At 33.5% G+C, this 144,179-nt stretch overlaps 3 protein-coding genes across 5 annotated transcripts; 1 reads left to right on the forward strand and 2 right to left on the reverse strand.

Moving 5' to 3' along the window:
- Positions 1–6,339: 6,339 nt before the first annotated feature.
- On the reverse strand, positions 6,340–11,007 carry LOC143223529 (uncharacterized). The gene is made up of 3 exons (XM_076451609.1): positions 10,850–11,007; positions 8,980–9,147; positions 6,340–7,470 (listed from the first exon to the last, which is right to left on the reverse strand). Exons 1-3 carry the CDS (start codon positions 10,859–10,861, stop codon positions 7,015–7,017), a joined length of 636 nt encoding a protein of 211 aa, XP_076307724.1. The 5' UTR covers positions 10,862–11,007; the 3' UTR covers positions 6,340–7,014.
- Positions 11,008–50,800: 39,793 nt separating this feature from the next.
- On the reverse strand, positions 50,801–60,658 carry LOC143223528 (uncharacterized). The gene is made up of 7 exons (XM_076451608.1): positions 60,508–60,658; positions 59,318–59,479; positions 57,352–57,651; positions 56,521–56,853; positions 54,881–55,216; positions 52,417–52,758; positions 50,801–52,086 (listed from the first exon to the last, which is right to left on the reverse strand). Exons 1-7 carry the CDS (start codon positions 60,517–60,519, stop codon positions 51,688–51,690), a joined length of 1,884 nt encoding a protein of 627 aa, XP_076307723.1. The 5' UTR covers positions 60,520–60,658; the 3' UTR covers positions 50,801–51,687.
- An 8,379-nt stretch (positions 60,659–69,037) lies between these two features.
- LOC143224288 (adult-specific rigid cuticular protein 15.5-like) lies at positions 69,038–117,305 on the forward strand. Of its 3 annotated transcripts, none has more exons than XM_076452687.1 (3): positions 69,038–69,221; positions 104,574–104,672; positions 116,715–117,305. In XM_076452687.1, the coding sequence occupies exon 3, from the start codon at positions 116,733–116,735 to the stop codon at positions 117,042–117,044; it is 312 nt and encodes a 103-aa protein (XP_076308802.1). In that variant the 5' UTR covers positions 69,038–69,221; positions 104,574–104,672; positions 116,715–116,732; the 3' UTR covers positions 117,045–117,305. The 3 variants fall into 3 exon arrangements, with proteins under 3 accessions (XP_076308802.1, XP_076308801.1, XP_076308803.1); XM_076452688.1 differs by lacking the exon at positions 69,038–69,221 and adding an exon at positions 76,387–76,530; XM_076452686.1 differs by lacking the exon at positions 104,574–104,672 and having other exon boundaries at positions 116,715–117,301.
- Positions 117,306–144,179: the final 26,874 nt, after the last annotated feature.

Below are 144,179 nucleotides of genomic sequence, written 5' to 3' on the forward strand. Positions count from 1 at the left end.
ACAGTCAGACGTCGATTTGCTCGCACCAGGGTGTTGATTTTGTCGACGTGTGGGTCGTCAGTTGACGTGGAAGAACGTCCAGGACGCTCATCATCTTCAATGGACTGTCGACCATTTTTAAAACGTTCATGCCACTTGAAACATGCCGTACGCTTCATAGCAACATCACCGTAAGCCGTGTTAAGCATAGCAAAAGTTTCAGTCGCAGAGTTTCCAAGTTTAACACAAAAGTTCACAGAGTCGTTGCTCCTTCAGGTCATTCATTCTGAAATCCGCCAAACGAAAAAACTCGCACTTCACTTAAAACCGCGTAGCTAATACACAAATGAAGATATCTGCAATCGGGAAATGGTGTCGTAATCAGCTGATCTGTGCAAACCTAGCGACACCAAGCGGATTCACCTGGAACCAACTGGAGCCGCGCATTTCAAACAGTCCGCATATTTTTTGAACAGCCCTCGTATATATGTGTGTGTATCAGATTTACAATGTAACCTCCATTAAGCTGATACTTTTAAGTATGGTAAGTATGAACGGTTAGCAAGAAATTGTTTTGAAAGTTAGGATATAAATGAACATACAGCATGGTTTAATTGTGAAATCAGAAGCTACATAGCCCCAAACTGCAGAAGCACACAGCAGGTTGAACACAGAAAAAACCAAAAGGCTGGAATTTTCGGAGGAAAGTTCTTCTAGATGTAATAATAGTCCTACTCTCGTAGTAGAAGTGAAAAAACCTTAATCTCTATCAGGGACAACAGAGCAAAATCAGAGGTAGTTTCAACAGTACAGAAGAAAAGATTGAGTGTCTATAATATTAATGAATTTTTACAGTAGATTTAGTAAAAATGGGTTAAAACAGGTGCTCGATCTACATTGCTAAATGCACAGTTTGTACATAAAAATCTGATATTGTTGAATAATGTTTGTAAGGATATTTTATATTCCATAACAGGACATCCTGTCAAGACAATAAGTAAATATAGTGTTCAAATAGGAATAAGACATTTGGAGATAAAACACTCGTCGTACATCTGTAAGCACATAGATCTGGAAACAGATGCTAATATAGAGCAAGATATTTTAAGGGATTATGACACTGAAATATCCTTTATCTAGATTAAGCTACGCATAAAAATAAAGATTTTAAGTTTCTGAGGAATTGAACCTTTAAGGTTTTGTGCAGAAGTTGGCATAAATAACTCGTTACCGCTGAGTGAAGCTAATAGTCAGATGCCTAATGTTAATATTAGAAAGTCTAAAAATAACATGTCAAAATACAAGAACAGTCATCTCCCAAAGGGTATCGATACATGACAAGACTGGAGAGGTGAGGATAACACATGTTAAAATATAAATCTTGTTAATAAGAATGCATGAAGTTCTGAGCCTAACAGAAGTGATAGTTGTGATACTACTAAGAAAACGAAGAGTAAAATAAGTGTTAATAAAGTATACAAAGCAGAATAAGATAGAAAATAGAGCTTTAAAACAGAAAAATAATAATCCAAACCCCTCAGATGAGTCTACATTTATAAATACCATAAGAAACAGATCATCCCAACAGGACTGTTTGAAAAAATAAAAAGAGTACCTATGAGTAACTGAAGTACCTGCAAGAAGTCAATTCATTGTTGAATCTAAGGTAGGTTGACTTTAAGTATAATGAAGAAGTGTTATTGTAAAGAAATATTAGCTGTGGCAGGATAGCATAAGGTCAGGGACACTAATAGATAAATAGTAAGATAGATTTTCGAATTATTTAAGTTAAGAGACAAATTAGTGTTGAATGACAACAAGCTCATAGCAAAGACACCTTATTGAGTGCTAGAGAAACATATGGTTGAATTAAAGGAGTGTATAAGAGAACCAGAAGTAAAAGAGGATGGTAGCAATCCTTATGAATCTCCAGTTGTATTAATTCCTGAGAAGGATGGAAAATTAAGGTTCAGTGTGGATTTTAGGAAAGTGAATGGAGTAACAGTCAAATACATTTATCCGTTATCACATATCCAAGAGACATTAAATAGGCTAGATAATAGTAAGTACTTTTCATCTGTGAATTTACAAAGTGGGTATTAGCAGGTAGAAATAGAAGACGAAGATAAGGCAAAAACTATTTTCATATCACCTTCAGGTAAATATAAGATTATTTGAATGCCCTCTGGTTTATGTAATGCTCTTTTAATATTACAGAGATTAATATATGTTATTTTATTAGAGTTGCAATAATAGAAATGTTTTTGCTGTTCAGACGATGTTATAGTGTTTGTTGCAAGTTTTGAAGAACACTTTAAAAGGTTAAGGCATGTATTTGATAGACTATGAGAAGCAAACGTAATGTTTAAGCAGATGGTGTAAAACCTGACCCTACAAAGTTAGAGGTTTATTGAAATTATTTATTGCCAAAACAGTAAGAGATATTTGTGCATTTCCAGATTCGTGAGATGTTACAGAAGGTTTATACCACATTTCGCATTGTTCTCTGAGTTAACTAATAAAGAAATAAAATTTCAAAGGACAGATAAAAGAGAGAAAGCATTCGAGAAACTGAGGGATGCTTTATTAAAGCTTCCAAGTTTAAGCTACCCCGACTTCAGCAAATAATTTATCCAAAGCACAGATGTTTCAGGTTTCGGTATAGGTATCGTATTATTACAGTAAGATGAAAACAGAAAAAAAGAACATCCTATAGCATATCAGAGTAGACAGTTAGGAAAGGCTGAGCTAACAAGAAAATTCTCTTCATGACATAGTAAGTGCTTGTGATCAGGAGTTGCGATGAATTTTCTCTTTTTAAAGATTTAATAACTTTAAAACCGATGAATGAACTTATCCCGATTTTAAAACAAAGAATACTGTATTTTGTTCATTAAAATATTTTCTGAGAACACTATGAACTTCTTTCAACTAGCTTATGTTTCATGCAGTTATTTGCCTCATAACTAAAACTAATTTGTTCCTTGGCACCTTGACTTTGAATCGCGTAAGTTTGAAAATTGTTTTTATCTGTTTTATTTTCACAATGGGTAGATATATTTAGAATGAAACTGTAAAACAATATCAAGGTAATTTCTGTTCATTCTTATTGCCTTTGGAATAACATCGTTTTTGTTAAAAAAAAAGCTACGTTTCTTAAACTAGTAAAAACTTGTATCCTCTTTGTATCAAATGTGTATAATAATAAAAATTATAACGTTGTAGCTACGTTTAGTTTATTGAATCTAATATATAATGATGCAAGGGTTAGCTGTCCCTATCACAGAACTGATAGTTTAAAGAAAAATCAATTAGTCACCACCACCCAATTCTTCCTCTTCTTATCAACTAAAAGTGGGTTGATCGTCATTCTACAATATATGTAGTATCACGATTCTAATATACGACCCAAAATTGTGATTCGAGCTCTATAACTACCATGCCGTGCCAAGATCTATTAATATTCTTATTATACTATACTCTCCTATTATACTATATTTTGTTATCAATAGATAGCGCTGTTGCCTTTTTCCTACAAGGTTTTAGAAAGATATCAAAAGGAATTTTGCATTCACAGTTTAGTATCTGTACTTTGTATTTATACCTATGGGTGACTGGAGATAACCTTAATAATTTTGATTGTTTATTTGTAATTAAGCACAAATCTACACAATGGGCTATCTGTACTCTGCCTGTTCAACACGGATACCAAAACCAGATCTTTAATCTGTAACTCCGAAACATACCACTGTGCCTCTCGGGCAGGTGAGATTAATTTTGAGCAACTAATCATAGAGAAGACAGCCAGTCAACAACATCCTACCATCCACAGAAACAAACAATAAAGGAGTGATTGGTATTTTTATGACGTGTTCACAACTTAAACTGTGAAGAGTATTTCGTGATAACATAGAGATACCAACGAAACCCAAAACCAATTCAGTGGTGGACTGAGCCTTATATTTTAAAGAAGAAAAGTGAAGGTGCGGATATTACTGGCAGATTATTCTCGTCTGGTAAATCTGAAAGCCAAAACAAAGAAAATTCTCTCATTCAAAGTTCTGGCTTTTCTGGCTGTTTGTTTTGTATTTAACAACTCAGTTGATATAGTTTTTGAAATATCGTAAAAACTGAAGTATTTTTTGTGACAGATTAGAAATAGAAAGTTATCTACACGAATAGTTTGTATCTTCATTGCAACTAGTTAGATTATTCAATTTTTCACTAAAAATTATATTTAAACAACTAAAAACTTAAGGCTTTTATTAAGGCGTGTTGAAAATAGAAAAATATGGATTTTTTTTAGTGGAAGCTGACGCACGTTTATCAAAATATATATTTTGAAGGAGGATATACGAGCAGTGAGAATTTGTTTAGAACTGCATAAAATATAGATAGAGAACAGATGCAAATTTCAACTTTAACAATTCTTTATTTTGTATATAGGAAATTTAGGAATATGATACTTCGCAACATGCATTTCTATAAAAACAAACAAACAATATCATTTGTTCGTATGTGAAATATTTTCTTTGCTCTCACTGGATCAACTGTCCGAGAATTATATTTAGGAGGAGAATGAAACCTTACCGGTCGCACCCTATTTGACCAATTAAACAGCTAAAGCATAAATAATATTGCTTAATCTCACCCAATCAGCATTAACTTCCGGACATTTTTGTCCTCAGCAAATAGATATAAAGAATGCTCATGTTTCAGAATTCAGTAAGGATATGAATAATCGTACATAACTATACTGAGCTCGTAGAAAATTGGGATAAACTGATTTTAGAACAAGTTGATGCACAAACAGTGAACGTGGTGAGAAAAAGGAAATTGATTTAAGACAAAGTTGTCGTCTGGATATCAAATTACTTAATACCCAGATGACAGAAGGTTTTTAATTCTGATTCGTAGACTACTCTATTTCTCGAAGCTGGATAAATATATTTTTTCAAACATAAGTCTCACCGATTGTACTACAGCTGTTTAAACCCCCGTAACCTACAGTGATAGTTACTTCACGTTAGAACGACACATATAACTTGCGCCATCCTCTATGATACTAGTAAGTATCAAAACGTATATTTCGTTCAAGATGATAATTACATTTTCATCATCTAGCATTTAATATATAACCAACCCCTAAACTTCCAATACCTGCCAGAAATCTCATTACCAGCATAATAATTCTTACGCCCCCACATCCCATAATAAAGACTGTCAGACATATATCACTTACGCCACCCACAGGAAGTCCTCTAAAGATCGTAAATGTGTTGAAAACGATAGCGAAGAAAGGATGGCTGCAAATAATTTAAGGAGGAAAAATTTAAAAAAATACCTGAACCAGAGCTGTCAATCTGTTCCCAGAACGAAATACTAAATTAATGTCTATAAAATTTTCTTCAATTTAATTCGTTTGTTTGTTTTTCATGAAAAGTTGCTATCTACACTGTACCCATAGGAAATATCAGACCTCGAATTTTATTATTATAAGTTTTCAAACTTGGGACACTGAGGAACTAGAGGTTAGCATTTTTAAGGGAAACAAAACATTCAACCAGATGTCTAAAAAATACTAAAATTCTGGGCATATCTTTGATCAAGCTTATGAAGGTGTTACTTCTAATCCAAACCATTATTTGCTCAAAGTCTTTTTGTGTGTTCTTTTTATTGTGTAACTGCTGGAACGATTGTCACCAAACCTGAAAAGGATCTCTACGGAGTTCGGTTGGGCCCCAATGCCTTCCTTGTGCGTTAAATGAGTGCGTTATCTATTGTACGAATAATGTATTTTACAGTAATTTCAATTCTCTATCTTTAACATCAATTAGAACAGATTATAATTTGAAAATAATTCATATAAAGTATTATCCACTTCATTAATGGTGAAAAAGTATATTTGCTAAACATATACATAATGTCAAACATTTTTCATCAATATATATATATATTTAATTTTTAGGTGGAGAAAGAGTCTGATTTATCCTAGTGGTTAATGTGATAAACTACGAATTAAAGGACCCAAGATCCGAATCCGTGATATGCTGCTTGTTTCAACTGTAGTCCTGCTATAAAACTCAGTATCATTCCACTTTTTCTGTTAGGGATATCTGTGCAAGTGGAAGGATTCTATTGACTGACAACACACACACCCTCCTCTGAGTATCAGTTATATATGTAAAACTTGTTTCTCACTTGTTTTTTTTTTGTACAAAAAGTAGTCTCATTTATCCCAAGAGAAATAAAAAATATCTTTTGAAGGCAGTATTTCACTGTATAAATATCAGGATTACGATATATGTATGTATGTATGTATATGTACATTTTAATGGAAGACACAACTTCAGTTTTGGTTGGTAGACGATTTTATTACATTGATATACATTATGGCGTATAAACGTACGCATAAAAGCCTAAATATTGAACTATTGTTAACAAAGGAAAAATAAACAATATAAAAACACATCATAGTTGCATAATTAATATTTTTATCCCACACCCATGAAGCTTTATATTATAGTGTTCAATGCTATTTTCAGACTAATAGAATATTGAAGTGGCTTGAAGGAAGACGTGCTGTAACACACTGAAAGATTTGAATTACGCAAAACTTCAATGTTACATATAGATTTATAAGGTGTTATTTTGTGTTATACAAAATAAGTAAATCGAATTTTTTGGCAACGTGATATTGCTGTGGTTTTCCAGCTAGAACGTTGTAATACTTACGCCAAAGAGTTTTTGCTTTTTCTGACACTTTGGTTACCCTCACAACAATTTTTTACTTCCTACTGATAATTTTGTATAAACTTTAAGAAGCGTTTAATATTTTTCTATACGAGATATATCCATTTTCTCAAGGTAATTTCCTGAACACATTTTATCTGACTTGAAACTAAAAAAAAACAACAAACAGTAATCTACTATTTGCTACCAAATATTACTCGTTTCTATAAACTCAAAAAAGTTCCGACAGATAACCCTATTTAACATATAAATTGGCCATCCATAAATTTCTTTTTATCTCCACTAAACATATCCACCGTGTTTTACTCCAGATTTTAGGGATCCTCCTGAGTGCTGGACGTTAAATCGGCCACGGGATCCCGTAAACCCTGAGAAACCACGAGAACTTCCGCCTGTTTGATATTGTCCACCAAATGACTGTTGCTGCTGTGAACTTTGATATCCACCGCCATTTGTTCTCCGTGTATATTGATCTTGTATTCCAGCAGGGGGCTTCTCCACGTTTAGAACAACATCGGCAGGATTGTCAGGGTGTGTACCTGGTTCATTGGTGTGGATTTTAGCATTGAAGCCACCTGGACCAGAAGTATATTCTACGTAACGAAAGAGTCCATTAGCATCAGTATATCCATAACTTCCGTATACGTTCCCGTTTTCATCTCCTTGCTCCTGACGATAATGTGAATTGCCGAATTCATCTTTAGCTTCGTAGTTAAAATCGTAAGGTTGAGGAGGTCCCTATTGAGACACCCATGGAAGACATGTTGAATATTAAAAAGAACAACTAAGACAATGTTGAAACAAACTTATATAATAAAACTGATAACGTTACAGATACGTTTTGAATTTAGATAAATAATGGGTACTAGCCACCAGAAACGTTCATTTGTTATATGACAAACCTACATCAGAGCAAACAAAGAAACTCAAGAAATGAGTTTTCGTCGATAAAAAGTGTTATTCGCAATCTTAGATAAAAAGTTTTTACTGTTCCATCACTTCACAACGCTGTAGTTGCTTTAGAGTAAAGGTAGTGTTTTAGAACTTGGAATTTTAGTTTACAAATAATTTATGTTTACGAATTTTTATTTTACGTAAAACATTAAGCGACTGAAAAGTACATCTCTGAACAGTTTATGTATAACTTAGAGCGCTACCTTGTCCAATATTTTGAGTAAAGAACACTTTCTCACCTTTAAACATATAGCATACGAATTTTACTTTAGATATTTGAAGGCACAAAACAAAAACTTATTAAGTGTTTGTAAAATCAAAAGCTTTAATTTTATTTTCTCTTCATTTAGATTAAAACGAATCTGAACTTAAATCAATATATTATGTCTGTACAAAGACACCTTTCTTCAGTTCTATTTGCCAGCTTAAGGTTATAAATTTTCTGACACAATGTATTTCATTAAAGTTTTTTCAATAGTTAAGCACAAAGGTACACAATGGACTATCTGTTTCTTGCACATCACGTGTATTGAAACTCGGTTTATAGCGTTGTAAGTCAGCAGACATACCGCTGTCTTTGAAGTTTTTGCGTCAATAGTAACTATGATCATTCTTTGTAGAATGATATTATTATAAATACATTATCCACTTACATCGAGCTGGTACCAAGTGTAAAATACTTCTAATCTTACGTTTGTAAATCTGGTAAATAAGTTCACATACTTTTAACAACAAAAGCATGATTCAGTATTATTAGTTCTTAAAATAACATAGATAGTTTTTTTCCTTAGATAGGTAGAATACTCCGAACAGCCACAGTGCAATGTTGATTTTTGTTCTTATTTACCAAATATGAAAATATTCTATAATTTTGATTTTTTACTGCAAAACCAAACATGTTTCTCACTGGATAGTAAATGAGAAAAAGAAAATTTTGATTGAAAGTAAGCTTAAGAACTTATCTACTGTTTTGTCGCTACATTCTTCCAATTATTTTAATTAATTTTTTCTGCTTTCTCAATGTCAAATATAATTTTTGTAATGAAGAAAGTTTTACTTTTTTCATTTTACTGTTCCGTCTCTCTAGGCTAGTTGTATTAAGCCCATGACGCTGTTTGTTAAACTTCATTAACAATATGCTTCTTTTTCTTTAGCATGACATAAGTAATAAAATCAAAGAAAGAAAAACAGGTAATAAAGACAAAAGCAAATCTACGATGTTGTCTTTGTCAGATTGAAATCTATAGTATGATTGGTCAAAATTAGCGATACAAACTAACGGTACAAACTTACAAAATTATTTTGAGATCCAAAACTTCCTGACTGCTGATAACCACCCTGTTGGCCAAAAGGCTTCTGTTGCTGACTGAAGAAAGACTGTTGCTGTTGTCCATAACCCTGCTGTTGTCCATAACTCTCTGCCCAAGGTAAGACACAGAGTAGCAATGCTGCAAATGTAATCTAATAAAATAAAGACAATTGTAGAATTAATTACGTGTGACAAACAATTTTTGTACAATGTGCTTTTCACGAGCTTTCCATGGTCTCTTTCTCCAAACTATATTGGAGTAATAATATACTTTTAATAGTCAGAAATAATAACAAACTTCTGTTGAAAATCAATAATATTTTTCTTCATATAGAATTAGAATAGAAAGTATCAAAATAAAAAATTAAGAGTTTATTTAGCTTTAAAACTATTGTAATTATTAACTGTTAGGGTCTGAATGTAGAATGTTACAAACATTTATGTCGATAAAGTTACAGTTCTTATTGTGGAATATTGGTGATTAAACATCGGTAGTCAGAACGTGATTGTGAAGCGTTACCTAGTAGGTGTTACAAATTAAAATGCAGAGTTGTGCCTTCGATTAAATTAATTTTCATATTATAGAATAATAATTGCTCCAACTGCTATACAACACAGATAGATCGTAAAACATACATATATTTATATATTATCATTGAGAACGTTTCGGTTTACGCCTAAAATGGTTGTTTCTTACAGGTGTAGAAAGTTGTTGTTGTTTCGAATTAGGCACAAAGCTATACAATGAGCTATCTGTGCTCTGCCCACCACGAGTATCGAAACCCGGATTTTAGCGTTGGGGGCAGGTGGAGGAACATAAATATAGAATATGCTCAGAAAATCTAAACGCTTAAAAAAATCGTACAATAACCACATATTACTAAACTCTGGTAGGTTTTCTATTTTAAATCATTAAAATATTTAGAATGATCCACGTTTCCATAAACATGTGTTCCTTTTTGTTAGAAATTTCTAAATTTATAAACTTTTTACGCAAAAACGGCTCGTTTGGGCTGAGAAAACACTTTTACATAGAAGGTCGAAACGTTGTTCGCTCTTCTATGTAAAAGTGTTTTCTCAGCCCAAACGAGCCGTTTTTGCATATAAATTTTCTCAACAAGTGGGTTTCTCGTCATCACTGAAACTTTTTACGGTTTCACAAATGTAAACCTTATTACTAATTCTCATTTCAATAACATTCAAAGCGCCTGGTTAATCAAATTTATATTAATAATGATTATTTTGAAAATTATTATTATCATTGCTTTAATAGTTATATAACTATATATGGACAGACGAAATGTTCAAGCTTAACCGTAATAGACCAATTATAAATGTATTGCTTTTACACTTTAATTCAGAACATTTTACAATCAGTGATGTCGAGAAAACCCACTTGTAGAGAAATATATATGCAAAAATCAATGATCGAAGAAGGTCGAAACGTTGTTCGCTCTTCTATGTAAAATATTTTCTCAACCCAAACGAGCCGTTTTTGCATATATATTTTACAATCATTATTATTGTTCAGATATTATATAGATATTAATGTACAATAACGATGTTTTTTAAACTTACTTATCTGATTGTAAACAACAAATATCACTCTGATCTCAAATAACTAAGTATAATGAAGAGTTGGAAGTTCTGTCATTAGACACATTCCAGATGAGGCTTAACATTTCACAAATTTCACCTATAGGTTAACAGTAGCCACAGGTTTACATGTAATATAATAAAGGCACAACAAAATTAGATCTGAATATTCTTCCACAATATGAGCACTATAAGTAATTTCCATTATAAACAAGAATAAATATAATATAGTTCAAAGTTTGTATTCCACTTTCTTACCAATGGCTTCATGTTGGTCAAGAGTTCCTTATAAAAGTCTTACAAGCTCTAGCTATGGATGAACGATAATTTCGATGAGCGACTGAAGCTTTCTTTTGTGAGGAAGAGACTTTGAGCTTATATATATATGTACCCTTTCTCAGAAAGAGCGAGTAACTGGAACAAGGGTGTCATAAAAGAGCGTCCATAATGCACGGAGTTAGCTTTCCGTCACGTGGATGGTTAACTGTCTCTTCCTACAGCGATGGTAAGATCACGAGCCCTGCGGCGGGGGCGCTGTTAAGCCATCCTTTATATATAGATATAAATGTATATAATGGCAATATATCATTCATCTTAAGATTGGAAAACAGGGCAGGTAGATGATTATTATACGTTACAAAGGAATGCTACTCTCATTATGATTTATCTCGCACGAAATTGCCCCAAGGTTCGATGAACACCTTTATTAGGAACTTACGCGTGTTATACATACCTCGACGAAAGAAAGTGTTCTTTGTTTTCCCATTCACGCCTGACTGCACGGATGATACCATTCTAGGGCACGTGAAGATGATAGAAAGTGAACCTGGAAATAATACTTTAGCCTCTACTGTATAATACCATTAAGGTCACAGAATAATCCCCAGACACACTCAAACTAACACACCCCTGGAGTTTTTAATTAATTGTCCAAGGTTTTTTTTTTGTCTTTTGATAAGCACAAAGCTACATGACGAGCTAACCACGGGTATCGAAGTACGGTTTTTAGCGTTATAAGTTTTCAGACTTACTGTTAAGTCACTGAGAGTTCACGGAGTTATATTACAGACCTATTAGTATTCTTAAACTATTGGAAACATTAAAGATAATAAGTTATTTCTTTAAAGATTTGGGCTTAAGAATACAAGGGAAAATAAATACCAACAAATACTAGGAATAATTACAGTTCAACTCAAAAACAAACGTCCAATTGAAAAAACGTTTTCAGAAAATTGTAGTCATGACTTATTAAATAAGAGGGAGTCTTCAATAGGCGCGGCACTTTAAATTATTTTACGCAGGATTGGAGTATATTAATCCATGAGATTCTTTTTCCTTTTAATTATACTACATTTTTTACACAAGCAATACCCAGGAGGTGGCGTGCGTGTACCGATTCAGTTTTATTACTTATTACGACCTGTACCACCCTCACTCAAATTTAAATTATTTCAGCTGGGATTAGTGTAAATGAATCTTTCAGGCCTTGGACGTGATGAAATACATAAATCGAAACAGAAAAAAGTTTCTGTTTCTTTTTTTGAATTTCGCGCAAAGCTACTCGAGAGCTATCTGCGCTAGCCGTCCCTAATTTAGCAGTGTAAGACTAGATGGAAGGCAGCTAGTCACACCACCCACCGCCAACTCTTGGGCTACTCTCACACAACGAATAGTGTGATTGACCGTCATATTATAACGCCCCCACGGCTGAAAGGGCAAGCATGTTTGGTGCGACCGGGATTCGAACCCGCGACTCTTGGACTACGAGTCGAACGCCTTAACACGCTTAGCCATGTCGGGCCAAATCGAAGCAGCTAAATCTCCTAAGTCCAAAACTTTCTACGCTGTTTGTCACCAATGTTAAAGTGATAGACTTGATGGAAGACAACTTGTCAACTCCATTCAACGCCATTACTTAAGTTACTCTTTACCAACGAAGAGTGAGATTTATCGGAGCATTAGAATGCCTCCACGGCTGATATAATGCGTATTTGGCGATGGGATTGACACTCACAGGTTGCGAGTTATGTGCCTTAACAACTAGGCTGTGTTATATACATATATATATAATATTTATTTTAATTAATAACTAAGAAATCCAACAATGTTATAGCAGTTTATCTGAAATATTTAGCTGATAATTATCTAGTAGCACAATAGCCTTTCTGTGCTGTGCCAACCACAAGCCGACCCGACATAGCCAGGTGGTTAAGGCACTCGATTCGTAATCTGAGGGTTGGCGTTCGAATCTCCGTGACACAAACATGCTCGCCCTTTCCGTTGTGGGGGTGTTATAAAGTGTGGTAAATCTCATTATTCGTTGGTAAAAGAGTATCCCAAGAGTTGGCGGTAAGTGGTGTTGACTAGCTGCCTTCCCTCTAGTTTTACATTGCTAATTTAGGGACGGCTATCGTAGATATCCCTCGTGTAGCTTTGCGAGAAATTAAAAACAAACAAATAAACCCGCCAAGTATCAAACCCTCTTTTTAACGGTATGAGCCTTCAGACTTGTCGCTGAGACACTCACTGTGGGGGAGAGGGCTACAGGTAGATGGATAGAGCACCTCCTGAGGTAAATATCATTCTGAATTAATCGAACTGAACTTTTTACCCAGTATTTCAATCTGATTGTTGTCATTTGTTATGATATTTGACTATACACACACACGAGTAATATCATTCGTATACTTTCTTTTCTTAGCTAGTGTTATGGTTTTAGTTCGGCATTTCCTGATGGTTTAGGTACCTGACTCGTATTATACGGATTGTCAGTTCGAATCCCGTTAATGAACATGTCATATTCTAGTCGTTGAGACATTAAAACTTAACTGTAAATCCCACTGTTTATTGGTAAAAGAGTAACACAACAAACTGTTTGTTAGTGGTGGTTACTTGTCCTATCATTTTAAACCAAGAAGTACTAGCACAAATAATCGTCAAGAAACTTTGCGTGAAAATGAATAAACAAGGTTATGTTGGAGTATAAGTCTCGTAGATAATCGTATTCATATATATCTAACATTTCTCAAAGTTTAGAAGTCATATTTTGAAACATAAGCAGTCAATGTGCTATATTTTTCAGATTCACAAATAAACCATACTCCGAACGATTAAGGAATAGTATGAGAAGTCATTCTTACCTGAAAGACTGAGAAGTTTGATAAATAAGGTAGTTTTATTCTTATATCGTATATCCGTTGGGTACTTTATTAACACGTACATTTGACAAGATAAAAAAAAAAGATGTTTTCCCTAAATGAAACACTTTGTTTCTGGTTATTAACTAATTAATCGTTTTATATCTGGAAAAACAAAACGGTTGTTTTATTTGCGTAAACGGATATTAAAAAGGAAATTTTCACAATTAAAGTTTTCAAAGGAAAGGTTATTTTAAACTACGCTGTCATCAAAATAATTATCGTTTTCTGTCTTATACCAATACGTAAAAAAAAAAAAAAAAATATTCGATCTACGCATGTGCAATGCTGTTCAAAAAACAATGTGTCCGCTTTGGCGAATAATCCCATTGCTTTGGTTAGGAGTGGTATAAGGTACATAAACAAAGGTAAGATAATATTGTTTAGCCTAATCTAAACCATATCTAACAGTAAAATCGTGACAAACTAGGGAAGAAGAGCGTTGTTAACGTGGTAATTAAACAATACGAGGAAGGCGAAACTTGTCTTTATAGCAAGAATAATTTCCGTAAATTCTCATCACGCAAACTGTTCATAAAATATAGTTCCTCTATTAGGTACTTAGCTGAATTTACAATGACAATAAATCCCACAAGGGTACATTATAATGAACAGACATGAAGTTGTTTTTATTTCATAAATTTGTGGGAGATCTTGGGAAAATTTTTTACAAATATATATTGTATATTTACCTCATACAGAGGTCGCTGGTATTCTTTGCTGTGCGTGACGAGTGACCTATTTATAGAAAACTATTCTCCCTTAAAATTACAATTACAAAATTGAGTTGTCGTTTGTTTTCTTTTTCACCAGGCAGAATATGATTTATAGTTATAAAGTTATCATTCGCTATTATATTCATCATGATTAACTATCAAAATCAAATGTGAGTTGATTTTTCAAAAAATTATTTTATAATGTAAAAATCAATGAAACTTATTAATTAATTCGATTTTACAAAACTTCTTCTTACATTTCAAAAAATAGGATAGAAACTAGATAGAGCGCAATTAATAATCTGCTCTACATGAAAGAAACGAACTCACAGGTCAATTCTCTAAAGAAGTGTCTAACTCAATGTTTTGAATACATTATACGTTAGTGCTCAAGGCTCGAAAATGTTAGCGTTTGGACTCGAAAGTCTGTAGAAATGTTAGAGTAGCCCAAGAGTTGGCGGTGGGTGGTGATGACTAGTTGTCTTCCCTCTAGTCTTACACTGCTAAATTAGGGACGGCTAGCACAGATAGCCTAGTAGCTTTGTGTGAAATTCCAAAAAACAAAAAAACAAACTGTAGAAATGTTACAAAACAACGTACCTACAAGAAATTAGCGCACTGTCTGATAAATAACATAATTAGAAATAAATATCTTAAACAAATAGTTGACGCAGTGCTTTTTAGGTACGAAACACACACACTAATCAAAACATATATACAGGGTGGCTTGTAAGTCCCTACCCATTGATATATCTTATGTATCCAGTGTATCTGTGTGCTGTTCCTCATTCTCGCTGCATAATATTATGCACAATATGCTCTACAAGCGCAAATGGGTTTACATCGGCTATATTTCTCTGAAAAAAGGAACGAATTTATAATACATGAGTAATTGAATATAACATAATAACATATGGATGGGTAGGGACTTACGGACCACGCTCTACAATATATTCTGTATCGTAACAAGAACAACAAAAGTGGAGTTCACAAAACACTGTAAGTAAATCTCAAGAAACATTTTTGATCCAGTAAGTATTTTCTTTTCAAGAATACTTTCTAATTATGTCTGGACATAACCAAACTGTTCACGTACAGTTACTATGTTGACAAATAGCAGGGCCCGGCATGCCCAGGTGGTTAAGGCGCTTGTTTTGTAATCCAGGGGTCGCGGGTACGAATCCCCGTCACACCAAACATGCTCGCCTTTCCAGCCGTGGGGGCGTTATTATGTGACTGTCAATCTCACTAATCGTTGGCGGTGGGTGGTGATGACTAGCTCTCTTCCCTCTAATCTTACACTGCTAAATTAAGGACGGCATGTGCAGACAACCTCTCGTGTGGTTTTGAAATTTTTATAGCATTGATTTTCTAGATTCGTCTTTATATATAGCCTTATACATTAAATACGAAAATAACAAAGTATTATGTATCCATTTGACAGGGACACCAGTATAGGAATATGTTAATTAACAAATTTACTTTAAACATTTTTGTCGCCTACGTTGTAGTTACAGAGCTTAGTGCGTGCTGGTCTGTCACCTTTGTATAATGATATAACAGAAATAAAGTATATTAATAGACATTCTTCATTGCTTTCACTCATAAGTGCATAAATGTATTTCATGAGTAAGTGTTTTGCAGCACGTAAATACACATATTTTAAAACATGTTTTACATTTATGTAGCTGTATCCATTGTGTAAAGCAACTCAATTAGCTACCCATACCCTATCTACCGAGGGGAATCGACCCCAAAACTTTAGAGTTGTCAAAAAAAATTCTGCTGACTCACAAGTCAACGTTAATACAAGCACGTTAGTTTGCACAGTTATTTAGATTCCTTCAACGCAGTTTTCCGTATAATACTGACTAATTAAATAACTTCTTAATAATACATTATAAGGATTGTTTTACTGTAGTGTTATGGTGGACGATAATTGGCCCGGCATGGCCAATTGATTAGGGCACTTGATTCACCATCTGAGGGACGCGGGTTCGAATCCCCGTCCTACCCAACATGCTTTTCGTTTTTACCGTGAGGGCGTTATAATGTAACGACAGTCAATCACATTATTCGTTGGTAAAGGATTAGCCCAAGAATTGGCGGTTGGTGGTGATGCCCGGCTGCCTTCTCTCTCGTCTTTCACTGCTAAATCAGAGACGGCTAACGCACATAACCCTCATGCAGCTTTGCACAAAATTCAAAATAAACAAATGCACGATTATCATATAACCATAAATTAAGGTAACACTTTGTTGAAGTTTGTTTCTTCTTTATTTAAACTTTGAAATAAGAAAGAATGAGACCTTTTGATAAGTTATAACATGTTAACAGAACTAAGTAGATCCCAGGTCATTGTTTTATTCTTATACTACAGAGAAAAGTATATTTTACAATTGAGTTGATGTTGTTATTGTTTGTTTTTTTCCATAATTCCACTGAATCAATCAATGCTTTTCATTTTCATTCACTCTGACTTGAAGAAAGTGATGGCAGAGCTGTTGGACCGGAAGCAATATGCTAACGGTCAAAGCATCTTTCCATGCATGTCTAAATAACACTTTTCTCATTGTGTCGTGACATTTAGGCCTACCAACTAAATTATCTTCTGTAGACATGACATGCATCTTCTAATTACCATATTCTAGGTCTCACTAATTTACTATACACATGTTTTTGTTTGCTTGTCTTAGTCTAAAGTTGAAGCATTTCCTTTGTTTCATGTTCTTTATAGAGGACGCCTCTTACGACAAATATTGGTGTCATTAACTTCATTCGTAAGACTTGCCCTTACCATAAAACAAGACATTTTACAATTTAGGTACGAGGTCAAAATATTCGCTAAAATAATCTGTAAAAAACACTTTTCCCTGATATTTTTCTTCATCAACCACAACTGATGTGTTCGTTAAAAATAGATAGATGTTTTACTGTTAAATAATCTTTATAAGATACGTCTTTCGTTACTGGTTCTCATACGTTCCATGTTTATTCAGTACGCTAGTGTCTTACCTCCTAACTAGTTTAAGCCGAAAATATTTTTTCTCTCCTTTCTGAAGTCAGAATAGCGAATGATTTTAATACTTGCTGAAGTGAATGTTACGTACCTCATATCGCGTTAACGTACCTTCTTACCTTATTGAATAAATTAGGATATGTGGTTTAATTTAATACTTCAACTGCTTTTAATGTGTAACTTTAACATCCAAATCAGATTCCACTGACAGCTTGCTATTCTTTTTAAAGGTTAATATAAAAGGGGGTTGCTTGCCAAAATTAAAGCCCGTGTATTACTTTAGTGTAATTTAGCTTCATGCATCATATAAAGCACCCTGGACTCCGTTTAGCAGTGTAAGACTAGAGGGAAGGCAGCTAGTCATCACCACCCACCGCCAACTCTTGGGCTACTCTTTTACCAACGAATAATGGGATTGACCGTCACATTATACGCCCCCACGGCTGGGAGGGCGAGCATGTTTAGCGCAACGCGGGCGCGAACCCGCGACCCTCGGATTACGAGTCGCACGAATTACGCGCTTGGCCATGCCAGGCCCCTTGAAGTATAAAATGAAATACAAACAAACAATCAGAAAACATTAGCAAATTTATTCTTTTGGTTCTGATGTATCCATTCTTCAAGGGATTATCAGTAATTGTATGGACTTACAACGCTAAAATTCGGGGTTCGATTCTCCGCGGTGTAAACAATAAATATCCCAGTGCGGCTTTGTTCCACATAGAAATAAACTGGCATAACTAAAGTTAGATCCCCGCTAGTACAGCGGTTTATCTCCGGATGTACAACGCTAAAATTAGGGGTTCGTTTCCCCTCGTTGGACTGAGAAATTGTCCTCCAGGTTGGGGGTTGTGCAGTAGGCTAACAACCTCCTCCCTTAAAAAAAAAATCCTGCTTGTTACAGAAACCGCAGCGATTGCGACCCTATGTTCCTTAAGGAATCGAGAGGCATGATTTGATTTTTTCGATTGAACTAAAGTTAAGTAAACAAATCGGTAAGACTAAAGGATTTTTAATATTAACATGAGAATCACGGTGAACCCAGACTAGCTCTCATTCCTTAAATTTACAGCCAAATTTTTATTCACAAATTTCACTTTTTTTTTACACAAAATACTTGAAATATTTAATGGAATTTTGTCACATGTTGGCTGCAAAGTTGATCAAAATTATCAAGCCCGTATGGGGAAGATTTCATTCCAGAGAGTTCTGGTTGGCCCTGTGATAGATCTCTCGACTTTTGAACTAGCAAACCGGATAACATATGATGTCCCAGGATATTCCCTCCACTTTAAATTATGGGAGCTCCATAAGAGTAATAGCTATTTTCTTTGCGTGGAATGTGATTATAAGGGAGTAAATAGTTTTAGTATCTTTTCCATAAATACAAAATACAAATATTTAATTCAGATAAAACTCAACTAAAACTTGTGGGGATCCATATTAATATATAATGATTTGCCTTCATTTTATATTTTACTTAATTTTGATTAACCAGTATTATACTCCTACTCAAAATTCATTTCTATTTTCTGAAAAAAATGATTTAAATTATGTATGTTTAGAAATTGTTGCGCGTGTATATCACAGCCACATCGGGTGTTCAGCTCTATCCACCGAGAGGAACAGGACGCCTCGTTTAAGCTTTGTAAAGCTATAGACTTAACCGCTGTCCCAACTGGAGACAAAAACGGTTGCGTTCGTTTAAGTTAATTTGAATTATGATCGATTCCAAGCCTACCAACTTTCAAGTGACTAGAATCAGTAAGCTTAAAGAAGCATAAGCTAGATAAAGATTTGGTCAATGTTGTGAAAATGTCCAGTTGTTACCATGTTGAAGTATAATTTATGCAGCTTCAACGATTGTGCTATTTGTGTTGTGCTGAGAGATGCGGTGACATTAAAGTGGAATATACGAGAAGAAAGGTGCATATGTATCTATCTAGAATACAAAGGTTTGGTTTTGAATTTCGCGCAAATCTAAACGAGGACTATCTGCTCTAGCCATCCCGAATTTTGCAGTGTAAGACAAGAGGGAAGAGGACCAGTCATCATCACCAAGCACCAACTCTTGGGCTACTTTGTTAGCAACGAATATTGCGATTGACCGTCCCTCACGGCTTAAAGGACGAGCAAGTTTGGTGTGACGGGGATTCGAACCCACGACCCTCAGAGTACGAGTCGAGTACCTTAACCACCTGGCCATGCAAGAAGATGGAATGGCTATAGAATAAAATATTGGAGAAGTGTATCGACTGTTGTTACGGATGTCTTAAAAATAATCTAGGAAGAAATGAGTGTGTGTCCATGTTTTTCTTATGGTAAAGCCACATCGGGCTATCTGCTGAGCTCACCAAGGGGAATCGAATACCTGATTTTAGCGTTGTAAATCCGTAGACTTACCGCTGTACCAGCGGGGGGCAGGAAGAAATGAAGACAATAAATTAGGAAATTTTAATTGTAATTTAGAAATTAATTAAATGTCGATATATACTAATTTTACGGTATTTGCCAAGAAAATTGATACACACGATTTTCTTTCTTAACACAAGTATATATTTTTTAATATACAAAAAGCAATACAAATTATATTAATGGTTATTACAAACAGTCATCACAGAAAACGATTTATATAAAAATATACAAACTCACAAACAATGTTCAGTCTTCTATCTGGTCTATAAATTAATATTTTATCAATAGTCTTGGTTCACGACGAGCATATTAATTCTGAGCTGATATTGTTACGCTTCTCTTGACGGGAAAGCTAGCTAGCTCTCTCTTTGGTTGGTCTCACGCGGTTTATAAGCTCACTTTTTACCGAGGAAGATATTTAATGTCCTCGTAGAAATACTAATGTCCGAAAGTAATCACTTAAGCTTGTAATGTTAGAGATCTATAAACGTTGCTAGTAAAATATCTGTAGTTTTCCGATTAATAAGCGTAGATATTAAAATAAACATATAACAGTAAATCCGTTGTAAGAGTTATGGAGGTAGAAACTATGCTAAGAATATATTGAGAATCCGCTTAAATTTGATAAGATGGTGTTTGAGACATACAAAAGTGAATATTTTATTTCCAAGAAGAAAATTTTACAGCAAACTTTTATCGTCTATACTCTGACGAAAGGCACCAAGTATGTATGGCAAACATAGAAGGACTGGTGATACCAGAGAAGCCATACGTTTCATTTGATCCTCCAAAACCACTATGGTCAGAGCTATAAGAATCGTAAAAGGGAAATTGTGTTAATGAGTTTCATTGAATGTTACGAAACTGTCTAAGAGCGTTGAAGGTAATAGGAAAATTTATCAAGTGGTCTGATTAGTGGAAATAGTCTCGGTTATGTTGCGAAAAGATGAAGGTATTTATATTTTAACAGAGAAGAGTTTCTGTTACATAAAACATATCCATCTATTAAATAAATTGGGTGGCATAGAAACTAGTTTTTCATGTGTTAGCAAATCATTTCAGCAATTTCATTTTTTTATTTGACAGAATGATGTATTGATGCAAAAATTTTTTGTCTCTGGTCTTTTCGTATGTTGTTAACGTAGACAAACTATTTGTATTGCGATACAAACACCTAAGTAGGAAAAGAAGAGCTTATGTGTGGTCTTATTTAGATGTGATGAATAGTTACATATCCGTTCCAAGCAAATTTATATGTTTTACAAAAGAAGTTCTCTGTGTACTGTACAGGGCGGTGTTATTGATTAAATAAGGTGTTTACAAAGCAGTTCATTACGCGATTGTACATCACAGATGGAGATGTGTGTAATACATCCACCTATGTTCATAATGTTAATATCTTGTGAGTACTCGGGAACATTCAATGTCTGCCTGTTCAGGTTCACTTCGATCCCAGCACGACCAGGTGGTTATGGCGCTCGACTCTCAATCTGAAGATCGAGGGTTCGAATCCCCGTCACACCAAACATACCTGCTCTTTCAACTGTAAGAGCGTTAAATATGACGGTTAATTCCACTATTCGTTGGTAAAAGAGTAGCCCAAGAATTTGCTGTAGGTTTTCTTCCCTCTAGTCCTAGACTGATAAATTAGGGATGACTACCGCAGATAGCCTTTGGGTAGATTTGCGAGAAATTCAAAAACAAACAAACAGATGCACTCGTTGTGAACATAACACGTGGTGACTGAACCAGGATTTACAAAGCAAAGTGACCAACAGTATAAGGACACTCTTTAAAAACGAGGGCTTTCAGATGATACGAGTTCATTTTTAGGAGGCAAAGAGAAAGTTGGTTAGAGAGAGTTGATTTGATTGAGCAGTAGAATACAAGGTTGAGAGATAAATTTTCCATAGACAATTATCCAAATTAGTGTGAGATTTCAAATTCTAATCCGACTTCTACCGAGGAATATTTTGAGTAACATACAACTTTAATTCCATAAAAGAAATGGATTGAAGAGACATATAAGCAAAAGCTACTGAAATATGCTGAATATGGAAAATAGTGTATAGTTTGGAGATAATTTAACAGCATAATTTTGCTGAAGGAAAGGCAGGAATATGATTAACAGATCTCACAAAATGTAGAAAGAGATTTGGTAGTCATATTCCTGGCTTGGTAAAGTTGGGAAGGTTTTAGTTTGTTTGTTGTTATGCACAAAGCTTACAAGTGAATTATCTAAGCTCTGCTCACCTCGAGTATCAAAACCCGATTTTTATCATTAAAAGCCATCAGAGTTACTATTGAGCCACTAAAGAACTATTGAAAAAGGGTTAAATGGATGATAATTAGTGACTTCAAATATTGTGCTCCAGAGAATGTCTGCAACATGAAGGATTAAACGTAATGACCAGCATTTATTTTCTCTCTTACACAGATATTTAATAATAATTGCTTATGTGGCTTAGGCGTTACATAAAATAAAATTACTGCCAGAATTACATTTATATAGAATCGTCAACCAGTCTAAGTAAATATACAATAATTCTCATTCTGCTAAAAATGCCAATTGTTACGTGCCGCGTGGTTTTCCTCGTTTATTTAAAATCTTCACACCAGCTTCCAGTTTTTTTATCTTCCTAATTACTGGGTTTTGACTGTAATTCTTATAATCCATAGACATCTCCAAAGTGCAGAGCACTTTTTGAAGAAACAAACCGTGAGCTAGGATTCACAGTTGGGATTAGTTAACCACCAAATCACGTCTTATGTGTGCAAGACTTATATGGTATCACTTGACAAATAAGAAATAAGTTTTTCGAAAGTAATGAAGAGATATAGATAAGAGCTACGATCTCCTAGAAAAAAATGGTGATTCCAAATACTAATAGCATGAAATATTGCAAAAATAATTAAATTTGAACAAGCATCAATTTTTCTGATTCACAAGTGTTTAAACAGTCTGACAGGTAATCTTGGTTAAGTCAATAGAATAGTTACATCTGATCCAGTAAAATCAAACACTTGCTGTCAAAAAATAACACATGCACTGTTCATAAATATTTATCAATATTAGATCCCTTAGTGTGCCAAATATCTTAAATTATTTCTTTCCAATTCATTTACTCAGGAAACTTTGAATTATACTTTTATTAATAACCTTGCACATCTGTTTCACCATGTAACAAAATTTTTACTTTTTCTTGTTTCTGGGCAGAAAGTGTTATTTTCCAATTGCTTATGCTTATAGTAAATGGAAAAGACCTATTTTTCTCTTCACACTTTGCTTTTGTGACCTAAGTAATGAAATTTTCAATTTTACCCATTTTTCAGAACATTCCAAGTGGATTCTGTGCCGAGTACTTGATAGAGAATTTTCTCGAACTTACAAGAATTTTCTAGAATGTTGTAAAACTTACGAGAATTTTCAAGAACGATTTAGAATTTTCTAGAACTTTCCATAGTAATATTTATACAGGGGCTCACCACTCACCACTTCAGTTTAGTTCTAGCTGCCTAAGTGAACACCGAAAAACTGCAAGCATTCTTCAGACACATTCTGCTATGTATGTGGCCAAATTATCAAGACAAGAGCAAAAAGGTATTCTGTGAAGTTTGATGAGTATGGCTGGGCGGTTGTCGGAGACTTCAAGATGGCGGCATTCCTATTGGGTCTTCAAGGAGGCTTTACCAAGTTTCCCGGTTATCTTTGCCTTTAGGACAGCAGGGACACCGCAGCACATTACACTTTGAAGCACTAGCTACAACGGACAGAGTTCTCTGTGGGGAGGCACAAGGTCAAGTGTGAGCCATTAGTGGACCTTCAGAAGGTGTTGTTTTCACCATTTCAAATAAAATTGGGTCTTATGAAACAATTTGTCACAGCTCTTGAAAAGGAGTTTGCAGCCTTCAAGTACCTTCGAGACTTCTTCCCTAAGCTGTCTGAGGCAAAGGTCAAAGCTGCTGTCTTCGTTGGACTACAAATAAAGAAGATCCTGGAGTGCACAGAATTCTCCAAGAAGCCCAATAGAAAGATAAAAAAAGGCGTGGGGCAATTTGGCGAAGTGGGTTTGGGCTTCTTTGGCAATCACAAGGCCGAAAATTATGTGAAAGTGGTTGAGACTCTGGTGAGAACTACGGCAAAATGGGCTGTAGGATGTCCCTGGAAGTCCATGCCCCTGACGTACATCTTGATAAAGTCAAGGAGAACATGGGAGCATACTAAGAGGTGTAAGGCGAGCGCTTCCACCAAGATATACTGGACTTCAAACGTTGCTACAAGGATCGTATAACGAAAACATGATGGGAGACTATATTTGGGAGCTGATACGTGAAATTTATTTACATTACAGTCTTAAATCTCGAAAAACTACTCACTTCTAAACATTTTTGTTTATTTTTGTATAACTTGATTCATATATTGTTTTATTCAGACCTTATGTAAATGAAAGTGTTTTTACATAGAAATACTTTAAATAATGTGATTCAACAAGGCGATCTCAAGAGCCACAACAATTATCAGTCATAACTGACGTTTATGGGTAAGTCATTATTCCACTGTCTTGTACTTAGCCTCTACATTAACTATTAACAGTAGTTGCCTCTGGATAACTTTTAAAGATATTCCAGACTTTAAGTTTCCGTTGAACATGACTTAATTTTATTTATAATGAAATTTTTAATGAAATCAGTTTTCATTGGTTAAACTAGGATATATCAGAATGTCTTCTTGTTGCCCTATTTTTATAATATTCCAGATATCTTATATGCTTTCCTCGAAGCGTGGTTGTAAATCGAAATTTATCTTCTATTACTTTCTCTCATATTTGCGAACTAATGATTATACTTACATAAGTTTACTCTGCTTTTAGCTTTCTGTAGCCAATAATAATTGGAGATTCAATTTTATATCGATTTCACATTGCTAATGGAGATTAGGCTCCTGAATGCAGAAAATCATAAGGTCAGTTCTTGAAATAAAATAATATGAAACGTTTAATAAAACTTGTCAGTTTCGTGAATATATCAGCACTTCCCTGAAACAAGAACGAGTGAAAACCACCAATATTGAAGAAATTAAAATAACTGTAAGTAGAATAATGGCATAATTGTAGAAGTTATCATTTTTGAGAAATATTTCATGACAATACAAATTAAACAGTCCTGATTATACAGATTTAGGTTTTGTAATAATACAAGTCATTCAATACAATAACAACGATTGATGTTAAACATAGTATTTCAGAAGTCCTATCCTCTTCTCCCGTAGAAAATATAAACAGTATCATATGACATGACTGTAATCAATTTCATGATTGTATAAATTCTTAATTTAAAAGCAAAATCTTTTTCTTTCATAAGATTAATATAAAATAAACTAAAAACTAACAATAACTTGAACTTCAAGAACCAATCAGTTCATTGTGGTGTGTTTCTTATGATTTTCAGTACTTAACTTTATTTCGTTTATTTAACTGCAGTGTGAAAATTTGGGGGTAAAGTCGGGAAATATTAGTAATAAAAATATTAACAATAATAAACATACGTGGATGAATTATAACAAACTCTGTATGATATCTGGGCCTAACGAATCGTGATTACAGTAGAAAATAATGAAACTACAGTACGTGGGAGAAACGAAGATTGAATATAAGATAAGTTTTGTTGTTACTGTTAATTACAGAATCAGAAAGATATTTTAATAAATTAAAAATTTAACCTCAATATATTGTTTTTCTTTTCCTTTTGGCGATTATTCGCATCTTAATCTTTAATAATTGGACTATTTATTTTGCAAATGTATTTTGTGTTCGTCACTTAAAACGATTTTTTAAAAAAGTCGTATCTGTTTAAAGTTTTCATCTTTGTGTTACTTCTTTGAGACGTTTTTCTAAGAAAATGATTGTTCGTTGGTTTGTTTTGAATTTCGTACAAAGCTACTCGAGGACTATCTCTGCTGCTGCAAGTAATTAGAGATAAACTATAGATAAGACAGCTAGTCAATACTATCCACTACTAATTCTTAGGTTACTGTTTCACCATCAAATAGTAAGACTGACCATCACATTATAACGCTCCCATGGCTGAATAGGCGAGTGTTCGATAGCAGTGTTCCATCCTCATATTGCACGTCGAGTACCCTAAATACCTAAATTTAAATTGTAAATGACATATTTCATGATAATTTAATATTTATGGGACCGTGTCTAATACAATAATACTGTTTAAGTTTAAGTACACTTAACTTACTCTTAGCAGCGGGCCTAAAGCACATATTCTTGACTTCTTGTCGCTATATCATCAATGATTACTCCTGTTGCTGTCCCTGGTAGTCAGTGGACTGAGGTTTTCCACAGGGAATTGTGAGTGTATTAGCACTCATAACATGGAGCATCACGATGCCTCCGCATGTGCCCATATTGTGCAATATGCAGTGTTTAACAGCATATTTACGATGTATAGAGGCTAGTACTCAACTAGGATAACTGCCAGGTGTATTTCTCGTTGATCGACTTCTAATATTGTACACCTGTGATTCGAGATTTCAGCCAAAAATTTCTGTCAATTGCCACCAAAAATATCTTCATACCCATTTATATGGAAATGATAATCAAATCGGAAATAACTGCCAAATAACCGTTTGTAAAGTCGAATATTCAAAACAGAAAAACAAATTATTTCTCTTCAAAAGGTGTGATGATGTTGAAACCTTTGCATGTTCTCATAACAGAATCCATAAAATATGCACTTAAGTGATAGCATATTGACGTGTAGAATCGCGTTATAAAAATTGACCGACAGTAAAATTGGTTTTGAAAATCGATAGATTAAAACGTAACAAATATTATTTTTTTCTGAAGCGTTAAGCTGTTTTTCGTACTCTTTGACAAGTGTTTATGGTGGTGCTGTTTTATAAAAGTTCATAAATCAAATACACGTGTGTTCGTTTTTGATTTTGCGCAAAGCTATAGGAGGGCTATCTGCGCTAGTCGTCCCTAATTTAGCAATGTAAGACAAGAGAGAAGGCAGCTGGTCATCACCATCCACCACTAACTCTTAGGCTATACTTTTACCAACGAATAGTGGGATTGACCGTCACATTAAAATGCCCTCGCGGCTGAGAGAGCGGTCATGTTTGATTTAACGGAAATTCGAACCCGCGCCTCTAGGAGTACGACTCAAGTGCCTTAACCATTTGGCCACGTCGGGCCTGTATGTATGTGTTCAAACTAAAACTCCATTTAGTTTCTTAAATTCTGAGTATCGCAAACTGGATGTGGCCAAATGGTTAGCATATCGGACTGTAGACTTGGAGTTCTTGTTCGCATCCTGTTGCCTCGTAAAAACTTGCACACCAATCTCTGGAGCAATAGGTGTTTTATAGCAGCTACAGTAAGATTCCACTGTTTGATTAGAGTAGCCCCAGAATTAGCAAAAGGTACTGTAGTTGATTGTGATGTTTGTCCCTCATTTTGAGCTGATAAGCTATAGGTAAAACAGAAGGTCAATGTACTCTCCACCAACACTCTTCTTCAAATATTATAAACAATCCAAGCTGATTCATGACCAGGTGATTAATACGCTCGACTCGTAATCTGGGGGTCACGGGTTCGAAACCCTGTAACACCAAACAGACTCGCTTTTTCAGCCGTGGGGTTTTACCATGTAGTGGTCAACCCACTCATTATTGGTAAAACAGTAGCTCAAGAGTTGGCAGTGGATGGTGATGACTCGCTGCCTTCCCTCTAGTCTTACACAACCACATTAGGGACGGCTAGCGCAGATAATTCTTGTGCAGCTTTGCGCGAAATTGAAAAAAATAAACAAAATTATCTTTTCATAGCCGAAGTGATGAAATCGTTCCTTACAAGTTCAGTTACTATTACACCTATTTACGTCATAACATTAGCTATAACGACAATGATCAAATGTGATAGGCATGGTACATGAAGTTCGAGAAGTGACAGGTGTGCTTCGGCGTTTAGTAATTCGCTAAAAAGGTTCAACCTTGTCATGTTTTATTGAGATTAAAGCCGAAAACATAGCTAGCAACAAAGATACAAACCTTATGACTTAGTATAGAGACGTTATACAAACTTTTCATGATTTGCCTGTCATTCATAATTACGTTTATTATTACATGTCATTTTTTATCACAGATCTTTAGTAAAATAATCGGGGAGTCTCAGACCTGGCCATTTAGCTCGCATCGCATAAGTTGCTGTTCAAATTCAAATTCCTAAATCTCAAAATTATACTTTTTTAATGAACAAGTTTCCAACTTTTGCGGTAAAACATGACACTATATATACATATATACAGTCATTTCAAAAAACATATGTAAAAGGGACGTTCGCCAGGATAGTTTATTATGAATTCCTTGTATTGACGGCACATTACTGTTTGTTCGAAAATATTAATTTCAGAATCATGCGTGCTAAACAAGGTATTTTTGTACTGTGTCCCCTCGTTAGCTCCGCACCGGTGGATCATCGACTGCTTATAATACTGACAGTCGGGTTACAATAACTGTGGTGGGTAGAGCACAGATAACCCAGTATCGTTTCACATTTGCATTTAAAAACAAACACAATCTTATGCCACACTAGACTTGCTCAATAAATGTTAATATGTAACGACAATAAGTGTTAATTAAGATTCTGACATTCATTATTCATTTTGTAAATCCCACAGAAAAACATTCATAATATGGAGTAAGATATTAAATTTCTAAGCGATACTGGGTGGAAGGATGAACGAAAGGATGAGATCCGAAGCTTCATAAACAATATACAAATCAATGGATATTTATAAAAGTGAATATTTATTGTCTGCAAATGTTAACACGTATAGGATTTAAAAACTGATTCTTGGAGACTATTTACTTACCGTATGAAATTCTATGGCTGTGTTTTAATTTTGTTTTAAAAAATAAGGTTTAAAAGTGGGATTGTGACAACGAGATGTTTGTGTATGTGACAAACACATCAGTTAAATTCACCTTCTGAGAGAGACATTATACTACTACTTAAAATTCCTCATGCATACAAACCAGTGCAATCATAAAATTGCTCAGTTGATTAATGCGGACACCTGACATTTCTATTTGTTTATTTCTCCATACGACACTTCATACAACAGCATACACTTCCTATTGTACCCTAGTTCACATACGACTACTCGTTTGTTTGGTAATAAAATATAGAAAAAAAATTACAACAACCGGATTAAAACCGCTCCTAGAAAAGAACAAGTGTGACTATTATGAGAAATGGAAACCTTGTTTCTCACAAGATTAACTTTCTCGCTCTTGTCTTCCTTCGTGAAAGTACGTGACTTTGTAGACCTTGACCACGTGATGCACTGTTCTGTTAGGGATGTTACACTTCATGATGTTCCATATGATTACGAAAAGTAAAACTAAATAGTAACAATAATAAAAATGTTTGTTCCAGATCCATGCTCGAACCTCCAACAACGTCCTCATTTCATGGGTTTTTAATTATAAAATAGTGTTTTGTGTGTCAGCGATGTTTTAGTTTTAATCAAAACACAAACACATCTGAATCACAGAAATAACAGCTAACCTACAATTACGGAAAATTACACGGACGAAAAACTGGGCCTAAGGTGCTCAACTAAATAAATTACTGTACCTATGAGTTGTGCAATGTGTACGTGTTTTACTTACAAATTAAAATCCAGGCGGAAGGTATGAAAGAAACCTTGGTTTTTAACGATTTGCTGCTTTATAAATGATACGTGTGAAAATGATTGAGTATATGCTTTAAATGTCTTAGTGATAAGTCTGAGGTCTTATAACACTAAAAAGTCGAGCTTTAATACCTATGATGGACTGAACAAAGGTTGCTTAATCTGTAGATTCGTGCTAAACAATAAATAAATTGAAAGGAAAACAGAACAGAATAAACATTATAATGACACAACTTCATAGCAGGCTAACATTACAATTCACTCATTTTGTTATTCTTCGACAAATAGGTTTCAACTACAAAATTCTTTGAAATAATTCACACACATATATTGCTCGTTTAAAATTTAGACGTTGTTTCATCTCTAAGACCTGTTCTAGTCAGCTGTGATGCTAATAGTTATCAACCTTATGGTTTGTTTCTTGAATTTCGCAAAAAGCTACATGAGGGCTACCTGCACTAGCCATCCCTAATTTAGCAGTGTAAGACTAGAGGGAAAGCAGCTGGTGTCCCTTCCCCCTCAACTTTTCCAGTGCCTCTGTTCTAGATCAAGAAACTCTTTTAAATTTACACCACAGATAAGATCACAGAACTGGGACTAGATAACTTGTTCAGTGCTGTATTGGTTGAAAATTTACAGCACACGTGACAAAACAATTTAAGGTGCAACTAGCTAACTGTATACCCTAGAGTGATATACCACAAAATCATTAAATGTCCTGTTTAACCTAATTTTGTAATAAACTTTTCTTGAAGAAGTGGGAAAAGGATATATATTGCTAAAGGAAGTTAAGTACACAAACACACATCTACTTCGACAATTTTATGATAAAATGGTAAGATAAAAAGTTTATGCTAAAAACATGAGTTAGTTTCATATTTATTGGATTTCGCGCAAAGCACATCTAGAGCTATCTGCGCTAGCTGTTTTTATTTTTGATGGGATAGACGAATGCTACACATCGCCAGCGCTTTACCAACGATTAGTAGCATTGACCATCACATTATAAACTCCTCACGGAAGAAAGGGTTAACATGTTGGATGGAATTCGATCCTTCAGCCCACAAACTGCAAGTCGAGTACCCTCGTCAGGTTAAAGGAAAATAATAGAGTAATATTTTGTTTTTTTAAATTCAAAAAATTAATAACTGTACTTACTATAATAGGGTATCATTGCTATTCGGAAACCCGAGAATGTGAAATCATTTAATCTAAAGTAACGTGTAATAATTAATCGTGCTGCTCTCAATGTTTTCATTTTAAAACTCTAGCATATTTACTATGTGAAAACAAATTACTTTTTCAGTAAACATACAGTGATGTGTAATAATCAAACGTGTTCTTCTAAATGTTCTTAATATAAAAATAATCTATCGTATTTCATGTATGAAACCATAATTATTCTTTTAATTTAACCTAAAGTGAAGTGATAATTTTCGACGCACTTAAATTTTGTTTGATAATAAGAACCAAATTTAGTCTTAGCAGACAATCAATGATATATTCACAGAAGTAACAAAATCAAGTTTTGAATACTACATTTTATTTTTGGGTTTAATAAGTATGTAAACTGATATTAGCAATACATTATTTTTGCAAAATCTCATATTAATAATAATAATACTGTTAACAATGTAGTGGAATTTATCTGCAAATAAAATCAATAATTTATTAATAAGGATGTTAAAATTGCATCGTTAATAACATACGGGTAGTACGAAAATGATATACGTAAAGTATAATTTCTTAATAGTTTTACAAATCACTCTGAGAAAACAACAGGAACAAAAACAAAACAAAAAAACGAATTAATGTTCTATGATAACTCTTATGAAATCGTGTCAATATTCATCGCAATTTGCAGTGTCACCTATTGGATACCGAAGAAACAAATTCTTTAGCTACATGTTTATTACTTGAGGTCTACCATTCACACTGCGCAAATCTTACGACTTATGGGGTTAAACCAAGTTTAGAATAAGTGAAGTGTACAACACAGACAGCTCACAGTGTGGCTCTGCACTTAACAACAAATAAACAAAACTAGTTATTTCGTAATAATAACAATCTTGAGTTGCAACAAATAACAGTAAATATTTAATATTTTTATCACTATAATAATAATTTTTGTTAGAAAACTTTGGCAGTTAGATGTTTTATACAGATTCCATAGAGATACAAGAAAAAGCTATTTCTTTAACAAGCACTTTTAATTGATTATAAATGATATTATCGTAATGTATAATTAAAACAAAACTGTGATATGTTTGAGGTCGAAACATAAATAAAACGTGAATATTTGCTTGAAATTCTGCATTCAAATTTAATCTGTAAACAGTTATCACTCGTAATGTGTGCGTAGCTTATAATATAAAGGCATTTTATGCTCACTTGTCAATACGCTAGAACAACGCCTTTTCCGGTTGTTGCTCCTCGTTGAAGTATTTCGCGTGTATATCTCATAACTCCCTTTACTGGCTTCGTAATGTTACCACCTGGTGAGTTATGTCTGAAATAAATAGCCACCTTTCAAACATGAGTGTGTTGGTAGAAGATGAATTAACCTTAGGCTAGTAAAAATTATATTTTGTTTCTTGATGAGTACAAAGCTACACAGGAAGCTTATCTGTGTTCTGTCCACTGCGGATGTCTAAACCTGACTTTTACCGTTATTAGTTTTTAAAGTCATCGCTGAGCCACAAGCAAATATTACAAGGTTTAGAAGGATGATTGCCTTTATTTTTTTCTTTACAAATAAAACGTTGAAACTTTAATATACAGAAAAAGAATAGATATGTTTTCTAGAATGTAAATTATATATTGTTAGTTTCCTGATACTGAATTATATTACAAAATAATCGTCATGAATCTTTGAGAAGAACAAAAGAAGAAAGCCGATTCACGCGCATAAAGTTCTCCCTTGACCTCATTTTCGTATTGGAAGACTCTGTAGGTTATTTTAATAAAAATAAAATCGCAGGTTTAATACAATGTTCTAAAGACTAATATTTTAAGAATGACAAGTTTGATATTATAATTCCAGTAATAAACTCACAGGTTGGCTGATCCTTGTAATATGTCGTCCCTGTAAATTAAATATTGTCGCTGTCTGCGCTCTGTCCACCGCAGGGAATCGAATACCAGTCTATTAGCATTAGAGAAGTCAGCCAATATTTTACAATTACTGTAAATGCAAAAAGTAAGCCAGAAGCATAGACGGTATTCTCTAATATGCTTTATTCATGTAAAACTCAACTTAGGGACATTTTTATCATCGTCTGAACTCGGTTGAAAGGAGGTGATGTAACGAAAAACTGGAGTTATTATCTACGATCTTTTATGTTTCAAACATAGTACGTCCTTACTATTTTACCTCTTTATATAAAATTTAGTCCATTTCTTCTATATTAGGGACGACTACCGGAAATATATTTCGTGTAGTTTAGCGAAAGAGTCAGCAAATAAACAAGTAAAATGTGTTTTTCGTACCTGTGAATCTAAATTTCTATATTTCTGTTTGCAGATCCTTGTCGACGAACTTGTTTATGTCAAACAAAACGAGGGAAATTCGTAACTAAAAACTAATTTCTATCAGAAATTTCTCCCAACAAAATTAGCTTTGAAACCAACTAGATTCATATGTTACATTACTTCCGGTTCCTTATACACACACACACACCTAAATAGGTTAAAATATGGTATGAAATAACGAAACAGGTTTTTTTTTTCCCACATACCAAAGCTGATTACAAAGTTTTTGGCTCTGGTTCTGGTTATCATTAGTAAAATGAAGAAACCTGGATAGTGTTGGCATATGGTCGTGACAAGATTTCGTTGTGATCAGATAAGTCAAAGTTCAACGAAGGACACGGCTTAAATTGTAAACCACTTTTCATCACGCGCCTAATTATTAGAAAAAAAAACACAAAGACGCTACGTTGTGGATCTTCTTTTAACAAAAAGAACTTTATCACCATTGATTTTTGAACAACATGACGAGCCATTTATGGTCCTTTTAAAATCACCTGGCAGAGGGCGTTGTTTCGGATGGAATTTACATTGATACTTTCCTTCAGGCCTGGCATGGCCAAGCGTGTAAGGCGTGCGATTCGTAATCCGAGGGTCGCGTGTTCGCGCCCGCGTCGCGCTAAACATGCTCGCCCTCCCAGCCGTGGGGGCGTATAATGTGACGGTCAATCCCACTATTCGTTGGTAAAAGAGTAGCCCAAGAGTTGGCGGTGGGTGGTGATGACTAGCTGCCTTCCCTCTAGTCTTACACTGCTAAATTAGGGACGGCTAGCACAGATAGCCCTCGAGTAGCTTTGTGCGAAATTCCAAAAACAAACAAACAAACAAACAATACTTTCCTTCAAAATTAGTGCCTCAGATTCTGTTAAGAAACACCTAATCTTACAACACTTTATAAAAAAGATCCAACAAAAGACGAATATTTCGAATCAAGAAAATATATAATGCTTAAGATTTTAGTTTTATTAGTTTTAAGTAATTAATGTCGATTTTTCTTTTGTTTTTGGTCGTGAGATAATTTCAAAATATGACAAAGTTTGTGAATTATAATTAAAATGATAGATACAGTTAGATAAATGAGTTAAATTAAAATATATATAAAAAAAGGAACTGAAGTTGTTTTTTATTTATTGAAAAGAATAAATGTGAGCTGTGATGGAAATTGGATCGTCATTATATAACAACTACTTGAAGTTGTTTGTTTATTTTGGAGTTTTGCACAAAGCTACTCGAGGGCTATCTGTGCTAGCCGTCCCTAATTTAGCAGTGTAAGAATAGAGGGAAGGAAGCTAGTCATTACCACCCACCGACAACTTTTGGGTTACTCTTTTACAAACGAAAAGTGGGATTGACCGTCACATTATAACGCCCCCACGGCTGGGAGAGCGAGTATGTTTGGCGCGACGCGGGCACGAACCCGCGACTCTCGGATTCCGAGTCGCGCGCGCTTTACGCGCTTGGCCATGCCGAGCCCGCTTAAAATTGATTTTAACAAAATAAATGACGAATATGATCTGTCTAAACAGAAAGTCCAAACCAACAATTACAGAAAAAATACATTTCAATACCAATTAAAGAAAATAATGATTTTGATAACAATATAAACAACACTAATCAGTGGGGACCTTAAAATAAATTACTAAAGGTCCTAACTTTGTAATTACATAAGAATTAACAAATGGTCGTTATTTAAAGTGAAAGAAGATTGGAATACTTTAAATAAAAAGCAGGTAAGAGCAGGTAAGACAACCAAACTTACGTGAAAAACGTTCCTGAGGACTAAAAGCTAAATTACCAATCAAAAGTTTCACCTAGTAACTACTAACTGAATATAAATAATTCATAAAACAGTAACTGCACAGGAATTGTAAGTGCGAGAAGGAAATTACCAAAGAACCTCAAATAATCTTTTCAACACTAGATAGTAGATAAATGAGCACCAGTCCGGAAGTGGGACTGGTAAGAAAACTTTTTATCACTTCATTGAAACAGTTGCAATGTATAAATTTTAGTAATTAAATCTTTATCAAAAGTGAACAATGGTAAAAAACAATGTAATTTTATTCAGGATAATAATGTACAAAATATGTTAAGAAGAAATGAACTGTTAAAGTCACTATTAATGTTTTTAATTTTTTAACCGTTTCTCAGGAAACATCTTTCTGGAATTAAGAGAGGAAGCAACCTCATTTTTTCGATTCTGTCTACACTAAATGAAGATTTCTTAGAAACTTACAGTAAAAACGTTAATCCCAATGACGATCAGATAGAAAGTAAAAAATGTTGAAGAAGATCGAAACAACAACTTGTTTATTACTATTGCCCCCCGCTAGTACAGCGGTAAGTCTATGGATTTACAACGCTAAAATCAGGGGTTCGATTCCCCTAGGTGGGTTCAGCATATAAGAAAACACACAAACACACACGTTCATTATTAAACTAGACTAAAAGAAATTGTTTTACCGGATCAGGGGTGTCGCATACGAAAGACTTGGGGAAGCATTGTTTTCAACAACCTAATAATATCACATACAGATAGAGATAGGGGGCACATGGGATTTAATCAGGAGGGTCTGTTAATTTGATTCTTTGTAGTTGTGGAACCCTCTCACAACACATGTGACATAATAGTCTAACCAAACAAAAGACTCTCGCGCTACTTATGTGCTGAATAAATATATATACATTGAAGTTTTAATCACTACAGTTAGAGGGAACATTTAAGACAAAGTGTTAGCAGTCATGTAAAGAAAACTCAACCTTGAACCAAGATAATTTTAAGCGCTTGTGTAAGTTAAGCTGTATGATTTTACATTAGCATACACCATATGATGTTATATTTTATGTTTTTATTGGTAACGTCTTCTTAAGAACAATATAACAACATATAACAAAGAGTTTTTAAGTAAATGTCACGGACTGTTTCTCTACAAGTTTGAAACTACGCAGATGTTTTGCGAACTTAAAGCACGGTAGTTTAATTTTCACACAAATAATACGATCTACTTAGCTTTAATAATTATCTCTGACTTAATAGGACAGTAATGTATTTAAATTCCCAATTTGGCTAACAATTTACTTTCTTTTCAATGTAAATCTAGTGAAATTCAGCTGTAGGTCAAACCATACGAAGGCATTTCCATAATTGGTCAGTCGAGTTTATTCTGGTTACACGATTTTTCAGACCCACTAAAACCTGTTTAGAAACTGAGAACGAAAAGTACAACGAAATAAACAATAAATAACACGAGGAAAATAAATTTAATTGTATTTTATTTGTACTATTGACGATTATATGTGTGGGAGTCTTTGTATTTCTTTACCCTTACAAACTGTAGCGTTATTTATGACAAAACTATTTTATTAATTTTCTATTCTGATGGTGTTTTTCGCTTTTGAATTGCTTGTCGGATGTGTGGTGAGTCTAATATTTCTATCAGGTCATCTCTTAAGTAATGTCCAGAAAAAGAGAAATGATTTCAAACGATTTTAATGTTATTTAGTCGATAATGTATCTTTCATTATTATTAATTACTTCCTGCCAACCATTCATAAGCTTCTGAACCTCACTTTTATAAAATTATTGTTGTTTGGAGAAAAAGAATGAAGAGAGTGTAGTATCAAAATAGTTCTCCAAACTTTGGAATAGATGATAATCAGATGGGGCAAGGTCTAGAGGATAAGGAGGATGTGGAAGTTTTTCCCAGTCTAGCTCTTCAATTTTTGCAAATGTCATCCTTACTGTATGGGGCCGAGCATTATCCTGATGTAATACAACACCTTTACAATTGATCAAAGCAGGCCTCTTTTGTTTTAGTGCAACATTCAAGCACTCTAACTGTTGCCAATAGAAGTCTGATGTAATCTTTACATTCAGTGGCAGCAAATCTAAGTGGATCACACCAACAATGTCCCATCAAATGTTTAACAAGACTTTCCTTGAGTGGAGATCCGTTTTGGTTGTGCTTTAGCCAGTTTACCTACCTGCCCTGAGCTATTGCCTGCAGTGCTTAACTATTTTTTTTATAAAATATCCATTTTTTTATCTCCAGTCACTAACCTGTCCAGAAAAGGTGAGTGACATTCACGAGAGTTGCTCTAAGGTTGCCTTTTGTCAAAGCATGGATGACCCATTTTCCAAGCTTTGACACCTTTTAAAGCTGTTGCAGATGACGGTGAACTGTTGAATGGGTTGAATTAAGTTTCTATGCTAGTTATTCAACAGTTACAGCACAGTCTTTATCAAGTGCAGCCAGCAGCAAGTGATCAATAAACTCAACAGGACGACCTTAATGTGGCGCATCACTTAAGCTGTAGTCACCTGATCTGAACTTCTGAAACCACCTTCGACGTATTCTTTCATTACGAGATTCTGCATCAAAAACACCTTAAATGTTTCTTGTAGCTTCTGCTTCACTGTTGTCTTTTTTAAGCTCATGAAGCATTATATGCCTAATGTGCTCCTCAGACACATCCATCTTCACAAGGGTTTATTTGATTAATGATCTGAAAAAGTGGAGTTGGGTTAGTTTATTTCATTTGTCTATATATTTCTATACATATCTTACTACATATTTTAGTCATTAAAGCTTTCTACAAAGACAGAAATGATGATGCACTTTCTGTATTAAATTTTCGGACATTACTTATGGGATGACCTGATATATTACGTGTAAATCGACCAGTTCCGAAGAAAACAATTCCGAAAGAAGTTCCAACCCGAAACAACGGTCTAATAAAGGATATATCTTTTCTTACCATAAGGTATCATGTCTGATATTTCTTCTCAAGGGTATATCGTTTTGTGTCCACATGACAAAGTCACAGTTATATATAACTGACCTTGAACTTAGTAAAAATAACTGTGGGTTGATTATCTGTGGCTGAGGTAGTAAATACGGAACAAAACTGTTTCAATTGTTATCAGCTTCAAGTGTACTAGTCGTCCCTAACTTAGTAGTGTAAGACTAGAAGGAAGGCAGTTAGTCATCATCATCCACCGCCAAATTTTTGGCTACTCTTTTACAACAAATATTGGAATTGATTGTCTCATTATAAGACGAGAGGAAAGGCAGCTAGTCATCACCACCCACCGCTAATTCTTGGGCTGCTATTTTACAAAATAATAGCTGGATTGACTGTAAGAGAATAACGCCCCCACGGCTGGGAGGACGAGTATGTTTGGTGTGACGGAGTTTGAACCTGCGACCCACAAACTGACAGTCGAGTGCCGTATTTATCTGGCCATACTAGAGCCGGTTTCTCTTCAACCTATTTCTTATTTCTTTAGTTACTTGTAGTTTCATAAGATATTCTTGACTACACCTTTACGATTCTTCATCATTCAACTTTGGTTGTAAATGATGGCCACTATAACCTTCGTTTCCTTCAGACTTCAACCTTTCTTTAATTTTCTGTCAGGGTAGTCTTTTCAGCATGCAATAAGCTTTTATCGTCGTTGTTCGACATATTTCTTGACAGAGAAGAATGACTATTTAATGTTATAGATTTCTTCAAGAACTTGAGTCTTTCACTTGAATGATACGTAATGCATTCATGACCTGAACTGTCAGGACAAGGACCTCTCGGGTTCACGTAATTTTGAAATAATTCCTGTTAAAGGATTGTATCCAACCTTTTAATATTGAATAACGAGGCTGACTATCACTTTATACATTCTCGCAACTCAAAGTGCAAAAGTTGTATCAAGTCTAGAGCATTAATTTCCGCTCCGTATCCCAGCAGACAAACCAATAACAGAATGCTCTTAACTCGGATCAAAGTAGTATTGCATTTTCTACCTTAAGAACCTTTTTTTGTATTAAACTTTAATCCATAGTGTATTGCCTATTTGTCCTCTTTCACATGTGGAATTGCAAATCATCTATTACCAGATTAACTGCATGATTGAATATAACACCAAGAATAAGTTGTTACACCAGTAGATTTGTAGACCTATAACGCTGAATTACAAAGTTCAACTCTTCACAGTGAACAAAGTATTATATTCAAATAACAACAATATGTTTAGCTCTTGTATCATAATTCACTAATTATTTGTCTTTGTTTTTCTTATAATAAATCCTTCGTTGCCATTTTCAATTTGCAGTGTAATGAACTTTAAACTCTTGGTAATAAAGAACACTAGATGCCGCCACTGAGGCAATATGAGAAATAATCTAAACAGACTATATCTCACTATTTTCTCAGAGTAATGTTTAAGAGAAAACAATACGACAGATTTCGAACTGTCTTCGTATAACAAAAACCTCTATTCTAGGCACCATTATATTAACTCTTCTCTGCACCCTTACCAATAGCTCAATGGTTTTCCTAACGTAAGAAGCACAAGACTGAAAAAAATATTCCAAAGGTGGGCTAACTAATGACCTTTACAATGAAATTATAACCACAATCTAGAATCTGCGATGTATTTAATATGGTTTATTTGTTTGAATGTTGATGTTTCTTTCAGTTAAATGTATATTTAGAAATGTAAATAACTTATACTGTTAAATTTCTATTGCGAAATTCCGCCTATTCACTGATGTTGTAGAAGATTCTCAAGTGTAAGAATCAACAATACATACTTGTACGTAAACATCAGTGTACTTTCAGTACTGTAAAGCCTTCTAAAATTTCTAAACTCTCCTTATGGCTATAAATGTAAACAACATAACTTGCCAAGATACAGTACATATTGTTGGTTTGTTATAATTGGTGTACCACAAAAAGCGGAAGCTGTAATTGTGATTAAAGTTTATTAATCTGTAACTTCACATATTTCACCATGACATAACAAATAATTCAACTTCGAATGATTCACATCGCATATTAGTATTTTTACGACAACATTGTGCAATTTAAATGGTAGAAAACTCCACGCAGAACTAACTGAAAATTAATTCGCTCGTCGTGAACCCTCGAAAAGATTTCCAGTTCAAGACCAGATAGAAGACTCAAAAATGTTTGTAAATTTGTGAGACATTTGTATGTAAATCATTATTTGTAATAACCATTGTTGTAAATTATATTATTGTTTCTTTATTAAAATACCTTTTTACGAAAAAGAAAGAAACTGTGTGTGTAAATCTTATTGGCAAGTATCGGAAATTGGATATATGTCGACGTTTATGTAACTTCTAAATCTAAATTACAATTTCCAGTTTTAGGATATTCAAATTGTAATACATTATTTAATAAACTGGGAGTTCGTATCCGAGATCTGAATCAGAGACAAAATTCGAACTAAATTCAAATTAAATTTATATTTATCAGCGACAACAAGAGATGATCATATCTTATCATCAATATTTTCTTGAATCACCCTCTCTCATACAATTAGAAAGATATGAGAAAAATTAATTTCTCAAAATTGCTAAGGTTTTAGAACAAAAGGCTCAGAAATCAATGTGAAAAAGAACAAAAAATCGTATTATTCAAATACTAGACAATGATGGTTTGTTCTTTGAAGAAGCATTAAGGAAATACTCTAGTGTCCCCACTAGTAAATGGCAGTTGAGTGATAAAGATAAATGAGAGATCCAGATAATGCTCAAACAAATTGAGCTGAAAGAGAAAAATAAACGTCTCGAGACTGAACGAGCTCACATCGAAGCCGAGAAAGAGCAAGACCTTATCGAAGCAAAAAAAGGAGAAAGAACAAGCTTGTATCGAAGCTGAGAAATAAATAAAAATTAGACTGAACTCTGATCGTCCTAGATAAAATGATAACTTTGAACCTAATCGACATCGTAAAGTATCACCATTCAATGAAAATGAAGTTGATAAATGTTTTCAACATTTTGAAAAGGTTACTCAAACCATGGAACGACTTACACTAAAATTGTTATTATTATGATCAGAAATTGTATTAATTAATAAAGCACAAGAAGTGTATACTGTTCTCTCTCTGGAAGATTGTATGGATTATGATAAGGCTAAAGCAGCTATTCTCAAAGCATACGAGTTAGTACCGGAGGCTTATCTCCAAAAGTTTTGAGATTATCACAAACAAAATAATGAAACTAATATGGAATTTGACCACAAAAAGAGGTTTATTCATATTTACAACAGTTTCAACAAAGTAAGGTAATTAAGTCTAGTTGAGGAATTTGAATGCCGTGCATATAACAACCTCAAACTTACTTGGATGAAAGGAAAGTTGAAACACTATAGGAAACAGCTGCTCTTTCCAATTTTCACATTTTAGAACATAAAACAATTTTCTATAAAAGGACACTCCTGCAATCCTAGCAAAAAACTGGTATCTGCTCAATCTACTAAAGTTGAGAAATATTTTAAAAACATCCAGATCATCTAGTTCCAAATCTTCTGACAGTCAGGATAAGACTTCACCAAAACCGTCAAGACCTGTCTGCCACTATTGTAAAGAACATAATCATGTTATGATTTATTGTTGGTATTTAAAAAAATAAAAAAGAAAAGCAACACCTAATGTGTTCATGTCCATATATGGACGTAGTTTCACCAGATCACCTAATGTTCTTCGTTTTGCCACTGATATAAAGGCCGATATCGTTAGAAAGGACTGTGCCTGTTGAATTTGGTGTTTTTGACAAAGATCATTTTCAATTCCATATGCATCCATAATCTACATCATATTGCCTTTAGATTCACGTAATGCCACTAATGATTCTGTTGTTGCTCAAAGTATTGAGGGTGGTTTTGTTAATGGTTTTCTTCATAACATTCGTTTAATATCATATCTAGTTTCGGGACTAGTTGTGGGTGGAGTAAAATCTACTCTGCCAATTAAGGGTGTATGATTTGGCTGGGAGAAAGTTGTTGCTAAAACGAAAATGGCTATCAATCCGATCGCTGGTTCCTCTAAGGATGATATTGTCATTTAGAAGAATCTCGATGTCTATCCTTCGTTGCGCTGATTCGATCTCAAGCTATCAAATTAAGCCAAAAACAAATGATAAACACGTATTCAAGAATGGTATTATAGATATATTTCAGTGATATTTTGGATTCTTCTGATGATTCGTCAGTGAGTGGCAATGATGGACATGAGATATATAGTTCATCTGATGAAGCTCCGTATACTAAAAGTAAACTTATCTGAAAAGAAAAAGATCCATGCATCTCTTCAATATTTAAATTTTCACTCCTAGAAAGTTCTAAAATGGCGTGCTTATGAGGAAATAAAGACCACCTGATGTAAACATTTCACAGGACTGGGTTATATTTCATTCAATTGTTGTTCCCAAAGCGTATCGTTACGAAATATTGAAACTTGCCCATGAACTCTCCATGGAATGTTATTTAAGTGTCAACAAGAAATGAAACAAAAGAAATTTCTTTTGGCCAAACGTTAGGCAAGACGTTTGTCAGTTTCGTATAACTTTTCATGCCTGTCAGTTGGTCGGTAAATATAACCAAAAAAAATTCCTGTTGTTCCTTTACAACCTATCTCAACTTTCGAATAACCCTTCAGTCGTGTGAAAATTGATGGTATTGTGAATTATCTAACTCTCACCAACAAGAAAAGTTTGATACAATATTTTGAGAATGGCTAGTCATGAGATGAAGCTATGCAAAAAGTTTGCTGACATCACTGTATCATCAACAATCCTATTGAAGAAAGATCAACATTTCAAGTGGTCTGAAACATGTCAATCTGCTTTGTAAATGGTTAAATCTTTATTGTGCATTTATTGTTTTTTAATGGAACCTGATTTTCATAAGCCTCTGGTATTGACTGTTGCTGCCAACGATTATGGTGTTAATGCTATTCTATTACAATCAGACGACAAGGTCATTAAACGCCCTGTTTATTATTTTTCTAATTGTCTCCAAAAGAAATATTCTACCGTGTAAAAAGAAACATTCATTTTAGTGTTAGGTTTAGAACATTTCAATATGTATGTATCTGCAGGAAAAAAACTACTAAAATTGACACAGATCATAACCCACTAACGTTTTTGAATCAAGTGAAGGGCAAAAACAGAAGACTGTTAAATAGCAACAGTATGACTCGAAGATAATTTTGTCAAAGCGGTTGATAATATCTGTGCTGATGAACTTTCACGAGCTGTGTAAATTTATGATCAAAGGGTTATTTTTTATTTACTATTATGATTATTCAAGTTGTATAATTCTTTGACATTATACTTAATGTATTTTCCACAATGTATATTTAATATCTCAGTTTAACATTGTCTAAAGCCAATTTTTAATTCGCTAACGATGGAGTGTGACAGCTTTACCCTTGTACATCTATTTTAATTTGATTTTTGTTTAAGTTAAATTTATATTTAGAAAGTTACATAACTTATACTGTTAAATCTGTGCTACAAAATTCTAGCCTATTCACTAACGTTGCAGAAGATTCACGAGTGTATGAATCAACAAAGTAACATTAGCGTATCGTCAGTATTGTTTCAGTTTGAAATTTCTTGAAGCTCTTTTTAAACTTATAAATGTAACCAAAGCGACACGACAAGAGATAGTATAAATTATTGGTTTGCTATAGTTGGTAAACTATTAACATAGGCAGCTATAACTGTGATTATAGCTTATTAATCGGACACTTTTATGAATTTTATGAATGTTAAAAATCATTTAACTTCAAAAGATATACATCAGACACTAGTATTTTAAAGAAAATATTACATAATGTCGTAGAAACTTGATACAGAGCTAGCTAACTTTCCGTTAAATGAGTTATACCTATATAAACAAAAATTTAGTTCACTCATGGTGAATCTTAGATACAATATCCAGTTCCAGACTACATAGAAGACTCAATATTTTTAGTAAGTTTGTAAAACATTTGTATATAAATCATTAGTTCTAATTACCGTTATTATAAATTGTATTATTGTTTGTATATTAAAATATATTTCTAATAAGAACGAAAACTGTATGTATCAATCTTGTTGACAAATAACATAAATTTGATACGTATCGACATCAAATTAAATTCGAGATTTAAATTATAACTTAACTCAGTTTTAAGATATTCAACATTCCAGTGCATAAGAAATCCTACCTGCTCTATCATTAGCAACAACACACTACTTGGATGGTTTTATAGTCTGATCAACTATTATATCAAAATCTTTATATCATGACACTGTTAACGTTATTCCCATATATACTTATAATTCAAATTATGATAACCAACATACGTTATTTTACATTCTTTATGATTAAAATCCACCTGCCATTATCTTGCCAACTCATTAATTAATCTGAATTCCTTTGTAAAGTAGCAGCATCCTCTTCACAACTAGCAACACCCAAGACCTTAAAATGAGCAAGAATCTTACCACTGAGCCCTGAGGTACTCCATTTCTCACATTAATGCAGTTTAACTGAACTTCATTTATAATAAACCTGTGGTTTCTCCCACGCAGCCATCCTTATATCCAATTTACTAACGTATCTCTTACACTCAAATGAATTTTTTACAACCTTGTCAAATGCTTTTTCTCAAAATCTAAATGCACAAATTTACACTTTTGCTCTCAATTACATAAGCACTGACATTTTCAAAGTATGTCAAAAATTTGCCCTAAATGAAACCATGTTGTTATTCAATAAAATTTAGACTTTGTTACATCAATATACAAAGAGTTTTCTTTATCGCCTTTCCAAAACATTTCCCACAACATATGTAAGACTAATGGGTCTATAATTACTGGACTAACTTTTATCACCTCCCTTTAGAAATAGGGCTTAAATTAGTTAACTTTGAACCCCCTGGTACCTACCTATTATTCAACGACTGGTAATAAATAGTGACTCACACGTGGCTCACATATCCAGTTGTCAAAACCCTTGGGGAAATATTTTCTGGCCAGGAACCTTATCTTTCTTTAAACTTTCCCTTTTTTAACTGGCTAAGAATTAATGCAGTCATCTTGTTCGATATTGTTTCAATTTGTCAGCTGTTCAAGATGTGGAATACTGCTTAAATCTTCGTACCAAAACCGGAAAAAGCAAAATGTAACAAACCATCCGCTTCATAATCGTCAGATACGACTCTTACTTTATCATCCCTCGACATTCGTATCTCCAATCTTTCATTTTGTTTACCTTTAAGGTATTTAAAGAAATTATTTCTGTTAATTTTTACATCTTCAGTTGACCTTTTCTCATATATCACTTTTATGTCCTAATTTATGTTTCACAAACTTTTTTAATCTTCTAAATATCCTGTCATAATGGTCAATATATATTTCTTAAATGCATGATGGCTTTCTTTATCTTCTTTGAGACAAGCTGTTTTTGTTTTTTTAATTGCAACTGCTCTGCTCTTTATATACAAATAAGTTTATTTGGAATATTTGAAAATTTATCTTCAAAAATTTCCCACACTTGGTCAGTTTATCCAAATAATTCAGCTGGTCATTTCAGATAATTCTTGTCACATTCCCTCACAATTTACTTCTTGAAATTTATAACCAAAATATCATTATTCTTTATCTCGATATGCAGCAAAGCATTAAACCTGATGGAGCAATGATCATTTGCACCCAGATGTTCCTCAACATCTACCTTCTCGATCACTCCTATATTCAGGTTAACAATAAATCTAAAATAGCATTGTTTCTAGCAGGTTTCTTGATTAGGTGGTGAAAAAAGCCGCTTTATCTGTTTCCAAAAGCCTTACTCCCTCATGCTTTTCTTTCTAACATTTTCCAATCTATATAACTGAAATTAAAATTACCCATATTTATGATCTCAGTAGCTGTTGAAATCTTACTTGATTTGTAAAATGTTTTACTAATTTCATCATTTCCGTTTGGTAGTCTGTTACAAATTCCTACTTAAAGCCTTTTCCCCTTTTATCTACTGCTATCTATGCTATTATCTTTAATATACTTGACACCAAAGGATGTATTTCACATTAACATATAAAGCCAATTTTCATTCCCATCTTTAATACTCTTTCCTGTTAAATATCTTGTAACCCTATATTTCAAAGAAATATTTTCGTCAAAATCCTCTATGTTTAATCATGTTTCAGTTTTCCCATTACATCAAAATCTTCCATCACTACTAATACTCTAATGAAATTTATTTTATTTCTTATATTACTAAAATTCCAATAGTAAGAATTAAGCCTAACATTATAAATACTTCTATACTAATTCCCTTTGCTAAATTTTTTTGCCTCTTATTTCTTTTGCGTTTAGTTTTCACTTGCTCTCACCACTGTTTAGTTCTAGTTTAAAACTTTCCTTACTGATCGTTCATTGCTGGGACAGCGGCAAGGCTTTCGATTTACAACGCTAAATTCAGGGATTCGATTTTCCCCGATGGACACAACAGATAGCCCGATGTGAACATTTTTTATAAAAATACAGTTGTAATGGTGTACGTAATCCTCATAACATCCTCTTTTTCATTTATAGCTCATGTAAACAAATCGGAAATCTGTTTAAACTGCAGTAACTGATTGTTAATATACTACAGTAAATGTTGCATCTATCACGTGTAATGCAATGTTACTGCAATATTTCAAGATTTTGAAATGCTAACAACATTTATATCAAGGTTTCTCTTAAAATTTAAATTCTGTTCGAAAAGAACAAAAGTTATAAGTTTATTGATAGAAACTGAACTGATTTCTTTGACAGACTTTTCATTACATATCTTATTGTCATGGCTTCAATACCTGCCACTGATAACATTTTGGCGTTGTGAAAGAACACCTGATTTAAAATAGAAGGAAATATAATATTAAAGCATTGTAACACTACCACACTGTATTTATATGTCCCAAACCAAACAAACTCGAAGACAAAATAAACAAAGGAGTTTTGAATTTAAAATATTACATTAAACGAAGCTTCAAAATAAGTAGAGAATTTTAGAATAAAAATCGAAGAGAATTAAAGTATACATCAACTAAGGCTCGATGTTTAATGAAGTGAGAATAGAGTGGTGGAAATAGATGTGACATTACAAAAACAACTGAAGGAAACAGTTTATGGTTTCATAAATGAAGGTAAAACGAATAACATCGGAATGGTCAAAGAACAAAAGATTTATAAACAAAGAGTGTATTATTCAAACAACATTTAAAGACTGGTTAAGAAAAATTACAAATAGAATAAAATACACAATGAAAATTATAGACAACCAGGATTTTCTCTAGAAATATTTGTAATTTAGCGAAACGAATAGTTATGGAAAATTGTACAGGAAACCAAGATTCTTCAGAGCTAATACATCTTAACTAGAAAAAAATATGATATTGAAACTGCTATTCTTAGATAAAAATATATTTACTTTTTTATATGTGAAATTTAGAATATTAATATATGTATATACATATGTGTGGGTGTGTCTATATGTGTGTATTTTTCTGCCTCAACTTCTTAATTCCATCAAACTGAACATAAATATCTTTTTCACAATATAAATAATGATTAATATACAAAAGCTTTACAAACGTACAGACAATACTGATTCTTCTATCTGGTCTGGAATTGAATGTTTTATCGACAGTTTACTATGGGCGAAACAATTCTACGTTGATACACCGATACACTTCACTTGACGAGAATGTTAGCTAGCTCTTTTCTTGGCAGGTGTCACATGCTTTACAAACTAACTTTTCTCCGAGAAAAATATTTAATATCTTCGTAGGAATACCAAAGTCCGAATTTAATTGTCAGAATTTAATCGGTATGTAATGCTCAAAATCTATAAACTTAAATGGTCAAATATCTGTAATTTTCCTATTAAAAGCGTTTATCACAGCTATAGCTTCTGAGGCTCATAGAATACTGACTGCAACAAACCAAAAATATAAAACTCAACACGTCAGTTTATAAACTTTTTGGGTGAGGTTCTCAAAAGTTCAATTGGCAACAATATTTTACTTAAACAAATAGTAAATTATTGATTATTACACTCAAGAATCTTCTACAGATTTAGAGATTATGCGAAAATTTTGCAATACATATTTAACACTATAAGTTACACGTATTCCTAAATATATATTTGTACAGTACAAACATCGATTTTAAAATACATATATAATTGTAATTCCGTTACAGAGTGTAGATTTGGTGTATCTGGTCTTTCAGCAAGTATTTCACAAGTTGTCACATACCAAATTATCTCTACAGGTATGGGAAATAAGGTAGATAAGTGGTTAAAAGAGTGACTGGATGACAAAGCAAAGGGTTGTTGCAAATGGACTTCAGTCAAACTAGATTGATATTATAAGTGGCATCCCTCAGGGAATAGTCTTGGGACTTTTGCTCCTTTTGGTTTGCACAGATGAAGAAGTAGTCAATAAATTACTTAAGTTTACAGATGACATTAAGATACTGAGTGTTGATTTTAGAACAATAATATTATTCAGATTACTGATAATTGTACTAGTGCTAACCAGAAGCTCCTTAGTAAATTTAACAGTATAATATTAAATAAACCTACAAGTTTAGGAAGGACATTATGAAGTAAATATTATTTTGTGTCTAAACGTTCATACTCATATCACAAATTAAGATTTGGAGTTGTATTTTTTGTGTGTGTTTAAATCAAATATTATTTCTATAATGATCTTATTTAAGCGGAAAACAGTTAAAAAATAATAAACAAAAATATGTCAGTGATTCTTATGATGTTCAGGTTTTTATCAACCTTGGTTGTATATTTTTGCTTTGAAAGAAACAACTTATATGTTTAATCTCATCAAAGTACAACCTGAAGTACACGTCCTTCGTCCGACTCATGAACTTACAAAAAAAAGTGGCTGCGAATGCTATGATAAATGACATAAAAATTCTAACTTTCACGTAATATATTTATGACATAAAATTATTCATTACTACCTCACCAAAGTTTTACATAAGCTTTAATAACTCAATGTCTTTATAGATAATTTGAGCATAGTATGGTATACAGTGTGCGATTGTCTAGGGTACTTGTAGGAAGAGGTAGCTTCAAAATAATGGTGATAGATATGTTTTCTGTTATAACTTAAGAAATGGCTCTTCATATGAGTCTTACGTGTGCGTTAAAAAAAAAAAAAAAGTTATCTAAGTACGTGGCGCCATCTATGAACGTACTGTAGTTAACGTAAAACATAAATGCTTTATGACAGCAGTAATTGGGTGTGGTAAAGGGATTGTGAACCCCATTAAAATGAATATCTTTCTAAGCTCTCATCCCACAAAGTATGGTTGAGACTGGCTCAGCGTGTTAGAAATTGTTAGATAACTGTTCGGTTTGTAGAGAAATATAGATGCAAAAACGGCTCGTTTGGGTTGAGAAAATATTTTACATAGAAGAGTAAACAACGTTTCGACCTTTTTCGGTCATCGTCAGATTCACAAAGAAAGAGGTAACTGATCGGAAGCTGACCACATCTTTAAAAGGGGTTGTGTAACTGAGTGTCTGAATGTAGAGGGCGGTGTTAGATGTTTGAATATATAATTTTATTTATTTTATTATATTAATATAGGTATAAAGGCGTTCCTTTATATTGGTTTATTTTGGGTTTAAGTTGTTGTATAAGTAAGGCTTCTTTAATTTTGCGTTTGTTTATGTTTGTTTCCTTATTTAGTATTTGAGTGTTTTCTATGGTTATGTTGTGATTTTTTGACTTGCAGTGTTCGAAAACGTGAAGGTAACTTTTTATGTTCTTTGAATCTGGTTTCCATTTTTCTACTTGTTTCTCCAAACATTGCAAGTCAAAAAAACACAACATAACCATAGAAAACACTCAAATACTAAATAAGGAAACAAACATAAACAAACGCAAAATTAAATAAGCCTTACTTATACAACAACTTGAACCCAAAATAAACCAATATAAAGGAACGCCTTTATACCTATATTAATATAATAAAATAAATAAAATTATATATTCAAACATTTAACACCGCCCTCTAGATTCCGACACTCAGTTACACAACCCCTTTCAAACATGTGGTCAGCTTCTGGTCAGTTACCTCTTTCTTTGTGAACCTGACGATGACCGAAGAAGGTCGAAACGTTGTTCGCTCTTCTATGTAAAATATTTTCTCAACCCAAACGAGCCGTTTTTGAATGTATATACTGTTCGGTTTGAATTTCGCGCAAAGCTACATAAAGGCTATCTGCACTAGCCGTTCGTAATTTAGCAGTGTAAAACTACAGTGAAGACCAACCATCGCTTACTCTTTCGGCTACTCTTTTATCAACATATAGTGAGACTGACCGAAATATTACAACATCCCCATTGCTGAAAGGGGAAACATGTTTGGTGAGACAGAGTGAAAACCTAAAATTCTCCTATTGCGTCGTAACCATCTGGTTCTTCCGGACCTGTTACATGACGGACAAACGGATAGATACACATATTTTTGTACTTTATACACAAAGTTAGGACTTTTTTATTTTCTAATTTTGAAATTAAGTTTTAGCAAAATACAGTTACTTTACATTGCATTTATTTAAATGCTTTAAAATCATTGTTTTATAAATGTGCATCTTAATGTAATTCATGCCTTACAAAAAAAAAGAGAAAACAAAAACGATTTACTATGTTTAGATAATCAAAATCCGAAACTATTATAATAATGTAAGTACTTAAAACTAAATTTGGAAACCTGTAAACTTGTGAAAAGATAACAACCAAATATTTCTGGTTTTGCAAATGCTTCTGCTAAATCTTCTTTATTAGAACTTCATATTTATATATATATACACACACACAAATATAACCGGACTTTAACATAAAGAGGCGAAGCGAAATAGACACAAACATTGTTGATGGAAACCTAAACACCACAATATGTCTCAAACGGAGCAATATACACGCCGAGTTTAGAAATAAAAATTAGCATGAATAATGTTTAGTCAAATATCTTTTAAAATATACTTGCTAAAATGATTTTGAAATCGATATTTAATTGTTATTTGTCAAATTAAAAATCATTTTATGCCTTCAAGTTTAAAGATTATTATAATTATGTGCGTTGTGAGCGATTATTTGTCACACGTATTTCACTAGATAAGATCTTATTTGTATTTCCCATGAAACAAAATAGGTTTAAATGTAGACACCAAAGTACCCCAAATAGCCAAATAAAGTAGTTTGTATAGCTGCATAAATGGACACACAATGCACACGTTTCTTTTTATAATAAGCAGAAGCTTATTAATCTGCTAATCCGAGCGAAAGCTATCACATTTTGAAAAACAACAACAATAAAAGCTTACTAAATACGCTTTGACCATATATATATATACACACACATATAAGAGTATTATTAATATATGTTATGTAATATTTATTTTATACACGTGTCTTCCAAATAGAAACACCGAACAGCGATTAATTTTGAAACATTTACTCTTATGTTAATATACCTAAAGCGTTCAGTATCATTTCGATAACAACATGTTGTTTATTGAGAGGCAGCTGTGAATTTACTGATATGAGCTCAGAATTTCTATGTAGAAGACATAAAATAAATTGTCCGTTGTCGTTCCGGTAAAATATGCTTTAAAAGTATTAACTACTATTTATTGGTCTATGACAATAGATGTGGGATACCAGACGTAGTTGGCTAACTTTGCTGGCGATACAGGGGCGTGTTTTGCAGCTGCAAATAGTTCTTTGGCTGAGATAGGTCCTGGAGCAGGAGCAGGGACAGAGGCAGGAGCAGGAGCGGGTACAAAAACCTCAGATAGTGGCAAATACTTAACGTCAGCAGTATCTGCTCCAGGTTCCACACCTGGTTCATTGCTTTTTACAGATGCCAAAAAACCTGCACCATTGGCTGAATAGTCTACAATTCTCTGGTGTCCGCTTGGGTGTTTTAAGCTATAGGATCCTTTTACTTTAATACCAGCGTCTCCAGTTTCTGATCTGGAGCTGGATCCTTTTCCTGCATCGGCAGTATACATAAAGCTGAAAGGGCTCTGAAATTTAACAAGTATTGAAAAGAATGAAAAATAGTGAGAAGCATCCGAAAAATAACATTTCATTTGTAATTACTTATCTAAGAGAAATTAACATTACTTATACTAGTACAGAAACAAAATAAATACAAACTTTATTAAACATTTTTAATAGTATTAAAATTATAATATATCAAATTCATAAGAATTAAAGAATGAATACCAGATAGTTTGGCAACGATTCTTTTATTTGGACAGATATTTTTATAGAATTGAGACATACGATATTAACTTTAAATAAAGTTCAATGAAATGTCAAATTGAAAAACTGAAATATATGAAATAACTTACTATGTCACCTATCTGAGGAAGTGTAGCAGCAGGGGCAGGAGCAGCAGCAGGTGCAGCGGGGGCAGGAGCTGCAGGAGCAGCAGCAGGTATAGCTGCTACGCCAGGAATAGAAAGAATTTCCACATTATTTGGATTTGCTCCGGGCACTATACCAGGTTCGTTAGTCTGAATTTTTGCCATAAATCCCTCAGCTCCTGCAGTGTAGTCCACAATCCTCTTTCGTCCATCTTCGTCATCCAAGGAGTAAGTTCCTTTCACTTTTCCACTGGTGTCTCCACTTTCAGACCTGGAACTGGACCCAGCTCCAGCAGCAGCGGTATACATGAAGGAAAAGGGAGACGGCTGGAAAAAATTAATAATATTGTGTACACTCAATATGTAGGAATGGCCATAGTACTTAAAAGGCATAATACAAACATGCTAAAAATAAAGAATGACAAAAGAGTTTTACTTTAAAACTGTGATTATTACTCACTTTCATTTGTTTTCCCACCCAACAAGTCCCAAAACAAAGCCAGAAACCATCACAAAGATATCAAACCATAAATTAGCCAAACCACCAATCCGTCCATCAGTTTTCTTGTTTCAGTTGAGATAACTCTACAACTAATTTATTTACCGTAATTTAAACCTAAATACACTATATTTGTTTCTAGGCAGTGCAAGATGTCATCGCTTAGTTGTAACGGTATGCAGTAATAAAAAATATTAATAATTATATTGCAAATGATGTTATTATTAAGGCTTGAAGTTAGCTTTCTTATAGAAACATCCCCCGCTGAGACAGCGGTAAGTCTTCGGACTTACAACGTTAAAATTAAGGGTTCGATTGTCCTCGGTGGACAGCAGATAATTTGATGTGGCTTTCCTTCAATACGAATACTCTGAACAATACATATTCTTGAAGAATCAACTGGTGTTTCTTTAAAGAAATTAAGTATGTAATGAAACAGAAATTACCAGACAATAATAGATTAGCATTAGATGACTGTAGCATGCAAAATACTCATTGCTTTGTACATAATACAACTGATGTCTTTGGGAAGCCAACCCATATATTATGTTTGATATGAAGGAGTAAAAGAATCATTACACATAATATTTTTACTGACATAAATATTAAATACATTCATAAAACCCACTACCTTTGTATCAAAAGAGAAAAAAACTCACATAACAAGTAGTAAAATACATTTAATAAGTGTAAACTGATATAAAGTTTTAAATAGAATGCAAACAAAAATGTGGGGATGATACACCTATACATAGGTCACTCTAAGATAACTTTCAATATTAAAATTTAATGTTACACTGTAAAATGCATTGTTAACCTTAATATTACTGTAGTTAGAAGTTATATATATTTTGACTATTGGTACTCAGTTTGTATATCATAAAGTCATGGTCATGTGAGGTTTGCCATCTATGTAATATAAATAAGATCCTGGGACTAACAAACAAGGAAATCAAATAGTGTCAAAAATGTGTGTGGATTATTATTAGTTATTATAGCATCTAGCTACAAAATTGGTCGAAATGAACGATCTCGTTACCATTTTATACTCGAGCGTTTTACGGTGTAACTTTAAATTTTGTTATTGAAAGAGGTGTAAGGATGATCTATTTATAATTGTATCATCCATTAATTTTTGTTTTTCTTCTCTCACTACCATCCTTACATAATTTTACATTTACAAAATGTTTTTATTGCTTGTTAGTAATTCTAATCCATAGAAATAAAATGTTCTAATTCACTATTTTTATCATCTTTCTCTTTCTTCTCTTTTAATTCTTTAACTGTCAGAAATACATGCAAATATTTTCTAATAATAATTTAAATCGTGACGTTTACGATAGTATTACATCTACTAAACGCGAGAAATATGGATTTACTTTTGATTTACAAAGGTTCCTTAATTTATCCAGTTTCTGTGGTAGAAAAAGAATATGGGAAGTTACATTATGTTTATACACATAAACAGAAAATAACATGACAATATTCAGTTTTTGTACAATAATTTTAATGGCATTTTTAGATGATTGTTTGTTTGTTTGTTTTTAATTTTGCGCAAAGCTACACGAGAGCAAAATGTGCTAATCATCCCTAATTTAGCAGTGCAAGGCAAGAGGGAAGGTCATCATTACCCACCACCAACTTTGGGCTACTCCTTAACCAAGTACTAGTGGGATTGATCGTCACACTATAATTTCCCTACGGCAGAAAGGATGAGCATGTTTGGTGTGACTGTAATTCGAACCCGCGATTCTCAGATTACGTGTCGAACGCCCGAGCCATCTGACTATACCGGTACTTTCTTGTACAATGAAAACATATTTTAATAAATATTTCTAGAGTCAGTCTCTCATACCGTTATTTATTTGTCAAATTTCTGATAATCGTTATTTTAAAAAAAGCATGACTAAATTTATTCTCAAACTCTAAAATAAAGTAAACATTATTTACCGGACCAAAAACTTCAGCAGTAAGAGCAGGGGCAGGAGCAGCAGCAGGTGCAGAAGGGGCAGGAGCAGCAGCAGCAGCAGGTATAGCTGCTACGCCAGGAATAGAAAGAATTTCCACATTATTTGGATTTGCTCCAGGTACTATACCAGGTTCGTTAGTATGAATTTTTGCCATAAATCCCTCAGCTCCTGCAGTGTAGTCCACAATCCTCTTTCGTCCATCTTCGTCATCCAATGAATAGGTTCCTTTCACGTTTCCACTGGTGTCTCCACTTTCAGACCTGGAACTGGATCCAGTTCCTGCAGCAGCGGTGTACATAAAATCAAATGGAGACGGCTGAAAAATAGTAATAACATTGTATTAAACTTTCAGAGTAAATTAAATGATAAAAGGTATTTATTATCTTATATGAATATGAAACTCATGTTTGAATATTTTTTGTAAAAAGATGAGATAACTGTAAGAAAAGTAAATTAATTACATTATCGATTACTAAAGAAAATACAATGTTTTAATTGTTTTTTATAATCTGGCTCTACATTTTTCCAGTTATATTACATAAACTGTCTGAAATTCACACAGATATTTGAAATAAAATCTCTGATTTTGGATCTTACTGTTAATTCTACGCACTACTCCAGTGTGATAGCGGTAAGTTCATGGACTTAGAGCGCTAAAATTGAGGGTTTTGTTCTAGAACTAAAAAAATTTACAAATAAAGAATAATATGGATTTGCTCTACAATAGAAGTCTGTTAGTTTATCCAGTGTTTCTTACAAGCTTGCTTCAGTAAGGACGGGTTCGCGCCCGCGTCGCGCTAAACATGCTCGCCCTCCCAGCCGTGGGGGTGTATAATGTGACGGTCAATCCCACTATTCGTTGGTAAAAGAGTAGCCCAAGAGTTGGCGGTGGGTGGTGATAACTAGCTGCCTTCCCTCTAGTCTTACACTGCTAAATTAGGGACGGCTAGCACAGATAGCCCTCGAGTAGCTTTGTGCGAAATTCCAAAACAAACAAACAAACAAACAAACAAGCTTCAGTAAGGAACTTGTGAAGTTATCTTATGCACCGATCCGGCATGGCCACGTGATTAAGGCACTAGAATTGGTAATCTGAGGATTGAGGTAACGAATTCTTGTTGCACTAAACATGCTCGTCCTTTCAGCCATGGAAGCGTTATAATGTGATGGTCAATCCCACTTTTTGTTGGTAAAAGAGTAGCCCAAGTCTTACACTTCTAAATTAGGGACGGCTAGCGCAGATAGCCCTTGAATAGCTTTGCGCGAAAAACAAACAAACTAGATGAGCTTGGATGATAGCGAAACGATCAGAGAAACGGTTCTTAGCTCATAACAGTACATAAGGGTCATGCAAAAAGCACTAGTATGTGCATTGTATTGAAGAAATGCCACAAATTAAATTGCAGAATATAGATTGTCCACAATATTCCTGTTGGACATTTACCTAATTAATATATCTCAGTTAGTATTAAATTAAAGTGAGAATAGATTCTTATGATAAGCACAATATGTAATATAAGCACAACAAAATGTCGTGGTGTTTACTAAAAGAAAACATAATTAAATTTATTCTTAAACTCTATAAAGGTAACAAAATATTAAGAAGGAAATATTACATACCGGACCAAATACTTCAGCAGTAAGAGCAGGGACAGCAGCAGGGGCAGAAGGGGCAGGAGCAGCAGGAGCAGCAGCAGGTATAGCTGCTACGCCAGGAATAGAAAGAATTTCCACATTATTTGGATTTGCTCCGGGTACAATACCAGGTTCGTTAGTCTGAATTTTTGCCATAAATCCCTCAGATCCTGCAGTGTAGTCCACAATCCTCTTTCGTCCATCTTCGTCATCCAAGGAGTAAGTTCCCTTCACGTTTCCACCGGTGTCTCCACTTTCAGACCTAGAACTGGACCCAGCTCCAGCAGCTGCGGTATACATGAAGGAAAAGGGAGACGGCTGGAAAACAAAATAACAAAAATAATAAAACCTGTCCTTTAATACGTGAAACGATCAAAATAGCCACAAGAAACAACCAATACATACACTAACCAATAAGGTATTTGTACAAAATAATTCAAGTTTTTACAAATAGGATATTATTTACATTAATTTCCCCTTTAAAGGTGCAATATAAATCCAGATATAGAACTTGCTATTTTTAAACTGTAGATACCGTCTTGTTTAAAAAATATCGAACAAATATTATCAATTATCCTTTAAACTAATTTCAATTGAAAATTAATTAATGTAATTATTTTTTGTGATCGACATTTTTGTGCATAACATCAAACTGTCTTTGTCAGAAATATACGTTTCAGTGCAATAATACAATATTCGTGTATAATATTTCTTCACTTTAAAACAAGTTAGGTTACTGTTAAGTATTTAAGTTCGTGAAACATCATTCATTTAACAGACTAATAAATAGGTACTACTGTAAATGAAGCTTCTTACTGGGGCTTGAGCGGGTCCTGCAGCTCCTTCAACAGTAACTTGAGGTATTGCAGCAGCTCCCTCAAGAGACAAAATTTTGACATCGGCTGGATTTTCACCAGGTTTTATCCCTTGCTCGTTGGTGTGGATGAGAGCTGAGAATCCTGTTTTGGAGGCAGTGTAATCAACTTTTCTCCGTTTTCCATCTTTGTGTGTCAAGCTATAAGATCCTGTCACTTTTCCAGATGATTGTCCACTCTCTGATCTTTGATGAGTTCCCTTTCCGGAAACAGCACTGTACATGAAGGAAAATGGGCTGGGCTGAAATGATCAAGGCAGTTCAACATTTCATGTTTTTAAATGCATATATAAAAATATCATTACATTATTTTGCTTTTAATTTCCCTGACAGTAAGCTACCAAAGTTCATAAACAAGTACGTTAGAAAGGCTTGCATACTGTGTTGTAAAAGACTATTTATGTGTTCGTGTTAATTGTTAAGTAAATCCATGGCTCAAAGTTCTTTAATTTCATATGAGAGCTCCAATGCAACATTCGAATTTAAATATTTGTTATGGTCTGCTTTTCAAAAGTTAATGGTCAATTTTGAAATAAATAAGTAAGTCAAACGTGAGAACCTTCTAATTCCTTTTATTACCCATTTATGGAACCTTTTACTGTTGCTTTCGAGAAAAGTTTTTAATCTATTATATTCTCTGAAGTACAAAGGTCTACGTGCTGAATTTCTAGTTATTTTGACGAAAATTATGTGAAAAGTTTAAAAATTGAGTGAACAAAGAGATAGTTTCAAAAATTCGTACAACTTATAATAATTTGATAAATATTTTATACAATTGAAAAAAGTTTTAACATACTGCAGGTTTCACAGTACACTAAGTTTCTTCGGTGGTTTATTAAAACGCCTGTGGTTCAGAAGAGTTCATGCTTCTAATATTTAAGGTTGGATCCCTATGATGTGCACAGCGAAGATAGCCATTGTGCAGCCTTTTATTTAAATTAAATTAATTTTTGTTTAAAAGGTGTTATATTAATGGAAAACCTGTATTCCCTGATATTTCTGAGTTCTTGGTTTTATATATTAGCAAATCAAATATATTTAAAAGATTTAAGTGCAAAATGAATCATTACCATTGATATTAAGATTCTTTTTGTTAGGTAAATCATATTAAAAATAGTAGAAAGTGATTTTGTTATGATACACATCAATTTAACGTTCAACAAACGTTACTTTCTAATTTCTTACGCTGTTTAAGTTTTGTATGTTTTTTTCTTTACTTAGCAGATAGAAACAAATAAATGTTTGTTGTTTTTATTTTTGCTACACGAGGGCTACCGCCAACTCTTGGGCTACTCTTTTACCAACAAACAGTGGGATTGAGGGATTGCTCGTTCATTACAACGCCACCAACGTAGAAAGGGCGAGCATGTTTCGTGTGACGTGGATTCGAACCTGCGACCCTCGTATCACGAGTGGAGTGCCTTAATCGCCTGGCCATCCTGTGCCATTTTTGTAAAGTCAAACAACGAAGACATTGGTATGAATTAATTTACAATGATGTCATAATTGTGTGGATTAATATGAATATTTTTAGAAAAATATTGGTACCTATACTATAGACAATGTAAAAGAAGACGAACATTAAAGTATAACAATAAGCCAGTTGAAGATATAAAATGCTACTTTAAACTAAAGTATTTGTATAAGGCATATTGACAATTAGTTTTTACTTTGAGTTAACATTGTTTATCTTTTGCTTTTAGTATTAAAATATATGTATTGTAGTAAAATTATCCGAGAAATTTAAATATTAAGATTACTTAAGAGTCAAGAATTCCTTGAACTAAAAGAAATCTTGATAAATAGAGGCAATATGTATTTGTGTAATTAATCTCTCCATCTACAACTGAGGAAATGACTTAAGTGAGAAAACAATAGAGAAAAAATTAACATAGTTTTTGTATTCACCTCTCCAACAGGGGCAGCTGGAGCAGGAGCAACAGGTGGTGCAACTGGTGGGGCAGCTGCGGGTTTGTACGCATGTGGCACCAGATGAAGGAATATAGGTGCACCACCTGGCGGAAACCCAGTGCTGGCGCCTAGCGCCAACATGGAACAGAAGAGAATTATCTAGAAAAAAATATCAAATAACTGTAACATTTCTCTTCTTGATTCATATTGGTTAAAATGTGATTTGTCTACACGATTATCCTTTTATAACTTCGTTATTTTTACATTTGTCGAAAATTTCTTAACGAATCAAAGCTTTGGAAGGTTATAACTTATTTATCTGTTGTTACTCTTCTTACAATTAAAGGATGGTGGTTATCTTAACGTCAATGTTTAATATGTGTGCCGAGTTAAACAAGAATAGCATTTTGGTGTTAGAATGTCGTTTATTTCTGGTATTAAAATATCTTAACGTCAAGTAAGCTGTAACTTAATAATGTTAACAGTCAATCATTTAGATCTTTTTATACAATGCACTTATTCATTTTTCTTGTTAAGAGAAAATATTAAACAGTATAATGTCAGCTATTTGTAATTTAAATCTGGTGTCTTAATGCTAAAGCCAGATTTTAAAATGTCTCTAATTATTCAATTACACAATTTTCCAAAATAAAAATTCGAGTATATGTTTTCTAACTATTAATATTTTCAGATCTTTGTTATTCTAATTAATCAGAATTAGTGTTTAAAAGGTTTTGGGTCAAATGTGCTAATCTACAAAGTGTACAATACTTCCTATTATGCACTAAATCTTTTTTTTTTCGTCTAATCATTTGACTCCAGAAATGTTGTCAGTTCTTTATCATTAACGCTAATAGCGAATATTACACATATTTTAATGTACCTCTTAATACTATTATTGAAATTCCAATACCGCTCAAAACAGCTCATAATATTCTGGAAATAATAGCATTCTCTATCTTATCAAGTAGGCAAAGGCTCATAATTACTTAAGTATTTAAGTTTATTGACAAGTCCTTGTAAGTTATGTTTGCCCAACCTAAACCACAGAGTAATAATATCTTAGGGTGAAAAATGGCGCAAAAATAGTTTGAATTTATCGATACCCACAAACCTGACTATAACAAACGCTTAACAGATGATTTAATAAACCAAGTTATATATATGTGTACAAATACTATACATACCCTAAAGACCATCCTGAGGTGTTCTACCTTTCTTTCTCTCCGGATGGCTGATGTCTTGCACACTCATACGTTGACTCCCTTTTATATACCTGGACAGTGCAACATCTTTGGTATACATAGAAGGACGACAAGGTTTTTTTTATTATTCCTGATGATGAGGATGATTTAATTTCCATAAGACTGTCTTTCGGCCAACAAGATGACGAGACCTTGAATGTAGTACATGATAGCTCATCCTCCTAGCTACCCGCAAGGTGTTCACGTGAAAGGTGACGTCGTCTCTTTCACCTTGTGTATACCTGATTTTCTTTACAACACCATATTTTTCCTTAATCTACTTTAATTCACTCGACTGTATTCTAAGACATTCTTCTACCTTTAACACTCCTACGAAAAGACGTTTCTAGTCCTGATTTCTCCAAGTCCGTTACCCTGGCTGTGGTTTCGCTAGATATTAGATAGGGACAGTGGAAATTTCGTTAATCCATTCAATAATGGATTTAAATGGCAATTTCATTTAAATACAAAATTATTAGCCTAATATTAATAACCTTTCAAGTTGCTCTGGGGCCTATTAGGCCCCACTTTTCGTAGGAGTGTTAATGCAGTGCTCTGATTTTATGTAGGGTTTAATCAGCTCCCCTACAAAAAGGCAAAGCTTCCTTCAATAGTAAATGCCATTACAGACCACTTCCGTTTTGCGAAAATTAGAATCCAATAGTAAAACTCGCATCTTGAATTCAAAACCCATATTAAAGACAAGATATATCTATGAATATATTTCGAAATATTAATCTTATCCTCTAGTTTCATAAACAACTTCCAGATGTCGTCTTTAATGTAATTATACGTTGTTAGTATTAGTATTGCTGCGCGGTCAGAACGTTGTTGTAAGAGACTATGCTTAACGCGATTTCAAATATACGATTCACTACACTAAAATTAATGAACAATTTATAGTAGACTACATTATGACCACATTTCTCCAGTCTTATTTCAGTCCCACAGTGGGTTAGTCATAATTTTACGAACTTAAAATGCTAAAGTCTGGGTCTCTATTACCCGCAGTGGACAAGGCGCAGATATTTATTCCACTGTGGAACTTCGCAATAAAACAAGAACCTGTGTTTTAATAAAGCAAATAATATACATAGAGCTAAAAAGTGTCTTGAACGATATACATTTTATTAACAAAATTTTATATTTGTCACTATCAGCTGGCAGTTAAGAAGATTTAGCTTTAAAATCTTTCTAAAAAATGCTTTCGCGCAATAAATTACTTGTATACAAAATATCAAATGTGTTTTAGTTAAAAGGAAACATCCTGACTTTAAACATTCTGTTTTCTAATTATCCAGTTTTGCTTATTCGTGAGAAGTCCTAGCAAAAACAATTTTCGAGAAAAATACCTGCGGACACTCTTCTCATAAGTATTTCCAGAATTATATTACAGTCAATAGCTACAAACACATTATTTAAGAAGTGAAGTAGACGTTAATTAGAATACAACATAGCATTCGTTATACATAGCTTAAATTTTGCAATGACTCCAAACAAACTTTAAATTAAGGTTTTGCTCGAGGCTATTGATTGTAATTCCAGAGTGACTTAGCAAAACAAGATATCATTTTGTTTTAAATGCGTTGTACTCTGCACGCAAACAAATCTACTTCGCATTAACACACATTTGAATTTTCATTAATCTCTGCCGCTGAAAATTAAGCATAAGAAGCAAGCTTTGTATTTTTCTAATTAATCAAATAAAAATAAGCACGCGGTAATCGAACTCAGTAAATACTAGACAGGTGGGAAATGAGGGATTACATTTAAACCATTAGTTTCTTTGCTCGAGTTTTGAATTCAGATTTGATTAAGTGGTGAAAGCGTCGGGCTGCGAGTCAAAAGATTCAAGATTTAAACCTACAGCACGCTAAGCTGTGAATACGTTATAAGAGTTACAATCAATTTGCTTATTTGGCTAAAAGAACTAGACAAAGCTTTTGTAGCGGCAGATGTTTAGTGACTCAAAATTAGAAACATATATAACAGATTCCTAGCGGTCTTCGACATGTTCGCTAAACTCAGATGCTCATAAAGTGTCGTTTTCGTTTACAATTCCAATGACATTTACCTGACTTTGTGTAATATCTATGTTCCTGTGTATTTCTCTCTATATATATATGGGGGGATAAACAGATGAGTTGAACAATTAGAGTGATTATAGGCATACAGTATATTAACAAATTGAGTGAAACTACTATGATATACGTTGTGCACACGTTGCGTTCATTTGTGTTGGTAATACTTTGTCCGCGGATGTTAGCGTTGTAAGACAGTAAAGTTAGCACTGTTCTCCCGCGGATTTAATACATCAGTTAGATATAATAAAATTTATTGTTTATTTAAGAATATTTAAATAAATATATATATATACACAGAGAGAGAGGTGTTGAATGAAATACAATATGATTTTTGTAATTTATTCAGTAATATTAATTTCTTACTCCTTGAGTAAACAATAAAGATTTAACATGACATAACATTGATAAAAGAACGTTGTCTACAATGATATTTTTTACCATTCGTCATCCAAAAGTTTTGTGTTTTTCTTTACTTATTGAAGATATGTTGACTGCAAAAACCTGCTTCAAAATTTAGTTTCAAGGGTTCAACATAGATGCTCGATAGCACTTAAATCTCTTTTTTAATTCATTTTAATTATTTAGTTTCTTAGAACCAATATACACCAAAAAAAGGACGAAAACAACATAGAAGCAAAGATTCATCTAGAGAAGTTTGTTTGTTTGTTTGGAAATTTCGCACAAAGCTACTCGAGGGCTATCTGTGCTAGCCGTCCCTAATTTAGCAGTGTAAGACTAGAGGGAAGGCAGCCAGTCATCACCACCCACCGCCAACTCTTGGGCTACTCTTTACCAACGAATAGTGGGATTGACCGTCACATTATACACCCCCACGGCTGGGAGGGCGAGCATGTTTGGCGCGACGCGGGCGCGAACCCGCGAATTACGAGTCGCACGCCTTACGCGCTAGGCCATGCCGGGCCGTATATAGAGAAGTAGAGAAACTGAGGAACTTCTGGAAATGTAAAAACAAATCAATAATCTTATTATTAGTAATCAAAATAATGAATTGTAAAAGGAAAAGAAAGGGTTAAAATTAATCAAAAATTTGTTTTCAGTTTTTCCATCTCTGCATGAAATTCTATTTAGTTTCATTTCTTAGCGATTTTTTTTTTTTTTTTAAATTACGCACAAGGCTACTCGAGGGCTATCTGTGCTAGCCGTCCCTAATTTAGCAGGGTAAGACAAGAGGGAAGGCAGCTAGTCATCATCACCCACCGCCAACTCTTGGGCTACTCTTTTTACCAGGGCACGGCATGGCCAAGCGTGTTAAGGCGTGCGACTCGTAATCTGAGGGTCGCGGGTTCGCATCCCCGTCGCGCCAAACATGCTCGACCTCCCAGCCGTGAGGGCGTTATAATGTGACGGTCAATCCCACTATTCTTCGGTAAAAGATTAGTCCAAGAGTTGGCGGTGGGTGGTAATGACTAGCTGCTTTCCCTTTAGTCTTACACTGCTAAATTGGGGATGGCTAGCACAGATAGCCCTCGAGTAGCTTTGTGCGAAATTCAAACAAAAACAACACTCTTTTACCAACGAATAGTGGGATTGACTGTCACATTATAACGCCCTCACGGCTGAAAGAGCGAGCATGTGTGGTGCGACCCGGATTCGAACCCACGGATTATGAGTCGAATGCCTTAGCACGCTTGGCCATGCCGGGCATTTCTTACCTTAATATAATTTTAGCTCAATACATTTGTTGAAAGGTATTACCAGGCTGTTTCTTTCCTTAGACTACATATATATATATATATATATGATATATACGTGTGAATATATCTTAATTGACATTCAATACAATGCGATTTTAGAGAGTGTGACTTTGTGATGATACACATTGTTATCTAGATACAATAATTTGATAATTTAATGCTATAAATTGTTTCAATTTATCAAAAATATACTTTAATTATTTTGAAAAAGGATTTGATCTTTACAACCAAATAATGCGTTCTAAATCTTCCCATATTACTTTACATTGCTGAATGTATATTTTATTTAGAAACTTTTTTTACTTAATATTCTGTATAAAAATTCGTATTTGTAATCACCTATGTTTTATTGATTTCGTAATTATCAATGACGAATTGTATAATTTTAGAATATTCAAAGGTTTGAGTTCTAAATGTTTAACTTTGTGTTTCCAAAACGTATTATGAATTAATTAACATTCGTATTTTTCTTTTAAAACAGTTTATATTGCTTTGCCATCAAATGTTCATCCTCTTTCTCAAAAGAAATACAAGAAGATAAAGTTCAACTTCTCTTGTTATTTCTATTTTGAAATTTATTTCGTTGTTACGTATAATGTCCATAATGACCCAGTTAAACTAACAAAACATCTTTTCCAAATATATTTTGTATCTTAGTTCTAATACTTCTTATTTTCTTGTTATCATATTAGGTCATCTATTTTAGTATGATTCACTATTGGATGAAAGATAAAAGAGTTATGGCTATGTTATCTAATTATTATTTCAGTTTGATTTTAAGTTTATAACATTGACAGCCATAAAAATCGCCCATTTAAAACAACCTTCAATACGCCTGAATATTAACAATGACTGTTTCAAAGTATTAACTAAATAAAATCTAGAGTTTATTGAACTTATATACAATTTTAAGGAGTGAATCTTAATTTTACAACTTCAATGAATTTTCACCGAAGTAATTATGTAAGTTATTTTTCCAAACAAGCGTACAAAAAAATAATGAACATTATTGCTCTAATTCTTTAATAGAACTCTTCTGTTTGGAGTCCGAATGATTCCTTTCTAGTGCTGCAAACAACACTAATGTGTATGTATAAAATGGACGATGTGCTACTTTCACAATATTATTAGATTTCAGGGTAGGTTGTGTAGTAAAATCGAATCGGATATGCTTGTGCCCCACGCTTGACATTGCTGGCAAACAAAATATATAGTGTGTGAAAAGGAAAACAAAACAAACTACGATAAAAAATATTATACAAACGAGTGTGAATGGATATATACGTAATTTGGTTAGTTATAGTAATATAGAAAGTATGAATAGTATAAATACATTGAAACCAGAAAGTCAAAACTACAAAAACTGATTTACTTAAAATAAAAAAAATATCCCTAGTTTGAATCAGATTCAGATAATTATGGTGATTTGTTAAAGTAGAAACAATCACCCCCACTGCCAACTCTTGGGCTACTTTTTTACCGAGGTGGGATTGACTGCAATTATAACGCCCTTACAGCTGAAAGCGCAATATTGGTGGGACGGTGGTTTGAACTCACGACTCTCAAACTGTGTGTAAAGCGCTCTATCCATCTGGCACAGAAAATGAAAACAAAGACAATGAAGAATAATTTAATATACGATCTACATACTGAAAGGAAGCAACATTACCTCTAGACTGGCTCATTAACAGTCACTTTGAAAACAAAGGCAATGAAGAATAATTTAATATACGATCTACATACTGAAAGGAAGCAACATTACCTCTAGACTGCACATTAACAGTCACTTTGAAAACAAAGACAATGAAGAATAATCTAATATACGATCTACATATTGAAAGGAAGCAATATTACCTCTAGACTGGCTCATTAACAATCGTTTTGAAACAATTTATCTAAATGATAAAATAATTGCGATTAGGACTTTAGAATAATGCAAATAAGTATATGTATGGATGTTAAGACAAACCATGTCCTTGTTTTAGATGACAGCCTTGTTTAAGTTTTCTTTGCATCAGCCAAGATGTTTGCAAGACGCTTGTCAAGAATCCAGTAACATTCAATGAAAATTAATGGGCAGTTGTGACAAGTCATGTTGGTGGTACTTCAAGGACTACAGAAAGCTTGTTAGTACCTGTTTCGTTTAAAAAAAACTACGGGTAAAACCCTGGGAAAGGTCTTGTTCGTTTGAGGAATCATTTCATATGTTTTGAAATTATCGTTCGCATTTTAATCCTACAGGATGTTAGCTCTCGTTAGTTAAATAAATAATATATCCTGGAGAAGATGGGGCTCTCATCTTAAAATCAAACAGTTTAGTACTATTCCACTTTATCGTAATTTACACATAAAACTTTAATGGCACGAATAAACTAATTGTTGTTTGTTGTTAGAGCAAACCTACTTTAAGCTATTTGTTGTGTCAACCGCGAGGAATCGAACCCCGGATTTTGGTATTGTAATTCCGAAGACTTAACTTTGTCCCATCAGGGGGACGGAAAACAACTAGCTTGACTACTTATAGAATCAAAACCTGTAAAGAATGAAACAACCTAAGAAACATGCTCAACCTTGCCAAATTAGACAGCAAATATAATTCTAATCACCATTTTCATCATACACACAATTATGTCTTATATACAATGGAGCACCTTAAATACGTTATGCTGTTAATAAGATAAACAGTATAGCTGATATTATTCATTAAGAACAAAAGTTTATGGAGGATTGGGTGTTGTTAAACAAACAGCTACAGAATGGACAAATTGTGCTCTGCCCAACAAGAGTATCGAAACCCATTTTTGGCGTCCTATGCATATATACTGAGACGCCGGGCGTAGTGTGGGAACTTATCAGGAAATAAATCAACATGGAAGGAAAAAAACTATGAAGAAAATATAAAGGTAATAGAGGGTGTGGCTTCTCCCGGTGTATTGCTCTTGAAATTATCTCTTACAATGATCTGATTTACTTCCTAATTACGTGCATATTTTCAAGATCAGTGCTATACTGAATCATTACCATGGATTAATTATACAATATCAATCATCTACATAAATTGTTATAGTTTCTTTGTTTAAGTACAAATCTTCAAAGTTGACTGTCTGCCCTGTGCCAAGAGCATGGCACGAACTTCGAATTCTAGCATAAGGTTCTCAATTTTAATTATCGTTGATAATTGGGAGGCGGGATATCGTAGAAAAGTCTTTTTAACATTTCTTCTTCAGCGATAATAATTTTTTGAAGCCGATAAAATTATGAATTGAATGATATGGAAAAAATGCATTTAATCTGGGGTAAATCTCTGTTTAGTTACTTTCGTATTTCAAAGAGTATGGATGATTAACTACATTATATTAATATGATTTTGAATATGTAAATAAGCAAATCACATGACCACCACAATAGAAATGAAGTTTCGACGGAACGGCATGTATCAGAACAACATTTTGAGATTATTTGGTGTTTCATAGGTTGTACGATGTCACGGAAAATTGATAGCTCTTGAAAAAGGTACGTTAACAACTCATTCTGACGCAAAATATTCATAAAGACGCGTTCATACTTATAATTTAGAGTTTTCAGGATGGAAATACCCACTGAGGCATTGGAAACAAAGAAATACGGATCATCTCGTATCACCAAGACTTGTAAAAAGTCTAACCTCAACCACGATAAGTGCGACATTTTGAAATACACGAGAATTAAAGAATACAAAGGACAGTGTCAAAAGATATTCACGTGTCTTAGGTACCAGTAGGCAACATAATCAAGATGATTCTCTGATTGAGAAAAACAGCAACAGCAAAGAAAATCACAACCCATGTCATATGTACAAAAGTTCCTTCTATAATATATCTATTTAACTACGGCACATCTCAAACAGCAGAAGAATGAAATGCGTATTCAAATCTATGGACGAAGATGTTTTGAATTTCTGTGTGACTGACTGTACTGTTGAGACGGACACTGGGAAATCATTATCCTTCTACACTAGATGGGTTATTGAAAGCAAGCAAAGGAGAATAGAGAGCTTTTGACGTAACAACTGTACAAAGGGTCTTTTCGAAATGAAAACTATGCTTCAGGACTATTATCCAGATGCTCAGTAGTCAGATAGAGCGTAACCATGGCGTAGTGCAGCTCCAAGATTGTTTTAATACAACATAATATACATCTGTGTTCGTTAAAGCTTCGAAAGAAAAAAGAAGCAGTTGACTTCAATCTATAAATTATACACATTTCAATAATTATTCCACACGTTGTTTTACAAAACCGATAACTAAAATTCTACAGTACTGTGTTGCTATGGATATATGTATGTTGATCCAAAATTCGTTAATATACTTTATTTATCGAACTAAAAGTTTGAAATATGAAAATTCCTATTCATATAAAATAACTTATAAGGATAAAGTAATGTAGGGTAGAATAAAACTATTCTGATATCCAGGTATTTAAAAGCTGTCGTTGTTGAACAGTATCATATATATACACACTGATTTACGTTCTTGGTACGTCTGGGGTAAGGCAGAAAAACGGTATGTTTCTCAATTAACTGAAACGCAATGTGAGCCCTGAAAGAAATTCCTGTTCTCAAGGGCACTTGCAATTGGATAAAGCGCCCTAAAAACCCTGAGAATTAGTGGAGCAAGGTGAAATATAGGCAGGTTTATACGAGTTTTACTATCAATGTGGTTGTTGACTTATTTATAGCCTTCCTTCCCTTGCTGTGCAAGATGAATGTGTAACGAGAATATCCACGTGACTTCAACTGGAGATCCGCACGAGAGGCTTCTGAATTCATGCAACACGGGAACTGTCTTAACCTATCAAATCGTCTCTTGATGTAACAGCGGTAAGTTTACGTGCTTACAATGATAAAATTCAAAGTTCGATATCCGTGGTTGACGAAGCAGATTGCCCGTGGCTAAAACAAACAAGACGAATCTTATAAAATCGTAGAAACACGTTTGAGTCCGAATCAAACGTTCTTTCTGTCTGTCACTCGGAGCTTAAATTAAAATATATGATTACGTGAACACTAGTAAAGCTGGCAAAACTTCTGAAGTGTTAGTGATAACGATACAATAATAGCGGGAAAAAAACAATCAAGGATTAAGACTAGATAGATTTTCAATTGTTACGAACTTTGGTTAACGCTACCAAAAACAAGAAGTAAAAACCTTCTCAGTAAACCGATATTAACCTGATTGGTATTTAAAACTATGTTGTAAAATTAGAGGATAAAGAATATGGGACGTAACTGGTTCAGCAAGTGTGTCCTCGAATTCAGGATAAGTAGCTTTCATGTTGGGGTATTCATTTAGAAAATAAAGAGCAATCACTTTAACCATATATAGTTTAGAAGTTGGTGTGACTTAATTTCAAGAAACGTGAGCTACTCCACGGTTGGGTTGTATAGTAAGAAAACTTTATTAATTACTGGTATAAGGCTACGAATTCAAGACGGGTGCTTAAGTAAAGGCTGTAATAAAACATAAGTAAAATGTGCCTAGATTTCCGAATTTCAACACCTTCATATACATAACTTGCACGTTTCTTATTCTAGACTTTTACTGTAATTAAAAAAATAATAATAAAACTCAGGTCTTAAACGTTTTCAAGTGCAAAATTCGTTTGAGAGCAGTCAAATTTTTATTTTGTATTCATAACGTACTGATTAGGTTAGCAGCTTCTTTCACTTCCGAATATGATTTGTTTTTCTCATTCTCTTTATGAACGGTAAAGTTTTCGCTATTTAACTCGAGATAATTAATTGCATGAATGAAGCGATTTTTAAAATTTCGAAAAGTCTTAATGCATGAGCGTATAAAAATTAAGAAAAAAAATTCCTTTTCGATAGGAAAGTTTTCAACATATTGTTAACGTTTGCACTATGAACAATAAAGTAAGTGTTGAAATATTTTATTTTTTAAATCAAATTTTTATAAATATTTTTCAACGAAGCAAACTTTCAGATTTTAGATAAAGAATAACAAATATTACGTAAAATATTATTCAATTTTTCATACACGTTAGAGCTTTTGGTTTTTAATTTCACGCAAAGCTATACGAGGGCTATCTGCGCTAGCCGTCTCTAATTCAGCAGTGTAATATTTTTATAGTACTCTTGGGCTACTCTTTTACCAACGAATAGTGGGATTGATCGTCACATTATAACGCCCCCACGACTGAAAGGCGAGCATGTTTGGCGCGACGGGGATGCGAACCCGCTACCCTCAGATTAGGAGTCGCACGCCTTAACACGCTTGGTCATGCCGGGCTGTCCTCTAAAGGAAGTACAATATTGTTTAATTTTTTGCAGTAGCAGACCCCACTGAGAACTGCAGCATTGTTTACTCCTACAGTACCATATCTCTTAAGGTTTGGTATTTGCACAGCTTTCAATTAGTGTTCAAGATAATTGTAAGATAAAACACTTTCACATTAAACCAGAATGATTTCAGTTTGCTCGTAAGTCAAAACTGCGAGATTGAAAACCCAGTTGGTGAAGAACAATAAACGCAATAACAACGGTTAATGGAAACATGCGTTGTTGGAAAGTGAAAACGAAAAGAAATACAAACAAAAATCTCTCATGAAGTAAGAAGATTTTTTTTTATTTAACAGGATATCCGGAAACGATATTAAACAAAATATTATTAAAAACTGAAAGGACAATATATTTTGTGACTATACCTTACATGATTCTCATGTTGAACAGTATGAATAAACACAGAATATAGTAGACAGACTTTGGAGACTACTTCGATTCTGATTCTGCAAATAACCTTCAAAAATTTGCTGAGTTGCAAAGAAGTGTCACTTCGACTAGTTAATTTAATCACATTTAGGGAAACCTGCATAAGGACGGCTCTACTTTCTCACGTGAATGTTGGGTCACCATCCTCACAAAGTAAGCTTGCTGGATACCAAAGCCTGATCTAGACTGTTGAGAAAATATAAACTATATATAACGACAACACCTGATTCTTCTTGTTAAAATAGGTATCCACTCCTCTGAATTAACACCCTAATATTTCTCAAATAAACACGTATTAAAGTAGTATCCGAAAAACTGATTGATACTTAGTGACAAAATATATTAATTAATTAGCAGTTGGAATTAGGTGATATCGAGAGGAATACTTTCTGTGAAAATTACTATTTTATTATTTAAGTAAAAAATAAAACACAGATATAACTATAAGTTTATTACTAGTTCTTGGTACTTCTTTAACAGTTGGGAATTTTGTTGATAGTTGTTTGTATGTACTTTGCTAACTTATTAAGACATCAACTTTTATTCTGTTTTGTATGAACATAATTAACATGAAAATTTTCCACAATAAATTATTCCCAAAAAAATCTCGCTACTTAAATCTTTTTATGTTATACTTTAACTTCAAAAACAGTTCTTGAAAACAAGACAACTTTTCCAAGACAACAAAATCAATGGGTATGTCTAAATGTATATTTTCTTTCAAAATAGAAAACTCGTCCACAAGAAAAAAACAAGTAAATTGTTTTGAATTTCGCGCAAAACTACACGAGAGCTATCTGCTTTAGCCGTCCCTAATTCAGCAGTGTACGACTAGAGGAAGGCAGCTAGTCATCACCACCCACTGCCAAATTTTGTTACTCTTTTACCAACGAATAGTGGGATTGAACGAAACATTATAACGCACCCACGGCTGAAAGGACCAATATGTTTGATGTGTTAGGCCTGAGTAGTTAGCTCAAATTTAGACCTTGTTTTAATTAATTTTGTGAGTGTGTTATCATATTCCTTCTAGTGAAATACCTAATAGAACTAAACGTGCGCGATTTTATGCGCAGTCAATTTTCCTGTAGCTATATGGAAAAAACCAGCGCTCATTATATTCTGGCAAATACGATATATAAAATCTTGCTCATTTAATTCAATCAGTAGGTAAAAATTTCAACGCCAAATGAGTCAGTCAGTCATTTTAACCATTTATTAAATATTAGTAGAAAATATCAAATTCACCCTTTAGAAACTATTTCGTTAGAAAACATAACACACCTATGTGCACAATACCATAACGGTTTTTTTTTATAAAGTAATTTAATTCAATGGTGTAGGTGTTCCAATACATGTGAATTATTATCGCAACCATACGTCATCTCTTCGTTTTGATGGGAGTTATCAATCCCAGTATTTAATTTAACCCACTTACTAGGTGGCCTTGTTATAACTAGCTCATCCTCGCCCAGATAAAATCAATATTTTCACACCCTAGGGTTATCTTACCTGGTAGTGAATGTGCACTGAATTAACTATCTTAGAAAGTTTTCGCGAAGTTAAAAAAAAATAGTAACTGATAAATAAAATGTGATAAGTTCACTCGGACTCAGGTTAACACTTCTTAATCCAGCATTTATTTGAAAGGCGACAAATATCGATTAATGTTTTACTGGCAAAACCTATCAAAAGTGACTTCACGAGTTATACTTAAGTGGATAGTTCAAATTTGGACTTTGTTTTAATGTGACGGTCAATCCCACTATTCGTTGGTAAAAGAGTAGCCCAAGAGTTGGCGGTGGGTGGTGATGACTAGCTACCTTCCCTCTAGTCTTACACTGCTAAATTAGGGACGGCTAGAGCAGATAGCCCTCGAGTAGCATTGCGCAAAATTCAGAACTTCGGATGTTCAATGAAGGAAATCCGAGGTAGCGACGAGTCTAACGATGACGAAGATTTACGTGACGATGAATGATTAGCTAAGTGTTTTATCACGTATAAAATTATCGATACATTTTAAAAATTGACAGTTATAAAATATTCTATGTAATATTTAAAAAAAAAATAATACGTCGATAATTGTTTACAGTATTTAGAAACTATTCAGAACATTTTGTAAAACTGATGGAAAAAAATATTGACTTTAACATTTCAAAATTGGATGCTCATTATATTCGAGCAAATAAGGTGCTAAACTTTCTTGTTATAATGTGTTCCAGTTGTGAAACAGACAGCTGATTACGCGTAAATAATTTACCGTCAAAATTATTGTAATCTAAGGTGGTATATATATATATCCTGTTCGCAAATGCAGAATGTAAGCAATATAAACTATACACGCACTGTAATAGATTTTACCAGCATGCATGTAGTTCCACGGTAATAGTATATAATAATGAAGAAACTGCTCTGAAAAATAACTTGATAAAAATATATGCTACTTGAACGATCAAATGTCTTGAAGGTATTAAATTTCATCGTAAGTGCACCTATGAAGGTAACATTGGAATTACTGAATATCCCTTTACAAGGACTATGTCTGCAGTTGATGAGTGGGAAGTGTGCCAGATGTTTCCGCTATATCACGATGGATTCAGATCTATTTAAATAACCTTGTTTTATCCTTGACAGAGCAAACCTGGATGAACCGCTACAAGCAAATGGAATCTCGTTTAATAACACAAGTGTGGCTCTACTGAAACCAACAACAGTCATTTTTCTTCCTCCCATGAAACTCGTCATGAATATTAATGACCTGTGACAAAAGAAGATAACATTTTCAAACGTATTAAATATAACCTAATATTTCAGTACATCGATGGGACAGCGAGATTTACGATGCTAGAAACAGGAAGGTTGATTCCCTTCGGTGGACAGAGCAGAAAGCTTGTTGTGGTTTGGCTAAAATGAAACACACCTAACAACATTACTTTATCCAGTTCAAAATTTGTAAAACATAAAAAATAATACGCTTTTCGTTAAACATTTTTTTTTTCTGTGCTGTTGGAGCCTAGTGGCTATCCTTGCAGAAAGTGAATGGGAAAGTCCAATAGTTGAGTCACGATAATATGCCGCTCATAATGCTTCACACTTTTAGCTGTGAGTCAATTATAACCGTAACGATAAATATTGTTATTTTGTCAGGAAGAGCTGCATATTGGGTAGCAGAAGTTTAATAGATTCAGAATATGGATGATTACGCTTAAGCTTTAAGTACCTTTGTAGAGCCCGCTTAACTCACGTGTTATATGAGATAACATTTAGGATAAAAAAAATCAAATTTATAGCACTATTTTTAAATCTTAAGAATGTTATATCAATGTTGCAAAAACCGTGTAGTTTCAAATGTTCTTAAAAATACTATCATCTCATAGCCAGGTGAGTTAAAGCGTTCGACTCGTAAGCCCAAGAGCTGACGGTGAGTGGTGATGATTAGCTGCCTTCCCTCTAGTCTTACACTGCTAAATTATGGACGGCTAACACAGATAGCCATCGTGTAGCTTTGCGCGAAATTAAAAAATAACAACAAAAAAAACAATCCTTTAGAGATCTGATACTATAGGAGTAATCAGTATTGTACTTTCGTGACAGGTCGGATAATAGAACTATTTATTTTAACAGAAACAACTTGAAAAACTGATAAGTTATGTTCGATAGCAAATTTTGTGTTAATACTAATTTTTGCCACCTGCGTTCACGATTTGAGATCACGACTAATCGCGCCGCAGGTGTTTTATCAGCTTAGAAAAAAATTACCTCGACAACAGTTTCTTGTAAGACACTTTTAGCAACACAAACAACTACACTTAAACAATGTTTTGTTAAAGTTACGTTCATGAATTAATCTCATAAGTGTAGAAATATTATACAAAGATTATCTGTTAAAGAACATTCCCCTTATTTCTGATAGAATCTACTGATATTACATATATTGCTAAATGATATTTGTTTGGAAATCGGTTGTACCTCAAAATACCACATTGTTTCGTATTTTATACAATGTTAAACAGCAAAAAAAACAACAAAATTTACAAAATTTATTAATGAAAATTATTTTTAAAATCTTAATTTAAAAAGGGGTAATTGGGATATTTAAAATTTTCAGGCACAAAATAAAAGTGAAAATGTAGTAGCAAAAAATAAAAAAAACAGCCCCAAACCAAGCTTAAGGTCTGACATACAGTTTTGAACGTATTTCCGCCAGCTACAAGCCCTTATTTTAACTCTCCTTAATTTTACAATTATTAGACATGGACTCAAAATAGAGGTTCGTAGCTTGAGAATACAAACTCTTGACGACGAGAAACCCACTTGAAATATAAATGTGTCTCAGAACAGCTGGTATGTGTAAAATCAAAGAAGCTATACTTATACAGCAACTAAAACCAAAATTAAACCAATATAAAAGAACACGGGTCTGGCCCGACAGTTAAAGCGTTCGACTCGTAATCTGAGGGTTGCGGGTTTAAATCCCCGTCGCACCAAATATGCTTGCACTTTCAGCCGTGGAGGCGTTATAAAGTGACGGTCAATCCTACTATTCGTTAGTAAAAGAGTAGCCCAGGAGTTGGTGGTGATGACTAGTTGCTTTCCCTCTAGTCTTATACTGCTAAATTAGGGACAGCTAGCGCAGATAGCCCTTGAGTAGCTTTGCCCGAAATTCAAAACAAACAATAAACGAACACTTTTATACCTATACTAATTAATAACCTATCATCAAAGTGCAGCACCCCTACAGTCCCGTACCGGTTAGTTGCAAACTCTCTTTGTCAACCTGAAGATGACTTAGGGAAGTCAACGTTGTTCTCTGTTTATCAATAAAAGTGTTAGTACCCATACCAGCCGTACTGAGATGCATGTATCTCAAACCGTGAGCTTATTTGTTTACTGTCTTTATTGCTATTGTATTTTCACTTGAAGTCATCTCTCTGATTTCAACCCCCGTTATTTATGTTCACAATTTATAATAATTGTTTTTCTTTAGTTTGTTATGCCTATCGTAAATCAATATGAATCTATATAATTGCATTACTATCTTATTTGAAACAATTCAGTTTAAATTGAATACGCAGCTGGCGTATGATGCGCTCTCAGGAAACAATTATAACCTCTAGATTGGCTTAATGCAGATAGGATGGTTATTGGTCCTGATAGCATTTCTGCAATGTTATCATTAGTAGTAGTACCATATGTATGATCACTATGACGCATGGTGACTAACGTACCACACGTTATGTATATGCTTTTAAATATACGTAGCTACTTTATTTATACCCTGTAAACAGTGTGTAAATACTGGATTGGAGGGACTGATGGACTATATTAGGATGGTGTATGAAATGGATTCCGTAACCTCACGAGTTTTATACATGCACGCAAATGCAATGCCTGCTGGATAGTAAATATGTTTGTTTATATACATACATGTAGGCCTTATAGTTTGATTTTTAAAGTTGTACGGCTGTATATATAGAAAGCCGTATGAAGTTTTTAGGTTGTATAGATGAATCCTTGTGTGATCAGTGCAAATATAAGACATTGCGCAATGCGTCATAATATAATATAATATACATAAAAATAATAATTTCTAATATTTCTTATAGTTAATATACTTCCAGCCTCCCTCCACTTCCTACTCTCTACTGGCCATAATATTAATTAATATCAATATTAATTAACAACTATAAATTCATTATATTAATATATCTTTCCTCGTGTGTTTCTGATGAAGTTTGAGTTGTGACACTTCTACGACCCTCTTGTACTGTGTACCTTAAACTCTGGTATGACGTCACTGATACGTACTTTATCTGAAAATAAATATATCTTTTTAAATACGTTATATAGCTACAAAATTTCAGACTCATTTGCGCTTAGAATCACCTTCATTCAGACCATCTTCTACTTACAAGATTCTTGAGATTTCTTACAGTTGGTTCAAGAATGGCTACTCTATATGCACTTTCTTTGTGGTTCGCAATCACGCAGTGCTGCATATAATTCGACATTTACCATCAGCCATTACCGTGATTGTGAGCTTGATGCTGCCTTTTAAACTGTGGCTTAAATATTTTTGTTGTGGTAATTTTCCTAAAAATTTATGTAACATAGCCGAAATTGATCTTGCAGTGCAAAAACAAAACAAAAATTGTGATCCGGTCACAGTGCCGTATTCAAAAGAGCAGAAATCCTGTACATATATCTAAGGGATAAGTGACACCAATACAGTTACAACAGTAAGTTAGTAACCGCTTTAGTACATGTGTCTTGCCTGTAGACTATAAAGCTTCATATAAACTACAGAGTACATTAAAGCGATGGGCGTCAACAGTTATATAGTCAAATAAATTAAAAACTACTCTACACTCTGTGCTACGTTGCATTTAATATTACTGTCCAATATTTATTACAGCACTCATAGTCATTTTGGCCTGGCATGGCCAGCTGGTTAGGGTGCTTGACTCGTGATCTGAGAATCGCAGATTTGAGTCACCGTCACACCAAATATTTCCAACCGTGGGAGCATTATAATGTGGCGATTTCTGATAAAAGAATAGCCAAAGAGTTGGCGGTGGTTAATGATGACTAGTTGTCTTCCCCTTAGTTTGACACCATTAAATTAGGAACGGATAGCGCTGACATTCCTTGTATAACTTTGCGTGAAAACTCAAAAGAAAAACAAACATAACCATTTTATTTTTAGGCTAGCGAACCAATGTTAAATATGAGAAGAAAACCAAATGGGCAATCCCAATTGCGGAACCGAAATTTATGATAGGATGGATTTAATCCTTTTTGGAATTTACCTCAATTTTAAAGTCTAGACGATATTTTTTTGTTTTTTACAACGTCAAGAGAAACTGCCCTTTTACAGATGGTCCTGCTGTTTACGGGCTTAAAATGATTGTTGCAAAAAGAGTTTCGAAAACAGTTTAATTTTTTCAGTAATTAACCGTAATGCGTACATAAATGAAATAAAACAATTTTAAACCTCATTCCCCTTTACCAGGTCGTTCAAAAACAAAAACACTGAAGATAAAACTGAAATTAGAGTTATTCAAATGTCCCCTGCTGGTATAACTGTAAGTCTACGGATTTACAATGCTAAAATCAATAGTTCGATTCCACTCAGTGGACTAAGCAGATAGCCAAATGTGGCTTTGCTATAAGAAAAACACATACGCTATTTAAATGACAAAGAGCTCCATTCAGGAAATAGATGTTAACTGGTTTTAAAACAGTGCATATTGTCTTTTGAGAAAAGAACTCGAAGTTCTACTGGTTCCCAAAAAAAAGATGTGATTAGTCAGTAATAAGTTTACAGCCACTTGAAACCGTAATAGTAGTTAATAAGCTGGTTAACTTTCAACCTTGTTCTCATATAAACTAAATGGTCAGGCTGGGAACAAAGGTTTCAGTTGTAGGCTTCTCTAATTTTGAAAGACTGAATAGAAGCAAGAAACCCGTTGCATTCCCCGCCTTAAGTGCTTTGTCTAGCTTTTTGACCCGAATAATCGAATTGTCCGTCACCTTTATAAAGCGCCAACAGTTGAAAGTATGTTCAATGATCGATGGCATTATATCTGTAATTCTGGACTCTTCACTTCACACCCCAAGAAGCAACAACTGGACCACTTCCTACCAGGGGTAAAGTGCATTATTTCTTTAGAGGAAGTTGCTATTGTCAAAAGCAGGAAATTAGTTATTTTGTTTGTTTGTTTTGGAAGTTCTCACAAAGATACTGGAGGGCTATCTGTGCTAGCCGTCCCTAATTTAGCAGTGTAAGACTAGAGGGAAGGCAGCTAGTCATCACCACCCACCGCCAACTCTTGGGATACTCTTTTACCAACGAATAGTGGGATTGACCTTACATTATAACGCCCCCACGGCTGGGAGAGCGAGCATGTCTGGCGCGACGCGGGCGCGAACCCGCGACCCTCGGATTACGAGTCGCACGCCTTAACGCGCTTGGCCATGCCGGGCCCGGAAATTAGTTATCTTGTGAAGGTTAATACTCTACTTAGAAAGAGCTCTGCTTCCTTTCTAAAGCATTTTCCGCTGACACATTTTTCAGGGTGTGGAACTGTATTCTGTGTAAACTATATTTTTTTTGTATAAAATTAAATGTAACGTTTTTGGAACGGAGAATTGGTATAATATAATTATTTTAAGATTTATGTTTGTTATGATTCGAAATTAATATTTTATGCTAATAGTTGTTTTTTTACTTAAAATCGACAATTAATGAAGTTTTTTATAGATTTACTCAAGGCACGTAACTGCTTAAAATATGACCGTGCATTTAATTATGTTTCTACACAGAGTAGGCTTGTATAAAGTTAGATGGTGTTTGCATGCAATTATAGTCCCGTAAAAACTGTTCTGGTTATAAACAAGCCTCAGGTAAAACAGTTCCAGTCACTTTCATCCTTGAGCATCAACTTGTTCATAGAATTTATTAAAGTAAACATCCTCAATTCGAAGGATATAGGGCAACCTTGGAATCGTACTGAAGTCTCGCCCAATCACTCTGGCTTCAACTGAAGTTGAATAAGAAAGCATAAATCAACGTCATATTAATTTATCGATAACAGACAACAAAAGAGGAAAACGTGCGCTATAATTTCTGACCCTGTATGTAACAAAGTATGTCTCTGTGTTAAAATGAACATAGGTGGTAAGAGTTTATCTTCTTTACTTAATTAACAAATGTATTTATTTGTTTTTGTTTGATTGAAAACATGCACAACGGGCTATATGTACTGTGCTCACGACAGTGTACGATCATTTAATTTTGTCATTATAAACCCTAAACATGACAACTGAACCACCGCGGTGCTTTAAATAAAACAAAAAGAGAAGATTCCTAAATTTTAAAATAATAGTACTGTTTGTTGTATGCCAATGTAACTACTTCGCAGAGAGCAGACAGATCTCCATTAACTTGGTGTTGAGGCTTATCGGGTTTATACGGGAATACATAAAAAAATTTCAATTCTACATATTTAGCTTTGCGGTTTCCATGTCAATATTTTTATTTTTGGTTATTTCTTTACCACTAAATCTCCCTCTGTTGAAGAATCTTTATCAAATTTTAAATGAAGGTTTATGTTGTTCAGGCGGAGATACATGTAAAAATTGCCGTTTCACATTTTGTGTTTTGCAGTTTCTGTGGGTGTTTATTTATAATTACACACAATGAAAGCAACTTTTCATGTTCTACTAGAAACTTTTCATTAATCATCAATTAGAATAATTTCTGTCCAGGTAAGGGGTACTCCACCTATGTTTAAAATGTAAATTTAACAAGTTAATACAAATATACAATAAAAGCAACTTTTACGCCAGGAAAGTTCTGATTTTAAAACTTAAAATGTTTTGACCCACAGTAAAAGTTGATGTTATTGAATTACTGAATTAACTGTTTGGTTCCTCAGTAAACATTAAATCTAAAATGAATAAAATCTAGTGTCTTCATTTGAAGAAAGAATAAAATTTAAAATAGAACTAATCATAATTATTCTATAAGACTCTGCGACTTTTGAAATTTTGACTGTGACGGCAACTGCTGTAACACTTGACTATTCAACTGACTTTCTCACTTGGAATATGGGTTTTCATACAAAATTGTTTCTGGTATTCATACAAACTCCAAATAGTGTGCACAGCTATCTGCAAGTAGATCTTACACTAAATTGGTTATTTTGCTTTGATCGTTATGTAATTCTGAAAACCACAGTTCAAATCACTTGTTCATTGGTTATAGATAAAGTCGATAAATCGGCAGTCTTCTTAACTGTATCTTTACTCACAGTTTTGATATAGATACCACATCAAAGTTACGACTTATTTCTTTCTTGGCACCTTTGTGAGAGATAGTGTAAGCATTTTCCGTATATTTCACGCTGCTGTAGTGGCGCCAGTCTATAGGTAATGATCTATTTCTGTAATGAGGTTTTTATAACCTGTCTCATGACCTCAGCAGTGTCGTTTTTAGATACCATTATCAAAAATGTTTTCTCAATATTTTTCTCTTTTTGATGAACCATCGTTATATAATAATTTGTGTGCCTTTGTGACCATATTTCACACTTCTACTAACTGTATATATTTGCTTTATACTTTAAGCATATGAAATGCCCACAAATGCTTCATTCCTCCCTCGATAAAAAAACCTCTAACGAATCTTTCTGTTTCCACCTTTTCAATTGTACACTAAGTAACATTTACATTAATTTCTTTGATATTCTAATTTATATCAGTCTTTAACTGAATAACCAACTACTTCTTTCACATCTTTACTCATTAACTATTTTGATAACTAAATTGATCATTAATAAATATATATGCTCTCTATTCATTTCTACTAAAAACATCAATCATAAACACTGCTCAGGATTAGGTCAAACAACAGTTAACATATTCTACAGGGTGTTCAGAAAGTCACAATGCACTTATATATTTATTAACAGACATGTTTCAATATAAAATACAGGAGGTAAATATGAATGATAATTATAAACAATGTTGAAAATGACCCCTGTTGGCATCAATATAGGCCTGAATCCTTCTTATTTTGTTTATAAACAACGCTATCAGTTGCTGACTTGAAATAGAGTGAATGAATGCTGTTATAAAACTGCACAGTGGTTTTCCGAACACCCTGTATGATACCTAATCATGAATAACATAATCTTATGTAATTTTATAGTCATCTCATATAATAAGCCATAAACATTACCATTACTATATCATAGCTGGATTAATATCATTTAAATAAAACATCAAATCGAAGTCCATCATATGACAATCAGTTAACGTCCTTCTTTATTTCGTTCAGAGCTTTTAGTCACTCTGTCTTCTCTTAAAAAACAAAACACTGCTTTATCACTGTTGAGAATCCATTCATATAACACACAGACCTTCCACTTAGCAGTCCCTAGCTGGTACAGCGGAAAGTCTTCGGATTTACAACGCTAAAATCAGGCGTTCGATTCCCCTCGGTGGACTCCGCAGATAGCCCAATGTGGCTTTGCTATTAGAAAATATATATACACACCCCACTTAGCAGAATGTTTCAAAGGCTGTAAGTCATAGTCGTATATAATGGGACTATCGTAGGTCAAGTGTCTGTATTCAGAACATTCATAGTTTTCAAGATTCACGTTTCTTTAGTCTCTTACAGTAGATCTTGAGATAACTTCGATTTCCGTCTCAACAAATATCAGTTACCTACTGGAAGTCGTATTTTTCCTATTCCTACTTTAAATTATGCAGACATTTTGCACACCACTCTATATGTCTATTGTCCTCATCGGATAACATTTCACTTGGAAACGGTGCTTTAAAACTATAAGTGTCTTTGATGGTCAGTTTAACTCATTTACAATGTGTACATCTACTACTCTGAACACTTCAACTTCTGTTGTGATGGCTCTGTCCTTTCTTTTCTGACAGTTGCCTTATCCTAGGTTAGGCGAAACCCAAACACGGTCAACATAACAGTATTTCCTATCATAATCTCGTCTACTTCCTTGTCATCGATCTCATATGCCACTTCCGGTTTCTAATCATTCCAAACTTCTCGTCAAGAATTCAATAAATGATAATCCACTCGCGCACTTTAATTCGTTCCCTAACCCACTTCTACTCCAGTTGCCTGGGAATACCTTGACGAGCATTTTCGTAACTATCGGAGTAAAGCTATTCTAACCTTTATTACGGAATTACAACTTATAATGGGTGCTGAAGTGATTTCTGGAGTAGTCACATACTTGAATAGGACTTGCTATGCATCTCAACATATCTTCCTTTGTCATTTATAAATACGTTTGCTCATTAGTTGAAGCAGCAATGTATGCGCTTTCATTTTATATAGATGAAGCTAACAAGTGGGTTAAAGTTAAGGGTAAGGGTATGACCTTATACAATTTGAACATTCTATTGGTTGCTTTCAATGGTATCTCTATAAACGTTCTTAGTGGGTCTTTCACTGCGGCTGTCTTTACGTCAGTCCATGTATAATACATATGAATATGTTCACTATGCATAAGAATTACAAACTGTATACGTGAGAGTTAATCACATTTCAATTTCTTTTAATACTCTCTCTAATTTACTACTCGGGGTATAAAGTATGAACCCAGTTCCTTACCCGCAGCTGCTTACAATGTTTGTACTAACTTAGTTATGTCCTGCTATTTCCAACCATAAAAACAATAACTGTTTTAAGTTGTTCTGATCCTAGAATTGTAAACTAACACTTCATTCCTGCTTTACGAAACTCAGTCTTACCCTGGTATGTATCAAGGCATTTGTAATATTTACTAATCATTTGGTTATTTAACTCACGTCTCAAGTGTCCGATTTAATAAATCCATTATAGTCGTTTCTTCACCTTTTAAATAAAGCATTTCTCTGGATATCTGTCTTTTATTAAACGACGTTGTTCTAGAGTCTGATCAGAAATCGAAACACTATATTTGATATCTGTCAACTCTTATAACAGATCCTCTATCTCAACAAGATATAGCCTAACTAATGTCTTATAATTCTTAACCAGTCCTTCCTGTAAGATTTTCACGAAACGTAAAATAGCTGTTCCATGATTTGTCAGGCCCAGCATGGTCAGATGGTTAAATCACACGACTCGTAATCTGAGACTCGCGGGATCGAATCTCCGTCGCATCAAACATGCTCTTCCTTTCAGCCGTAGGGGCGTTATAATGTTACAGTAAATCCCACTATTCTTTGGTAAAAGAGTTGGCGGTGGGTGGTGATGACTAGCTGCCTTCCCTCTAGTCTTGCGCTGCTAAATTAGGGACGTTAGCGCAGATAGCTCTGGTGTAGATTTTCTCGAAATTCAAAACAAGCAAGCAAACCATAATTTGTCATATGACGTAACGTAATATTTACGAACCTTTGGCATCGAAACTAACAAGCGCATTCACGCGAAAGAGTTCTTAAATGGTACTAGTTCCTCTCGTAACCGAACATAATTTGAAATGGTATATTTTCAATAATTATCCACTTATTGCCAGATAAAATAAAAATTCCTTCTTCAACAAAAATCGTTCCCTTCCTATTCTCTACCGGAACAGTACTTACATTGTCTAGCAACGTTAACATATATAACATACATAATGACACACGTATATATATTATCCTCCTTACTTAATTGTAATAACAACTGCATAAACAGTTTATCATATTATTAAAATCTTCTAATACACTATATTTTTTTAATTCGAGTTAACACTAGCTGCAGTAATATCATTTTTAGGATTGTGTACAACCACTTGAGGATTGAACAACACTCGTCTTCTTATAGTTGGAAAGGTCACTTATGGTTGAATCAGCACAGGACCACATGATCTAAGGTTATAGTTATCGTTTACTGTATCAGCTTGCATCATCACTTGGGTATTTGAAACATTACCTTCCATTATTGGGACATTAGTTTCACTAGGTCATCTCCTGTTATGATACCCTCATTACTTAATATGTTACCAATGTTCCTCTAACTGTAGGGTTTCTATCTCTGTCTCAAGCTCACTTGAATCATCATATTTTACTTTTAGATTCTCATCTTGATCATTTGCTTTGGTTTAACAAGCCACACATTGATACTGGTAAGGTTTATATCCTCTACTTTCTTTAATCTACTAACATATACCAACAGTGCACTCGATCGACATATTTGTTGGCTCTCGAAATTAACTAGACTCGTTTGTTTGAGAACTCTAAAAAAACTTTTCCATAACTTCACCACATTATTTTGGCGCATATATATCTCAGTACTTTATCCTCCAGTCATATGTCATTATTTTTACTTTATTTGTCCTATTTGCTTGTTTTTCTTTGTGCTCAGCGGCTTTTGTGAAATGTTCACTAGCTAATTCAAATACTAACTGCATTCACTGAAACAAATTCTGCCTTGTAATCATGATCTATTGCGTCATTCACTTTTCTAGAAGTTAATACAGTCTGCACGTATCTCTTCCATGTAACAGAAAGGATGGACTTTCGAAGTAGACTCGTTTTCAGCACTTTCATATGCTAACAACAGTGAAGGAACCTGCTCGTCCTAAGTTTTCTGATTTTCTCGCAGTACTGAGTGATCATATCTAATAAAGTCATATTGAATCATTTTACTAATGTATTAGCAACTGGATGAAAAGAAGTGGTTTCAATGTTCTTAACACCTAAAGTCCTTTGTTAACTTAGAAATGAAGTTACTACCACTATCTGTTTATAAGTACTGGAGCATACTATGTTATTTACAAATGCTTTAGCGATCGTTTCTGTTTTTTGATCAGGCAAACATATTGTCTTTGAAAATCTATACAACTAATCTGAAACTGTTAACACACATTAATTTCCTGCATACGATGTAGGCAATGGACCAAAGATATCCAACTATTAATTAAAAGGCATGATTGAACTCGGTATTTATTGTAAGGGGGCGATCTTAAAGTGTGGACTTTTTTTTTTTTTTACATTCAATTCAAGAATTACAATAATCTTTAATGTCTTTTCATACATTTAACTAAAATATTTTTTACTTATTCTCCCATATGTATTCGAAAAACCTAAATGTGTTGAAGTTGTGTGCCGTGATTAGTTCTCATAATTTTAAACTGTGTGGTACAACTATATGTAAGGATCTGTCGTTATCGGTTTATTTTACAAAGGGTATCTGATTCTAACGTGTATTCTGTATCTTCTTCCTGTAATATTCTATTTCTTAAGTTATTTATTAACTCATCTTTACTTTTTTTATTAATTACATAATCTAAATCCCAAATTAACTCATCCACATTTCCTGTTTTTCCTTTTCTTATTTTGTTAATAGTCTGTTGTTTTGTCTTGTTTTTTTTTTCAGATTCTCTATTTCCTACTCTAATTCTACTTAGAGCATCTAAATAAAAATGTTTGCTACCATATCTGAGTATTATTTCAAAATTACAATGATAATGATCATCTGGCTAACCTAAAGGAAATGTCTTTTAATGTCATTCATCGTCTTAACGGATGATCTGTAACGATAGTGAACTTCCCACAATACAGATAACAATGGAAAGTTTTAATTCCATTAATACGGTTAACCATTCATGCTCCGAGACTGAATAATTTAGCTCAGCCTTTCTTACCTGTCTACTCGGACATGCTATAGGATGTTTTTTTTATTTCCATCTTACTGTAATAATACTGCACCATACCAGAACCCGAAGCATCTATGCTTTGGATAAATTATTTGCTGAAGTCGGGATAGCTTAAACTTGAAAGCTTTTATAAAGCATCCCTCAGTTTCTCGAATGCTTCTCTCTTTTATCTGTCCTTTGAAATTTTATTTCTTTATTAGTTAACTCAGAGAACAATGCAAAATGTGGTATAAACCTTCTGTAACATCTCACGAATCTGGAAATGCACAAATATCTCTTACTGTTTTTGGCAATGGATAATTTTAATAAACTTCTAACTTTTTTGGGTCAAGTTTTACACCATCTGCTTAAACATTACGTTTGCTTCTCGCAGTCTGTCAAATACATGCCTTAATCATTTAAAGTGTTCTTCAAAACTTGCAACAAACACTATAACATCATCTAAACAGCAAAAGCATTTCGATTATTGCAACCCTGATAAAACAACTACCATTAATCTCTGTAATATTGAAGGAGCATTACATAAACCAGAGGGCATTCTATTAACCTTATATTTACCTGAAAGTGACATGAAAATTGTTTTTGCCTTATCTTCGTCTTCTATTTCTACCTGCTAATACCCACTTTGTAAATTCACAGATGAAAAGTACTTACTGTTATCTAGCCTATTTAATGTCTCTTGGATATGTGATAACGGATAAATGTATTTGACTGTTACTCCATTCACTTTCCTAAAATCCACACTGAACCTTACTTTTCCATCCTTCTCAGGAATTAATACAACTGGAGATGCATAAGGACTACTACCGTTCTCTATCACTTCTGGTTCTCTTACACACTCCTTTAATTCAACCATATGTTTCTCTGGCACTCAATAAGGTGTCTTTGCTACGAGCTTGTTGTCATTCAACACTAATTTGTCTTTTAACTTAAATAATTCGAAAATCTATCTTACTATTTATCTATTAGTGTCCCTGACCTTATGCTATCCTGCCACAGCTAATATTTCTTTACAATAACACTTCTTCATTATACTCTTACAACAATAAAATGTTGTAAGTCTGAAACCTTAACCCTAAACCATTGATGTACTCATCCATTAATACAGCAATGATTATAAGTATCCTAACAGTGCTTATTTGGAATTCATCCATTAATACAGCAGTGATTATAAGTATCTTAACAGTGCTTATTTTGCATTCCCATACTGTTTGCACAAAATGTTGATATTGTATTTTAAGAGAACAAAGTGTAAAGTTAGTTTTAAGCAGATTTTATTATGACGTTATCCGATATGGTTCTTGTATGATAGGTTATCATATAATTTCATTTTCAATATGGGTTTACATAAAGTAAACTATATTCATCTGAGAAGGAGCATGAGAAGTTTTGGGCTACAAAACAAATTTACACAACAAACTCTCCTATTTCTGTGGCATCTCTAACGTTTTATAGTCTAATTATAAGTGGGGCTGGAGTTGATAAATAAAACGCTATTTTTCTAAAACCTCTCGACACCCCTCATGTGCACACCCAACATGCTCGCCCTTTCAGTCGTGGAAACGTTATAAAGTGACGGTCAATTCTACTATTCGCTGGTAAAAGAGTAGCCCAAGAGTTGATGGTGATGACTAGCTGCCTTCCCTCTAGTCTTACACTGCTAAATTAAAGATTGCTAGCGCAGATAGCCCTCGAGTAGCTTTGCGCGAAATTCAAAACAAACCACACCAAACTCATATTATTTAATCATCCTGGAAAGGAAACACTAGCTTACAACTTTAAAATCGGGTCTCGATAACCGTGATGGGTAAAGACGATTGGAACAAAAGTTTGCTCTACTTTTTACAATGCAATGAAAATACATTATTGGAAAATTAAACAGTGTACTTAGATAAGGTGATTTTGAAGCAGAGACAGGTGTTCTCTTTTGCCCCTAAATAACTGAACTAAAAACTCGTTTATATAAATCACTTTATATATATCTAAATATAGTGTTCATGATACAATATTTATTGCTTTAAAACTAATGCTAAAGCTAATATTTCAATCACAGGTTGTATTACTCAGAAACTACTGTTACATTATTTTTGATTATCACTAATTAGTTTATTTTAAATTATAATCAGTAAACAAAACTTATTTGACATAAGTTATCTTCCATATCTCATTGTTGTTTCTCTTTGATTAAACGAAGATAAACATAAAATTAACAACAAACCTGACAGAAATGTTACGTTAAGTAACATTGTTACAGTGAAAACATGTCGTTGTGTCTATTAATATATTAAAACAAATGATAACTAGTTGATAAAGCTCCATGTTTCTTGTCTCGTTTGACTGGCTGAAGAATGCATCCATGTGATACAGCGTATTTAATCTTGTTAATCTATTATCTGGTTCTGGTTTTTCTATTCTTAAATGAACCAAATATATCAGAGTGAGTATTTATACTGTCCCAGCAAGTTTTAATGTATTAACGCTCAAGTAAAAGAATAACATTTCGAAGTCTGATTGCCAGTAAAATTTGCAGTTTGAAAGACACTTGCTTGACTCTGAAAGTAGCTCGTAAATCAGGTTATATGGCTCTTTACCTGAAGCTTCTTCTTTAAATGAGTAAGATAATTTGATAATTAGTAATCAAAAACAACGGGAACTCAGGTAGTTGTGAGAACGATGTATATTAGAAAGCAGATATTTGTTTATATATTGATGAAAGTGATAAACTAAAACATGAAGAGTTGGGACTGGGTCAAGGTCCCAGCTGTTATTTCAGATTAGCTTAACGAAGTTTTACATGGGATGTACTAACACGAATGGTAAACTGAAATACGAATGATCTGAGATGGGATAAGGTCTGAGATATTAAGTAGCTTAACAAAGTTTTGTAAAGCATTTACTAGAAACCAAATATCTGTCTGAATACAAATAAGACTAAACTAAAATACGAATCGGGAAGAGAGCCTTTACTGTTACTAAGGTACTGATTAGTCTCATGTCAAACATTCGTACAAACGTCTCAATGAAGAGGAAGAGGAAGCTACAGGGAGTAAATAGTCCTAGAAAGATAGAGAGTATTATAATATATATACTCATACACTCATACCTTTACTTGTTTATGTAAGTATCCATATATATATAAAATTTAGAGAAAATTAATACCGATAAAGTTAGTAAACACAATCAAAAGGAAGGACTGTATCATAAAGAGTAAATATAAACCTCTTGACTAATTATATTGGTTCGTTATAACCTAAAAAAAAAGAACACAGAAAAATAATTTAAAAATAATAAACTAGAAAACGCTGCACTGATTAAAAATATCCCATGATACAAGCCACAATGTGGGATATAAAACGTACCTAAGGTTTCGGAAGTGATTACAGAAGTTGGACCCACATTGCGGTGAGGATACACCATCTATCAGTCTTAACCTCCGTTCGCCAGCTTCACATAAGAAATAAAGGAGTAGGAATAGTTATAGAAAAAGAAATTAGGAGAGCGAGATGTTGGTATTCAAGCCCACAAGGTCCCACATCTATATCACCCTTCCCTAACTCCAGACAGTTGTTGGAAGGTGACTGCTCTCCAAAGTAAAGAAGAAAAACATAATTGAAAAATAAAAATAAGAAACAGTAAGGTACTGTCATCTGTAGGTAAGTTTCTATGTTATAAAAAACTTACTTACACACATACACGCACACTTATATTCTTTTATGTGTTAGGTTCCATGTTGTTCTCTTTAATAAACGATTTGTATAAAAATTACATTTCATCATTTTAATCTAGTTTCTGTGATAAATGTTGTTCATATACGCTTTTTTATGATATAGACAGTGTTTCAAACATTACTGTGTTTGTTTTGTCTTGGCCGGCTTAATAAGCAATAGGGCTACTCTTCGTAAGCCTTCATCAGCACTGGATATAGCAGGTATAGTGTGGTTATATATTCCTCTTTAGTTTCTCCATGAGTGCTCTAAGATACAGATTAATGAGACATGAAAATAAATGCTTTAGACTATATATGTAAAAACGGCTCGTTTGGGTTGAGAAATTTTGTTATGTAAAGGAGCGAACAACGTTTCGACCTTTTTCAGTCATCGTCAGGTTCACCGAAAAAGGACGATACGTTGTTCGCTCCTCTACATAAAAATTTTCTCAACCCAAACCAGCCGTTTTTACATATATATTTTTCTCTACAAGTGGATTTTCTCGTCATCACTGAAATACTTTAGACTGTTTTATTTCGGCTAGTACAACACTGTTGTGGCAACTGGTTGTCAACTAGCTAATTATTTGAAACAACGAGTAAAGACATTGAAAGGTGGGTGTTGAAAGTAAGTAATAGAAAGTACTACCTCTTCACACTACCTCTTCCTACAAAGTCGCTCTAACCACCTCACAGTGTTTTCAAGCATATACTTACTGGGTTTTTAAAGCTTATACAAAACTTTTAATGAAATAATAAGGTCTGGATGGCCAGGTGGGTTAAGGCGTTATTATGTGATGGTCAATCCCACTATTTGTTGGTAAAAGAGTAGCCCAAGAGTTGGCGGTGGATGGGTGGTGATGGCTAGCGCCGATAGCCCTCGCGTAGCTTGGCGCAAAATTCTAAAACAAACAATAAGAAATAATTTAGTAAAATGTTATAAATAAATCTTGCGTGTGTAGAAGTTTTGTCATTTATCATAACGTCCGATTCCCATATTTTTAAAATTTATAATCTCAGCAATTATTTTAATAATGTAATGATGTAATTGAAGGTTAAACATGTGTATGTTTTTAAAGCTTATTCACATTTATTTCATCACTTACTATGCTATTTAAAAAAAAATATTTTGTATCTTTTTGTACAGTTCCTTAGTACATATACTACTAAGAACACATAATTAACTCAAGATGATAAACATTATTCTATTAACACATAAACAGCAGCTTCAAACTACATAATTCCTTTTTCATCAAAGTGAGAAGAAATTCCGCTAACTCAGTTGCATACCAAATGTATATTTTATACAGTAATAAAGTCATGTTTATAAAACAAAATTAAAACAGATCAAACCACAAAAGTTTAAAAGAACTTGATTTCATTTCTTGTAATCAAGTTTATATTTGTAAATTTCAAAACGATATTTTAATATTAAAAAGTTTCTCTGGTGAGATAACGGTAATTTTATAACTCTAAAGTCCTTGGTTCGATTTCCCGCTGTTGGTAATGCGGCTTGCTTTGAAACAAACACGTTTATTGAAAAAACGTACTAGGTAACCTTACTTGAAGTAAAATAATATCATTATAAGATGTACAGTGTCAAACAGAAATATGATATTGTCCTTTACACAAAACAGTACGTTTTCCCAATAATTAGGGCTCTTCATAGCCAGGTGGTTAGGGCACTCGAATCAAACTCTTGAGAGTCGCGGCTTCGTATCCTAGTTCCACCGAACATGCTCGCAGTTTTCAGCTATGGGAGCTTTATAATGTGATGGTTAATCACATAATTTGTTGGTAAAAAGTAGCTCAAGAGCTGGTGGTAGATGGTGATGACTAGTAGCCCTCTCTATACCAGTGGCACAGCAGTATATCTACGGACTCACACCGCTGGAAATCGAGTTTCGATACCTGTGGTGGGCAGATCACAGACAGTTTATTGTGTATAGCTTTATGATTTATTCCAAACAAACAAGTAAAATGTGCATTTCTAGCTCTAAAATGTGCAGTAAAAAAGATAGTTAAACTCAATATCGCTCCATAACCGTCTTTCAAAATAACAACCACATACATGTCTGTATATGTATGTATAGGTTCGATAATAATGGTCATATATTTAGATAAAACTGACTTAACCTTCGAGCAATGAAATAGGTTGCTTAATGAAAGGAGATTTAGTCAATATACTTATTAAAAAGTGATGCCCATTATCTAAATAACAAGACATTGATAGCGAATAGAATAAAGAGACTGTACGCAAAGTGAATTAAGAAATAGGTGGTTTTTAATAAAGTAGTTCTAAAGCACACTATCAGAACGTATGTAAAACACAAATACGATATGTACTTGCTCATATGGAGTGATGGACTATCAATGTAACATCATACTCTTTTTAACTTTTCTCTGAGGTTCGTATTTACTACTGGTTGATTTTACAAATTCTTATAAAGTTTGCAATATTTGTCCCGTTCACCACAAGCGACTAGCTCTACTCACGTGACTGGTCCTTCTTATTCAGGTATAGGTTCTCTTTTGATAGAAAGATAGGTTGCCATTTCAAATAAGTTATATACAGGTGTACATTAAAGTTCTGTCTTTCTAAATGATATATTTTCAGTTTATATATCTCTATCTATTAATACAAGTTGTTATAATTTGGGTCTTTGTGTATAATTGCTTTAGCATGTATGCTATTCATATTTATAACAATTATGCGACATTCAAAACGACAAACATTGTGGAGATGTTCTCTGAACTACCACTGAGAAACGTTGCTGTCGACATCTTTGCATTATTATTCCTCACCCTGGCCAAAACAAGAATTATACACTATCGAATAACACAGGAACAAATCAGACAGAATGAAATCATCTTAACCTCAATCATGTGCTATAAGAATTTTTCCCAAATACAAAATAGTAGTGTAAGATTATAAGAAGTTTGAAACACATGCTATATTGAAACATACATCATTTCAACGATAAATGTCCAAATACTCTACTATTAACAAAAATAAACATATATATGTAACATGAATAGGTTGTTAGACAAAATATATAAAAACATTAAGCCAATAAACTAAGAGTATATATAGTGTATATACTTTTGTAACTTGGATTTCAGTTCGTTTCAACAACAGAAGAATCCAAGGACGAATCAAATCTTTAAGTTAAGCTAAAGACACAGCTTTTTCTCATATATAAACATCACACTTGTAGCTGTAAATGTTAAAAAATGTATTAGAACCTAAGCTTCTGTTGAATGGAAATGTCATTAAGAAGAATATCTGAGTGAAAGTAAAGAAAACTACATAATACTGATGTAAACCATATTATATATGTTTTATCCAGTTCCACATAAGGTTTGTTCTAATATAATAATCATAACTGTGATTGAAGCGACATTTGTACAACCAAACTGTTTGTTAATGTATTTTATGGTGTCTACTAAATTATTATGATGAGGTTTACTTTTTTATCAATCATATAATTATAATTAGGGTAAGGATTATTTAACCTTACATTATTAATTTACTTTAATGCCATATTTATGATTATGTTGTGTGTTTTTTGTCTTTTATTTGATTTCATTGCTTTGACCCCTAAGTCCTATTGCATCTATTTGCGTTAATCGACAGCTACACCTAATACCTTAAAATGTACTTTGACAAATTAATCAGCAACTACACCTAATATCTATAAATGTATCTAGACACGTTAACCAGCAGCTATACTTATCAACGTAAAAGGTGCCTAGACACGTTATCCAGCAGCTACAACTATCAACGTAAAAGGTATCTATTTGTTTTTATTTTTGTTTTTAATTTCACCCCAAACTACACGAGGGCTATCTGCGCTGGCCGTCCCTAATTTAGAAGTGTAAGACTAGAGAGAAGGCCAACCACTCACGGCCAACTCTTGGGCTAATCTTTTATCAACGAATAACGCCCACACAGCTGAAAGGGCAAGCATGTTTGGTGTGACTGGGATTCGAACCCATGACCTTCGGATCACAAGTCGAGTGCCTTACCAACCTGACCATGCCGGACCAAAAGGCATCTAGGCATGTTATCCAGCAGCTACACCTATCAGCGTCAAGGGTATCCAGACACGTTAACTAACAGATAATTCTAATATCTGTAAAATTCTCTACCCAAATTAATCAGAAATTGCACATAATACCTGAATAAGGTACGCTGAAATGTAAAAGGATATCTGTTTCCCGAAACCACAGTTTCTCTTAAATTTTATTATTTTCTTGAATAACTTGTTTTATTTAGGCAAGCGTCGAGGTTTCGATTCGTCAGTTCGAGGTACTGGAAACAGGTTATGATGAAACAGTGCACGAACAAGTTGGAGTATGAACGGTTTACATAAAAAAATATTTTAGAATCCTTCACACTGATCGAGAAACTACCAACATACAAGTGAAGCAGTTCTCTATAAGCAAGCCATGAGATCCAGCTTCACACCAATCGAGAAACTGACAATATACCAGTGAAGCAGTTCTCTATAAAAAAAAAAGCCATGAGATCCAGCCTCACACAAATAGAAGAAAATAAAAATATACCAGTCAAACATTTCTTTTTAAATAAGCCAATAGATCCAATTTCACACCAATCGAGAAAATAACATCATACCAGTGAAGCAATTCGCTGTCAATAAACCATGAGGTCCACCTTCACACCAATCGAGAAACTAACAATATAGCAGTGAAGCAGTTCTCTATAAACAAGCTACGAGACCGACCTCAGACCAACATGGAAACTAACATTATATCAAAAAAGCTGAATTCACCAACTCAGAGGCACCAGCTAATACGGTTACAAAATTACAACAGTAAGAAGTACAAACCCTTTAATCTCTTTTATAACATCTGTCTTGCTAGATTACAACCGATTAAAGTATGACCAGTTTTGTGTTTTGATGAAAATAAACAGCATCAGTTAGTTTATTAAACAGATTATCGGTATTTAACTTCACTACACGTCTGTTTTGTTTTTTCGTTCTAATTAGTAAAATGATCGTGTAGTTTGCAGCTGTTGTTTATATACTTGTAAAATATTGTTTAAAATCTTCAATCCCGAATAACTGATTGGTAATGTCAGAGAAACAGGTAGATTAAAAGAAAAAAATGATAAATTTATAAAACCCTATAACTCGATCGCTTTTGAATGGTGTGGTCCTTTCTGTTTTAGTGGCGAGGTAAAATTTATCGGATATTCTAATAGTAATAGTATGGATATTAAGGAAGTTGTACACTTGGATACAAGTTTCTTTGTAGCTAAACATAAAACTAGTCCATAACGACTACCGAAACCCGGTTTTTAGCGTGAAAAGTCCGTAGACGTGCAGCTGTGTAACTTATAAGAATGGGTATGCAACAATATATATTAATGTGATAGAAGTGTATAAACTAAATAAAAATAACTCTACACACAGGATGTTGAAATACGTCAACATATTACTTATGTGAAACAACTTCTTATGTTCACAACAAAAAAGCACCCTGATGGAACTTTCCTTATTACACGTCTTTCTGATATTTCACATACAGAAGGTTCACTGAACGTTTAACTGTCGAGAAATATGCTGTAACAGATACTGTTTTGATCATTTATACAAAGTTAAAGTTAGGTAATTGTTTTAACGTAAGCTTACACGTTATTCAATTTTCTGGCGATATTCAGAGGAAAAGAAAAAAAAAATCTTAGCCCCTAGTGATGGGCTTCATCATCTAATTTACTCATTATCGAAAAACCTGAATGTAAAATTATGTGAAGAGATGAGGGTAAGGAAAACATTAATATTATTGTGAACATTGTTAAGTGTTCGGTGAAATATGATTGTATACATCATGTATGTTAACTGATATACATTCAGAGTCTGTTTTTAATCTTGTACCATTAATCAGCAAAAAAGAGGACCTAGAAGAGAAAGTCACAAGTTATATTTTGTTTAATGTTTCTTAAAAAATACCTTTAATTATTTTGTAAGAACATATTTACAGTTATTAACGTTTTAAATGATATTCAGTAAAAATAATAATAACGTAAAAATATTTCAGCCTCTTGTGATGAACTTTGTTGCCTGATGTTCCTCCTCACAAAAATAAAAACTGAACTGAAAATTTTCTTGATATTAGAATTAGAAACATTGTTTAATATGGTGATGAATATGATGTATGTTTTACTGAAAGAACACTGTATTTGACGAATAAGACATCAGCAAAATTTCAGTGGCTCTTCAGATTTTATTAGGAAGATAAAGGATCCGAAAGGGAATGTTACACACTAGATGTCACTACTGTCTATGGAACATTATTTTACACTTAAAATTCAGTAAAGGAATATAAAATTATCTTAGGCACTGCAGATGGGCTTCAATTCAGAATTTTTCCTTTAAATGTTTGTCATTGTAGATTAGGGTAATTTACAGGAATAACACATTTTGTAAGCATAATAATGATTAAGTAAAATTAAGAAATAGACTGGTATAAAGATATATTTATATTGTTGTTTCGAAATTTTACCTTAAACATATCTTTAATGTTTTTGAGTTATTTATATTAAATTGTTTTTAAATGTAATATTGTTTATGAATATTCCTAAACTAAATTAAAACTAATTTCGAAGAATTTTCAAAGTTGAAATTCATTACAAATTGTTCAGATAAAAATTCTGTGAGACAATAATGAAGTTGAAACAAAAAGCTTTACTAGTAAACTAAATAAAATAAAATAAAAATCACGTGATAAATACAAACATGAATAACCAAATTCTCAACGTCTGATTTTTGTAGCCAGTAGAAACCTACGCTTGAGAATGGGCAGAAAAAATTAAATTATCTGTAAGTGTGTGTGTGTGTATATATATATATACATATCTTTAAGATATATTTTCTATTTCACCATGGTGAACTGGTAAAGAGAATCTCTGACGGGAAAGTCCAATACATTCTTTGATAGTCCGTACCCTTTGCGATGGACTACAGTTTCACGTATTGAAGTCTCATAGTCATAGCTTTGGGATTAGCAAACCAAAGAAATACCATTAGGACTTCAATAAGGGTCAAGTTTATATAGTATTTATTGGGTTTTGTGACCGTTTTATTCACCATAAAATAACCTAAGTTAATTTAGGTATTACATAATTTTATCTACATGTATTCATCGTTGTAAGAAGCCCGATCGTATTTCTTTGGTTTACTGAGCCAAGCTGTGCTGAAGAGCCTTCAATAAGTAAAACAGCAGTTCAATTTATCCTTAGATGAAAACAAAAAGAAATCTTTAACACATACATACAGTAATTAAAAAGTTGGTTCGCTGTATAATAACGAATGATAAATTTGACCAAATGTCTTAACGTTATTCACGTATCAAAACTAATTTCGATTTCAGATAGCCCATTGTGTAGTTTTGGGCTTAATTACAAATAGTGCTTTTCCAAAGTGTCCCCATCTGTTGTGTTAAATGCTTACTATTATTTTTGAGAAAAACAAATAGCAAAACAAAATTAACAATATTTTTATTGATAACAATATGAAAAAAATACATGAAAAAAACTAATAAATATATGAATTTTATTGCATAACCTTTTCACATGTAGTACTATTTTACTATTGACATTTATAGTCTGTGCAACGTTATTGAAGTTAACCTATTCTTATATACAGTTATCACGATTGTTTAAAGATGCAAGTCAATCTATCCTGAACCCGAAGTTTTTTTATAAACATTTACGTAGAATATTTTGTTAGATCACAGTAAGAAAAATGTTTTTGTGAAAGTTTTCAGTACGAAAACTATCGTCTATTTTGTTATCCAAGCAATGCATATTAGCTTTTGATCAAGGCAGACAACCCACATAATCAGAAGTAAAATATATATACCTAGTAAATAGAAACTAGATATGATGTTCAATCTAATCTAATTATAAAGTACGTTGTTAACATCAGTTGGGTACATTCGCTGTTAATGGTATTGTCATCAGTAAACCCAAGAATATCTCGGGAAGTTAAACCAATTCAAGAGGGTTAGGCTAATGCTAAACCAACACATTAAACTAAGAATGCAGATAGTAATGATATTAACATCATAAAAGCAAAAATAAGCTAGAAATAATAAAATATTAAAGACTGATATGTTAAATATCCTAATTAACTCTGTGTGTTTTCTCAATATGGAATGTCGATTCCATAACGTAAACAGAAACAGGAAGATAATGAATAGAGCCTTTAATTAGGATTTAATGTAATTAACTGTTTGTTGAGTAGTTAAGATATCAGTTAGAAGAAAATATTTCAAACAGATGAAACATTTATGAAGTAAAAAACTATTAACTCTGACATCATTCCTGGTAATAAAATAAGTTTTATTACAGGTCATATATTAAAATTAACAAACACGATCTTGAACATTTTGTGTTCCGTTGTACACTTATAGTTCACGGCTAGTCCGAATAAATATGGATCAAGTGGTGCTGGTGTCGTAGTCGCGATAATCAATGCTCTGTTATTGAAATTTTATCCGCTACTACGAGGTGGCAGCATAGTATCTGCCACGTTTTCAAACGTCAGTCTTCTTTGGATCAAATGTGTAAAGGTCATAAAACGGGTGCGGGATTATAGGGGACGTTTACACTCTCGTCCCTAAGACGTGCCCAGCAACGGTCAGTTACAAACTGTCTTTTTGTTAACCTGAAGATGACCTAAGAATGTCGAAGCGTTGTTTTGTACTATATTTTAATCAAAGTACTAATATCCATAGCAACCGTCTTGAGAATACATTTTTACTGAAAGAGGGTTTCTTTTTATCACAATAGGACAGTAATATTAGCTTAGAGCACAAATTTTCGAGTGATTTATGTGTGTAATGTTTGACATATCAGTATTCTGTTTCTCGAACCAAAGGTATTTTATCATTTAATCCATCTGTACAGTTAAACAAATCCAAAAGAAGTGCTGAATAAACGTTTTCAAAAGGCGATTGTTCATCTCAACATATTCCATGAAATATCTATGAAAACTACGACATTATGTCATTTTTATAATATAAAATATGAAGAGTAAATAAATAATGAAAAAAACACCAAACAGGATGTTTTTTTCAGAATATAATTAAACAGATTATTTTTTTCAAAACAGATTAATTCAGTGTATTAATGCATAACATTCAGTGAATGTTTCGATAACAACTGCGTTTTATTGTACGTTATTTTATAACTCAAATTTATATTGAAACTAAATTGTTTATTTATTTCAGCAGTAATGTGCCAAAAACATAGATTATATATTCTACACTTTTATGCTGTTGGTCTTCAAGTTTTTAACTAACGTCCTAATGCAAATACTTTATCAACGGCAGCGTTGTTCGTTTCGTGTTAAATGATACACATACATCTTGAAAACGAAGAAAGTTTGGTAATTATTTTCTCTGATGATTACGTACTGTGATGTGAATGTTGCTACTGTAGTGTTTCTCATGTAAATGTGTCAAAATAATGATAACTATAATCAGTGTGTATGTGTGTTTTCATATGGGGTTATGTGCTGAGTCTACGGAGAGGAATCAAACGCTGATTTTAGCGTTGTAAATCCGTAGACTTACCGCTGTACTAGCGTGGGACAACTACTATCAATAGTTATAAACATTTATTCTTTTCAGAAACCTACGAACTTTTATTAATTGGGACTAGCGGGGTCGAATTATTAGAGAACCAAACTGTAAATCTGGGATTCTGTGGTTTGTATTCCTTTACTACCAAAATAAATAATAATAATAAAAAAAAAACATGTGTTCTCACACTTTGGAGCCATGGTTACTATTGGGTGCGTTATAAGAGTGACTATCAAATGTAACTCTAATAGACGTAGCCCATAAATTGGCAGTGGAATGCCGTTGACTATCTGCATTCCCTTTATGGGCAGATAACCCTCATGTAGTTTTGAGAGGTATCCGACAAACAAACCATCGAATTTTTACTAAAAACAATAAATACTAATGATAAAATTGTTTTTCAATAAAGGCATGAGAACGTTTCTTTGTTTTTCAGTAAAGGCATGGGAACGTTTCTTTCTTTCTACTGAAGAGTTTTTACTTTAAGGGTATCAGGCATGGTCTCTTCCATCAAATAACACAAAATAAAAGAGTTGTTTTACTACACACATTTTGAGAAATCACAATTCACGTAATGAATAGTGTCTGAATGTAATAAAACACATTACTGTTGTATGAGCGTCATCACTAGAGGTTGTTTTTCAAAATACAAACAAATTGTCTCAACGTGGCACTTTTTTTACCCCCTGCACAGCATCACAGCGAAAGATATCTCGAATAGTAACTAGCAAAAGGGCCATAAAACGATACATTCCACTTACCCTTCTTCAAAGGTAAAATGTAATTAATAAAGTAAAACTAAATGTTATTTTTAGTTTTTGCAAGTAAACGACATATCTAAAAATTAGTAAGAACAAGTTGTTTTTTGATATAAAAAGTATAATACTTTATTCATATATTAATCTTCCAACTGGAATCTCTGGCAGTATTGATATCACTGAAGTTTTAAAACACAGACTATGTGTGTCACAGTGAAGTTGTTTCCATTAAAAACATCGTTTCAAACATCAACGAAAATTTTTAGATGAGAAGATTCGGTTTAACAAAATCATGTTATATTTTCTACGTCCTGATACCCATGCATATCAGAAAAGATACAGTACATCAGTAGCAAATATAGAATGTATTTAGAACCACCTACTTTGAAACTGGGCTATAATAAACTAGAATATGTTGACAGAGAACTGTAGATGTATCGAAATACACTATAATGTTAAATTTATTAGTTGTCTATATGTGTATCTAGATAATAGTATGAGAATACACTAGAAATCTCAGCATGTAAGTTGTGGCAATATTGCGCACGTTTATTCCCACAATACATTACGGGTGTTCAATTTTTTTTTTAAATTTTATAACCAACTTCAACAAAATAATTAAGGAAGAAATATATTCCAATAAAATAACTTTAACTCTAATTATATTAGTAGCTACAAAGGTCTATAACATGTATATGTAATTTAGATAATAGGCAAAAATCCACCAAAACAATTCAATGGGCCGGAAATTGCTTTGTGGCTAGTTTGTTGGACAGGAGAGTTGAGGTTCAAACTTTGAGACGAGTTATAAAAATGACGATTAATCACGTCATTCGGTTGAAGTATTCCTTGTGAGGAAATCATACCTTTAATATTTAGAAATGTTATAGATATATAAGATTATAAATGCTTACGGTAAGAGTGTAGTGAATGGATATCAATAGTTTTAATGAGTTCGTACTCTAAACGATCACCTAAATCTAATGGTAATCAGTGTCTTTATAACCAAATACTAATTATTTTATCCAACTTTTCAGCTACTAATCTTCTACTGACACAAATGATAAAATAACCAATATCTCAAGAAAGATCAGAATAAAACTTGAAACATAAACAACTAACAGCACACCACTGCACCACGTCTATGGTTTACATAAAATTCACAAACACGGCTAAACTTTTCCGCCCATAGTTAACTACAGAGATCCATTAATAGCTTTTTCTCTAGTAGGCGCAATAACACCATTAACAGGTTAAATATTCTCATTTGTTAATAACTCAAGCCAAACCATATAAATCGTAAGAGCAACCACAAGACGAAATGATCAACTCCAATATACTCAACATTTTCACCATCGTACCAGCCTTTGTCACACAAAAAATACTTCTCCATCAATTTAAAAATGATAAAACTCTTAAGGAAGCACTAATCTAGCAATATACACAACAACAAAACCCTTAAGGAAGCACTAATCTAGCAATATACACAACAACAAAACCCTTAAGGAAGCACTAATCTAACAATATACACACTAACAAAACTTTTAAGGAAGCACTAATCTAACAATATACACAATAACAAAACTTTTAAGGAAGCACTAACCTAACAATATACACACTAACAAAACTTTTAAGGAAGCACTAATCTAGCAATATACACAACAACAAAACCCTTAAGGAAGCACTAATCTAACAATATACACACTAACAAAACTTTTAAGGAAGCATTAATCTAACAATATACACAATAACAACACTCTTAAGGAAGCACTAACCTAACAATATACACAATAACAACACTCTTAAGGAAGCACTAACCTAACAATATACACAATAACAACACTCTTAAGGAAGCACTGGACCTGGCATGGCCAGGTGGTTAAAGTGTTTGACTAATAATCCTAGGGTCGCGGGTTTGAATCCCCGTCACATCAAACATGCTCGCCTTTTCAGCCGTGGAGACGTTATAATGTGACGGTCAATCCTACTATTCCTTGGTAAAAAGTAGCCCAAGAGTTGGCGGTGGGTGGTGGTGACTAGCTGCCTTCCCTCTAGTCTTACACTGGTAAATTAGGGACGGCTCGGTGCAGTGGGCTAACAACCTACTCACTTAAATACTTGTTGAAGAATCCGCAAGCGATTGCGGCCCTATGTTCCTAGATGGAATCTAATGGTGATAACTAACTAAATATAACTAAGGAAGCACTAACCTAACAATGTACACAACAATAGAATTCTCAAGGAAGCACTAACAATATACAAAAAAAAAAAGAACTTGCAGTCTTCTATATGAACACGACCTACATCCAATACGAAGATAAACACCAGATGGTAATCGCATAGGCTAACGACAAATCAACAATATAAGATTCTGACTGTTTAATTTCTGTAGTGCATGTTGGTTTATGGAAGACAAAGACATATTGACACTAAAAATAAACGACCTTATAATTATTGTTTTTATTTAATTAGACACTTAACGTTTCGTTTGACAGTTTCTTCAGGAACAGTTACAAATACACAAACCGAAACGGACAGTACAAAATTTCCTGCAATTTAAATATTGTTTTCGAATATATAAAAAAACCTATGAACAGCTTGCTTTTAACATATTAAGCAGTAAACAATAGCTCTATCGAGGTTAGAAAGTGAAATAACAAAATGGTAGAATGCAAATTAAAATAACTTAAACTATAGACACCATCCTTTGCCCCTATTCATCTATGGCCGTAGTTGTTCGATAAAAATGTATTATCATGAAAAGAGTTTCTCTGAATTTTCTGTCAGTGTACTTGGTGGCTTCAGTGAGGATCTGTACAGATAATGGTTATTTCAAGTCAACTGTTACTTGTCCATGACTGGTTTAACAATGATCTACAGCTGCGATTCTTTCATGTTGCTGTCATATAAAAAGCGTCAATACCTTCTCTTGTCCTTAGGTTCTTCCGGTTTCTCCAGTGTAATTACCATGGCGGATTTACAATGTGATTAAGTAAAATATCTCATGAAAACGTGTTTGCAATCTAAATACGAGTGTCTTTTTTCCCAAGATTTTTATCAGCTTGTATGTAACTAGAAGGTATTTCAAAGGAGACAAGGTTATTAAGTTATTGTCAATGTTTTAATTTGATGTTTGTCGGATAGCGCGAGCTAGTCCTTATGTCATGTTCTATAAGGTTTTTATACTATGTAGAAATAATAATACTATGAATGTATATTGGATTCAGTGGAAGTTTTAGAATCATTCATTGAAGTAACGTATAAATGAGATATTGAGCTCATTGTAAACAACAAGATAGAGTGGGAGTTGTGCATCTGTTTGTCAGTTATTTAGTTAGTCAGCGTGTTTGTTATCGATTAACGAGAAAAATATGTAAATAATTTTTAATATGAAATATTTGTAAGGTCTATTATTCTCGGCAATTTTGTTGAAATTTTGTTTGTAAAATCAGATCTACAAGTAAACATAGCCTGTACTGCAGTAAATGTTATTGAAGAAATCAATTAATTCGTTATTTTTGCATGGACAGGAGTTGGAATGTTTTTAACATACAACCTAAGAAACCCTATTTAACAATAGGATATATTAGAACACTATAAATTGATATTATGCCTTTAATAATAAGATTTGAAGTTCATTGTGAGACGGTATAGATAAAAGCATATTACTGAGACTTTGATATCACGCTAGTAACGAAATGTAAAGTTGTCTTTGCATAATAAGGCAGGTCTAGTCTAATTCGGGTCCTCATATTTGTGGATCTCATGATACGCATCGTGAACTGATTTTGCAACGCAGCTTTTGCTTGCTTTTCTTGTCTGAGTCATGAATATAGAAATGCTCTTTGACCCTGTGTATATTATTAAACTGTAAAAGTAACAGATTTTACGGTGTGAATTAGATTAAGTTGGGAATGTGTAATTATTATCAATATAATAAGATCATTTATAAATCAGAATTCGAGAAAGGATTAATGAAGTAATATTATTCATTATTTATTTTAACATCAGTTATTTATTATTATTATTTATCTTACTCGAATTTACTTTGTTCATCATTAAGAAGAACATTATGCGTTTTCTAACTTCTTATTTTAATGTAACATTTTTCAAACGATGTCATAATTTTAAATGTGTTTCAATTATTGTCAACGGGTGTCAAAAAGATGTTAAATTTATTTCATTCTATCTTTCTCAGTCAGATGTCGTTTCGATGAGATAACATCTGGTGTTCTAATTGGAGACAGTTGTAAAACTGCATCTTGTACATGACAGTCAGCAACAATGTCCTTCAAAGGTAGGTCAGTTGATACCTGGAGGTCACATTCTCCCTTACGTTTGAATATGAAAGACTAGTCATGTTTGTAGCTCTACTCGCTTAGGATGAAACTAACATTACAAATAAATTAACTAACGTGTGATTCAAGTAGTCTGAAACATCACCTCGAGCAAGTTAGTTTTAAAATAAAATTTTGAGAATTATAACCAGCCTTGTCAATTCATAATCATAATAAAGACCACTGTCTATCATTAAGAAGTTGTTATACACACCTGATGTTGATTTGTGTTGTGCTTCACACTTCGTGTCCAGTCTATTTAACTCTTAGCACAGACTCAGTTTTAAAGAACTTCCGCTTACATGCTACATATCTCCCACTGTGTAGAGGACGGACTTAAATTACTTTCCCGAGAAATTAGTTTACTTAAAAATACCACAGAGATAAGGAACGACTAATGTAACATAGTTTTTTTTTGTTTTTTCTAGTGTATCCATTATCCTTACTTGAAACTTCATATTATCGAGTGCCAAGAAACAAGCTTTAGTTAAGAAATGACATTTCTGCAAATAGAAGTGTTTGCAATCAAGAATTAGAGCTAAATGTTGTAAAATGTTGTTGTGTGAGGTCTGTTTAGTATGAAAACATCCCCTCATAAATATTGAATTTTTCTAATGTTCAAAAAGTTTAGGAATTTCATTTATAAAGCTGCAAACTCAGGAAGATACTTGAGTATCTGGTGCATCAACTGTGGGAAATTTGGTGTCATCCCTGCAAATCGATCTCAATGCAATATAATCATCGATGACTATATATTGCCAAGGTTGAATGGCATTTGATAAGTCAAAGACCATATAAGGCGATCTGTGCAAGATTTCTATGTTATCACCAGCTAGAAAAAAACCAGTGAGGATAGGAGGTCCCTTTCTGTTTGGTTGGACCATACTCCAGTCCAATTAATAAAATATGATAATACACAATATGACTTTGTCATAGTGCATCACATGAGCTCACAACATAGAAACACCACTGAAATATTTCTCCACATGTTAGAAATTGTCTATTTCTGGAAGGTCTTGATCCTGTACATTATGTGGGATTTAAAATCATGTGTACTGTAACAAAATCGAGCCATGCAATAGAAGAATCCAGTCGTTGATGTATGCTATGATTAACACTTCAAGCCAGCATATATAAAGGGATGAAGCGTGGATTCACACAATCTGTGGCATTTGTAAGATTAGTTACAAGTACAGTGAGGTGCGCTATAACATTATTATCAAATATCAAACCATAGACTTCAGGCTATGTTGAAGCTAATAGTCCCAGAGCTCTAATGTAAAAGATTCTTCTGTATTTTCCCAACACAATGACAGGAGGACACTAAGGTGTTAACTGCACTTGTGCTAACACCTTATGATGGTTCTACATATTACATCAGATAGGAGGTGTTTATTAAAAAAAATGAGTCCATATATACTATTAACCTGCACGTGTGTCTGCATAAGCAGCTAAAGTAGAAGTCAACCTTTTAATGTTGATTTATATAAGTTATTAAAACTATAAAATACTGTCATGAAAATACTGGAGATTCTTAAGACAAGGAGAATGATGAACAAAGTTTACTGTTTTACTGAGTATTTCTTGTTTGGATTTCGACCACTTTGTTTTACTGAAGGTTTGATTCTTGAATTTTACCTTCTACAACAAAGGATGAACAAATGTTGCCAGTGTTACTGAGACTAAGTTGTTCACCCACTATAAAAACGGTTAAACAAATATTACTGACGTTAGCAAAGATTTATGGCTTATTTTTTGGTGGAAGGAACGTAAATAGTTTACAACTAAGCTAGTCCACTATCTTTAACAAAACTACATTGTGTAGTTTCGTTAAAGATTTATAATCATTGTTTCCTGGAAAGAGCGCGGATAGCTCATTGTGTAGTTCTACACAAACGAACCATCAACATTATTATTTTTGGTTGTTCTCTGAGGTCGATACTTTAAGTACTGGGTGCTGTTATTGGTGTCAAATTGGTTGTTATAAGCGAAGCGGTACAACATTATAATTGAAATTGAACCAAATATTATTATTTTTAATAAAAAAAAAGCTGTAAAAAATCTGTAATTTGTTAAGCAGAGAAATATTCATTAAACTTTTCGTTAACAATTTTATTTCATTAAAATTTCAAAATACTTACTTGTTCTTCTAAGCAGCTGAACAGAATACGCACAAATAATGATAAGAATTTTTCGAAACTTACAAATAAAATAAAATTCCAATATGGTTCATGTCAAATCTGCAAGTTATTCATTTATTCATAGACATACATATTATTAAAGTATATCGCTGTAAGCATTTGACGCTCAGGTTAACCAGATTTGGTATGGGTATAAATAAGCAAGTGGACTTTGGTATACTCTGTCATAAATCAGGTTATAATTTGCCCTGTCCGCTGGGTAGTAGCTCTGCCTGTCACGGCTTAAACCATTGTTTTCTGGATACTGATTCCTGGCGCTGTTAATTCTTCGGCTAATAGGAAAATGACCGAGTACTGGTAATGTTCGAGGTTGAGTCGTTTCACCGAATAACGGTACGTCATTTGGATCAATGTGTCCGATATTTTGTGGAATATGACGTGAATTCGGTTTTTGAGGAACATCATTGGTTCTGAAATATCCTATTGTCTCCAGCAACCCGCCACCAATTGGTAGAACATAGGGCGCACTGAGAGATCTAGAATGCCCTATGTTTTGTAATATACTGCCGCCAACTGGTGAGAAAAGTGTAGAATTAAAAAACCGACGAAATCCTATTGCTTTTAAATTACGATCATCTGTTGATGGAGAAAAGGGGTTATGGAGTTGATGGACTCCTATTGGTTGGAATAGTTCTGTATGCTGTTGTAAGAGAGGAATTTGTGGATATGGACCAGGTTTAGGATAAATATCAACATTTCCTTGAGTGATGTCAACATCTGGATGAAAATTAATATCTTCATAAGGGATAAGACCAGGGTGTAAAGGAGAATCTGGAAATGGTCTGGACCCTTGAAGATGAGGATCTAGTTTTAGTGGAAGGAAATACGTATCACCAATATTTGGTTGATTAGATTGAGGTATGAGATCTCTCTCTCTCTCTACAGCACGATATCCATTTTCGTCTGTTATATAATCCACAATGTGAACTTGTCCGTTACGATCCAATATACCATAATTCCCAATCACTCGTCCATTTGGCGTGCGTCGCTCATTGCGCCACTGTCGATTTCCTGTGAAGTCAGTTGTATCGTAACCAGACAAGAAGTTCTCATATCTTCGTAACATCTGTGGTAAATGCCAGCAAATAATCATTTTTAGTGATATATGTTACGTTAGTGTCTCTATGTATTGTAATTGATTAAATCAATAATAACACATATACATTTTTGAAGAATGGTTACTGAATTATTCACAAACATAGGATAGGCTCATATAATTAGCCTATCTTGCATTGTTAAAATCAAAATAAAGTTCGGTTTTCATTAAATTTTAATCAAAGAATTTTATCTTTTCGAAACAAATTCATTACGTGTATTTGTGAAATAAAATCAGTGATGTATTTATATTATCTATAAATATTTTAAATAATATTTTACAATGAAGTGAATAGATATTAACTATTGCCATCTTTTAACAATCAAATAAAACATTTTGTAAAAACTTTTTCGAAATTACGTATTAGAAGCAATATTAATTTTACAGTGTTGGGAAAAGTACTTCATCTGTGAGGTTAACACTGAAAAAGTTACTTTCACGAAACCTTAAATATATATTCGTCAAAGGCTGAATTATTCGATAATTCTTACAGCTTGAAGTTACATGTAATTTTAAGGTTTACTAATATGAATTCCAAATCGTCATTTCGACAAACATTGATGAAGTCTATAATTAATTTTAACACTGTATTATTTCTTCACATTTCAAATTATTTCTTCACATATGTTCAAATTATATTATTTCTTTGTTATAATTAATTTTCACATTATTTTTTTACGTAAAACATACAATAATTAAACATAAAACCAGTTTCTATTTCACCAAATTGGATTACACACTTATTTCGAGTTAATCAAAGAGTACTTTTGATTAACAACAGTTACCTTGTAATATATCAAACACTGAAAGTTCATGTATAGTTTTCATTGCAAAAGGCTCCATCGTAAGACTGTGATGTCAAAAGCACACCACTCCTATCTACAACTTTCTATAAACCGCCTAGTATAAGAGAACAACAGTTTCCCAGCACCTTCTTCAAATAGAAATATACAGATGTTGTGCCTGAAATACGTAACGGTATGCCTTCGAATGGAATATAATAAATACCTGTTTTATTCTTAAAGTGCTTGAGGTATGCGACAGGTAAACCAATATGTCACAGAAGCAACTTTTCTACACATGACTTGCTTCACTTTTCCAGACTATACCCTGCTTGATTACGCTATGCGCTGTGGCCTGAGGAACGTGAGCCGCACTTATTACTAAGTTTTGTGTTCGTTGAATCTCACTTGCTATAAGACGACTCACTTTGTTTGTCACGGCTGCTGTAGGATTCGTCGCAGGTCTCTTCCGGAATAGTCCTGGTACTTCATCTTGACTCTTATTCCTTTGTTTTCCAGTACTTATTCGAACGTATCTTTATGATATGAATTTTAGAAAAACTGGTTTTGTAAAAGCTTATTGCATGACCTTCCACAAAACGCTCAGTTTTCGGTAAGATCACATTACCTGTACACACAGTGTCCAACAATCTCAAAATATAGGCTTGAAACTTGCTATTTCACTTTGACTTTATATCGATTGGGGTTAACTCGTGACTTGCTGATTTGTGTATTCAAAATCGATCAATATAACGTACCCAAATCGCCATACAAAGAGCAAGAACAAAACCCAATAATGTTAAAACAATATTATGTTATTTATAACAGAGTTTTTAAGCATTTTAGAACAGTAAGAAACCGCATATTAATTATCTATTTTATGCGAGAAAAAGGTAAAAACAGGTAAATCCTGTCGGTCTTATTGTTTATTTGTTTTATTTTCGCGCAAAGCTATATGCGCTAGCCTCCCCTAATTTAACAGTGTACAACTAGAGGTAAGGAAAATAGTAATCTCCACCCAATTCCAATTCGTGGGCTAGTATTTTTGCAACGAATAATGTGATTGACCGTTACGTTATAACGTCCCGAAGACATATAGATCGAGATACTTGATATGAAGGGGATTCGAACCTCGACCCTTCAAATTCGAGTCTAAAACCTTAACCATGTGACCATGCTGGAACCGGTGTAATAGTATCATCTTATGTTTCTTATATAAACTATATTAGAGAGTTGCGACGGATACAGTATTAAATATTTATTTTGATATAGATGTTTGTTTCAATTAGATATTTATTTATGAATTTATGTAACTTATGCTGTTAAATCTGTCTGGAGAAATTCCCTCATATTCACTAAATATGAAAAAGATGCGCCCCAGTGTAAGAATCCACAACATGTGATGTACGAATTCTACTAGGAGCTGGTTGAGTGAAACCTTACATTAAAGGTGAATTCTCAACAAATTTAATAATTGCCTTAGAAACTGTACTTTGGTTAGGTATAATTCCTGTGTAGTTGCCGTATTTTTAAACAGTTTAGTTTTTGAGTAAAAAATGAAACAAAATATGCGGGTCCTTGAACTCAAGTTCCTCTCGGTCGTTCGGCTATTTCCGTGACGTTTTACAACTATGGCGTAATTGTTGCCAAACACGCTTCGTTGCGCACCGACCATTTTGTTCCTTTCAGTGCTGGTGTTTTATGTAAATTTATCGGTGCTTTTTTTCGGATTACAGACTTTGTGATACTATTTTTTGTCTTGATATTGCTACTTTATGTTTGTTTTATGATAACATGGTTTACTGCGTTGCTTATGGTTGTAAAAACGGTTCGACATCGAGCAAAAGCTTCTTTTCGTTTCCGTACAAGAAGAAGAAACCGGCTAGGTGGCGACAGTGGGTGCAAATGGTCAATAGGAAGAACTGGAGACCTTCACACATGCAAAACTGAAACAAACATCTCATTGGGCTTTGGAAATATTTATACACTTCAAATGACTAAGTACGATCATAGTTTTGGATAAACAGTATCTTGAATTGTAGGTTAAACTCAAATATACTATTTTAGGTTTAACTGCATCTTGAAAAATACACACTTGTCACTTGGCTCCTCATCACCGAAAGGACCATTCAAGTCAACAAATCCATAGTATGATACTTCCAAGACATCGATATTCAGGCAATTTTTATCAAAGCCTCGAGTCTGGGTAATGCACTCTTCATCTTTTAATCGGTTTGACACCTTGTCGTATGAGCGACAACAAACGCACTCTCTCGTTGTTGGCATCTGCTCGCATAAACCACACCCACACCTTGCACAAACATACGGAATATGTCATATAAGTTATATATTTATGGTAAATATTAAAGTAACTATTCAGACTACTACATCCAGTTTGATTTTATAAACAGAATTATGACGTATAATTGAAATTCATTTTGTTACGAGTCATAAATACTCGGTACAATGATTGTGGAAGGGCTGAGTATTAGTTACTATAGTCGGCAAAGTATAAACAAATAAAACCCAGTCTGTGATACCAATAATTTATAAACACTAAACAGGTTTCGAGATGCTTAAAATTGCATGTGAAATAATATAGACCATATTTGTTGTCACGACTTAGGTTTACCATTCTTCCACTGGAGGTATAACAGACTCGCAACGGGCCTGGGCGCTATCAGTATCACTCAGAGTTCCGCTACTCTCGCTCGTGTAACTGTTCTCATTACAAGAACTTGTCGGATCTGTGTCAAAAGTAACTGTTCTAGGTTCGTTCAGAGTAGGTTCGAATTGATATGGCGCTACTCGACACTGTTCAAAACACAAAGTTAAAACAGACTCCGCCTCTATTTCCCCGTATGCACTGGCCATGTTTATTTACATTCAACGCGCTGGCGTTGGCGGTTTTTTGGCAACTATTACGTCACAGTACTTTTCGTAGCGGCAAACGTAAGAACTAAAACGTTCGGATTGCCGCTCGGAAAGGGCTCTTTCTGCACCAAGTTCTATGTTTCATTTATTAGCACTAATTTTTTATAAAAAATGTGAACCTGCAAAATTAATCAGTATGAGTAGTTCTTTTGACTGCAAAGTTTTCTTTTTTTCTGTAAAATTTACATTTAAGATATTAGTATTTACATATATACTAGTCTATCTTGAGAAAGAGAAAAAAACTGTGTGGTTGAACACTCTTCAGTAGAACTGTCTGTTATTCAATATGCACAAGTTTGTGCACCGTGCTTTCTGATGTTTGATACAATAAATAATTTGTTTGTTTATTTAAATTTTTCTAATCTCACACGTTATCGTCTCCAAAGCCACTTCTTTAATGTTTTTTGATAGAATATATTGTTATTAGCAGTTTTAGCTACCTATTACATATTGGGAAATTGTTTTGCCTGATTAGTTTAACGAGCTGTGGTCTCTATGATAATAAGCAAGTATTAGTAATTCCTTCTTTTGTTTTAAAATCCCAATCACACACTGTTATAAATTTGCAACATGTGAAATAAACATATAAGGTGTACAGGAAAATAAAATATATAAAAGTTTCGAAATTTCAGGAAATAACTCAGAATGAAGAATTAACATCACCCAGAAATATCTTAATCTGTTTATCTTTGCCTTAGTAAATCGTCTTCCTCTAAACTATAACGCAAATACATTATCATATAATGATCAAAGAGTTTCTCACAAGATTTCACAACTTAACATTTGATTAAATGTAAATTTTATGTCCAGTTTAAAATTTCTATATAAGAAATAACGTAATGTCTTTCATTTTAATCTCAAGACTAATATCACATTTTAATATTATGTCACAATTACTGGAGCTGTATAAATGTAGAGACATAATTTTACTACGAGCGGTATGGCTAGGTGGTTAAAGTACTCGAATCGTAATCCAAGGATCGCGGGTTCAAATTCCCGTCACACCAAACATGCTCACCTTTTCAGCCGTGGGGGCGTTATAATGTGATGATCAATCCTACTAAGTAGCCCAAGAGTTGGAGGTGGGTGGTGATGATTAGCTGCCTTCCCTTTAGTCTTACACTGTAAAATTAGGACGACTATCGGAGATAAGCTTCGTGTATCTTTGCGCGAACTTCAAAAAACAAACAAAGAGGAGATTTTTCACCAAAGACGTTTGGTTCCTTCATAAACAGCATCCAAAGAATAAGTTAATGTTGTTGGCTGTCATGTGAAAACTACAATGCTACGTTTTTTACACTGGTAAAAAATAATCTTTTTAAACGCTAATGCAAAAGTCCATTGTGCTTATTTTTGTTTTCTTATTCACAGTTTGCCAGCACAATCCATCTCAACATAAATAAGGTGACATTTGGTAAAATTAAACAAAACTAAAAATCTTCTTTCCATATAAATACTTGTATTTGTTAAATTAGCCAATAGATGGTGCTATTCTTCTTTTGAACAAAGTTGATAGTAATTTATGTACTACTTACAAGATAGGTAAATACTTAGTAATACATAATAGTTATTTAAGAGTAAATAAGAGAATAAGATTAATATGTATATATACACATATTGCTAAGTTCTTGTTAGAGAACATTATAAAAGGTCAATTACGAATATTTTGTGTGTGAATACATGATATGATAGCCAAAAATATTGGTGTTACTGAGACAAACAAGAAAAATTACTGTATTCGCTGAAAAATGGTCTAAGTGGAAGAAACAGCTACGGTATAATGTGATGTGTAAAATACTCAAATTAGATTTGAAGCTAGTTCATTTTCATGATGCTACATCAATAATATTTTACATAATAACTGCTGTAACTGAAAAATGATAAAGGATAATGTTTAGTTATTAGTGCCGCTCATAGTAGCAACCAGCCCTATAGTAACAACCAGATTCATAGTAACAGCCACCCTATGCTAACAACCAGATTCATGGTAACAGTCAACCTTATAATAACAATCAGATTCATAGTAACAGCCAACTCTATAGTAACAACCAGATTCACAGTAACAACCAACCCTATAGTAACAACCAGACTCACAGTAACAACCAACCCTATAGTAACAACCAGACTCACAGTAACAACCAGACTCACAGTAACAACCAACCTTATAGTAACAACCAGATTCACAGTAACAACCAACCTTATAGTAACAACCAGACTCACAGTAACAACCAACCTTATAGTAACAACCAGATTCACAGTAACAACCAGATTCACAGTAACAACCAGATTCACAGTAACAACAAACCTTATAGTAACAACCAGATTCACAGTAACAACCAACCCTATAGTAACAACCAGACTCACAGTAACAACCAACCCTATAGTAACAACCAGATTCACAGTAACAACCAACCTTATAGTAACAACCAGACTCACAGTAACAACCAACCTTATAGTAACAACCAGATTCACAGTAACAACCAACCTTATAGTAACAACCAGATTCACAGTAACAACAAACCTTATAGTAACAACCAGATTCACAGTAACAACCAACCCTATAGTAACAACCAGACTCACAGTAACAACCAACCCTATAGTAACAACCAGACTCACAGTAACAACCAACCCTATAGTAACAACCAGACTCACAGTAACAACCAACCCTATAGTAACAACCAGACTCACAGTAACAACCAACCCTATAGTAACAACCAGACTCACAGTAACAACCAACCCTATAGTAACAACCAGACTCATAGTAACAACCAACCCTATAGTAACAACCAGATTCATAGTAACAGTCAACCTTATAGTAACAACCAGATTCATAGTAACAACCAACCCAAAAGTAACAACCAGATTCATAGTAACAGTCAACCCTATGGTAACAACCAATATTCATAGTAACAACCAACCCTATAGTAACAACCAGACTATAGTAACAACCAGACTCATAGTAACAACCAACCCTACAGTAACAACTAGATTCATAGTGACAGCCATCCCTATTGTAACAACCAGACCAATATTCGAAAACTGACAGTTTGTAACTGAACGTTCGTCGTTATGAAACAAAATTTTTTCGGAGACAATTTCTAGCCACTATTCGTAACTCTGATTGTTTATATTAATTGCATCTATATTTAAAGTTGCTTTTAGTATTGTACTCCGTGTAGTAGAATCCATAATTATTATAAAATAGAAGTTTCTATATTGTTTAGGCAAGTAGTATAATGAATGGAGCTGTTTTTTTTCAGGTTACTGTTAACCACAAAGTTCTTCGCCAACCATGGGTACTGAAACTAAATTTTTAGCTTAGTGTCCTATAGACCTATTGTTGAATAACTGAGGATTTCTTTGAGATATAAATTCTTGCAATCTTGATTTGGATATATTTATAAATTGTTTATTAAAAAGATTTGGAAAGTACGTCAATGACATATGCTCAAAAGTCCTTATCCCAAACAGGTCTAGTTATACCATGGTGACAATTCGTGGCTAAAGTGATTATTTATAATAAATAAGTTGAAGTACCCATCCTTTGTTATGGTAATGAACTTTTAAAAAAATGTAGGAGTTGATGCTATGATAAATAACACAAAAATATTAGCTTTCACACAATTTATTTATAACATATTATTACATTGTTTATTATTATCTCACAAAACGCTTTGTATAAACTTTAAGAACTCAACATGTTTCTACTTAAAACATGGTATACAATACGTAATGTTCAAGGAGACTCTGTGGGTAGAGACAAAATTAGTTGTGAAAGGTGTACTTACTGTCACCCGCTTTCAGTTCTCAGATCTTGATGTAATTCCACTGTGTTTTAATTTATTCTTTTATTGATGGTTATTGGCTGCAGAAGTGTCTTACTGGCCAAAGTTGAAAGGTCAGGGGTTAAAACAGGAATTAGCTATAACTGAAGAGATGGATCTTCGTCTCGACCTTGTTGTGCCTGCTCAAGTAGAAACTTCATGGGAGGTTATGTATTATTGTAATAGTGGTGGCCATATTTCTCATTGCATTTCTCCATAGAGAATTCTATCTACGCAAGCCGTCCTTAATTTAACAGTATAAGACTAGGGAGAGATAGCTAGTTATGACATTCACTGCCAACTCTTGGGCTGCTCTTTTACGAACGAATAATAGGATTAATCGCCATACTATAATGCTTCCACGGATTTAAAGGTTTGGTTTGAATTTCGCGCAAACGTACGCGATTGCTATCTGCGCTAGCCGTCCCTAATTTAGCGGTGTACGATTAGAGGAAAGGCAGCTATCATCACCACCCATCGCCAACTCTTGGACTACTCTTTTACTAACGAAAAGTGGGATTGACCATCACATTATAACGCTTCCCGGCTGAAAGGACGAGCATGTTTAGTGCGAAAGAATTCGTGACGCGATCCTCAGATTACGAATCGAGCGCCTTAAACACCTGGCCATGCCTGGTCGGTGCATAAGATAACTTCACAAGTTCCTTACTGAAAAAAGCTTGTAAGAAACACTGGATAAGCTAACAGACTTCTCTAACTGCAAATCAAATCCATATTATTCTTTATTTGTAAATTTTATTTTTCTAGAACAAAACCCTCATGGGCTATTCACCATGTCCGGTGCGGGGAATCGAGTTCCAAATTTTAGTGTTGTAAGTCCATAATCTTACCGCTATTCCACTGGAGTAGTACGTAAAATTAACAAAAAGAACGAAAATGAAAGGTTTTACTATTTATATCTGTGTGAATTTCAGACAGTTTAGGTAATATGACTGGAAGAATGTAGAACCAGATTATAAAAACAATTAAGACATTGTATTTTTTGCAGTAAGCAATAATATAATTAATTTACTTTTCTTACAGTTATCCCATCTTTTTACAAAAAATATTCAAACATGAGTTTCATATTCATATAAGATAATAAATACCTTTTATCATTCAATTTACTCTGAAAGTTTAATACAATATTATTAATATTTTCCAGCCTTCCCCATTTGATTTTATGTACACCGCTGCTGCAGGGGCTGGATCTAGTCCCAGATCTGAAAGTGGAGATTCCAGTGGAAACGTGAAAGGAACTTACACCTTAGATGACGAAGATGGACTTAAAAGGATTGTGGACTACACAGCAGGAGCTGAGGGATTTATAGCAAAAATTCAGACTAATAAACCTGGTATAGTACCTGGAGCAAATCCAAATAATGTGGAAATTCTTTCTATTCCTGGCGTAGCAGCTATACCTGCTGCTGCTCCTGCCCCTCTGCACCGAGCCTTGGTTGGTGTATACTTTAATTCTCTTCGATTTTTATTCTAAAATTCTCTACTTATTTTGAAGCTTCGTTTAATGTAATATTTTATATTAAAACTCCTTTGTTTATTTTGTCTTCGAGTTGGTTTGGTTTGATGTTTTTCGCAGTTTCTTTTGCTGAAGTTTGATTCATGGCTAAATAGTGTTATAAAGGCCATGATTTGTAAACTAGCAATTGATGTTTACCCCTGTTGAAACTATTAAAGATTTTACTCTTGGAACTGGATAAGTCAAATATTCAATTTTTGTTTGTTTGTTTGTTTTGGAATTTCGCACAAAGCTACTCGAGGGCTATCTGTGCTAGCCGTCCTTAATTTAGCAGTGTATAGTAAAGCATCCTGGGCTCCGTTTAGCAGTGTAAGACTAAGGGAAGGCAGCTAGTCATCACCACCCACCGCCAACTCTTGGGCTACTCTTTTACCAACGAAAAGTGGGATTGACCGTCAAATTATAACGCCCCCACGGCTGGGAGGGCGAGCATGACGCGGGCGCGAACCCGCGACCCTCGGATTACGAGTCGCGCGTCTTACGCGCTTGGCCATGTCGGGCCATCAAATACTCATGAGACATATAAATACAGTGTGGTAGTGTTATAATGCTTTAATATTACATTTCTTTCGATTTGAAATCAGATGTTCTTTCACAACACCAAAATGTTACCACCAGTGACAGATGTTTAATCTCTGGCCATAAGATATCATCAAATAAATCAGTTCAATTTATGTCAATAAAGTTACTTTTTTCTTTTTCTCTTTTTTTTTTTGCACGCCCCCCGCTGGTACAGCGGTATGTCTCTGATTTATAACGCTAAAATCAGGGGTTCGATTCTCCTTGGTGGCTGAGTAGATAGCCCGATGTGGCTTTGCTATAAGAAAAAAAACACAAATTCTTTGTGCACACAAGTTAAATTTTAAGAGAAACTTAAAAGTGATCATTTATGGTTGATATAAATATTGTTGGCATGTCAAAATCAAGAAATATTGCGCTAACATTTCATTGCACGCAATGGATGCAACATTTACTGTAGTATATTAACAATCAGTTAATGCAGTTTAAACAGATTTCCGATTTGTTTACATGAGCTATAAATGAAAAAGAGGATGATATGAGGATTACGTACACCATTATAACTATATTTTTTATTAAAAAAAGTTCACATCTGGCTATCTGTTGTGTCCATCGGGGAAAATCGAATCCCTGATTTTAGCGTTGAAAATCGAAAGTCTCAACGCTGTCCCAGCGATGAACGATCCATAAGAGAAGTTTTAAAATAGAACCAGACAATGGTGAGAGCCAGTGAAAACTAAACGCAAAAGAAATAAGAGGTAAAAAAATTTAGCAAAGGGAATTAGTATAGAAGTATTTATAATGTTAGGCTTAATTCTTACTATTGGAATTTTAGAAATATAAGAAATAAAATAAATTTCATTAGAGTATTAGTAGTGATGGAAGATTTTGATGTAATGGGAATAACTGAAACATGATTAAACATAGAGGATTTTGACGAAAATATTTTCTTTGAAATATAGGGTTACAAGATATTTAACAGGAAAGAATATTAAAGATGGGAATGAAAAGTGGCTTTATATGTATAATGTGAAATACATCCTTTGGTGTCAAGTATATTAAAGATAATAGCATAGATAGCAGTAGATAAAAGGGGAAAAGGCTTTAAGTAGAAATTTGTAACAGACTACCAAACGGAAATGATGAAATTAGTAAAACATTTTACAGATCGAGTAAGATTTCAACAGCTACTGAGATCATAAATATGGGTAATTTTAATTTCAGTTATATAGATTGAAAAATGTTAGAAAGAAAAGCATGAGGGAGTAAGGCTTTTGGAAACAGATAAAACGGCTTTTTTCACCACCTAATCAAGAAACCTACTGAAAATAATGTTATGTTAAATTTATTGTTAACTTAAATATAGAAATGATCGAAAGGGTAGATATTGGGAAACATCTTGGAGCAAATGATCATTGTTTCATTAGGTTTAATGCTTTGCTGCATATGGAGATAAAGAATAATGATATTTTTGTTACAAATTTCAAAAAAGTAAATTTTGAAAGAATGCGAGAAGAATTATCTGTTATGAAATGACGAATTACTTGGACATAATAACCAAGTGTGGGAAATTTTAAAGATCAATTTTCAAATAATCCAAATAAACCTGTTTCTTTTAGAAAGAGCTGAGCAGTTGCTATAAAAAACAACAACAAAAAACAGGTTGGCTCAAAGAAGAGTTTAAAAGATAAAATTAAAGACATTTTAAGAAATATAAATTTATGCATTACATAAATATAAATATGCATTTAAGAAATATAAATTGACCAGAATGACAGGATATTTAGAATATTAAAAAGGTTTGTGAAACAGAAAATTGGGACATAAAAATGATACACGAGAAAAAGTTGGCTGAAGATGTAAAAATTAACAGAAGTCATTTTTTAAATACTTTAAAGGTAAACAAAATGAAAGGTAACACATAAAAGGCTTGAAAAAATTCTTATGAGTGTCGGAGATACGTTAGCAAATTAGATATAAGGATGGCTGCATGGGAGAAATCATAGAGTTATTATAAATGAAGTTCAGTTAAACTGGATTAGTGTCAGAAATGGGCTACCTGAGGGCTCAGTATTAAGATCCTTGCTCATTTTAAAGTCTTGGGTGTTGCTAGTTGTGAAGAGGATGCTGTAAAGGATTTAGATCATTTAATGAGTTGGCGAAATAAATGGCAGGTGGGTTTTAACTATAATAAATGTAAAATAACGTATTTTGGTTATCATAATTTGATTTAAAAGTATAGATGGGAATAACCCTAACAGTGTCATGAAATAAAGATTTTGATATAATAATTGATCAGACTTTAAAGCCATCCAAATAGTGTGCTGTTGCTAGTGATAGAGCAGATAGGATTTCTTACGCACTGGAATATCGAATATCTTAAAACTGAGTTAAATAATAATTTAAATTTAGAAGTTGATTTAATGTCGATACGTATCAAATTTATGTTATTTGCCAACAAGATTGATATACACTGTTTTACTTCTTATTATAAATATATTTTAATGTACAAACAATAATACAATTTATAATAACGGTAATTAGAACTAATTATTTATATACAAAAGCTTTACAAACTTACTAAAAATATTGAGTCTTTCATCTAGTCTGGAATAGGATATTGTCTCTTGGGCTCACGATAAGTGAACTAAATTTGTGTTTACATAGTATACAACTTCAATAACAATATGTAACATAAATTTTGTTCCTGGATAGCATGTGTTGTTTCTTAATTGCTTATGTTGTAAAAGTACATAAAATGGCCATTATTCCCTTCAAACTTTGCTTTTGTGACCCGGATAATGAAAATTAGAAAGTAACCTATTTTCTATGTAAAAATGTGGTAAATTAGCACATTTTCATTTACATAAGGTCTGAATAAAACAACGTATGAATCACATTTACATGTGATTTACATGTATTTACACTAAAGTTTTACAAAAATGAGAAAAATGTTTCGAAGTGAGTAGTTTTTCGAGATTTGCAACTGTCACCTATCATCACCCACATATAGTATCTCATCATGTTTTCGTTATATGCTTCCAGATCACAAAAGCAAAGTTTAAAGAGAAAAAATGGGTGTTTTCCATTTACTTTAGGCATAGGCAATTAGGAAATAACACTTTCTGCCTAGGAATAAGAAAAAGTAATTTTTTTTGCATAGAGTAATCATAATAGTAAATAGAAAATAACCTCATGATCATAAAATTACGAAGCATGTGAAAGTGCATCAGCACAGATATTATCAATCACTTTGACATAAATTATCTTGTCATACTCTTGTGATTTAACAGTGTTCTATTTTTGCCCTTCACTTGATTAGAAAAAGTTAATGGGTTATGATATGTGTAAATGATAACAGGTTTTTCCTGCAAATACATACACATTGAAATGTTCTAAACCTAACACTAAAATCAATGTTTCTTTTTCCACGGTAGAATAATTATTTTAGAGAAAATTAAGCATTTTAGAAAAATAGCAAACAGGGCGTCCAATGACCTTGTCGTATGATTGTAACAGAATAGCATTAACACTATAATTGCTTGCATCAACAGCTAATACAAAAGATTTATCAAAATCAGGTGCCATCAATAGAGAATAGATGCACAATAAAGATTTAACCTTTCAAAAAGCAGATTGACAAGTTTTAGACAACTTGAGCTTTTGATCTTTCTTCAACAGGTTTGTCAATGATACAGTATTATCAACAAACTTTTTGCATAGCTTCCCCTCATAAACAGCTATTCTCAAAATATCTCATCAAACTTTTCTTTCTGGTGAGAGCTGGATAATTCACAATACCATCAATTTTCCCATGACTGAAGGGTTCTTCGAAAGCTGAGATTGGTTATAACAGAACAACAGGATTTTTTTGTCATGTTAACCGACCAACTGAGAGGCATGAAAACTTATACGAAACTAAGAAACGTCTAGCCTAACGTTTGGCCGAACAAAGTTTCTTTTGTCACATTTCTTGTTGACACTTAAATAAAATTCCATAGGAAGTTCATGGGCAACTCTCAATATTTCATAACGATAAGCTTTAGGAACAACAATTTGAAATTCTAACATCTGGTGGTATCCATTTTCTCATAAGCACATCATTTTTAAAATAATAATCTACCTGATGTCCATCGTTGCCACTCACTGAAAAATCATCAGAAGAATCCAAAATATGACTGAGACAAATCTATATTATTCTTTATACGTGTTTATCATTTGTTTTTGACTTAAGTTCATAGCTTGAGCTAGAGTCATAGCACACAAAGAAAACACATCGAGATTCTTCTAAATGACAATATCATCCTTAGAGGAACCAGCGATCGGCTTGATAACCATTTTCGTTTTGGCAACAACTTTCTCCCAGCCAAATCATACACCCTTAATTGGCAGAGTAGATTTTACTTCACCCACAACTAGTCCCGAAACTAGATATGATATCAAACGAATGTTATGAAGAAAACCATTAACAAAACCACCCTCAATAATTTGAGCAACAACAGAATCATTAGTGGCATTAAATGAATCTAAAGGCAATATGACGTAGATTACGAATGCATATGGAATTGGAAATGACCTTTGTCAAAGACACCAAATTCAACATACACAGTCCTCTCAGTGGCCAAACGAAGAACATTAGGTGATCTGGTGAAACTACGTCCATATATGGACATGAACACATTAGTTGTTGCTTTTCTTTTTTGTTTTTTTAAACACCAACAATAAATCATAACATGACTATATTCTTTACAACAGTGGCAAACAGGCCTTGATGGGATTGATGAAATTTTATCCTGACGGTCAGAAGACTTGGAAATAGAAGCTGGATGTTTTTAAAATAATTTTCAACTTTAGTGGATTGAGCAGATACATTTTTTCTAGAATAGCAGAAATGTCCTTTTATAGGAGATTGTTTTATACTCTAAAATGTGATAATTGGAAAGAGCAGCTGTTTCCTATAGTGTTTCAACTTTCCTTTCATCCAAGTAAGTTTGAGGTTGTTATATGCACGACATTCAAATTCCTGAACTAGATATAATTACCTTAGTTTGTTGAAACTGTTGCAAATATGAATAAACCTCTTTTTTTATGGTCAAATTCCATATTAGTTTCATTACCTTGCTTGTGATAATCTTAAAGCTTTTGGCGATAAGCCTCCGGTACGCTTTGAGAATAGCTGCTTTAGCCTTATCATAATCCATACAATCGTCCGGAGAGAGAACAGTATACAGTTCTTGTGCTTTATTAGTTAATACAATTTCTGATAATAATAATAATAACAGTTATAGTGTGGATCGTTCCATGGTTTAAGTAACCTTTTCAAAATGTTGAAAACATTTATCAACTTCATTTTCATTAAATGGTGATACTTTACGATGTCGATTAGGTTCAAAGTTATCATTTTATCTTGGACGATCAGAGATCAGTCTAATTTCCATTTATTTGGCTTCGATACGGGCTTGCTCTTTCTCGGCTTCGATGTGGGCTTGTTCAATCTCGAGACGTTCATGTTTTATCTTTCAGCTCGATTTGTTTGAGCATCATCTAGATCTATAATTTATCTTTATCACTCAACTGCGACTGGCTAGTAGGGACACTAGAGTATTTTCCTTATGCTTCCTCGTACAACAAATCATCACCGATTATTATTTCAATAATACAATTTGTTGTTCATTTTATCACATTGATTTCTTAACCACTAATTCTAAAACCTTAACAACTTTTGAGCAATTATTTTTTATTAAATCTTTCTAATTCTCCAAGAGAGAGTGGTTCAAGTAAATATTGATAAGATACAATGAATTCTTGTTGGCACAAATAAATATAAATTTAATTTGAGTTTAGTTCAAATTTTGTCTCTGATTCAGATCTCGGATACAAACTCCCAATTTATTAGATAATGTAGAATATTTTCGAATATCTTAAAACTGGATATTATAATTTAGATTTATAATTAAACTAAATGCCAACAAGATATATACAGTTTCTTTCTTTTTAGTACAAATGTATTTTAATAAACAAAGAATAATATAATTTACAACAACGGTTAGTACAAATAATGATTTACATACAAATGTCTTATAAAGTTACTAACATTATTGAGTCTGCTATCTGGTCTGAAACTGGAAATTTTTTCGAGAATTCATGATGAGCGAATTAATTTTGAGTTAATGGGGAATTACCTAGCTCTGCGTTGAGTTTTCTACCAATGAAGTTACAAAATGTTTTCGTAAATATTCTAATATTGTATGTGAATCATGTGAAGTTAAATGATTTGTTATGTCCTGGTGAAATATGTGAAGTTCCAGATTAATAAACTTTAATCACAACTATAGTTTATGAGGTTTATAGTATACCAATTATAACAAACCAATAATATATACTATCTCTTGGCGATTGGTGTTGGTTACATTTATGGCCATAAGGAGAGTTTCTAGAAATTTTAGCAGGCTTTACAGTACTGAAAGCACACTAATGTTTACGTACACATATGTATTGTTGATTCTTACACTTAAGAATCTTCTACAACATTATTGAATAGGCGGGATTTTGCAATAGAAATTTAACAGTATAAGTTATTTACATTTCTAAATATACATTTAACTGAAAGAAACATCATCAATCAAACAAATATACCATATTAAATACATCATAGATTGTATGTTGTATCTACAGAAATATTAATTAGAAGATAATGTGGTTATAATTTAATTGTAAAGGTCATTAGTTAGCCCACATTTGGAATATTTTTTCAGTCTTGCATTGAACTTTGTAATTTAGTGTTAGAAGTCTGCAAACCTACTACTAACTTATCGCTAGTGTTATATCCAATCATGGAGGTAACTTGGTGATAGAATAATTTACAATACTGCTTGTGAAAGAGGACAAATAGGCCATATACCATCGATAAAATGTTTAATACAAAAAAGGTTCTTAACGGAGAAAATGCAATACTACTTTGATCCGAGTTAAGAGCATTCTGTTATTGGTTTGTCTGCTGGGATACGGAGAGGAAATTAATGCTTTAGACTTGATACAGCTTTTGCACTTTCACTTGTGAGTATGTGATAAAGTGACAGCCAGCCTTGTTATTCAATTTCAAAGGTTGGATAAAATCCTTGTAATAGAAATTATTACTTGCTGTATATGTACTTCCTTAGCTCGGTATTTCAAAATTACATGAACCCGAGAGTTCAGATCATGAATCCATAACGTCTCATTCATGTTGAAGACTCAAGTTCTTGTTGTTACTTCTATACCAAAAAATGTAGAAATCTGTAACATTAAATAGTTCTTCTTTGTCAAGAAATATGTCGAACAACGACGATAAAAACTTATTGCATGTTGAAAACGGCTACCCATGTGTAATAAAAAAACCTTCTGACAGAAAATTAAAGAAAGGCCATCATTTGCAACCAAAGCTGATTGATGACAATTGGAAAAGGTGTAGTCAGGAATATCTTAAAATGTGCAAATAAATAAAGAAATAAGAAATGAGGCGGATCAGAAACAGAGTCTGGCATTCGACTCTGAATCTATGGGTCGCAGGTTCGAAACTCCGTCACACCAAACATGCTCGTTCTACCAGCCATGGGAGAGCTATTACCTTACGCTCAATCCCATTATTTGTTGATAAAAGAGTAGCACAAGAGTTGGCGGTGGGTGGTGATGACTATTTATCTTCCCTCTTGTCTTATAATGAGTCAATCAATCCCATTATTTGTTGTAAAAGAGTAGCCAAATGTTGGCGGTGGGTGATGATGACTATCTGCCTTCCTTCTAGTCTTAACACTGCTAAGTTAGGGACGACTAATACACTTGAAGCTGATAACAACTGAACCAATTTTGTTCCGTATTTACTACTTCAGCCACAGATAATCAACTCAAAATTATTTTTATTAAGTTCAATGTCAGTTTTATATAACACAACGTAAATTCTGTGACTTTGTCAGATGGACACAGAACGACATACCCTTGAGAAGAAATATCAGACATGATACCTTATGGTCACAAAAGATATTTCCTTTGTTAGACAATTGTTTTGAATTGGGATTTCTTTCGAAATTGTTTCCTCTGGAACCGGTCAATTTTCGCGTAATATATCAGGTAATTCCATGAGTTATGTCCGAAAATTTAATACAGAAAGTGCATCATCATTTTTGTCTTTGTAGAAGACTTTAATGACTAAAATATGTACAGATACGACAGAAAGTGTTCGTTCCCCTGCGTCCCGAGTTGTTTTTTTGCTCATAACTTAAAAATTATTACGATTAGGCTAATAGAAGTATAATATGCATGTATTATAAATATTATACTAACACACATAAACTGTTTATAAACAAATAACCAAAAATAGGAGGAGCAGAAAGTGTTCGTACAGTTCAGAACGTGTGAAAAAAACTGATATTCCCGTAAATATTTTGTTTAGTTTGGCAAATAAACTACATTATACCATTCCAAAACTAGATACTGGGTTCATAATTATTGGAATTTAGCCAGAAAAATGTACTTCCGGCAATTTAGAGCAGTCTCCGTCATTATCTGCTTAGTCATCATGGCGAACAGGAAACAACTGTCCAGTGATTTAAAAAACCGATTTATTGTAAAATACAAGTTTCGTGTGTCTCTTTCTGGTATTGCTACACAACTTAATGTGCCGAAATATACTGTTCAAAGCGTAATTGCCAAGTTTAAGCTTACAGAATCAACTGCCCAATCGGACACCCCACCAAAATTCCAGAGAGAACCAAGAGGAAGGTTCTCAGAGAAGTTAGTAGGAACCCTCGTTTAACACGTAATGACATGCAGAAACTGGCAAGAGAAACTGGGGTTGAAGTAAGCACCTCTACAGTTACGAATATGTTACGCTCTTCTGCGTTCAAAGTATGCTGTCCTCGTAAAACTCCATATTTAAAGCCTGTTCATTTAGAAGCACGATTGAGGTATGCAAGAAAGCATGTACATAAACCCTTTACCTATTGGAAGAGTATTATTTAGTCAGACTAGACTAAAATCGAGCTTTTCGGCCACAATGATGTTCGCCATATTTTTCGTAAGAAGGGGAGAACGAAATCTTCCAAAGAACACCGTCCCTACAGTTAAACACGGAAGTGGCTCGATCATGCTATGGGGTTCCTTCAGCTCTTATGGTGTAGGAAGCCTTCACCGCGTCAATGGAGTCATGAAAAAAAGAAGAGTACGTTGATATATTAGACACTTATTTCAAGATGATGCTCAAAACTTGCGGTTTGGATCTTCCAGCACGACAATGACCCTAAGCACACATCGAAATATGTGCAATCCTGGTTGCAGAGGAACCATATAAGCGTTCTGGAGTGGCCATCACAGTCACCCGATCTCAACCCAATTGAAAACGTTTGGCATGAGTTGAAGACCAGGATTCATCAGCGTCATCCGAAAATCTTGCAAGAGTTGGAGGCCTTCTGTAAAGAAAAATGGAAAAAATACCAGTCGAGTACCGTCAAACGATCATGGATGGCTATGAGGAGAGACTGCGTCAAGTAATTCACCTAAAAGGCTACACAACTGACCGTTAAAGTAGACGCATGAACACTTTCTGCCCCTCCTATGTTTGGTTATTTGTTTATAAACAGCTTATTTGTCGTTCAATTTACATACAACTTTGTGTAGATCTGTGTTAGTATAATATTAATAATATACTATACTTTTCTAATATCCTAATCATGATACTTTTTAGGTTATGAGGAAATAACTACTCACGACGCAGGGATACGAACACTTTCTGTCGTAACTGTTGTAGGAATGTACAAAAATGTTCAGACAACTAAAAGAAATTAACCCAACTCCAGTTTCTCAGATCATTAAACAATTAAACCCTTATGAAGATGGATGTGTCTGAGGAGCACACGAGGCGTATAATAATGCTTCATGAGCTTAAAAACGCAACAGTGCAGCAGAAACTACACGAAAAATTTAAGGTGATTATGATGCGAAATCTCTCAAAGAAAGAAAATGTTGAAGGTGATTTCAGAAGTTCAGATCAGGTGACTACAGCTTAAGTGATGCGCCACATTCAGGTCATCCTGTTGAGGTTAATGATGACTTGCTGTTAACTCTATTTGAAGAAGATTGCGCGATAACAGCAGAAGAACAAGCACAGAAGCTTAATCCAACCAATTCAACAGTTTTCATCTGAAAGAGCTTGAAAATGAGTCCCACATGATTTGACAGAAGTCAACCAAAGAGCAAGAGTAGACACTTGCACTTCTCTGCACTCTCGTGAACGTAACTCATCGTTTTTGGACAGATTAGTGACTGGAGATGAAAAATGGATATTATATATAAATGTTAAGTGCCTCAGACAAAGGCTCAATGCAGGTAAACTGGCTAAAGCACAGCCCAAAATGGACTTTCACCCTACGACAGTCTTGTTAAACGTTTGATGGGATATTGTTGGTATGATCCACTTAGCGTTGCTGCCACTGAATGTAAAGATTACATAAGACATCTATCGTCAACAGTTAGAGTGCTTGAATGTTGCACTAAAACAAAAGAGGCCTGCTTTGATCAATTGTAAAGGTGTTGTATTACATCAGGATAATGCTCGGCCCCATACAGTAAGGATGACATTTGCAAAAATTGAAGAGCTAGATTGGGAAAAACTTCCACATCCTCCTTATTCTGTAGACCTTGCCCCATCTGATTATAATCTATTCCGAAGTTTGGAGAACTATTTTGATACTACACTCTCTTCATTCTTTTTCTCCAAACAACAATACTTTTATAAAAGTGAGATTCAGAAGCTTATGAACGGTTGGCAGGAAGTAATTAATAATAATGGAAGATACATTATTGACTAAATAACATTAAAATCGTTTGAAATCATTTCTCTTTTTCTGGACATTACTTAAGAGATGACCTGATAGAAATATTAGACTCACTATACATCCGACAAGCAATTCAAAAGCGAAAAACACCATCAGAATAGAAAATTAATAAAATAGTTTTGTCATAAATAACGCTACAGATTGTAAGGGTAAAGAAATACAAAGACTCCCACACATATAATCGTCAATAGTACAAATAAAATACAATTAAATTTATTTTCCTCGTGTTATTTATTGTTTATTTCATTGTACTTTTCGTTCTCAGTTTCTAAACAGGTTTTAGTGGGTCTGAAAAATCGTGTAACCAGAATAAACTCGACTGACCAATTATGGAAATGCCTTCGTATGGTTTGACCTACAGCTGAATTTCACTAGATTTACATTGAAGAAAAGTAAATTGTTAATCAAATTGAGATTTTAAATGCATAACTGCCCTATTAAGTCAGAGATAATTATTACAGCTAAGTAGATCATATTATTTGTGTGAAAATTAAATTACCGTGGTTTAAGTTCCTAAAACTTTTGTGTGGTTTCAAACCGTGGAGAAAGATCCGTGACATTTATTTATAAACTAATTATTATATAACTTACAGAATGTTCTTCCTTATGGTTGTTAAGAAGACCTTGCTAATAAAATCACAAAATATAACATCATATGGAGTATGGTAATGTAAAATCATACAGCTGAACTTACACGAGCGCTTAAAATTATCTTGGTTCAAGGTTGCATTTTCTTTACATGACTGCTAACACTTGGTCTTGAACGTTCCCTCTAACTGTAGTGATTAAAACTTCAATGTATATATCTTTATTCAGTACATAGTTAGCGCAAGTCTTTTGTTTGGTTTGACTACTATGTCACGTGTGTTGTGAGAGGGTTCCACAACTGAAAAGAATCAAATTAACAGACTCTTCTGATTAAATTCCATATCCCCCGATCTCTATCTGGATGTTAAATTATTGAGTTGTTGAAAACAATGCTTCTCCAAGTCTTTCGTATGCGATACCCCTGATCCGGTATAACAATTTCTTTTAGTCCAATTTAATAATGAACGTGTGTTGTTGTTTTTTTGTAAAGCCACATCGAGCTATCTGCTGAGCCTACCTAGGGAAATCGAACCCCTGATTTTAGCGTTGTAAATCCATAGACTTACCGCTGTACTAGTGGGGGGCAATAATAATAAACAAGTTGTTGTTTCGATCTTCTTCAACATTTTTACTTTCTATCTGATCGTCATCGGGATTAACGTTTTTACTGTAAGTTTCTAAGAAATCTTCATTTCGTATAGACAGTATGGAAAAAATGAGGTTGCTTCCTCTCTTAATTCCAGAAAGATGTTTTCTGAGAAACGGTTGAAAAATTAAAAACATTAATAGTGACTTTAACAGTTCATTTTTTCTTAACATATTTTGTACATTATTATTCTGCGTGAAAATTACATTGTTTTTATCATTGTTCACTTTTGATAAATAGTTAATTATTAAAATTTAAACATTTCAACTGTTTCAATAAAGTGATAAAAATATTTCTTTCCAGTCCCACTTCCAGTTTCAGTTTTTGTGCTCATTCATCTACTACAGCGGTTCTTAACTTTTTTCATCGTCTTACCCTCTGAGACTCTCCAGGGTATTACTGTGACCCCTATAATAATTTTTTGTAATGGTGAACTCTGCGTAAAGGTAGAATAAAACAAAACTATATAAAGATCCTAATTTATTGAAAATGTTAAAAATAAATGACCTTGAGAAATGCTACAAGTGCTAAACAAATGCAAAATCTGTGGAATTACTGAACATCATACAAAACCTACTGATTCACTCAGTGTGAGGGTTGATATAATGAGAAAATATACTAAATACGATGGAGCTTCGATATTTAAATTTTAAGTTTGATGTATTAATATTATATAGTTTAAAAAATGAGGCAATTCAAAACGTTGTAATATATGAACATTTCTACTCAAAATTAGACAGGTGGTTTCGCAACAAGCATCTCGACGCGGTTCAACTGCCGCACTTCAGCGTGTTTCTCATTGGTGGGCAGTTACAGGCACTTGCCAGAAAAACTCCAAACTGCTCCGTGATTTCTTTAATGATTCCCAAACCATCCGTGACCCCCGAGAAACTTCAAACGACCCCCAGGTTAAGAACCACTGACCTACTATCTAGTGTTGAAAAGATTATTTGAGGTTCTTTAGTAATTTCCTTCTCGAACTTACAATTCCTTTGTAGTTACTGTTTTATGATTTATTTATATTCAGTTAGTAGTTACTAAGTGAAACTTTTGATTGGTAATTTAGCTTTTAGTCCTCAGGAACGTTTTTCACGTAAGTTTGGTTGTCTTACCTGCTCTTACCTGCTTTTTATTTAAAGTATTCCAATCTTCTTTCACTTCAAATAACGACCATTTGTTAATTCTTATGTAATTACAAAGTTAAGACCTTTAGTAATTTTTTAAGGTCCCCACTGCTTAGTGTTGTTTATATTTTTATCAAAAATCTTTATTTTCTTTAACTGGTAATGAAATGTATTTTTTTCTGTAATTGTTGGTTTGGACTTTCTGTTTAGACACTTTATATTCGTCATTTACCTTGTTAAAATCACCTTTAAGTAGTTGTTATATAATGACGACCCAATTTCCATCACAACTCACATTTATTCTATAAAAAAATGTAATTTCAGATTTTCCTATGTCTACACGTAGGAAACAACAACAAAAATACATGTCCACAACTTTAATATCTTGAAAAGTTATTAAATAAAATCAACCGTTTAATGGACATCAAATGTTGTCTTGAATAACGACTTATCAGTCTTATGTGATGTCATTCCTGAATGTCTATATAATTATTTAAATTTATTAATGACTCTTCAATTTTAGTTCTCAATCCCGCGGAAACAAAACAGCGCAGATAAATAACACACACACACACAAAGATTTGTCTTTTTAATAAAAAAAGTAACAACACAAAATCGTGCGTAGAAATTAATGAAAAACTGTAGCAACTGGAACAAGCTATTAAAAGTTTCAAAATCGGAAACAACACGAGATTAAAAACGACGCATAAACATGTTAATGGCTCTAACTTCAAGTCTTCTGACATTTTTTTATATTTACTGTTGTTTTTCACTGATGATTTATCTGGTTTTTTGTGTATTGCTTACATTTCTTAAGTTACCACACAGGTATCCTATGGTGCAGTTTTTCAGTAAGTAAAGAACAATTTCAGTTCCTTTTCTGTGTATATTATTTTAAATTTAACTCATTTCTCTAACTGTATCTATCATTTTAATTATAATTCACAAACTTTGTCATATTTTGAAATTATCTCACGACCAAAAAATAAAACAAAATATTGATATAAATAACTTTAAAATAATAAAACTAAAATCTAAAGCATCATATATTTTCCTGATGCGTAATATTCCTTTTCTGTTGGATCTTTTTTATAAAGTGTTGGAAGATTAGGTGTTTCTTAATAGAATCTGAGGCATTAACTTTGAGGGAAAGTATCAATGTAAATTCCATCCGAAACAACGTCCTCTGCTGGTAGATTTTAAAATAACCATAAATGACTCATCATGTTGTTCAAGGATCAACGCTGATAAAGTCCCGTTTGTTAAAAGTGGATCTACAACGGTATGTTTTTTTGTTTTTTTTTAACTAGGCGCGTGATGAAAAGTAGTTTATAGTTTAAGGCGTGTCCTTCGTTGAACTTTGACTTATCTAATCATAGCGAAATCTTGTCACGACCATATGCCAACGCTATCCAGGTTTCTTCATTTTACTAATGATAACCAGAACCAGAGCCAAAATCTTTGTAATCAGCTTTGGTATGTGGGAAAAAAAAAACCTGTTTCGTTATTTCATACCATATTTTAACCTATTTATGTGTGTGTGTGTGTGTGTGTGTATAAGGAACCGGAAGTAATGTAACATATGAATCTAGTTAGTTTCAAAGCTAATTTTGTTTGGAGAAATTTCTGAGAGAAATTAATTTTTAGTTATGAATTTCCCTCGTTTTGTTTGACATAAACAAGTTCGTCGACAAGGATCTGCAAACAGAAATATAGAAATTTAGATTCACAGGTACGAAAAACACATTTTACTTGTTTATTTTATTTGCTGACTCCTTCGCTAAACTACACAAAAGGTATTTCCAGTAGTCGTCCCTAATATGGAAGAAATGGACTACATTTTAAATAAAAAGGTAAATTCTTAAGGACGTACAATGTTTGAAACATAAAACATCATAGGTAATAACTCCAGTTTTTGGTTACATCACCTCCCTTCAACCGAGTTCAGACGATGATAAAAATGTCCCTTAGTTGAAGTTTACATGAATAAAGCATATTAGTGAATACCGTTTATGCTTGCGGCTTGTTTTTTGCATTTACAGTAATTGTAAAACATTGACTAAATTCAATAATATTAATAGACTGGTATTAGCTGCAAAACTTAATTTACAGGGACGACATATTACGAGGATCAGCCAAACTGTGAGTTTATTACTGGAATTATTATATCAAACTTGTCACTCTTAAAATATTAGCCGTTAAAACATTGTATTAAACCTGCGATTTTCTTTTTATTAAAATAATCTATCGAGTCTTCCAATACGAAAATGAGGTCAAGGGAGAACTTTATGCGCGTAAATCGGATATCTTCTTTTGTTCTTCTCAAAGATTCATGACGATTATTTTGTAATCTAATTCAGTATTAGGAAACTAACAATATATAATTTACATTCTAGAAATCATATCCATTATTTTTTCTGTATATTAAAGTTTCAACGTTTTATTTGTAAAGAAAAAATAAAGGCAGTCATCCTTTTAAACCTTGTAATATTTGCTTGTGGCTCAGCGATGACTTTAAATGCTGATAACGGTAAAAGTCAGGTTTACATATCCGCAGTGGGCAGAGCACAGATAAGCTTCCTGTGTAGCTTTGTACTCATCAAGAAACAAAATATAATTTTCACTAGCCTAAGGTTAATTCAGCTTCTACCTACACACTCGTGTTTGAAAGGTGGCTATTTATTTCAGACATAACTCACCAGGAGATAACATTATGGAGCCAGTAAAGGGAGTTGTGAGACACCTACACGCGAAATACTTCAACGAGGAGCAACAACCGGAAAAGGCGTTGTTCTAGCGTATTAACAAGTGAGCATAAAATGCCTTTATATTATAAGCTACGTACACATTACGAGTGATAACTGTTTACAGATTAAATTTGAATGCAGAATTTCAAGCAAATATTCACGTTTTATTTATGTTTCGACGTCAAACATATTACAGTTTTGTTTTAATTATACATTACGATAATATCATTTATAATCAATTAAAAGTGCTTGTTAAAGAAATAGCTTTTTTTTGTATCTCTATGGAATCTGTATGAAACATCTAACTGCTAAAGTTTTCTAACAAAAATTATTATTACAGTGATAAACTACTAAATATTTACCGTTATTTGTTGCAACTTTTTATTTGTTTACCTTTTAGTACAGAGCTACACCATGAGCTATTTGTGTTGTACCCATCACTAGTTTTAAACTTGGTTTAGCCCCATGAGTCGTAAGATTTGCGCAGTGTGAATGGGAGACATCAAGAAATAAACATGAAGCTATAGAATTTATTTCTTCGGTGTCCAATAGGTGACACTGCAAATTGCGATGAATATTGACACGATTTCATAAGAGTTATCATAGAACATTAATTCGTTTTTTTTTTGTTCCTATTGTTTTCTCAGAGTGATTTGTAAAACTATTAAGAAATTATACTTTACGTATATCATTTTCGTACTACCCGTATGTTATTAACGATGCAATTTTAACATCCTTATTAATAAGTTATTGATTTTATTTGCAGATAAATTCCACTACATTGTTAACAGTATTATTATTATTAATATGAGATTTTGCAAAAATAATGTATTGCTAATATCAGTTTACGTACTTATTAAACCCAAAAATAAAATGTAGCATTCAAAACTTGATTTTGTTACTTCTGTGAATATATCATTGATTGTCTGCTAAGACTAAATTTGGTTCTTATTATCAAACAAAATTTAAGTGCGTCGAAAATTATCACTTCACTTTAGGTTAAATTAAAAGAATAATTATGGTTTCATACATGAAATACGATAGATTATTTTTATATTAAGAACATTTAGAAGAACATGTTTGATTATTACACATCACTGTATGTTTACTGAAAAAGTAATTTGTTTTCACATAGTAAATATGCTAGAGTTTTAAAATGAAAACATTGAGAGCAGCACGATTAATTATTACACGTTACTTTAGATTAAATGATTTCACATTCTCGGGTTTCCGAATAGCAATGATACCCTATTATAGTTAGTACAGTTATTAATTTAAAAAAAAACAACAAACATATTACTCTATTACTTTCCTTTAACCTGACGAGGGAACTCGACTTGCAGTTTGTGGGCCGCAGGATCGAATTCCATCCAACATGGTAACCCTCTCTTCCGTGTGGACTTTATAATGTAATGGCCAATGCTACTATTCGTTGGTAAAGCGCTGGCGATGTGTAGCAATCGTCTATCACATCAAAAATAAAAACAGCTAGCGCAGATATCTCTAGACGTGCTTTGCGCGAAATCCAATAAATATGAAACAATCTCATGTTTTTAGCATACATTTTTATCATACCCTTTTTATCATAAAATTGTCAAAGTAGATGTGTGTTTGTGTATTTAACTTTCTTTATCCATATATATCCCTTTCCCACTTCTTCAAAAAAAGTTTATTACAAAATTAGGTTAAACAGGACATTTAATGATTTTATGGTATATCACTCTAGGGTATACAGTTTGCCAGTTGCACATTAAATTGTTTTGTCACGTGTGCTGTAAATTTTCAACCAATACAGCACTGAACAAGTTATCTAGTCCCAGTTCTGTGATCTTATCGGAGGTGTAAATTTAAAGGAGTTTCTTGATCTAGAACAGAGGCACTGGAAAAGTTGAGGGGGGGACACTACTAAACATGTCACGACTTGAGAAATAGTAGGACAAATTCCAGAGTAGATGATAGCTGTATGGAAAGGGGGAAAAAAAAAGGATAAATATGATAACACAACTCTTTTGTTTTCCTTTTTTATTTAAGTAGTAACAGCAGAAAAAATCGAAACTAAAATTCCCTCCACGTTCAACACATTTTACTTACATTTTAAAGCTCATTTTTTCCTTAAGATCTAAGTGGGTACAAGACATTCAAAAGGAGCTTACTTTAAAATACATTTCTTTTATATTATTATACAAAACATTAAAAAATCCCATTCCTAAACCCACTATACTCACGAGAGATATTTCACTTTATATCAGAATACACGAAATAAGATCCATTAACAGATAGAAACCTACATCAACATACTCTTCGTTCCTTTAGGATGTTTGATGTAATTTATTACGTGCAACCAAATTATAACCGCTGAAAGAAAAACACGTTAACATGAATGGTGGTTATTTCAGCTAAAATAATTGTTTAGAATTACGTCAACAACGAGATTTGGTAGCTCGGCTGGGTGATTTTCTTGAAGAATCAGCATGCGAATGATTTGCAAAGTACATACATACATACAAACATAATTATGAGAAGAACTAAGTTTTCAAACATAATTTTGTGTTTAATTCTTTTAATTAATTGTTCACAATAATTACGTAACTCATACAACTGATCTTATGAAATTACAGGATTTCCAAATGAATGTATACATCTACATTGATATATATGGTTATTTTGAATTGAATACAAAACTACACAAAAGACTATTTGCGCTCTGCCCACCACGGGTATCAAAACCCGGTTTTTAGAGGTGGGAGTCCACAGACATACCGCTGTGTAACTGGGGAGCTCTCTGATATTACTATACATTCTTGAACTATATAAAAGCAACGTCAGAAAAGAAATAATTATCGGTCTTGACAATCCAGACAACATTAGTAATAAATAATCTCAATAATCTGTATAAAATATAAAGGCATTTATTTTAAGAAAATGTTTGTAATCCTAAAACAGCATCTTAAACGCAAAGTCCTAGAGAAGCAGACATTGTTATCAACATTCTGATAAGTATGGTGTTGTTATCAACATTCTGAGAAGTATGGTATTGTTATCAACATTCTGAAAAGTAAATGTTATTATCAAGATTCTTTTTACATTTTGTTCGGCATTTGTTTAAAATCTATAAAGAGTAAATTTTGCCTGCTGGCCAAATATATTAACATATTTTACGATTAAATGTAAATAATAAAAGAGTTAGTGAATATTCCCGCTATTATACTTTTCTCCTTAAATCGGTTATAGCTATTATAATATAGGTATAATATAAGTTACATAATTGATACATTATTTTTAAAGAAGGCATAAGTTGTATTTTTATTTTTATTATAACACAGCTATTTAAATAAATATTTATTTATTCATATAAATGTAATAGTACTGTCTGTTGTATGTCCATGTAAATACTTCGCAGAGTGTGGATGGATCTTCACCAAAATTTGTATGAACGATTATTAGGGCCGTGCGGAGCGTAAATAAAAAGTTTCAGTTTTGCATTTTGAGGTTTTTATTGGTGTTTTGTTTTTGTTTATTTTTACCATTACTTCGTTCCCTGTAAATGGTCTTCACCATATTTGATATTAAAGTTTGTTGGTGAGATACATGCAAATTTTCAGTTCTAAATTTTGCGGTTTTTAGAGGTTTTTTTTTTTTTCGTTTTATAGAACTGTATATACGAAACTGGTTTTGGTTTGTTTTGAATTTCGCGTAAAGCTACTCGAGAGCTATCTGTGCAAGCTGTCCCTAATTTAGCAGTGTAAGACTAGAGGGAAGGCAGCTGGTCATCACCACTCACCACCAAGAGCTACTCTTTTACCAAAGAATAGTGGGATTGACCGCACATTATAACACGCCCGCAGCTGAAAGAACGAGCATGTTTAAGTTCAAACAATTATTTTCTCTACACTTAATTCCACGTATATATCTAAACAAATGTTTTTTTTGTATTCTTAAGCCCAAGGTAGCGGTTGTTGTAGACAGTGATATTTATTGTTGTTGTTCTTTGTTTGCACTTCTATCTTCAACTCTAAGTTCAACGAGACTGCACACTTTTCGTCCATAGTTTTGTATTTCTCTCATCTTTGTATTCAGCCTTTAATTTATAAAGCTATCACGACGAATATAAAGAAATGTTTTTGTTGTTTTTTATTATCGTCATCATTTGAAATGTACGAATAAGAACCTTCTCCAGTGTTGTTACCCTTGCCTTACAAGGGTCGCGGGTTCGAATCCCGGTCGTACTAAACATGCTCGCCCTCCCAGCCGTGGGGGCGTTATAATGTGACGGTCAATCCCACTATTTGTTGGTAACAGACTATCCCAAGAGTTAGCGGTGGGCGGTGATGACTAGTTGCCTTCCCTCTAGTCTTACACTGCTAAATTAGGGACGGGTAACGCAGATAGTCCTCGAGTAGCTTTGCGCGAAATTCAAAAACAACAACAACAACAACCTTACAAGGGAAATGAGAAACCTTCATGCACTTTCCATGAAATCACACGTCATAATTTCCAGGACCAAAATAATATCATGTTACGTTAGAAACGAATAGGCCTAAAATTTGTGTTCGTTGTTCTGTTGTTATTGTATTTTTTCCTCACTCCTCTTCATTTGTTTGCATCGATTTGCAGCACTTAAATATTTACATCAGAAAATAACAAGTTTGATACAATGCGTAAGGAATAGTATGTTTTACGGTTGAAACGCAGATTTGTACAAGTAATGAGTCACCAACAGTGCCTACAACCTAGTCCCAGAACATCTAGAACATACACAGTAGTGTGTGGGTTACTGGGTGCATGTAATACTAATAAATTAAAGAAAATCACTATGAAACACATGGCTAAAATAGGAACAAATTTATTTACCCTAGAGGCATTATGATCAATCGCTCTTTGTCAAGCATAATATGATAGTGCCTGTCTATTCAAAATAGAGTAGAATTCTAGTAAAATATTTGAAATGGATATCTAGTCTTGTGTTGTTAAGAACGAATTTACTTTATGAATTTTTTTTCCCATGTACAAATTCCAATTCTTCTGAAAGCTATAATTTCCACTATGATGCAATTTGTTTGAAGTTTTCTCAGTATCTCTAGTGCTGTTGTTATTATGTGCGCGCTTTTTATAACCCGGCAAAGTTATTATTACAATTGTACTTGTCATAAGACATTAATATTAGTTAAGTCTAAGACATTCTGTCATTAAGAACAGCTTGTGACCTGGACTCTTTGTTACGAAAAACGTTTTGTTACGGTATCCATGTTACCGTTACATCGTAACGAAAGGTTTCGTTACAAGTTTATTGTGTGATTGGTGAACTTTATTATTAGTTTCGGTACAACCTAATTCAAGAACCGAAGAACAACATCTCCCACGAGAGAAACGAAATGTTTTCTTCCCAATAGACGTTACTAGAATTTTGTTTTTGATAGTCAAATACATACCTGAGTAAACATGTAGAATCTGACTAAACAAGTATTGATGAAAAATAATCCATATATCATATTTGTAAACGTCCAATTTATTTTTTAACTCAAATCGAAATACGTTAAATTACAATAAATGTTTCTGAAGACCTAAGTCGTTTTCGTTGTGTAACGCATTTACTGATTTATGTTCATTTTAATACTAATATTTGTTTTGGTTGGGCATACGTTCGGAAATGCGCGAAACTTATTCTATTGAGCGTGTATTGCAAAATTCTAACCCATTCACTAATTTTGTAAAAGGTTCTTGAGCGTATAAACCAACAAGGTAGTATGTATATATGTAAAATACTAGAATTTACCAGTATTATTGCCAACTGAGCTTTCGAAAACCTAGCCTTAAAGTTTATAAATCGATAGATGCACCAACAGACAGTTTTATATTGTTGGTCTGCTACAGTTATTATACTATAAACCTCGGAAGTTATAACTGTGATAAACGTTTAGTAATCGGAAAAGTACAGATATTTGACAAAGAACGTTTGTAATTTCGAACATTTCAAACTATTTAACTGCAGTAAATTAATTTAAGACGTTACTGTTTCTACAAGGACATTAGATATTTTCGTCTGGAGAAACTCAGATGTGAAGACGCAAGCAGGCTTAGTCGAGATACGTGTACAAGTGTATCAGCATAGGATTAATTCGCTCTCAATGAACCTTTCACAAAATATTCAGTTCCAGACTAGATAAAAGACTCAAAATTGTTTGTAAGTTTGTAAATAATTTGCATATAAATCATTATTTATAATAGGATTAACAGGATTTTAACCTGGTACATCAGGCTGCAAGTTTGGAGGTCTCATTGAACAAAGAGACAATCTTTCAATGTTATTATAATTTTGTATTTTAAGGCGGTACACCAGACGATAACTTTTGGTGATACTCATCAAGAGTTTGGCATGTAGTTATTTCACCTACGAGCTGTGGCGAACATAGAACTCATACAAAAATACGCTTGACTGACAGGCGATAACCAGTACAAACAATGCGACGAATGAATTCAGATAATATCTGATATATACATATTTATGGGCATAAGAGTGAAGAATGTAGCAAATATATATTTTTAAAAGTATTATTTTTAATACTTTTTAATACTTTTTTAATACTTTCCTGATATTTTTAAAAGTATCCAATTAAAATCCAAGCCCATGTCATGAGTATATAACAAATTGCCAATTTTCCAGAGTAATCTAAAACTGAAATTTGTAAATGCAGTTTTCCGGTACTTTCCAGCTTTTCAAACACCTGTACAGTTCCGGTTGCTTTAACTGGAACTCATTTCATATCTTCAAGTTTCAAGTACTACATCACAGATATCCCATAATTATTCCTATATACTTTGAGTAGCGCCTATAATACACAGTATACTTTGATGTCTTTATCTTAACTCTTTTAGCATGCTCCTTGGTACCTGTGTTTTTCTGACATGTAGAAAAACAAATAAGCAGAATATATACAATAATATAAATAATTAAAACTCACCTGATTGCACTAATATTCTCTAGCAACAATTATACCGAACAACAAACTGAAATTCTCACTCTCAGAATAAAGGTCTGTATTTATTTTTACATACCAAACAAAACCAGTTATCTCGGAGTGTTTTGGAACTAAACTCAGCTTTCAGTGTTGCTTTACGTTTCAGAGAAAAACTAAATAAAAAATACTAAGCCTACTATTACGCAATGTTCTGTCCTGTTGTTTCTAGATGCTTCAAACTGCTTTTCTACATATTTGTATACCAAGCAGCCATAAGAAAAATGAACAATGTATTTTCTTATTATATTGTCGCTAGTATGAATTCATTTGTTGAGAAAATTTTGTTCCCTATATTCTGCAAATATAGAGCTCTCGAAGGAACAAATAAGTGACGAGAAAAATAGTTCATGTCAAGTTCACAACTTGTGTTCAAATCCTTTAAAACATTACAAACGCTAATATATTTTACATTAATGGCATAAGCAGATACAAACATAACACTAATAAGCAAAATAAACTGTTCAAAAGCACCAGTTGTTCACTGAATATTTTAATCTTGAATAGTACGGGGTAAAAAATCGAAAATGTTCGATTTATTTTTATGTTTGAGAATGCTTTTGGTTCGTGGGTTTGGAACAATAAATTATTTCTTTTCTTAAAAAACAAAACATATGTAAAAATAGTCACTAAATACTTATAATATGTCCACCTCGTTTTCATCCGAATTGAACATAAGTAACCTAGGACTAGCGTCAAATTTAGTTTATTTGGTTTTTAAATACCTTTATGTGTCAACAACCCCAAGTACTCAAAATAAGTAAAAGATTAAATTTGTAATTTCAGTTTCTAGATATAAAGTAAGGATTTAATCATATTACACATGGTTGAAAAAGATGCAATGGCTACTTAAAGAACGTTAATAACATATACTATCTTCAGAACCAAAAAATAAAAATTAGTCTTGTTAAACTTGTACATTCTATCAACTTTTTTTATATAGGTGGCCCGGCATGGCCAAGCGTGTTAAGGCGTGCGACTCGTAATCTGAGGGTCGCGTGTTCGCATCCCCCTCGCGCCAAACATGCTCGCCCTTTCAGCCGTGGGGACGTTATAATGTGACGGTCAATCCCCCTATTTGTTGGTAAAAGAGTAGCTCAAGAGTTGGTGGTGAGTGGTGATGACTAGCTGCCTTCCCTCTAGTCTTACACTGCTAAATTAGGGACGGCTAGCACAGATAGCCCTCGAATAGCTTCGTGCGAAATTCAAAACAAACAAACAAACTAAAGCCTAGTTTTATGCGAAAAACGAAAAAACAAAAACTTCTTATATAATAGTATAATACATGGAATGATTGTTTATTTCTGTATAATTATCTCGCATTTCTACACATGATCTATCTGCACATAGATATCTTTACCTTTGGAATACAGGGGAGGCAAGTAGTCAACAACATCCACCGCCAACTCTTGAACTACTATTGTTTGAAAGAATAGCGAGTATAACTATTATTTTCATTGCATACTTGTGAGCCATACATGCTAACCAATAAGCCATGCCCGACCCTACAGATTGTAAGTAAAGGCTTAAGCACTTCAACATAATTCCAAACAGCACGACCATCAGTAGTTGTTAAAAACTGAATCTATATTTAATATCGTTCTTGTCACAAATTTTAACCGGCTTAAAATTCAATTCTAGTGGTTTGAGGTGTAATAGTATAGTTGTAAAATGGTAAGTTTCAAACATTTCTTAGATTAATCATGTCATTACAGTATATATTATTCGTCATGAAACATGTATATCCATTAGGTTGTTGCCCGGCATGGCCAAGTGGGTTAGGCGTTCGACTCGTAATCTGAGGGTCGCAGGTTCAAGTCCCTGTCGCACCAAACATGCTCGCCCTTTCAGCCGTGAGGGCGTTTAATGTGAAGGTCAATCCCCCTATTCGTTGGTAAAAGAGTAACCCAAGAATTGGTGGTGGGTGGTGATGACTAGCTGCCTTACACTGCTAAATTAGGGGCGGATAGCGCAGATAGCCGTCATGTAGCTTTGTGCGAAATTCGAAAAACAAACCACAAGGTTGATAACTATTAGCATCACAACTGACTAGAACAGGTCGTAGAGATGAAACAACGTCTAAATTTTAAACGAGCAATATATGTGTGTGAATTATTTCAAAGAATTTTGAGTTGAAACCTATTTGTCGAAGAATAACAAAATGAGTGAATTGTAATGTTAGCCTGCTATGAAGTTGTGTCATTATAATATTTATTATGTTCTGTTTTCCTTTCAGTTTATTTATTGATTAGCACGAATCTACACAATAAACAACCCTAGTTCTGCCCATCATAGGTATTAAAGCTCGACTTTTTAGTGTTATAAGATCTCAGACTTATCACCAAGATATTCGAAGCATATACTAAATCATTTTCACACATATCATTTATAAAGCAACAAATCGTTAAAAACCAAGGTTTCTTTCAAACCGTCTGCCTGGATTTTAATTTGTAAGTAAAACACGTACACATTGCACAGCTCATAGGTACAGTAATTTATTTAGTTGAGCACCTTAGGCCCAGTTTTTCGTCCGTGTAATTTTCCGTAATTGTAGGTTAGCTGTTATTTCTGTGATTCAGATGTGTTTGTGTTTTGATTAAAACTGAAACGTCGCTGACACATAAAACACTATTTTATAATTAAAAGCCATGAAATGAGGACGTTGTTGGAGGTTCGAGGATGAATCTGGAACAAACATTTTTATTGTTGTTACTATTTAGTTTTACTCTTCGTAATCATATGGAACATCATGAAGTGTAGCATCCCTAACAGAACAGTGCATCACGTGGTCAAGGTCCACAAAGTCACGCACTTTCGCGAAGGATGGCGAGAGAGAGAAAGTTAGTTTTGTGAGAAACTAGGTCTCCATTTCTCATAATAAGCACACTTGTTCTTTCCTGGGAGCGGTTTTTAATCCGGTTGTTGTAATTTTTTTTTTATATTTTATTACCAAACAAACGAGTAGTCGTGTGTGAACTAGGGTACAATAGGAAGTGTATTGTGTTGTATGAAGTGTCGTATGGAGAAATAAACAAATAGAAATGTCAGGTGTTCACATTAATCAACTGAACAATTTTATGATTACACTGGTTTGTATGCATGAGGAATTTTAAGTAGTAGTATAATGTCTCTCTCAGAAGGTGAATTTAACTGATGTGTTTGTCACATAAACACAGCCATAGAATTACATACGGTAAGTAAATAGTCTCCAAGAATCAATTTTTAAATCCTATACGTGTTAACATTTGCAGACAATAAATATTCACTTTTATAAATATCCATTGATTTGTATATTGTTTATGAAGCTTCGGATCTCATCCTTTCGTTCATCCTTCCACCCAGTATCGCTTAGAAATTTAATATTTTACTCCATATTATGAATGTTTTTCTGTGGGATTTACAAAATGAATAATGAATGTCAGAATCTTAATTAACACTTGTCGTCATTACATATTAACATTTATTGAACAAGTCTAGTGTGGTATAAGATTGTGTTTGTTGTTAAGTGCAAAGGTAAACCGATACTGGGTTATCTGTGCTCTACCCACCACAGTTATTGTAACCAGTCAGTATTATAAGCAGTCGATG

Source organism: Tachypleus tridentatus, chromosome 8, assembly GCF_004210375.1.
Source record: "Tachypleus tridentatus isolate NWPU-2018 chromosome 8, ASM421037v1, whole genome shotgun sequence".
NCBI classification, from domain to species: Eukaryota; Metazoa; Arthropoda; class Merostomata; order Xiphosura; family Limulidae; genus Tachypleus; species Tachypleus tridentatus.

Excerpts from the sequence above, each read along its gene's own strand:
- LOC143223529 (XM_076451609.1), bottom strand. Across the intron at positions 7,471-8,979 it reads TTGGATCTCAAAATAATTTT|GGACCTCCTCAACCTTACGA; the intron begins GTAAGTTTGTAC and ends GTGTCTCAATAG.
- LOC143223528 (XM_076451608.1), bottom strand. Across the intron at positions 55,217-56,520 it reads CTGCTGAAGTATTTGGTCCG|CCGTCTCCATTTGATTTTAT; the intron begins GTATGTAATATT and ends ACTATTTTTCAG. Across the intron at positions 52,759-54,880 it reads CTGCTGAAGTTTTTGGTCCG|CCGTCTCCCTTTTCCTTCAT; the intron begins GTAAATAATGTT and ends AATTTTTTCCAG.
- LOC143224288 (XM_076452687.1), top strand. The coding sequence starts at position 116,733 with ATGTACACCGCTGCTGCAGGGGCTGGATCTAGTCCCAGATCTGAAAGT.